This window comes from Centropristis striata, chromosome 13 (assembly GCF_030273125.1).
Source record: "Centropristis striata isolate RG_2023a ecotype Rhode Island chromosome 13, C.striata_1.0, whole genome shotgun sequence".
NCBI classification, from domain to species: domain Eukaryota; kingdom Metazoa; phylum Chordata; class Actinopteri; order Perciformes; family Serranidae; genus Centropristis; species Centropristis striata.
This window is the reverse complement of record NC_081529.1, coordinates 2,570,785-2,707,541: the sequence shown is the minus strand read 5'-3', so window position 1 is coordinate 2,707,541 and position 136,757 is coordinate 2,570,785. Positions and strand designations below refer to the sequence as shown.

General features: G+C 35.4%; 5 protein-coding genes across 7 annotated transcripts; 1 reads left to right on the top strand and 4 right to left on the bottom strand.

Moving 5' to 3' along the window:
- Positions 1-1,385: 1,385 nt before the first annotated feature.
- gys1 (glycogen synthase 1 (muscle)) lies at positions 1,386-21,791 on the bottom strand. 2 transcript variants are annotated; one of them, XM_059348523.1, is made up of 16 exons: positions 21,275-21,421; positions 18,611-18,729; positions 17,266-17,447; positions 13,096-13,287; positions 11,905-12,090; positions 10,863-11,007; positions 9,115-9,232; positions 8,904-9,024; positions 7,929-8,035; positions 7,134-7,193; positions 6,073-6,265; positions 5,243-5,369; positions 4,296-4,391; positions 4,028-4,191; positions 3,085-3,165; positions 1,386-1,754 (listed from the first exon to the last, which is right to left on the bottom strand). In XM_059348523.1, the coding sequence occupies exons 2-16, from the start codon at positions 18,726-18,728 to the stop codon at positions 1,518-1,520; spliced, it is 2,127 nt and encodes a 708-aa protein (XP_059204506.1). In that variant the 5' UTR covers position 18,729; positions 21,275-21,421; the 3' UTR covers positions 1,386-1,517. The 2 variants fall into 2 exon arrangements, with proteins under 2 accessions (XP_059204506.1, XP_059204505.1); XM_059348522.1 differs by lacking the exon at positions 21,275-21,421 and adding an exon at positions 21,633-21,791 and having other exon boundaries at positions 1,387-1,754.
- Positions 21,792-26,507: 4,716 nt separating this feature from the next.
- pold1 (polymerase (DNA directed), delta 1, catalytic subunit) lies at positions 26,508-52,945 on the top strand. The gene is made up of 27 exons (XM_059348509.1): positions 26,508-26,689; positions 29,070-29,252; positions 30,707-30,820; positions 31,415-31,555; positions 32,458-32,583; positions 33,524-33,692; positions 34,435-34,549; positions 34,696-34,825; positions 36,279-36,445; positions 36,568-36,672; positions 37,496-37,636; positions 37,746-37,856; positions 38,923-39,114; positions 39,966-40,054; positions 40,145-40,261; positions 40,857-40,970; positions 41,855-42,002; positions 43,689-43,784; positions 44,362-44,499; positions 44,605-44,780; positions 45,840-45,992; positions 46,763-46,865; positions 48,319-48,451; positions 50,130-50,243; positions 50,341-50,393; positions 52,484-52,581; positions 52,667-52,945. The coding sequence occupies exons 2-27, from the start codon at positions 29,072-29,074 to the stop codon at positions 52,752-52,754; spliced, it is 3,312 nt and encodes a 1,103-aa protein (XP_059204492.1). The 5' UTR covers positions 26,508-26,689; positions 29,070-29,071; the 3' UTR covers positions 52,755-52,945.
- Positions 52,946-55,274: 2,329 nt separating this feature from the next.
- On the bottom strand, positions 55,275-66,700 carry zgc:55558 (GTPase KRas). 2 transcript variants are annotated; one of them, XM_059348581.1, is made up of 5 exons: positions 66,370-66,700; positions 65,472-65,610; positions 61,358-61,536; positions 60,083-60,242; positions 55,275-57,961 (listed from the first exon to the last, which is right to left on the bottom strand). In XM_059348581.1, exons 2-5 carry the CDS (start codon positions 65,580-65,582, stop codon positions 57,848-57,850), a joined length of 564 nt encoding a protein of 187 aa, XP_059204564.1. In that variant the 5' UTR covers positions 65,583-65,610; positions 66,370-66,700; the 3' UTR covers positions 55,275-57,847. The 2 variants fall into 2 exon arrangements, with proteins under 2 accessions (XP_059204564.1, XP_059204565.1); XM_059348582.1 differs by having other exon boundaries at positions 65,472-65,584.
- A 5,236-nt stretch (positions 66,701-71,936) lies between these two features.
- On the bottom strand, positions 71,937-103,170 carry slc17a7a (solute carrier family 17 member 7a). The gene is made up of 13 exons (XM_059348593.1): positions 103,029-103,170; positions 82,663-82,915; positions 81,672-81,790; positions 80,745-80,859; positions 79,956-80,043; positions 78,266-78,352; positions 77,907-78,049; positions 77,002-77,151; positions 75,496-75,628; positions 74,310-74,420; positions 73,165-73,292; positions 73,006-73,075; positions 71,937-72,920 (listed from the first exon to the last, which is right to left on the bottom strand). The coding sequence occupies exons 1-13, from the start codon at positions 103,088-103,090 to the stop codon at positions 72,616-72,618; spliced, it is 1,764 nt and encodes a 587-aa protein (XP_059204576.1). The 5' UTR covers positions 103,091-103,170; the 3' UTR covers positions 71,937-72,615.
- A 3,511-nt stretch (positions 103,171-106,681) lies between these two features.
- Positions 106,682-132,958, bottom strand: slc6a16a (solute carrier family 6 member 16a). Its single transcript, XM_059348592.1, has 12 exons — positions 132,705-132,958; positions 123,097-123,322; positions 121,623-121,780; positions 119,273-119,399; positions 118,506-118,681; positions 117,036-117,146; positions 116,031-116,272; positions 115,213-115,399; positions 112,064-112,265; positions 110,044-110,203; positions 109,760-109,922; positions 106,682-107,059 (listed from the first exon to the last, which is right to left on the bottom strand). Exons 1-12 carry the CDS (start codon positions 132,705-132,707, stop codon positions 106,718-106,720), a joined length of 2,097 nt encoding a protein of 698 aa, XP_059204575.1. The 5' UTR covers positions 132,708-132,958; the 3' UTR covers positions 106,682-106,717.
- Positions 132,959-136,757: the final 3,799 nt, after the last annotated feature.

Genomic DNA, 136,757 nt, shown 5'->3' with positions numbered 1-136,757 from the left:
AATAAATACTGGAATAATGGAATAATCCACACAAGCACACGCACACACAGATAAAGAAATGTGAGGTTGTTCATCAGTGATGGTCACTGAAAGGCTGTGATACAATAAGGCGCAGAAAGAAAACGAAAACACACATAATCTCAAAATGATGTTTTCTGATACCATTTGCTATTTGTATCTGTGTGCGTTTTACATTTTATTTCAATTCTGGGAAGCTTTGTAGTAAACAAGGCATTTGGAAGAAAGAAAAAAAGATGCTACAAGGTGGACAGTTGAGTTGTAAGCGTATAATCGTCACATTTTTTTAAAGCCAAACACAAGTAAAAAGAACAAGTGCTCGTAGTGGGTACTCATAATAACTGACACTCTTTAAATTTTTTTTAACCAGGAAAATATTTTTGAATATGTAAAGGTGGCATAGTTAAAAAGGAGGGTTACGTTTTTTCCCCTGCTCCGATCAACCTTTGAATCAAGTATAAAAACCCTCCACAGACTCAAAATAATTCTCTATTATTGTCTCGATGCCTTAAGATCTACATTATGTTATCCAGTGTTAGTAAAATCCAGCAACCCTGATTTTTTTTTTATCTCCATGTTGAGCTGTCTGTATTTATTACACAAAGCAAACCACTGGCTGCACTGCTGGTGAAACTGAAACAATACCAAAACATATCAAACTGACAGATATTTCCAAAAATTCTGAGGTACGAAGAGGTTGGGAAGACACTGACAGTGATGCAATTTTTCCACAACAAGCTGATAATAAATGTATCACTCCCATTCACACAACTACACTCATTTGTACATAAGCCATAATAGTCCGGCGGCTTAGGACCAGATTTGGGAAGAAAGGGGACACGTCGGACAAAAGCACCAAATTTTTTCCACATGCTCTCTAATCACTATAGGTTTCAATTTTTGGTAGGAGCCAATTCATCAAGGTTGCAGATCGGAGATGGCAGCCATATAAAGTCTATGAGAACCAGTATATCTTCTAAGCCACTTAGAAGGTCAATCTTAGTGTCAAAATATACATTTTCTGGGGCAAAGAATAATTTAAAGCTACTGAGAATATCACTAGATGATCAAATAGATATGTTAGATAGATGGTAGATAGATTCCAAACATTTTCAGCTCAGGATTCTCTGCTGCAGCACTTGAAGCGAGTTGCCTACCAGTCTGGGTGAAAATTAACATTGATCTATTTGATCAAATAATCATCTAGTGATATTCTCAACAGCTTTAAATGATTCCTTGACCCAGAAAATGTAGATTTTGACACCAAGATTGACCTTCTGAGTGGCTTGGAAGATGTATTGGTTCTCATAGACTTTATATGGGTGCCATCTCGGATCGGCCATCTTGATGAAGTGGCTCCTACCAAAAATTGAAACCTATGGTGACAGAGAGCACATGGAAAAAATTTGGTGCTTTTGTCCAGCGTGTCCCCTTTATTTAGCTAAGCCGCCTGACTATAAGGTTGTACTAGTAGCATGTACTTTTTGTATGTATGTGTGTCAGTTTTTGTCACTATCTCCGTTCCCATTGGACGCCGGGGCAGCCAACAACTTGTTTTTGTACGGCAGGGCGTAGGGCTGACGGATGTTCACCCGGTCCTTTTCTGCCTCCAGATCTTCATCGTAGGGTTCGTCTTCATCGTTGTCCTCTGCCTCGCTGTGGCGGGGGGACGAGTGGCGGGACAGAGCTGGAGACGGCGGCACAGACGCCGGTCGGGGGTAACGGAAACCCGAAGTCTGAGGACGGAGGCAGCGAAAATCAGCGGGTGGAGGTGTACAGCAAGGTTATTATAGTTAACCCTCTATGGTACGCATTATGATGCCAGTTAGGAAAAAAAAATTTGGAGTGTTTTTTGTCTTAAAGAAACTAAACATAAATAATCTGAAGAAATGTTATAATACTTTTTCTTTTGGAAATTTTTGGGGTTTGTTGTCTATAGGAAACATTGTACCATAACGGTGCACAAGTGAAAAAGGACGTTTTTTGAATTAATTTTAACATGAACAGGAAACATTGTACCATTGAACCAACGACCCATTGAAATGAATGTCTTGAACAGTCTAAGTGTACAAAAACTATCAAAAATGAAGGATAACTCACCTATCAGTAGGAATATATTTGTTTCCAGATTGTAAAGGGCCAGGAAAATTAAGTTTTGAGTGATTTTTTGAGGTGCAAACTGGCAAAGCTGTTTTCTTTGGAAAAGTCACCAAATAGAGTTTCAATATGGCCTCCTGGAGGTCATGTGACAAATTAAAGCATTGCTATTGGTTCCCTATACTCTTCCCTCTTTATTAAAGCATCACAACACTCAAAAACATGCATTGTAGAAATTTAACAGGCCAAAAATGGGAATGTTGCCTCAGAGCAACACCGTACCATAGAGGGTTAACGAAAACTAACGAAATAACGAAAACTAGAATTGAAAAAACATTTTCGTTAACTGAAATAAAAATAAAAACTAGAGTTTTTAAATAAACGATAACTAACTGAAACTGTATCACGTGGTTACAAAACTAACTAAAACTAACTAAAATTATAGTGAAAATGTCCTTAGTTTTTGTTTTTGTTAACTTTTTTCATTCATAATTCAGTGTTTCTATTAGAACATGCAACACATGGTGAATATGTTTACTGAGACTGGGATGTTTACACTAGAACCAAAATTCAAAACACCCAGAACTGTAAGAGTTAATAACCTTATTGGGGCTGAGATGATAAACCAAAGGAAATAAAGGAAACATTTATTATGACCTCTTTGAATCACGCACCCAACACATAGCCCATTACAAAAAAACTAAAACTAACACTAAAACTAATAAAAACTAAACTAAAACTAAGCATTTTCAAAAAATAAAAACTAAACTAAAACTAGAAAACTCACTCTTAAAACTAACTAAAACTAACTGAATTTGAAGACAAATATTCACAACAAAATTAAAACTAAAACTAATGAAAAATCCAAAACTATTATAACCTTGGTGTACAGATGAATGCAAAAATAACATGAAATAATAATAGACAGCACTTGGAACATGTCCAATACAAACAGTAGGGTTAACTTACTGAGGTGGGCTCATGAAGTTCATAGATGTAGTCGTCAGGGAAGGCTTTAGCCAGGGCCATATGACGGGCAGATATATAATACTAGAGAAGAAAACGAGAAAAACCAACATTCATTTACCTTGAAGTCATCAAACGAACATAACTAAAAAAAGTGCAGATCTCTGCAGGTAAGTCTCCTCTCACACGAAGAATATCTAAAAGAGTAGTCAGACATACACTACCGGTCAAAAGTTTTAGAACACCCCAATTTTTCCATTTTTTTATTGAAATTCAAGCAGTTCAAGTCAAATGAACAGCTTGAAAGGGTACAAAGGTAAGTGGTGAACTGCCAGAGGTAAATAAAAAAAGGTAAGCTTAACCAAAACTGAAAAATAATGTACATTTCAGAATTATACAAGTAGGCCTTTTTCAGGGAACAAGAAGTGGGTTAACAACTTAACTCTATGGAGTCTTATAGGGCAATTTTGTCCATTTTTTAATTCTTTTCATGTCTTTTTTTGGTCATTTTGTGTCTTTTTTTGGTCATTTTGTGTCTTTTTTTAGTCATTTTGTGTCTTTTTGTGTCTTTTTTTTAGTCCTTTAGTCCAATATAAAATGTGATTTTGAATCTTTTTTTTACTTTCAAAACACTATCATGCTCAATAAAGAATTTTAAATGTTGCAAATGTGCATTAATTTCAGAGTACACTGAGACATTAAACTGCATCATTTTCAATTAAATTCTGGAAAAGTTGGTGTGTTCTAAAACTTTTGACCAGTAGTGTAGGTTTTTCCAAAAATTGTGAGAGATCCTTGAACACACACACAAATATGCACAAAAATGTAAGGCTGGTGGGTCCAGTCTGGTGCGGCCTACAAACACACAAACACAGGCCTGAACACATGTTGCCCTCTAGGCCTACAGCTGGTAGAGATAATAATTCCTCAGGATTTAGTATCTCACTCTGCCAAGGTATCTCCAGTCCAACAGTTCACTCAGACGCTCGGTCCTGTTCCTCTGGATGATCCGCTGGCGCCGGCTCTGCTTGCAGAACTGAAACAGGAAGGATGTGAGCTGGTTACACGACTCGTCCACCCCTCGGTACCGCCGGTCCAGGATGTAAATACCTGCAAAAAGAAAAAAAAGCATGATGTGAAAAAAAAAAAAAAAAACATGCTTGTGTATCTTTTTAAAAACAAACTGAGAATTTAATAAAGAAAGACAAACGCACCATATGCTGAAGGGTCTGCTATGTGTTCCTCCATGAAACAACCAAAGCCCGACAGGTTAGTGGAGATCGATGGGATTCCCATGACTGTGCACTCAGCTGATGGTGACAGAAACAGTAAAGCCCAATTAACATTTTTTTTTTTTTTTTACATTTTGTCTTTGTTTAGAATCGCATTTCAATATCATATTACAACAGTCATCACCATTTTGATAATAGACACTGTGATCCATATTTTCAGATTTTTATAAACAAACAAACAAACAGAACTTGGGGGTGTTTACATCTACAGTAAGTTGTAAAAAACAGATTAAAACATTTTTTTTAAAAGAAAGTCACACAATATTAAACAAAAGAAGGGCGTTTCGGGGCGATGTACAATCTCCACTTCTCCCAGATTTCCTCAAATTTGGCTTTTTGAAGCCTCACAGAGAAAGTGATTCTTTCCATTACAAAAATTTCATAGATGATGTCATACCACTCGTCTATAGATGAGCTGTCTGGCTTAAGCCATTTCCTTGTTATAGCTTTTTTAGCAGCTATACTCAGTATGCCAAATATGTATTTTGTGTTTTTATTTGAGGATGTAGAGTGCAGAAGCCCAAAAAGAAATTCATCCCAATTAAAAGCAATGTTTGTCCCAAATATTGTCACCACTTCTATGTAGATCTTACGCCAGAAAGCATTTACATTTGGACAGAACAAGTGATTATGGAGCCACACTTTCTCCAACAGCTGGAAGAACCTGAGTGATGTGACTGCTGAACTGGTGTAATAAAGAACCTACTGAGACATTTCCAGCCAAACACTCTCCAGTAGGTTGAGTTTGTTATTTTCCATTGAACTTCACAATATTTCATCCAAATTCCCTCCGTAATCAATTAACATTTTAATATTATACAATAAACCTGGAGAAATAAATACACCTTGTCAGCATGTACGAGTCATACCTGGTGTGTAGCCCCAAGGCTCGTAGTAAGACGGGAAGACGCCGAGGTGGCAGCCTCGAACAAACTCCTCATAATCCATCGGAAGCAGAGGAGAAGTGGACGACAGGAACTCTGGATGGAAGATTATCTAAAGGAGGGAGAAGCTACTCTGAATCAGTATTTCCTAGAAAGTGCTGCAGGAACGAGGTATTTTTGTAAGGCCAACCCGGAAATGAGCTTCACTTGCAATAATATTTTTATGGCTTCAGCCATTCGTGGCAACTGACCTTACCTTTTTTTTTTTTTTATACTTTATTGCAAGGCTTCTTACTTTCACAAACATAATGAGTCATTTCGTTTTCTTTACAATATTGTACCTTGCATTTTTCCCCCCTTTTTTTCAAGGTATATATTCACAAAGTAAATAACAAAAACATAGGGTAAACAGACAAACATATATACAAGGCAAACTGGTATTCCCCAAATGAGGATCTCTAAGAAAAGAAATAAACAAACTAATGACACAAAACAAAAAAAAACAAAAAAAGATAATAATATAATGAAAAAATAAGCGGTGGTGCATGTATGCGTGTTCATGAATCTGTGTGTGTGTGTGTGTGTGTGTGTGCATGTGAGTGTTTGTGTTGGGGAGGGGACCATTTAGTTCATCTCCTTAATTTGATTAAATATTTCCACTGTTTTTACCAGCCTTTTTTTACAGTATAACTTATTCCAAATATGTATTTGTTCCCTATTTCTAAAAGTTATTCTTTCCATCTCTAAACTTTGTTCTGCTGTTAATACCCGTGCTCTTAATTTTGGTGTATTTGATTGTTGGCAGCTGAGCTTACCTTGACGCGGTCAGAGGAGCTGTTGAAAAGGCCGATGCGGCGGACACAGTTCAGGATGGGGTCGCTGCTGTCCTCCAGCATGTTGTGGGTGCAGATTGGAGGCTGGCATTGTCTCTGAGTCGCAAAGATGGCCCGCTTCATTATGGTGAAATCCTCTTTGTCCAGCATCTTCGACACATCTGGCAGCTGCCCACTGAGGAAAACAGCTTTTTTTTTTAGACTGAAACTCTTTAATGATGATGATACAAAGTCAGAATTAAAATCGAGGTATATCCAGGTCAGATTTGACACTTCTGGAGTGTGACTTTCTTGTATTGTTTTATTTATGGCATCATTTTAGATTTATACACTTATTATTTATTGCTGATTGGTATATGGAATTTTGTTTTATTGTTGATTTTATGTACAGCACTTTGGAGACGTTTGTGTTGTTTAACCCATAAGAACCCGTGGTGACACAGGTGTAACAAACACTTTAAATCTTCTAGAATCTCCCATATTCAGCTTTATTTTTCACCTTAACTCATTAAATCCCTAAGTGACTGGAAACAGAAATGTGAAAAAGTAGCTAATTTCCAAAAGCTTATTTTTTGTTATAATTATAACCAATTTAACAATTCTATTCTGTTAATATGGTGCACTTTATTGCATTTAACCCATTTAACAGCACTAATAATGTCACAATTTTAATATATGTTGTGGAGATGCAGAGAAAAAGGCAAATTTGTGTCTCTTTAAGCAGAAAAGGTGTTGAGTTTATTTATATTAAAATAAGAAATATCATAAACATAAATACCATAAATGCCCAATGTGACATATATGTCACACCACAGATTTTTGACATTTAAGGGTAGTATTTTAAAAAAACATCATAAATGGGTCTGTGGCAGATCTCCCATAATTTTCTTTCAAGGATAAATGGGTCTGGGCTCTTATGGGTTAAATGTGCTATACAAATAAAGTGGATTGGATTGGATTGGATTCATTAAGTGGGTGTTTCTAACTCTAACTGGTCATTCCACATCTTACAAGATTCAAGCCCTCTGATAATGGCAACTTACACTAGAAGTGACTCATAAAGTTTCTTTCCAAAGCGTTCCTTCACAGTCTGAGCAGTATCCCTGTCAGGAACAAAAACAAAGAGAACACAAGTGTAATAAGAAAACTACAAACACACACACACACGTCTCCTAAACGTCTCCTAGTTTAATATCAGAAAGAAACCTCACCAATCTCCAATTTGCACCCTTTGCTCAGATGGACTTATAGGCTCATATATACATATATACTGGGAATGCAAGGATGTGAAGCTTTTTTGGGGTGAGGTTTGTTCTACTTTATCTAATGTACTGGAAGTCACTGTACCATGTTCTCCCATTGTGCTACTCCTGAATGATACCACCTCATTACAACTGACATGCTGGAAAAGACGTATTCTCCTAAGGGAAACCTCCACATACAGTTACCAAACCCCATTGGATTAACACATGCATTGACATAATAAATATGGAGCTTTCAGTGGCAAGAATGCACGGTGCTGGCGCTGATACTATTCTAGCATGGCAAACAAAGGCAGATAAGATCAAGGAGTTGCTGTAATCAATATTTTTATTTGCATTACTTGAACATGGTCTCTCATGTCCTGTAAGAGTTTTATAGAGATCCAAGTTAGGGGGGTGGGGGGGTCGTCGGCTGGTCCCTTTTTATTTTTACCTATTTTTCTTTTTTTTTCTATTTATTTCATTATTATTATTATTACTATTATTTTCAATTTGATTGTAATGTACCTTTTAATTTTTATCGGACTGCTGTACTTGTTCTGTCTTTAAAAGCAATAAAAAAGAAAGAAAGCTCACCAGAGCTGCTTCCTGACCGCTTGGCCCTTCAAGGTCTCCACGTTGAAGTTGTTTGTGCGAGCTGGCATGATGAAGAATGCAATGACGGTCACGTCACTGTGATTGACCTGCAACAGCCGGACCATGCAGGAATATGAGGATAAAGTTTTACGAAGACACCACAAACAAAGTATTGGAAAGAATTTGCCTGGAAAATTAACATGAAGCTCTTCGTAACACCAATCATTAAATCAAAATATAGTTCATCAGGAAGTGCAAAATGCTGGAGGGAATGTCCGGAACAAGAAGCTAACCATGCACATATTTTTTATTTCTGTCCAGTGTTAGAAACATTCTGGAGGGCAGTTCAGGAGAAAATCATCAGTACATTTTTATTTAAAGAAGCCATTAAAACCACTTAATATTCTTTTAGGTATTATTCCATCCCAAATCGAGAAGGAAGGAGATAAATATCTGTATACAGTGATTGATACGTATAGCTGCATTAAAACAGATCACACGAAATTGGTTGGACGTTAATTCACCATGCATCAACAAATGGAAAATAACAGAAGATGAGATTAAGGAAATGGAAAGAATCACCTACAAGTTAAGAAACAGAGAAGAAGAATTTAAAAGAAACTGGAGTAAATGGTAATGGAAATAAATGGAGTGGAAAACTAGAACTGTGCGTGGAGTGTTGAAGGAGTTTTTTTTTTCTTTTTCTTTTTTTTTTCCTTAATGAAACAATTAATTGAATAAGCAAACAATTAAAAATGAATATCTTATTTACTTATTTATTTATTCTTTTGGCATTGCCTCTTGTAAAAAATGCATAAATGTGGCAGGATGAATTGAATATGTGATGAAGCTGTTAATATTTGTAATTTCATAACCTGCAATAAAGTAATAAAAAAAAAAAGTTTTACACCTAAGATGAACTTTCATCCTCTTACACACAAATGTATGTATACATGTATATATACACACACTTACTCTGAGCAGATAGTTGAGTCTGGCTAAAGCTTCCAAGAAGATGTCAGCTCCTTTGTTGGAGAACTCGTACCTTCCAGCAATGAAGAGGAACAAACACTTGTCCAGGTTGAAGTCAAGGTGCCTGATCATCAAACACAAACCAAAAAATCACATTCCATTCACACCGTTTTTCCTTTTTAAATAAAGTTTGGTATGTTCTGTGAATGCTGACCCGTAGAAGTGTCCCCTGACGAACTCCTGAATGCGATTCTTGCTCTGAGCGTGGAGGTTCTGAAACTCGTGCACGGCTGAGAACTTCTTCACATTGAGCCCGTTGGGGGTGATAATGTCTGTTAGTGAATGCAAAGTCAGAGAAATCAGTAAAACTAAGTCAAGTATTTCATTAGCTAGGTAGCTAATACCTACAGGAGATAGCGGTCATAGCAAAACATATTTCAGCCCCCTCAAAAAATCTGCGATCTTTTTCCGGTGAGGAACAGAAGCATACCCAAAAACGTACAGGAAGTCGGCCATCTTTGATTGAATATCGCACTTGTCATCGTTTTTGGCCATTTCCAGGTCGCATACTTTAACAAACTCCTCCTACAGATTTTATCCAATTGACTTCAAACTTGGACAGTAGCATCACAAGGCCTTTGGGATCAAAAGCTGTATAAATCTTTACCGACGGTCACACTATGTGGGCGTGGCATGGCGACAAAATATGGCGTGTCGCCATAAAACATGAGATCGTTATAACTTTTCCATTCTTTGTCTGATCTGATCCAAACGTCTCATGCTTCATCAGAGTCCAGCCCTTAACACTTCTACATAACAATATTTCATAAAGCCCCGCCCCTAATGCTTAATCCACGCCCCCTTTCATCAAATGACCACGTTGCATACTTTACATAACTCCTAAACTGCTCTGAATGAAGCCACCAGACTTTATTGACAAAAACATTATTTTTACCTTGCTGAACACAGGAGATGCTGGTCTACTGCTGCCTCGACCTGTTAGTTTGTGTTACTGTGTACAAACTAAGTGATCGCGGCAGTGGTAGATCTGTGTTCTGCAAAGTAAAATTCATGTTTTTTGTCAATGGAGTCTGGTTGCCTTGAAGAGAGCATTTGTAGCAGCTTTAATCCCCCCACATGTAAACTTAAACAGGGCTGACAGACTATGGACCTCATACAACCCCACTTTAAAACATCCAAACTATCTCTTTAAGTTTAGGTCATCTGGAACTGGCTGGTTGTGTGTCCCAAGAACAAGAACTAAGCGGGGTGAGGCAGCTTTCAGTTATTCTGCTCCTCACCTGTGGAACAAACTACCTGTAGATCTGAGGTCTGCTCCTTTAACCCATTGACGCCTAAAATGCCTGTAAAACCTCTGGGCGATTTTAAAATAAGCCCCTAAAACCTGAAGTTTTTCTGGAAATTCAACAGAAGTGTCAACGCTTCTACTAAATAATCGATTTTTCAGCCTCTGTAGCAGATAGAAATGAAATTCAAAAAGTATTTGAGAGCTTATACAAATACTACAAAACGACGTATCTGCTTTCCAGGCTTCAATGGGTTAAATCAGGACTAAAAACACTATTGTTTACTGCAGCGTCCTCTTAACTTTAACACTTATCTGCTCTACTCTACTGCCCTTACTTTTTAACTACACAATGTTTGACTTGTGCTTTTTTAAAATTATTTTATCTCTTTTTTTATCCTGCTGTATCTTATTTTATCCTATTTATATTTTTATTTCTATTTCCCTGTTTTAATTGACTTTTTTTTTTACTGTTTTTACTGTTTTCAATTGTGTCTTGCTGTTTTTAATGTGTATGTACAGCACTTTGAATTACCTTGTGTTGAATTGTGCTATACAAATAAACTTGCCTTGCCTTTAAGACCTGCTTGCCCGTCCACTTGACTAATGAGCAAAGGAAGTTTCTGAATTTCACACTTCAATTCACCTCCACACACCTGGTTTCCTCTTGAGCAGGTGCTCTGCCTCTACGGCTGTGATGTGGGACACCGTGGTGAAGACGTGGGCACAGTGAGCAGCTGATCTCTCTATACAGTAACGGTGGTAGATCTGCCTGTCACCTGCTTCCTTATCCACATTGAACTGAATGAGACACAAACAGGAGAGAGATTACTTACATTTCCTGTTGAATATCAGTTGGATTATGTATTTGGTTCTAATTTACATACAGTACAGGCCAAAAGTTTGGACACACACCTTCTCATTCAATGCGTTTTTCTTTATTTTCATGACTATTTACATTGTAGATTCTCACTGAAGGCATCAAAACTATGAATGAACACATATGGAATTATGTACTTAACCCTCAGGACTCACTTTAATGTACTACCCTTTCGAGCCCTTTGGGCTGAAAATGTCCACCTCTAAAAAAAATGCTATAAAAACTTAAAACTAAAAACTACAGATTCATATTTTTTTCTACTTTTTTCTGCATAAAAATCTTAAACAACTTCTGCCCTGCTCAAAACTATTAAACATTCAAAGATTTTGAGGATTTTAACCCTTTAAATGCCAGTTTGATTGCATGATGTCACTGATGTTTTATATGAAAAAAACACAAAAATTTAGTTATTTTTCATATAATATATTTTTTTGGGTCGGGGCATTGGTTTTTTTCACAGGCTTGGATATGTCAAAGATTAAGAACAAAATTGATTTTGATGCATTTTTAGTTTTTGTGTAGTGTCAGATTTAAAATGTAATACCCTTTCGAGCCCTTTGGGCTGAAAATGTCCACCTCCAAAAAAATGCTATAAAAACTTTACAGATTAATATTTTTTGCAAATATTTAATATTTACACATGTTCACTGAACATGTGTTCATTAATAGTTTTGATGAATCTACAATGTAAATAGTCATGAAAATAAAGGAAACGCATTGAATGAGAAGGTTTGTCCAAACTTTTGCCCTGTACTGTATAGAAAACAGTTAAATGGTATCTTTCTATTATTTAGTGTTTGTTGTTATTACACACATACCTCTGCAAGGTTGTTATAGAAGTCCACATTTCCAGCACACAGGTATCGTCCCAGCAGTGTGGCATGTGTGGTGAAGATGGTTGCGACAGGCAGTTTCCTATGTCTACACAACACCAGGCCCAGGCCGGCCAACCACTCATGGAAATGGGCCACAATGTGCGGAGGCTCCTCAGACTGGGCCGCATACTGCAACACGGGAGAAAACACAGTTAGTAACGACTACACACACACACACCAACTCAACTCAACTCAACTTTATTTGTAAAGCACTTTAAGCCATTGAGGCCTGAAACGCCTGTAAAACCTCTGCGCGATTTTAAAATCAGCCCCTAAAACCTGAAGTTTTTCTGGAAATTTAACAGAAGTGTGAACGCTTCTACTAAATAATCGATTTTTCAGCCTCTGTAGCAGATAGAAATGAAATTCAAAAAGTATTTGAGAGCATATACAAATACTACAAAACGACGTATCCGCTTTCCAGGCTTCAATGGGTTAAAACAACCACAGCCGCAGCAAAGTGCTGTACATAAACAAACAGAACAAGAGACAATAAAATAAATAAAACAGGAAATAAACACTAAAATAAATAGATTCATTGCTTTTTAAAAGACAATTTAAAAAACAATAAATAAAAGCAAACCATAAAACACTAAAAACAAGAGTAGAGTCTCATGCGTGGTTAAAACCCAAGGAATAAAAATAGGTTTTAAGATGACTTTTAAAAATGGACAGTGAATTTAGGTATAAGTATGTCTTTGTAAGAGTATTGTGATAGAGTTGAAATGCTTTTGCAAGGATGTGATTTTGATTTTATTTATATAATGTTTATATATTATTTATATTTTTTAAAACCATTTCTTTCTCTGTATGTTTTGATGAAAAGACTTGACATGTTTACAAGATGTAGAGCAACATGTATGTGCTGTTTTGTTTTTCTTCAAATAAAAAGTTTAATAACAAAAAAATGGACAGTGAGGAGGCTTGTCTGATGTGAAAAGGCAGCTCATTCCATAGTTTGGGGGCTGCAACAGAGAACTGACACACAATCTTTTTCATGCATCTCCCACAGTTTAGACTTAGAAGCCTACAGTTTATTTCTACTATAAGACCTTTTCAAGGACATACAGATAAATAGTATTCGACCTGTCCTTTTCACACAACAAAGCTTTAACATTATAAAATTCTTGTCACCTCTCCCAAAAGCCAGGTGGTCAGGAAGCCAAACAGCACGGCGTCATTGGCCTCACGGTCAAACCACGGCACGCCGATAGCACAAAGATCCCACAACTCGGCCTTCCAGGAGTCCAGAGACCAGGCAGTGAACGCCACATCAATCAGAACGACATAGGGACTTCCTTCTATCAGCCACCGCCCAAAGTAGACCTGCGGGGAAAATGGGAAAAAGGGTGAGAGAGGGAGTACAAACCACTCAAATCTTGTGAAACATCTTCACTTTAGCACAGGGGTGTCAAACTCAAATACACAATGGGCCAAAATTTAAAACTTGAATAAAATCGCGGGCCAACATTGAACAAATAAACCTTTTAATATATACCAAACATGTTTTGCTTTAACATTAAATATGGAACCAGCAACGCTTATAAACATACAATATATAGCTAAATAGTGCAGACATGCAAAATCAAATTTCAAATAAAAAACACATCAATGTCATTAATTTATTAAATAAAAAATAAATGAAAATCGTATGCCTCTTTTCTATTTGCATCCTTCTGATTTAAATATCAAAATAAACTTTTTCAACAGGTTAATAAATTCTGCCTTTCTTTTCGCCATTTTTGGGAAGGGGTAGCTGGGAGACAGCTCTAGCTTGAGGTTGCTATGACGACTGTCACAGAGGAGCGTTTCTGGGTCCTGTCCTGATTGACGCGCCAAAACAACAGCAGGGCATTGTGGGATTTGTAGTATTAGCTGTAAATGCGCCGTATAATACCGGCGGGTCAGCTTTTACAGTACAATTATAAGATAATAATTTGGTATTGCCTCACGGGCCAAATAAAATTACACTGCGGGCCAAATTTGGCCCGCGGGCCAGAGTTTGACACCCCTGCTTTAGCATAAAGAGTTTGATTGGTTCCTATAGGGCCTGATTTGCATGTAACATGGTGGAAAAATGAAGCATGGGCCAAGGAAGAAACCAAATACATTTTGGAGCAGATCCAAATCTCAGGTCAGATGCACACATTATTTTTAACATTTCAAGATAGGGCATGACCTTGGGGAAGGTCAGCGTGTACCCTTCTAGTTTATTACACATATAAATCAGCTATTCATTGTTAACAGGCTTCTTTTTATGTAGATGAATGGGTTAGACAATTCAATTCAATTCAATTCAATTCAATTCAATTGGCTTTATTGGCATGACGTAACAATGTATATATTGCCAAAGCAAGCATCAGAAAAACAAGAAAAGATAAGGAAACCAATATTTACAATAAATTATTATAATTCTATTATTATTATTATAGTCCTTCACTCTCTGAGCTAAAAGTACTTTATTTCAGGGCATACATTTAGCCTTTCTGATATAGAATCACAAAGTTTTTCCTTTCAAGCTTCAAGAAACCGTTCATTCCAATACACACACTACCACATGCCAGAAAAACATTAAATATGTACCAATAAATAGCATTTCAAATGCAGTATGCTAACAATATGAGGAAGTCTGACTGTGTGAGCCAGCATGCGTTTCTGACCAACAATCCTCTGTGCAGCCTGTATGAGACAAGGGTCAAAGTTTAATGTTATGACCAAATAGTGTGGCCCAAATGTATGCATGCTGCAGCAGCAGTGTGTGCTCAAGGCAGCATGTTCTAAAAGTATAAAGAAAACGTACACTACCGGTCAAAAGTTTTAGAACACCCCAATTTTTCTAGTTTTTTATTGAAATTCAAGCAGTTCAAGTCAAATGAACAGCTTGAAAGGGTACAAAGGTAAGTGGTGAACTGCCAGAGGTAAATAAAAAAAGGTAAGCTTAACCAAAACTGAAAAATAATGTACATTTCAGAATTATACAAGTAGGCCTTTTTCAGGGAACAAAAAATGGGTAAACAACTTAACTCTATGGAGTCTCGGGCTATTTTGTCCATTTTTGAATTCTTTTCATGTCTTTGTAAGTCATTTTGTGTCTGTTTTTTTTGTCATTTTGTGTCTTTTGGTGTCTTTTTTTGTCATTTTGTGTCTTTTTTTAGTCCTTTAGTCCAACATAAAATGTGATTTTGAATCTTTTTTTTATTTTCAAAACACTATCATGCTCAATAAAGAATTTTAAATGTTGCAAATGTGCATTAATTTCAGAGTACACTGAGACATTAAACTGCATCATTTTCAATTAAATTCTTGAAAAGTTGGTGTGTTCTAAAACTTTTGACCGGTAGTGTATGTGATTATGAACGCAGCATGTGACTAAGTTGGAACCCACCACATAATTTATTGCACTTATACAGGACTTAAATATCTTTAAGAAACTAACTGTGCACTGTATGTGGTGGGCTTAAAGGTCATATGAGTCAAGGTAAACCAGATAGGTTTCAAGCCTTGACCCATAGTTCCACAGAACTCCCAGAGTGACACAGCACAAAGCTTTAAAAGTATCTCACACACACACACACACACACACACACACACACACACACACACACACACACACACACACACACACACACACACACACACACACACACACACACACACACACACACACACACACACACACACACACACACACACACACACACACACACACACACACACACACACACACACACACACACACACACACACACACACACACACACACACACACACACACACACACACACACACACACACACACACACACACACACACACACACACACACACACACACACACACACACACACACACACACACACACACACACACACACACACACACACACACACACACACACCGGCAGTCATCTATTTCTGGAGAGAGTTTCAAGAGAGAGAGACAGAGAGACACTGATACAACCTCTAACCTTTGCGGGGAAATGTCAGTGGGTTTAGAGAGCTGGTCAGAGACACAAGGCTGAGTGGAACATACATATTTAACCCTTTGATGCACAACATGGGTCAAAAATGACCCGCATTCATTTCCCATGTTATTTAATGCTGCTGTGTGTTTCTGTGCTCTATCTTTTGATAAACGTATTTTATGATTGAACATTCTAAATATTCTTTAAATATCTTGTTTTTGAGAACAACAGATCATTATTTCCATTTTGCTTCTCATAATTTATAAAGAAAAAAAGTTTTTTTGTATTATTACCACATTGCTAACTACTTGGCTAAGTAGCTTGCTAAGCTAACTACTTAGCCAAGAAGTTAGCTAAGAAGTTAGCTTAACAAGCTACTTAGCTAAAAAAATGGATATGGCTCATTTTTCAACCATGTTGTGTATTAGAAGAGTAGTGACAGAAAAAGGGATTTTATTCAAAAAGTAATAAAAGGAAAACATAAAAATTAGGATGTATGATGATCAAAAACAAACTAATTGAGGAAAACCTGGAATACTGAACGATGAATTATTGCAAAGATATAGAACATAAAAACCTTAGAAAATCAATATAACCGCAGTGCTTTTATTTTGAAAAAAAAAAGCAAACATTAGCACTAGCTAACAACACTTTTACTATAGTTAAGACAACAAATATAGCCACTAATATATATGACAGAAGAAAATAAACTTTAACAATCCTTGTGTCCTGTCAGTCAGCCACTATAGAAACCTTTTGATACTTTATATCAACTTTATATGAATTACTACGCACTCGTTATTATTTACCGTTCGTTTATTCATTTAACCGTTCTACCGGTTATTTCCTGTCACTACCTTTCAAAATTAAAGCACCCGTTTCACACTGGACGGCACTTTTTCAAAATAAAAGCACCTCAACATTGTTAAACACCTTGAAAATGTACAAACATGAAAAACAAGCTATATAATACAAAACACAAATAGGAGCGTACTAAAGGACATTTACAGTTGTGTTTAAAATAAATGGACTTGTGATATAGTGATTGGAGTATTTACTACTTTTTACTGCTATATTTGATTTACTCCACATTAACAGTCTTATCATAACATGTATTCCTATCAGTAGCAGCTCAAAACCAGATAATTTACTGTATTTTATAAAGCGATTACATTAATATTGAGCTGAATTTAGTTCCGAGTTTTGGTCCGGCCCCTGCAACCTTCGTGGTATTGGTCATGTGGCCCCTTGGGAAAATTAATTGCCCACCCCTGCTTTAGACCCATGTTGTGCATCAAAGGGTTAACTGAGAGCCGTGTGTGTTTAGTGTGCACGTAGTACCTTACACCCACTGGCGTTCATCTTGTCAATGGTTCTCTTCAGCACAGGGTTGGTGGGCTCAATCAGCTCCACCTGCGTACGCACGTTGCTCTCCACGTAGGGACCCACCAGGAAATAGTTCTCCCCCCATTCCTCTGCAGTCAGACGGGCTTTGGTCTGGATGACGGTGTAGATGCCTCCAACTTCACACATGCAGCAAACATGCCACACGTACACACACAAAGTCGAGACAAAGATATAATGTGACTCAACCTGATATATATGGGCCATTAAAGTGATAAGTCTCTCTTGCAACAACAATTTCTCTACAGAGAATTAGATAGATATAGATAGATAGACTTTATTTATCCCAAGCTGGGAAATTACAGTGTAGCAGCAGCATTACACACAGAGACAATAACAACACAATTAAATAAAAAGAACAACCTAGGCATACTTCAAGCAATAGAATATAAAAATACAGTAAAAATACAATAAAAAATAAAGTATCTAAAGAAGGAGTATGTATTAAGGAGTAGAATAGAATTACTTGTGTAAATAAACACGATTGGACATGAAGTCACTTGAAAACTATGCAACTCTGTTATATAGCGCTTTTCTGAACAATGTTACAAAGTTCTTTACAAATTCAAATAAATTCAGACAAATTAAATTAACATGGCAGATAAAATGATAAGTGTAAAGACAGTAAGATAAAATAAGCAGAAATAAAAACAGTATTTATCAAAAAATCAATGAGTGTATATTTATATTAGTTAATATAAATTAAATAAATAATTATGTCTGGGAAATAAATGTGGCAAGGTATATATATAATAAATACATGCATAAATGCAAAATTGAAATATAGAAATTGGTCAAAATAGTTCAGAAAACAGATTTTTATTTTCAAATAAATACTTTTTAAGGGGAAATAAATGTGGCATTAGAAAATAAAAATAAATAAATCTGGAATTGTGAAACAAAAGTGCCCTGAATTAAATTAATGTGAAATTATAAAATAAAAGTCTAAATAAAAAGTAGTAAATTTAAAAAAAAATAAAACCCATTTATTTATTCAGCTATATTGGCTCATTTACATTTGCATTTTCTAAATATATTAATTGCCTCATTTATTTATCTCAGCATTATTTTTTGCCATAATGATTTATTTCATTGGCATATTTCTTTCTTTATGTATTTGTTTGTATATGTAATTTAAAATGGAAAATCTAAAAAAATACATTCGTAGTAATTTTTTTTTTTTTTTTTAAATAACGCATCTTTGCCTTGGCCAAAATTTCATCATACACCTGAAAGAAATGCACACAAGTGAGAGCAAACAGGTACACAAACACACACTTGCCTTTGTTTGCGACCTCCCATGCAATTTCAAAAAGGACGGCGTCTTCTAAATCAAACTCCTCGTCCCACTCCTCAAGTCCTGACAGGGACGTGACAGAGAGGCTGCGAGCCAGCGGCATGCTGGGAAAACACAGAACAAACTCAGATGAGATGGGAGCACTTCAGTGATTGTCACTTTCTTTTTTTTTTAAAACCAAAAGTTTCCAAATGTGTGATTAATTGACACAAAAAATGGCTTTTTACACTGAAACCTTTGGTTTAATAGTTTTAAATTAGCTGTTTATTTATTTTGCTACACGAAAAAATGCCTTTAATTTGCTTATTTTTCTTTATGTAAGTAGTACCAGCTTCATCTACACACATTTTGTGTAACTTTCTCCTGGGCATCATTTCCTCATACACTTACAAATATGTCATCAAGGAACCACACACCCTATTTCAACACTACTACATTTGACTGTGATGTAAGCGCGTCCGTTACCGTTTTTACAATCCTATCTAGTGGATCACTGATGGAATTTGTAGTCAAACATTGTTTCATGTTAGTATTTCTTTACAATTCACACTTTAAAATATACTGCATGTCAAATCTTGTCATTTTTGGTAACTTAACAAGCTGAACCCTTAGCTGTTATTGCAGAAACTCCTGTGCAAACACACAGCGCTGAACTTGTACACTGAGTGATAAGGATCCAACGTGCATTGGTGCATGTGTGTGTGCAATTGTGTGTCAACATATATTCTCTGCCTTTCATCTGAGATGGTCAAAGGGCTTCTTCTGCCTGCTACTGCCTTTATTAAACAGCATGCAGACACACACACACGATCATATCACATATTTAATATCTTCTCTGCATCTCTACCGACACTATCAATCATCCTAACAGCAATGGAGACTTTTAAAAGGCATGATTTAGGCTGAAGTGACTGCAGGATGGACTAAAATACGACTTTGTGTTCACTTCCTGCTTGTAGAAATGGTGCAACCTTTCCGAAGAAATGGGGGAGTGGTGTGAGAGAGGATGCAGGAAGACACAGACAAGGGCACAGATCAGGTATAAACTTGATCCAGCCGTTCATGTTGTGTCAGCGTTGATATGCTACTATGAAATGTTGAAATCGAGTCAAGCCAAGACATGTGGAAAACTACAATAACTAGCCTGTGCACAAACACTGGGACACACATTGGGACTACAAATTTGAATCTGTGCATACTTTTGATGAGCCAAATTCTTTTGTGATTCTTTTGTGCTAAATTGATGCTGATAACAGTGGACAAAGAGGAGTTGGGCAACTAGCAGCTGGTCACTGTCCAAGACTGATAATAACCCAGATAAACCAGAGCAACAATCTGGAAAGTTCTGTAAAACTGTAACAACTTCCCAAATAAACCTTCCTTTACTTTCCACACGACAACACCTTAAACAGAGCTTCAAGAACACATATCTAAAGAAAAATACAATAAAAACTATGAGCCACAAACAAGTTTTATTGACTTTGATTAACTTCAAATGACATCTACCCAGTTTCCCCTATTAAAATGTCAATCATCTATGCAATTTATTTGTAATTTCAATTTGAAAACAGCACATTAAGATTGTCAAAAGTATCAATACCTTGATATTTTTATGATACCACATGCTTAAAATGATGCAATCTCCATTAAAATTACATTTAATAGTTTACGTTTATCCTAAATATCAAAGCTATATTTCTTTTTAAAGATCTGTAATCAGAGTTTCAACTCAAGCCTGCAACCTGTGACTAAAGTGTGTGCAGGTTGTCAGTAAAAAAATAAAAATAAAATACATTTTGTGTGTGCTCTGGTATCAAAGGAGATATCTAGCATCATCACATTGTATCAAAGTTTAAAAGTCAGGGCCTACTCATACATCATCCTGTACAGTAAAGCTGAAGCATCCAAGGACATGAAGCACAACACATTTCTGACTGGAGGAGGACTTTAAAAGAGTATTTTTTGGAGTATTTTATGACATTTTATTAAAATGTCAATCATCTATGCAATTTATTTGTAATTTCAATTTGAAAACAGCACACTAAGATTGTCAAAAGTATCAATACCTTGATATTTTTATGATACCACATGCTTAAAATGGTGCAATCTCCATTAATATTACATTTAATAGTTTATCCTAGATACCAAAGCTATATTTCTTTTTAAAGATCTGTAATCAGAGTTTCAACTCAAGGCTGCAACCTGGGACTAAAGTGTGTGCAAGTTGTCAATAAAAAAATAAAAAAAATTTTTTGTGTGTGCTCTGGTATCATCGCATTGTATCAAAGTTTAAAAATTCAGGGCCTACTCATACATCATTCTGTACAGTAAAGCTGAAGCATCCAAGTACATGAATCACAACACATTTCTGACTGGAGGATGACTTTAAAAGGGTATTTTTTGGAGCCTCATCTGAGGAGTGTTACAGTTCGATATATGGAGGAAGAAACAATAAACAAAGCAGCATGATTTTCCAGACTTGGAGAGTAAATACCACAGTGCTGAAACTGAACTGTTGCTGGTTTCTTAGATGCCCCCCTGGGATTCCCTCAGGCTCTCTGTGGACTTTATGGATGCTTTCTCCATGACTGACACTCACACAGCCATGAAGGCACAACAATCACCATCATGTGCATGTTAATTTCATACCTTTTATGGATAATTTTGATTTGAACTGTCCAGAGGGCCTACAGGTCTGGGAAAATACAAAGAAAAATCAGGCTCTGACCCAAATATGTCCTAAATCAGACAATGGAGGACGCAGCGAATGCTCCTCCAAACACTACAGACGACCACAGCACCCTAAACCCAGCAGCAGAGCTCCGGGCTGGATGTGCATGGTGTCTGTGGTTTTTTCATTAGTTGAGAAGAGAACGTGACATCAGGAACCTACTGCAGCCGCGAGCACGCGCAGAGGACACAACGTCCTGATGCGCGCTCCCATCGATTCAGGAAATATTCTAACTATTGTCATTGTTGCAAATAAAATCACAAGACGTCTACTCACCCTTCGGCTTTGTACCAACTTCACGAAGATGAACAACACATTGGCAGCTGTCGCAGTCAATCCAACAAAAAAACTGAAAGCAGTGGTGAGTGAGGAGGAAAGGGGGCGGCGGCTTTAATAGCCAGCGATTCACATTGGTGTGGTGCGTTCACTGTCAGGTTGAGGGACAGCACTCACCAGGGCCTGCAATGCAGGAAGGGTTTCTGCTGTCACATTATTCATGAGCTTCACTCTGATTGGCCTCAGCAGACTCCGTGGCTCCGCCTCTGGACACAACGTGACGGGAACTGGGCGTTTTCCTCCGCTGAGACACGCGATTGGCTGAGCAGAGGTTAAAGGGAATATCAGTGGTTGGTGAATTATCTTTTCATCCTTACAAAACAGGGAGGGGGGGTCATGGGAAACCGGAGAACTTTTTCTTTTTTTTCAATTGAGGGGGGAGAAGATCAAGAGGGTTATTTATAATGTGTTCTAAAGTTCGTGGATACATACTTTTGAGAATACAACGTGACCGGTGACATTAAGAACCCAACCCTTCTGCATATCTTTGTGCTCTATCCTGTACTAACCCTCTCCACTGGCTGCCATCTGCCCAACCACACACCACCTTTCACCTTTGATAGGCCCGGTGTTAAAATAATTGATTATTTTCTATATTGGTAAATGATTTTATGCTTGATTTCTGCTTCTCTGTTTGACTCCCTGGTGTCTGTCTCTGTGTCTGTCTCTGTGTCTGTCTCTGTGCGTGACTATCAGGTCAGCCTTGGTAAATATCTCTATGCATTTATATTAAGTCAGACCAGTGGCGGTTCTACACAGGGGCCTCCAGGGGCCACTGCCCCTGTGAAGAAGCCTTTGGCCCCTGCTGTGGCCCCTGTGTCAAATTAATAATAAAATGATCAATTTATAACAATGAACAATGGAACAATTCTTACCTTTTTTTTGTTCAAACAATATCTCATTGTACACAAAAGGAACCCAGAATGTGTACATTGTATAATAGTTTAACTCTCTGGAGTCTTATTGGGCTATTTTGTCCATTTTTGAATCCTTTTCATGTCTTTACGTGTCTTTGTAAGCCTTTTTCTGTCTTTTTTGGTCATTTTGTGTCTGTTTGTTGTGTCTTTTTTTTGTCATTTTGTGTCTTTTTTGTCATTGGTGTCATTTATGTGTCTGTTTTAGTTATTTTGTGTCTTTTTTTTGTCATTTTTATGTCTTCTGTGGGGTTTTTTTGGTTATTCTGTCGTTTCATTTTGTATCTTTTTTTGTCATTTTGTGTCTTTTTCAAGACAAACAAGATTTTGAATGCTTAAATATCATCTTTGCCATTTTTTCATGTGTTAATGTGCCCCTCTGATTAAACACTGGCCCCTCCTTGGCCCCCACAGTAAAATTGCTCTAGAACCGCCACTGAGTCAGACAATATGATTTTGATACAATGATTATGTTTGTGTGTCAATTTTGGTTTAGAAACTTTGACTACATATATTTCATTGTCTGTTTCATATTTTTTAAACTTTTAGAATCCATGTGAGACAGTGAAAATCCTTTGGCTCTGTAAGACATAATATCTTTGTTATACATAACAAGACAGAATGTTTTTGTTGAATGTTCTGGAGAAGAGGCCAGGTCAGGATGGCCTTGTCCGGGGCAGCAAGCAACCAGGTGGCATTGTATTAATTAAAACTGGCGAATCAGCGATCAAGAGGGCGGGACTTCCTGGAGGAAATCGACCAGCATGCTTTGTAAACAAATGTTAGTATTTTAACCCGGAGATTCTCTGTAAAGTGCACATTTTTTGACGTATTGTAATAAAACTATGTTAAACTGAGAACTTGGACGTCTCCAGCTCTTCATTTCCCCATCAACGATCATGCAATTTTTCTAACACTGGCCACACTTTATTTATCCCCGATGGTCATTTCAAGAGGCACAGAGAGAAGTACAGCAACACACACTGTAACACACTATAGAAAAACTTAGAATAAGTAAAAAATCTCCTGCCCAATGTCAGCCGGGATTGGATTCAAACCCCTCCGGGACCCTTTTGATGATAAACAGTTACAGATAACGAATGAATGAATTAAGTAGAAATTGCAAGAAAAAGCTGCACATGTTGTGGTATTAGTATAACTGGCCTACGCAATTGCAGAAAATAGGCTCTAGACATTATGAAACTATAGTAGTGATATGAGAGTAGAGAGAACGCATAAGAATGATAATGACATGAAGATGACACACAATGAGCTGTACACATTGCTTATTGCTTAGTGCAGCTATTCTCAACCTTGGGGTCGGGACCCCAATTGGGGTCGCGAGATGATTTCTGGGGGTCGCCAAATCATTTTGGAAGTCAGCTCTGTCTCCACTGTGTTAAAGTGTTCATGTGTTAATGTGTTTTAGTCTTTTTGGCCACTTAATGTCTTTTTTTTTTTCATTTTGTGTTTTTTTTGTCATTTTGTGTCTTTTTGGCAATTTTATTTCTTTTTTGGGTCATTTTGTGTCTCTTTTGGTCATTTTGTGGCTTTTTTGATCTTTTTGTGGTCAATTTGTGTCTTTTTTGGTCATTTTGTTTCTTTTTTGGGTGATCTGAACTGTGCGTGTGAGATTCTGTTCAGTGAGTGGGGGTCGCGGACAACATGCATGTTAAATTGGGGGTCGCGACTCAAAAAGGTTGAGAACTGCTGGCTTAGTGCAATAAGTAATGCAGTATGGACAGTAGATCCATCAAGCTACTGTGATATGGTCAGTAGGCGATCCCTGATTTCAGTAAAGATCCCAGCTGAGGTGTCAGTGAGCATGGCTCTATCCTCCTGCCAGCTTGAGAGCTGATGGCCTGTGGTTTGGCCTGACCTTTGACCCTTGACCTCTGACTCTGTGTGTTTATGTGTGTCTGCACTGAGAGCCTCAACAACTTTCAGGGATAAGTACAAACACACAGTGGTGAGTGATTAATATGAAAAGATGACATGATCTTTGTCTACATCTAGAAGGCATCAACATAGCTGCATTTTCAGTTTCAAAGCCCTCCTCTTACAAACTCTTAAAATTGAACCACCCAATAGTCTAAAGAAAAAAAAACTCCATGGCCAGTTTGGTTGCAAAGTGAGTAACTTTACTTATTTACATAGGTACATTTTCTTGATTATACTTTTAAAGTAAGAATTTGAATGCAGGACTTTTACTTTGGTAAGTGTTTATCTTTATATATAATTGTGGCATTAGTACATTTACTTCAGAAAAAGATCTGAATTTTTTTTTGTCACTTCTTGCTGCATTATCTTAAACATCTGCAATTATATATCAAAGTGAATTTATGTAAGAGGGACAGTAAGTATGACTTAAAACATTTACATTAGATTTATCGGAAAATATTTATCACGCTATAAAAGAAAGACAAAGAAAACATGTTGTTTGATTTTTATGATTTTATGTGTATATACATGCATATTTTATTTTGTGTGGGCAGTGCATTTTATTTATTTTTATTTTATTCTATTTTATCATATTGTATTTTAGTGTTTTATTGTCTACTTATCTTTTTTATTGTGCTTTTATTGTGTTATCTATTTATTGTGTTTTTGTGCAGCACTTTGAAAACCCTATGTTTGCTATAAATGTGCTATATAAATAAAGTAGATTGGATTGGAACAACAAAAAAAAGACATTATTAAAGGAAATTTGTTTTTAAACTGGTTTCTTCATTTTTGTGTGTATAATTACATGCTTTAAATGAAATAGAAAATACAAAAGGGGGGGTGGTTTTCTCTTGGCTGCAGTGAATACAGAAACAAAAATAAAATTCAAATATTTTTAATCACTCTGCACTCTGATTCATCACTGGTGACAGTTACTCCACCCAACTTTGCATCCTATTCAACAAGGTGGGGTGGGCACCTTTATCCGTGAGACGAAACATGCACTGGTTCCTCTTCATGCCACCATACCTCAGCACTTTATTAAACTGGTCACATAGTAATTATCCAACACGCTCTAGCGATTGCTTAATGCTCAATGTTCCCCGGACTAATACTGAATTTGGAAAAACTGCTTTCAGTTTTTCTGATGCATCTACCTGGAACACCTTACAACATCCAGTCAAACTCAACACAATTATAACTTTGGGCCAGTTTAAAACTATCAATCAGACTTTATTTGTATAGCACTTTTCATACAAGAGAGATGCAACACAAAGCGCTTTACATAAAAAAGAAAGGAGAAAATAATGATAATAAAAAGATAACGAAACATAGAAACAAACACCCTCCGCCCATCCCCAACCCTCCACCCCACCCACCTTCATCACACCCATCCTATTAAAAACAAAGAACAAACTGAGGAACTGAGGAAGCGCCATCTCAACATGGATCAGTGAGGAAACACTGGAGGCAGGTTAGAAATAAATTAGATAAAGGATAAAGTAAGATAAAATAAAATAAAATAAAATAAAATAAAATAAAATAAGATAAGATAAGATAAAAAGATATATAATAATAATAATAATAATAAAAATAAATAAATAAATACATTAAAATAAAAAAAGTAAAAGTCAATAATGACAATGGAAAGTATATATGTATATATATATATATATGATAACCAATAACTTCCTTTCACTGTAACTGTTTTTAATGTTTTTGCCCTCAATGATTCCTCAAGAAAATCAATAAAGGATAAATTAATCTCATTATTGAGCAGTTTTCCCTCCCTGGCTGCAGCATCCGCTCTGACGTCATTTTGCCGGGAACACACGGTCGTTACCAACAACAAGGAAAAGCCAAGCCGCGTTAAACTTCCTTGTTATTAACACCGAGTTTCCGCCCTCTCTGTGTCGTCACTGTCCATTCCTTTGCTGTTGCGCCTAGAAACAAAACGGAAATTTTCCGCGCTTTCGTCGGTGAAAGTTCACAACTTAAAGAGTGGCGGGAGCTGTTGTCAACCAGGGGCTGCTGTGAAGAAGCAACTTAAATTGTTTGCAACTATAACTTTGCTGGAAACGAAGCAGCAGGTGATCGCTGCCCGGACAGGTTTCACTGTGACAGCAGTCCTACGTTTAGGTAAGATCAGTTTTCGCGCGGACCGGTTGTCTGTGTTTACGTTAGCTTGCAGCTTTAGCTAGTTATAAAAGAAAACTGCTTACCTTCTTCGACCGGAAGAGATCTCAACTTAAAGTGTACTGCTGTTATAGTGAGGTTAATGTATATTCAGTCTGACAGAGAAACGTTGAATTATTATCATTAGCATGAAGGCGTTAAATTATCAATATGAACCGTAAATGCACCTGAGTTAACTAGATAGCAGAGAGAACATGAGGAAGACATGCAGCAGTTGGTGTTAGCTAGCTTAGTGGCACCCAAGCAAGTTATGATGCTAACTGTATAATGTCTCGTGTGAAGTTACCAGTTGCATAGCAACAGTCATGCTAAGTTTTTTATTTTTATTTTATTTATTTATTTATTTATATCGAACACCAATACAATGCACAGTTACGAAGAAGAAGCAACGAGTTACAGAAAGATAAACAATGCAAAAAAATAAAATAGAAGAAAATAATATTTAGAAAATAAAATAGAAGTAAATAATATATAGAAAATAAAATAGAAGTAAATAATATTTAGAAAATAAATAGAAGTAAATCATATTTAGAAAATAAATAGAAGTAAATCATAGTTAGAAAATAAAATGGAAGAATAATTAATTGGAAAAGAATGAAACAAAAATAAATAATAAAATAAACAGACGCAAGATTACATGTTAAAGACATTAAACGCATTAAGTGCATTTTTATTTTTATTTTATTTATTTATTAATATCGAACACCAATACAATGCACAGTTACGAAGAAGAAGCAACGAGTTACAGAAAGATAAACAATGCAAAAAATAAAATAGAAGTAAATAATATTTAGAAAAAAAAATGGAAGTAAATAATATTTAGAAAATAAATAGAAGTAAATAATATTTAGAAAATAAAATAGAAGAATAATTAATTGGAAAAGAATGAAACAAATAAATAATAAAATAAACAGACGCATGATTACATGTTAAAGACATTAAACGCATTAAGTGCATTTTTATTTTTATTTTATTTATTTATTTATATCGAACACCAATACAATGCACAGTTACGAAGAAGAAGCAACGAGTTACAGAAAGATAAACAATGCAAAAAATAAAATAGAAGTAAATAATATTTAAAAAATAAAATAGAAGAATAATTAATTGGAAAAGAATGAAACAAAAACAAATAAATAATAAAATAAACAGACGCAAGATTACACGTTAAAGACATTAAACGCATTAAGTGCATTTTTATTTTTATTTTATTTATTTATTTATTTATTTATATCGAACACCAATACAATGCACAGTTACGAAGAAGAAGCAACGAGTTACAGAAAGATAAACAATGCAAAAAATAAAATGGAAGTAAATAATATTAAGAAAATAAATAGAAGTAAATAATATTTAGAAAATAAAATAGAAGAATAATTAATTGGAAAAGAATGCAACAAAAACAAATAAATGATAAAATAAACAGACGCAAGATTACATGTTAAAGACATTAAACGCATTAAGTGCATTTTTATTTTTATTTTATTTATTTATTTATATCGAACACCAATACAATGCACAGTTACGAAGAAGAAGCAACGAGTTACAGAAAGATAAACAATGCAAAAAAATAAAATAGAAGTAAATAATATTTAGAAAATAAAATAGAAGTAAATAATATTTAGAAAATAAAATAGAATAATAAATAATTGGAAAAGAATGAAACAAATAAATAATAAAATAAACAGATGCAAGATTACATGTTAAAGACATTAAACGCATTAAGTGCATTTTTGTTTTTATTTAATTTATTTATTTATATCGAACACCGATACAATGCACAGTTACGAAGAAGAAGCAACGAGTTACAGAAAGATAAACAATGCAAAAAATAAAATGGAAGTAAATAATATTTAGAAAATAAAATAGAAGAATAATTAATTGGAAAAGAATGAAACAAAAACAAATAAATAATAAAATAGACAGACGCAAGATTACATGTTAAAGACATTAAAAACATTTTTTCAAACTTCTCTTTATTGGGTTTTTTTTTTCTTTCGTTCACATACAAAAATAAAGAATGTACATGTTCATTTATGCTTAAAATCAACACGAAAGAGCAGAATGATAGTAGAAAAATAAAAGCAATTAAAAAAACCCCACCAAAAACAAAACAAACAAAAAAAACCATTGCGATCAGTGCTGAATGTTTTGGGGAAAAAAATTATTGTACTGTACAAATGTGTTTTTTTTATTTTGTTTACTGCTTGTTTACTACCACCATTAAGGCTATGCCATCGGTAGTGCCTGCTTTATAGCTGTCAGTTTCTTTCTCTGTTATCACATCTTCTAATGTGCCTACTTCCTCCAATGTTTCTTGCAGGCATGGATATTAAAAAGCGCAATGGCGGCCCTTTTATGGCGTCCCAGGCCAAACGGGGTAAAATCGGTAGTGAATGGGAGGATAGTCCATCGCAGTTTGAAGAGGAATTGTCCATGTTTGATGATGCAGAGATGGAGGCAGAGGAGACGGAGGGCCAGGCGGGCCATGATGTCATTCCTGTAGGTGAGTGTTGCACAAAGAAGCACACAATCACAAGGAGCAGAACAAGTCAAATGTTTTCCTGGTGCAGGACATAAAGACCTGTATCCAAACGCTTGAACAATGTATACTTATTTTATAACTTATAACACTTCTAATCTTAAAGAAGCAAATATACACACAGTTTATTTTTTACAGAACCTAGTTACATGTAGAATAATAATCATGTTTATTTTACAGTGTGATTTTTCTCATTTTAGGTAAGTAATTTGCACCGCTTGGAGTGCTAACAAATCAGACTGAATGGTTCAATTTAAAGTCATGCTTTGAGTAAATTAAGCATGCTTAGTTTGTCAGCTTTGCAATGACCATGAATTATATGCATATATATATATATACACTACCGGTCAAATGTTTTAGAACACCCCAATTTTTCCAGTTTTTTTATTGAAATTCAAGCAGTTCAAGTCAAATGAACAGCTTGAAAGGGTACAAAGGTAAGTGGTGAACTGCCAGAGGTAAATAAAAAAAGGTAAGCTTAACCAAAACTGAAAAATAATGTACATTTCAGAATTATACAAGTAGGCCTTTTTCAGGGAACAAGAAATGGGTTAACAACTTAACTCTATGGAGTCTTGGGCTATTTTGTCCATTTTTGAATTCTTTTTATGTCTTTGTAAGTCATTTTGTGTCTTTTTTTGGTCATTTTGTGTCTTTTGGTGTCTTCTTTTGTCATTTTGTGTCTTGTTTTGGTAATTTTGTGTCTTTTGGTGTTTTTTTTGTCATTTTGTGTCTTTTTTTTGGTCATTTTGTTTCATTTTTTAGTCATTTTGTGTCTTGTTTTGGTAATTTTGTGTCTTTTGGTGTTTTTTTTGTCATTTTGTGTCTTTTTTTTGGTCATTTTGTTTCATTTTTTAGTCATTTTGTGTCTTTTGGTGTCTTTTTTTTGTCATTTGTGTCTTTTTTTGGTCATTTTGTATCTTTTGGTGAATTTTTTTGGTCATTTTGTGTCTTTTTTTGGTCATTTTGTGTCTTTTGGTGAATTTTTTTTGTCATTTTGTGACATTTTGTGTTTTTTAGTCCTTTAGTCCAACATAAAATGTGATTTTGAATCTTTTTTTTTACTTCCAAAACACTATCATGCTCAATAAAGAATTTTAAATGTTGCAAACGTGCATTAATTTCAGAGTACACTGAGACATTAAACTGCATCATTTTCAATAAAATTCTGGAAAAGTTGGTGTGTTCTAAAACTTTTGACCAGTAGTGTATATGTATACAGCTAATGAGTAGATAGCTTTGCAATGTGAATAATGTAGCTGTGTGCTAACAACAATAATAATCATTATTCCAGGTTATTTCCCTTACTGTGTTGGTTCAATTTCTGACTAGACTTTACACAGCTCTTGGCTATAAATATTCAGATAACAAATAATGCACTTTTGTTTTACTTGTGTCTTATCACTGTGTTTCCTCAGGTGACCTCTTCTCAGCAGACCTGAACCCTCGTTGGCCGCGGCCGAACGCCCCGACGCTGGACCCATCATCTGATACCTTGGTGTTTCAGCAGATTGATCTTGACTATTATTTAGGTAATAATAAGTAGACTTTTGTTGAAACAAGATGGCTAAGAGTTATCTTGCCTTCTTTATTATTTGGGTTTGAATGAGAGTGTAGAACATATCTGTCCAGATTTTTACTAATCTATCTTCTGTAGTTTAATAAACTCCCCTCTGGAAGGGTTATCGGGATAGGTACGGCGGATACAACTCCAGTCACTTTTATGATTTTTATTTTCTCAACATACACTATAAGCATCCACACACTGGGTAGCTGTTACACTACGATAGCCTACCGCTCGTTAGCTTATTAGTGCCGTTAATTAGAAAAGTAAACAGTGACAGTGACGTTGATTAGGTTGTAAACCTGTAATGCAAACATAAACACAAAACCCAGAATTAATGAATTAAATTATACACTCATTCATATGATATTTAAACATTAACCATGCTAGCCTGCAGCTACTCACCAGCAAGGCGTACCAGTCCTAAGTAGTAAGTAAATGAAACCAAAACCAAAAAGTGAGACACCTGCTGGAAAGTTCTACAATATCCGCCTGCTCAGGTGCTGTTGCTGTACGTGGGACAAAATGGCCTTTAAGTTCTTTCCACTTTTGTTTTCTGCAGGTGCGTCAGTGGCTGGCATGCCAGGTCAGTCCCAGGGAACGGTCCCCATAATTCGGATGTTCGGGGTGACAGACAGTGGCAACAGTGTGTGCTGCCATGTCCACGGTTTTGCACCTTACTTCTATGTTCCTGCACCAAATGGTGAGTATTTGTCATTATTTTGTCAATGCATAAAATATTTGAATTTAAACACCCCATATTAATTAATTAAATTATTTATTTATTTATTTATTTTTGCAATTTTTCTCAGTACAATAGCTTTTTGTTACAGAGGAGGTAACTGATTGATGAAGTGAGAAAAGCGTTGATTATTGTGCAAAGAGTTATTGAAGAACTCATTTTGCTCTATTTTAGTTTTGTTTGGTACTTGTGTGTATATACAGTACAGGCCAAAAGTTTGGACACACCTTCTCATTCAATGCGTTTCTTTTATTTTCATGACTATTTACATTGTAGATTCATCAAAACTATTAATGAACACATGTGGAATTATGTACTTAACAAAAAAGTGTGAAATAACTGAAAACATGTCTTATATTCTAATAAGCAAAGGGTGGTTACTTTGAGGAATCTAAAATACAAGACATGTTTTCAGTTATTTCACACTTTTTTTGTCAAGTACATAATTCCATATGTGTTCATTCATAGTTTTGATGCCTTCAGTGAGAATCTACAATGTAAATAGTCATGAAAATAAAGAAAAACGCATTGAATGAGAAGGTGTGTGTCCAAACTTTTGGCCTGTACTGTATATATAGCATTTTTTTTGCTTCATTTACTTTGTTTTATTTGTTTATTATTTTTTTCCCGGTTGTACATATTGGCACTGTTTGCACCTGGAGAGGAGGAGAATAAAAATTAAGAACATTCATTTCCCGACTAAGCCTGGATTTTTGTATTTTGACGAGGTTGATAGTAACAATAACATTTTTTCTCAGTAGAATAAACTTCTCTCTTTCTTAACGATTTAAGCTTCCCGGAGCTAAAAATCCTTGAATTAATTCTTAATCTTATGTTTTCCTCTTTCTGCTTCCTTTGAAAAGGGTTCAAATCTGATCACCTGGGTGAGTTTAAAAGAGAGTTGAACTGTGCTGTCCTGAAGGACATGAGATCCAATAAGGACAACATATCGGTGACAGTGCTGGCTGTGGACATCACCCGTAAAGAGAGTGAGTACAAGTGATGTCATTGTGCAAATGCTGATGTTCATTTGTTGTTCACTGAGGCCCCGTTTACAAGAGGACGCTCGCGACAAAACGACAAAATATTTTATGGGAAGTGCCTTTCGTTTAGACGGTGACGGCGTTTTGGGGGCTTAAAGACGCAAAAAATCTGAAACCACCCTCCAAAGTGGAAAAGTTAAATCCTCTCCTCCGTAGCGTGTCGTCTACACTGACAAGACACAAAACTCTGATCTGATCTGCTCACGTCACGTATGTGTTTACGTCACATACATGCTCCAGTACAGGAAAATAAACAAACATGTGGAATTATTTCCATGCGTCGGACCTTCAAGCTGCTCTGGCAGCTCTAATAAACTTACAGGAGTCTTTCCACCAAATGTACAGGATATGTACAGATAGTATTAGTGAACAGAGAAGGATCTGGAATTACCTCCATCACATTCTGGATGCAGCAATTGGTCGGAGGCGAGCCAGACGGCTGTGAACGAGACCTGGGAGATCTAGTGATGGTGGAGAACTTTGTGGAAGGAGTAGCTGATGAAAATGTGTGTTGTGAAAACTTCTGCATGCCCAAAGATGCTCTTATGGCTTTAAGTGATGCTGCCTGGCTGCATACAATCCAATTTCACACACTTTTGCGTCACCGTATGCAGCAGATTTCCTCCCGAAAACGCTCGTCTAAACGAGGAATAAAAAGTGAAGACGCAACGCTACTTTTGCGTCTTCTGTTCAGACCGTCCTCGTGTAAACGGAGCCTGAATAAGTGAAAAGGAATCAAGGTATTGTGAAAAGAGAGGGCTGATCTGAGCTGATATTGGGTAATAATCAGTTTACATGCAAAGTGATAAAGTGAAGTACCAATGCTTTCATGCTACTTCTATCATGATTCTTGTTCATGAACCTATTTTTTTTCTTTTTCCTGCAGACATGTATGGCTACCACGGGAAACGCAGCCTTGATTTTTTGCGGATAACCATGGCGATGCCTCGTCTCATCGCCCCGGCAAAGAGACTGCTGGAGCAGGGCTTCAAGTTCGGACCGTATCCCCTCCAGGGGTACCAACCCTATGAGGCTAACATAGATTTTGAGATAAGGTGTGTTTGTGCTGTACAATAAATTGACAGTCAGACGGAAGCAGTAGGCTTGAATCATGCTCGTTCAATGCAGACAGGGATTGCTTTGCCATGACAGTCATTGGATTGTGTATAATTAGGGCCTCGGGGCAATCGCACCGAGCACTGGTCCCATACAGCAATATCTGTAGGGACCAGTGCTGCACTACTGTTATACTGTGGATTTTTTCTTCTTCCTCTTCCGGACGCAATTTCGTCCCGCTACTAGTCCTACAACTTGAAGAGTTGCAGGACAAATTATATATCAAAACATGCGGTTTGATCGGGATCAGTGTGGTATTACTTTTCTCTACAGAATACGAATTTTTCGTGACGTAAGTTGCGAAAAACTGCCCAAAATTTTGCATTGAAATGAATGGGACGGCCGACAAAAAATGAGCGAAAAATAACAATAATTGGAGATTTTTAAACGTCTACTTCTCCGGCATAATTTCACCTAGAGACTCCATTTAAATTTTAAACAGTAGACACAAGTCTTGTGTATTGGTGTATTAATCCAATCCACACACACACACACACACACACACACACACACACACACACACACACACACACACACACACATTTTGAGGTTAAAGGGCATAGTTTGAAATCTAGTATCAGTAGCCCCCGTGGCCCTTTCAGAATTTCCCCAGTCGAAATTTTCTAGTTTGAAGATGTAATTACTCAAATCAGAGCTTAACAAGCCTCTCTGTGTTGTCAGGTTCATGGTGGACAGTGATGTGGTGGGATGCTGCTGGATTGAACTTCCCAAAGACAAGTACAGAGTGCGTGAAGAGAAGAGCCCAGGGCAGACGGATTCTCGGTACCCAGGAAAGGTAGGTCTGCTCCAGGCCCGTCAGAACAAATGACTGCAACACTGCCCCAATCAGCAGTTCACTTCCCTCTGAGAGCCTTCATATGAAAGTAGTTGTGTCAAGCCAGTGGTGTTCATGAACTGTCTCCCTCTGCCTTTGTCCTCCAGGCGTCCTTGTGTCAGTATGAGGTGGACGTGGGATGGACAGATCTGATCAGTCACCCTGCAGAGGGAGACTGGCAGAGGATCGCTCCGCTCAGAGTCCTCAGCTTTGACATCGAGTGTGCAGGAAGAAAAGGTGCATTTCTTTTTCTCCAACGTTCTTAGTAAACATGCAAACTATGAGACGTTTTGTCTGCAACGCCTGATCATACTTTTTTAACTTTTTATTTATTAACATGTGCAAAGAACATGAGATCATCATGGGTGTTACAGTTAAAATCAAAATATTCTTTTACACATACATTATGGCATAATGTCACACTATTCCAGGTGCATACACGATTCATTTTTCCCAGCGTTCAGTACATTTCTCCACCTGAAGTCTTAAAACAAAAGTTTCTCCATACAGTAAATTTCTTGAATATCGTGCCACTGGACCAATGTTGGGGGATCTAGTTGCAACCACTTTCTGGTTAAACGCCTGATCATACTTTTTTTTTTTTGTAAATTTTATTTATGCAAAGTTTTGGCACATATATATACAGACACATACAGTACAAGAAACCTAGAAAAAACCCAACAGAGAAAAAAATACATAAAATAAAAGTAAACAAAACAGAAGCAACAGACAGCCAGCCACCACTTACTCATTAACGTAAAAACAAAATGTGCACAAAAACATGTCGGTCCAACAAAATGCCCCCAATTGTCCGCTCATATGAAAAGGGCCAGAGATTGAGTCCAGGAGGCCCGAGCCAGAGGGGAACAGCAAAGTCTCATAACCTGGATACATATCAAGAAAAAATATATAATATATATATAACATATATTTATACATAATATAATTCAAAAAATTATAATAATTACTTAATAAAATAAAAATAAGTAAGCAGTGCGTTCAGGTCCCCGCCGAGGTTATTATAGTTAACGAAAACTAACGAAATAACGAAAACTAGAATTGAAAAAACATTTTCGTTAACTGAAATAAAAATAAAAACTAGAGTTTTTAAAAAAACGATAACTAACTGAAACTGTATTGTGTGGTTACAAAACTAACTAAAACTAACTAAAATTATAGTGGAAATGTCCTTATTTTTCGTTTTTGTCAACTTTTTTCATTCATAATTCAGTGTTTCTATTTGAACATGCAACACATGTTGAATATGTTTACTGAGACTGGGATGTTTACACTAGAACCAAAATTCAAAACATCCTGAACTGTAAGAGTTAATAACCTTATTGGGGCTGAGATGATAAACCAAAGGAAATAAAGGCAAAATGTATTATGACCACTTTGAATCTGGCACCCAACACATAGCCCATTACAAAAAAACTAAAACTAACACTAAAACTAATAAAAACTCAACTAAAACTAAGCATTTTCAAAAACTAAAAACTAAACTAAAACTAGAAAACTCACTCTAAAAACTAACTAAAACTAACTGAATTTGACAACAAAAATTCACAACAAAATTAAAACTAAAACTAATGAAAAATCCCAAACTATTATAACCTTGGTCCCCGCCTGATCATACTTGATGGAAAGCAAACTCAGAGTTTGACTCTGGTCTGAACTCTTTTCTTTCCAGGAATCTTCCCAGAAGCAGACAAGGACCCCGTGATTCAGATCGCCTCTATGGTGCAGCGTCAGGGAGAGACGGAGCCGTTCATCCGCACCGTGTTCACCCTCCAGTCCTGCGCCAGCATCGTCGGCTCTCAGATATTGTGCTTTACACAGGAGAAACAGCTACTGCAGGTATACACACTGCCCTCATTAAGGCACTGAAAAACATAAATACATGGAAATGTTCCTTTTTGCTAATGGTTTGTTGATTATTTGTCATGTCATTGTGTGTCTCTTCACGTCTATGTGAGCAGAGCTGGGCAGAGTTTTTAAGGACAGTGGACCCAGACATCATCACTGGATACAACATCCAAAACTTTGACTTCCCCTACTTGCTCAACAGGGCAGCTGCTTTAAAGGTTAGATGGCACCACATACACTACCGGTCAAAAGTTTTAGAACACCCCAATTTTTCCAGTTTTTTATTGAAATTCAAGCAGTTCAAGTCAAATGAACAGCTTGAAAGGGTACAAAGGTAAGTGGTGAACTGCCAGAGGTAAATAAAAAAAGGTAAGCTTAACCAAAACTGGAAAATAATGTACATTTCAGAATTATACAAGTAGGCCTTTTTCAGGGAACAAGAAGTGGATTAACAACTTAACTCTATGGAGTCTTGGGCTATTTTGTCCATTTTTTAATTCTTTTCATGTCTTTGTAAGTCATTTTGTGTCTTTTTTTTGGTCGTTTTGTGTCTTTTTTTTTTTTGTCATTTTGTGTCTTTTTTTGGTCATTTTGTGTCTTTTTTTGGTCATTTTGTGTCTTTTGGTGTCTTTGTCATTTTGTGGCTTTTTTTTGGTCATTTTGTGGCTTTTTTTAGTCCTTTAGTCCAAGATAAAATGTGATTTTGAATCTTTTTTTTACTTTCAAAACACTATCATGCTCAAAGAATTTTAAATGTTGCAAATGTGCATTAATTTCAGAGTACACTGAGACATTAAACTGCATAATTTTCAATTAAATTCTGGAAAAGTTGGTGTGTTCTAAAACTTTTGACCAGTAGTGTAAGTCTACATCTTCAATGCAATACCATGACCTAAAAGTAATTCAGAATAATGCACATAAACACAGCCTCCAGAAGAATGTATTTACACTGTAAATAATTGACATTTCCCTTCTTATTTGGTATAAAACATCCCTGCCCCCCCCCACTTTAGTAAATAAAACGTGTTGTTTTGTGTTCAGGTGAATCTCTTTCCTTACCTGGGTCGAGTGCGAGGCATCAAGTCGGTCATTAAAGACCTAAACTTCCAGAGCAAGCAGATGGGCCGCAGAGAAAACAAGAGCGTTAACATGGAGGGCCGGGTTCAGTTCGATCTACTGCAGGTTAGCTTTGATGACTGCAGCAGAAATCATGACTGAAACAGTATTTAATTTGTTGTGCACTGCTAGAACGTTATTAGGAAACACAGTCTGATTGGTTTGTTTCTCTCAGGTTCTCCTCAGGGACTATAAACTGCGTTCTTACACACTGAACGCTGTGAGTTTCCACTTCCTGCAAGAACAGAAGGAGGACGTGCAGCACTCCATCATCACTGATCTGCAGGTAAGAGAGAGAGCTGCTTATCATTTAATTATTCAACTTTTATTGAGTTTTTACAATTTTTTTACAAGACCATAATAACAACCAAATAAGAAAAGGGGGGAAAAAAGGGGCAAAATTAAGATACACAATCTTACGATAATAAAACATAAATAAAAATAGATGAATAAATAAAACAATAAAATAAAAATAAGTACATAAGAAGTCCTAGACGGGTACAATTAATCCATGCTCAATATGTTAATTCACTGTCTACACATAGTCTTCTAGTACAGCTATTCTCAACCTTGGGGTCGGGACCCCAGTTTGGGTCACGAGATGATTTCTGGGGGTCGCCAAATCATTTTGGAAGTCAGCTCTGTCTCCACTGTGTTAAAGTGTTCATGTGTTAATGTGTTTTAGTCTTTTCGGTAATTTTGTGTCGTTTTTGGTCATTTTGTGTCTTCTTTTGGTCATTTTGTGTCTTTTTTTGGTCATTTTGTGTGTGTGTTTTTTTTTTTTTACATTTAGTGTCTTTTTTTTTTAAATCATTTTGTGATCAATTTGTGTTCTTTTTGGTCATTTTGTATCTTTTTTTGATCATTTTGTGGTCAATTTGTGTCTTTTTTGGTCATTTTGTGTCTTTTTGGTCACTTTGATTCTTTTTTGGGTAATTTTGTGTCTTTTCTGACAAATCCCAAAGTATCAAGTTATTACTTTCCAAGGAGTCTCTGGCTTGAAGCTGACTGTTACACACTCAGGAGGTCAGAATGGACCTTTAAACTGATAGCAAAGGACTTAGTTTAAAAGTAACAATAACATATAAAAATATATATAGATAAATGCACAGACAGAGAGATGTTTTAGTTGTTGTCTGCTTCATTATTTGTCCAAAATTCGTCGTATCAACTGAGTTTGTCTGATCTGAACTGTGAGATTGTGTTCAGTGAGACAACATGATGTTAGATTGGGGGTCGCGACTCAAAAAGGTTGAGAACTGCTGCTGTAAAGAATAAAGTCTTAGAGCTGGTTATCATTAAGAGTTCTGCAGATTCAAATGATCCTCCCCCTCTCTGTTCCTCCATCACAGAACGGCAACGAACAGACGCGTCGTCGTCTGGCCGTCTACTGCCTGAAGGACGCCTACCTCCCGCTGCGCCTGCTGCAGAAGCTGATGTGTGTGATTAACTACATGGAGATGGCCAGAGTGACGGGCGTGCCTCTCACCTACCTGCTCTTAAGAGGACAGCAGATCAAAGTCGTCTCTCAGCTGCTGCGACAGGTAACCAAGGCAACCACATGAGACGGTAACCACACGTACAGATTTATAGTCTAGACGGATTTCAGAAAAAGGGCCTCCTATAAGAAGTGAGGAGCATTTATGGGTACAAGTCAGGAACCGGCCTACCTTACAGATCTCAAGGGTGCTGAGTCCAAAAAAATGGTTCCCAAGTGAAATTTTGAGTTTTTGACCTTCTAATTTGTATCAAATGGCCACCAAACTGCCCATCTTGCTCAGTCGTTGGACCATTTCCCCTTAGTTTTTTTGTAAGTAGGCAATCAAAGATGAGGAAATTAAGTTTCTGGATCTATAGTCTAGGGTCAGAGCAAGAATATAGTGGAGGCTCAGTGTCTTTATGTATATATATATGTGTATGCAAAATACCAACTGGAACATTTAAAAGTGATATTGATTGAATATTTATGTCGGCCTTAAAAATGACACAAATAATGCTTAATTTCACCTTAAAAGTTGGTATTTTGCATATATATATATATATACATAAAAAAGACACTGAGCCTCCACTATATCCTTGCTCTGACTCTAGACTATAGATCCAGAAACTTAATTTCCTCATCTTTGATTGCCTACTTACAAAAAAACTTGGGGGAAAATGGTCCAACAACTGAGCAAGATGGGCAATTTGGCCGCCATTTTGATATGCAAATGAGAAGGTCAAAAACTCAAAATTTCGCTTGGGAACCATTTTTTTTTGGATTCAGCACCCTTGAAATAAGTAAAGTAGGCCGGTTCCCGACTTGTACCCATAAATGCTCCTCACTTTCACTTTTTGGACAATTCCGTCTAGACTATTAAGGATGGAAACTGAAAAAGTGTCTGTGCATGTTTAGGCCATGAAGCAGGACCTGGTCATGCCTGTTGTAAAGACAGAGGGAGGAGAAGATTACACTGGAGCAACTGTCATCGAGCCAGAGAAAGGGTGTGTATGTATGTTTGCTGTGTGTGAGACTCCTCTCTGCTCTTGATGTTCTCACATACCTTTCATTAACCATCCTCTGCTCCTGTGTAGGTATTACAGCGTTCCTATTGCCACACTGGATTTCTCCTCCTTGTATCCGTCCATCATGATGGCACACAATCTGTGCTACACCACCCTGCTGCAGAAGGGCTCAGCAGAGAGACAGAGGTCAGCACTTATTGTTTATACACTACTGGTCAAAAGTTTTAGAACACACCAACTTTTCCAGAATTTAATTGAAAATTATGCAGTTTAATATCTCAGTGTACTCTGAAATTAATGCACATTTGCAATATTTAAAATTCTCTATTGAGCATGATAGTGTTTTGAAAGTAAAAAAAAAAAGATTCAAAATCACATTTTATGTTGGACTAAAGGACTAAAAAAAGACACAAAATGACCAAAAAAAGACACAAAATGACTTACAAAGACATGAAAAGAATTCAAAAATGGACAAAATAGCCCAAGACTCCATAGAGTTAAGTTGTTAACCCATTTCTTGTTCCCTGAAAAAGGCCTACTTGTATAATTCTGAAATGTACATTATCTTTCAGTTTTGGTTAAGCTTACCTTTTTTTATTTACCTCTGGCAGTTCACCACTTACCTTTGTACCCTTTCAAGCTGTTCATTTGACTTGAACTGCTTGAATTTCAATAAAAAACTGGAAAAATTGGGGTGTTCTAAAACTTTTGACCGGTAGTGTAAGTGTTTCTATGTCTATTTTCAACACAATGAGCTAATGAAGCTGTCGTGTGTCCTCAGCCTCTCACCAGAGGACTTCATCAAGACTCCGACTGGAGATACGTTTGTAAAGAGCTCTGTGAGGAAAGGACTTCTACCTGAGATCCTGGAGAACCTGCTGTCTGCCAGGAAGAAGTTTGTGCTGTTCAAATATATCACAAAAATGAAATTGAGCTTGAAATGGAATGCAAAATGACCTGTTCTGTAGACGTTCTCAGTCCTAACAGCTAATGTTTGATGTATTTCCTGTTTCTGTGTTAATTTTTTTTTTTTTAAACATGTGTTTATTAGATTTTTGTTTGCAGATTACAACTAGTCAAACAAGACATTATTACATGCAACAAAGCAAACTTTTTCTCCCTATTCTCCCTCCCATGCCCTCTTCCCCTCACCTAATAAGTATAAGAAAAACAAACAAACGGTAAACCTATAAAAAAAAAGGATGTAAATAAAGCAAAGATTAAATAAAAATAAATAAAAACAATAAATAAAAGTAAATCAATAAATAAAAAAATAAAAAAACATACATGCATAAAAATAAAGAAAAAACAACAACAAAACATGTATATATATTTATTTATATTTATATATATATATATATTTTTTATTTATTTATTTATATTTATATATATATATTTTATTTATTTATATTTATATATATATTTTTATTTTTATATATATATGTATATTTATTTTTATATATATATGTATATATTTATTTATATTTATATATATATATTTATTTATTTATATATATATTTATGTTTATTTATTTATATATATATATATATATATATATATATATATATATACACACACATACACATTTAAATGTAGTTATATAGACAAATACTGAAAATAGTTATAACACTGACAGATTTCAAGGGTGTCTCTCAAAGTTACTCTGAAAAAATACAAAATGAGTGCACCAAAACTGACATTTAGCTACATCAATTAAGCTAAAATTCTATCTTAGTTCCAACAGAGGATATAAAACCGATCTCTCTGTCTGTCCACAGGGCCAAAACAGAGCTGAAGAAGGAGACGGACCCGTTCAAGAGGCAGGTGCTGGACGGCCGACAGCTGGCTCTCAAGATCAGCGCTAACTCAGTCTATGGCTTCACAGGTGCTCAGGTCGGCAAGCTGCCCTGCCTAGAGATCTCACAGGTGAGCTATTGCTTCTCATGCTGGTGTTTATATTTTCTTGGTATACAGCAAATTAAAGCAGAAATACGGGGAAACATAATGCCATTAGGTATAGGTCTTTGTATAATGATACCAGGGTTGCACAATGTATCATTTTTTACAAGATATACACATTGTTTAACACATTAAGCGCCTGGAAAAAAATGCCTGGAAAACCTCTGGGCGATTTTCAAATGACCCCCTAAAACCTGAAGTTTTTCTGGAAATTCAACACCTACTAAATAATAGATTTTTCAGCCTCTGTAGCAGATAGAAATGAAATTTAAAAAGTATTTGAGAGCTTATACCCGTGGCTTTCATGAGAAGTTGAGTTTATTTGTCCAAACCTTCAATAAAGTTTTTTTAAAAATCAACAAACTCAGCAAATGTTACATTTGTCTGAATAAAAAATCCTATGCATAATACTAATACATGCCCATTAGCAAGATGCAAACATGATATGACCACTGGAAGAACAAGACATAGTTCTCATTACCCTATTGTAATAAAAAAAAAAATTATCATAATAATAATAATAAATAATAATAATACATTTTATATATTTTTCTTTTCTTCTATACTTTTCAGGGTACTCAACGACGCATAAAGTAATATAAGACATAAACAGTCATGATTTATTATATCATCATCACAATCAATTATTATTATTATTATTATCAATATTAATATATTATTAATATTATTATTATCATCTCCAGATGGCCACAAATCTGTCTGTTCTTCGGTGAAAATATGTCGTCTAAAAACATATTCCTCATCCATAAATGCCGGTCGATTGGTTCCGAGGGTTCAAAGTCCGGATCAGCAATTAAATCATCGGCGCTGTTTGTTTGTTTAATGGTAGAAATGCGGTAATGCTTTCCCGGCGTCAATGGGTTAAGAGTGTGATATTAGACTTGGGGAGAGTAGCAGTAGAATACTGAATTTTTAAATGTTACAATCATTTTTTTGTTGTTGACCACCATATTCAACAATATTATCACATATTTTCCTCACATCATGCAGCTGTAAAACATACCTTGTTTGCATACAGATAATAGTTTTTCATAAGCGAAACAGACAGTCACAGCGAACCAGGCAGCAGCCTGCTACACGACACAAGAGCCAGAGAAAAAAAACAGCAACTGACATTCTTCTAGCGTGGTGTCGTCGTTGCTCTAAACTTATCAAATGTTTACAATTCTGGCCCAACATAACGGGTTTTTCATTCATGCTATATAAATAAAGTTGTCCCCACTTGACTTCTCACTCTTCCCACTCTTCTGCACAGATGTGAAGTCGAGGCACAGACGGTAAACAATAAAGATGTAGAACAAAGATTAGTGTTGCAATGGAAACCACAGAACAGGTGGAAATCCCAAACATCTACTGTAAATGTAAAGACGAACCACAACAGGCGCTTTCTCACTGTTGTGTGGAAGGTAGACTTACTCAGCTACACCTTACAGAGAGCTGAAGAGACATTTCTTCTACATGAGTTGTTGTGGGACAAAATGTTTAATGGCAGATATATTCCTAGGCTTTAAAAGTCATGACTCGTATGTGTCTTATGGTGATTTTTTTTGCTCTATTACCAGTGAAGGCATATTCCAATACTACTTAGTATTTAGTGATGAGTTGAATTAAATCCCTTTTTTTCTTATTTAGAGTGTCACAGGTTTTGGAAGACAGATGATTGAGCAAACCAAACAGTTGGTGGAGTCAAAGTACACCGTTTCCAACGGTTACCAAGGTGATGCCAAGGTGAGAACACATGTAGCTGCACAAACTCTTCTTTCTTCTCTTTTTCCTTGTCTTTTGGCCCATTTATCATACAGTACAGGCCAAAAGTTTGGACACACACCTTCTCATTCAATGCGTTTTTCTTTATTTTCATGACTATTTACATTGTAGATTCTCACTGAAGGCATCAAAACTATGAATGAACACATATGGAATTATGTACTTAACAAAAAAAGTGTGAAATAACTGAAAACATGTCTTGTATTTTAGATTCCTCAAAGTAACCACCCTTTGCTTACTAGAATATAAGACATGTTTTCAGTTATTTCACACTTTTTTGTTAAGTACATAATTCCACATGTGTTCATTAATAGTTTTGATGAATCTACAATGTAAATAGTCATGAAAATAAAGGAAAAACATTGAATGAGAAGGTGTGTCCAAACTTTTGGCCTGTACTGTATATTGGAGCGTTATTTAGGTTTTAAAATTTTTTAGAGCGGTCTAAAGTTATGGAACTTTCTACCTGATATTTTTCCGATTAACCTTCTTTTTGTACATATTGTTTAAATGCCGATTTCATTTTTATCTTCTAAAGGTCATTTATGGGGACACAGACTCTGTCATGGTTAAACTTGGAGTTGCCACGGTGAGGGAGGCCATGGAGGTTGGGAGGGAGGCAGCAGAGTGGGTCTCATCCCATTTCACACCGCCCATCAAACTGGAATTTGAAAAGGTACCATTTCTGTCCTGTTGATTTATCAAAAAAAAAAATGTTTCAATGTCTGGATTTTTTTTGTTCTTGTCAGCTGATGTGATCTTATTTATGTCTCTTCCACAGGTGTACTACCCGTACCTGCTGATCAACAAGAAGCGCTACGCAGGTCTCTATTTCTCCACCAGTGCAGACACACATGACAAGATGGATTGTAAAGGCATTGAGACTGTCCGCAGAGACAACTGCCCTCTGGTGGCCAACCTTATAAACACCTGTCTGCAGAAAATCCTCATAGAAAGGTACATGAACACAATCTGTTCATCGTGATGATGCATAATCAGTACATTTTATTAGAAGTTGTCCTGTGATATAATCTTTAATTTATTTTGTACATACTGGACACAAATCCAGAATTGATCATGATTCCTAACATTTTAAACTTGATGATTCTATCAATTTTTTGTATCAAAACAGAGCCAAACTTCTATTCAGATGCTGAAAACAAGGCGTTAAATCATTATGAAAATAATCACAGCTCTATATGTATAATATTTTATTATTAGCGAGTAAAAAAGCAATCACAAGGAAATAGTTGGCAAAAGACTCCCCTACAGTCGATGATTTGATCAATGTTGTTAAGGATATTTTCATAATGGAGAAGCTAACATTCATTCTTAAGCTTGAACAAGATAAATTTGAAAGTTATTGGGAAAGTGGGACAAACTATCTAACAACTTAGATGCAAGATACTGGTTAAAGTGATAAACCCCCTCTCAAGTTTTGTACTCCACTCATCTGGTTCTGTTTTTTGTTTTTTTTGTTTGTTTCTGTTTCAATAACTATACTAGTATTAGTCAGGGCTATACATATATATAGCAAACTATCTTTATTTAATTTACTAGTATTATCATTTGAGTTGATGTTGCTCTTGTCATCAATGTTATCACCCCATGATAAGGTTCTGTTTGCAGAAGAAAACATGGATGAAGGAAGGTTTACATGGGGCAGATAAACTCACTATTATTAAGGCTGTTATTATGATTTTTCGAATTGTCATTATTATCTTTATTTTATTTTTTTCTGATTTTCAAGTTGCCTATCAATTTAGGTATAAGTATGTCTTTGTAAGAGAATTGTGATAGAGTTTAAATGCTTTTGCAAGGATGTGATTTTGATTTTATTTATATTATTTTTTTTATTTTTTTATTTTTTAAAACCATTGCTTTTTATGTTTTGATGAAAAGACTTGACATGTTTACAAGATGTAGAGCAACATGTATGTGCTGTTTTGTTTTTCTTCAAATAAAAAGTTTAATAACAAAAAGAAAATAATCCCAGCTGCTGTGTTGTTTCCTCAGGGACCCCCAGGGTGCTGTGGGTCACGCTAAAGAAGTGATCTCAGACTTATTGTGCAACCGCATCGACATCAGCCAGCTGGTCATCACCAAGGAGCTAACGCGCACCGCCCAGGAGTATGCTGGCAGACAGGCCCACGTGGAGCTGGCTGAGAGGTGACCACACACTGACACGCCTCATTAGAAATACACTACTGGTCAAAAGTTTTAGAACACACCAACTTTTCCAGAATTTAATTGAAAATGATGCAGTTTAATGTCTCAGTGTACTCTGAAATTAATGCACATTTGCAACATTTAAAATTCTTTATTGAGCATGATAGTGTTTTGAAAGTTAAAAAAAGATTCAAAATCACATTTTATGTTGGACTAAAGGACCAAAAAAAAGACACAAAATGACTAAAAAAAGACACAAAATGGCTAAAAAAAGACACAAAATGGCTAAAAAAAAGACACAAAATGACAAAAAAAGACACCAAAAGACACAAAATGATCAAAAAAAGACACAAAATGACAAAAAAAGAAATAAAATGACTAAAAAAAGACACAAAATGATCAAAAAAAGACACAAAATGACTTACAAAGACATGAAAAGAATTCAAAAATGGACAAAATAGCCCAAGACTCCATAGAGTTAAGTTGTTAACCCATTTCTTGTTCCCTGAAAAAGGCCTACTTGTATAATTCTGAAATGTACATTATTTTCCAGTTTTGGTTAAGCTTACCTTTTTTTATTTACCTCTGGCAGTTCACCACTTACCTTTGTACCCTTTCAAGCTGTTCATTTGACTTGAACTGCTTGAATTTCAATAAAAAACTGGAAAAATTGGGGTGTTCTAAAACTTTTGACCGGTAGTGTACTTCTCCACGGGAAATGTTTGTGTTTGGTATTATTGAACTGACCAATTAATATTGATGTTTTATAGGATGAAAAAGAGAGATGCTGGCAGCGCTCCCAACCTGGGAGACCGAGTTCCTTACGTCATCATCAAGGCTGCAAAGGGAGTCGCAGCGTACATGAAGTCAGAGGTTTGTAGTGGCATCTTACATTAGTAAATCCTTCTTTCCTCATAATTTCTGCAGGGTTCGTACGGGTGCTTGAAATCCTTGAAAATGCTTGAATTTAAATGTTTTCAAGGTTTAAAAAGTGCTTGGATTTTGGATAAAGTGCTTGTAAATGCTTGAAATTCTGTATTTCTCTTGCAATCTGACTATATCCATCTATAGACTATAGATCAGGGATGGGCAACTGGAGGCCCTCAGTACAACTACATGCATTTGAGCATGAAATCTTAAAAGTGCAGTGTAAAAATGCACAAAATTACTTCTTGCAATTAATGTTGGTCTGCTGTTCTTGCACTAAAAAAAAAGAAATCACAGTAAGTGGTTGTTTTTTATATGCTTCATACCTTTTGTATTCCTATTTATACTGTTATACATGCATTTGAGCAGGAAATATGTTAAATTACTGCACTGTTAACCAGATATGATGAAACTGCAATTTTAAATATGTTAAGTGCACTGTCCTATATGTGGCCCTGTGGTAGTGTCGATGAAAAACTGTGGCCCCCTCCAGCATTTAAGTTGCCCATCCCTGCTATAGATAATCACATGTTCAATGTAATAAATAATGAGTAGCCTATCTGAAATGAAGACTGTTCCTCCTAAAAGTGTAATATCATCACTGTTGATATGGTTCAGTGAAATCTCCCCCTTTTAGTATGTAAGTACTCATCTAAATCAGTAGTTCTCAACCTTTTTGAGTCGCGACCCCCAATTTAACATGCATGTTGTCCATGACCCCCGCTCACTGAACACAATCTCACACGCACAGTTCAGATCACCCAAAAAAGAAACAAAATGACCTAAAAAAGGAAACAAAATGACCAAAAAAGACACAAATTGACCACAAAATGATCAAAAAAGACACAAAATGACCAAAAAAAGACACAAAATGACCAGAAAAGAAACAAAATTACCAAGAAAAGACACAAAATGACCAAAAAAGACACAAAATGACCAGAAAAGAAACACAATTACCAAAAAAGACACAAAATGACTAAAAAAATACACAAAATGACAAAAAAAGAAATAAAATGACCAATAAAGTCACAAATTGACCACAAAATGATAAAAAAAAGACACAAAATGACCAAAAAAAAAAGACATTAAATGACCAAAAAGACTAAAACACATTAACACATGAACACTTTAACACAGTGGAGACAGAGCTGACTTCCTAAATGATTTGGCGACCCCCAGAAATCATCTCGCGACCCCAATTGGGGTCCCGACCCCAAGGTTGAGAATAGCTGATCTAAATCATCCAATTTAAAACAGGTGTAAGATACTAGAAAAGCTTGAAAATGGACCTTGACAGTCCTTGAAAAAAATGCTTGAATTTGACCACTGCTAAAGTGTACCAACCCTGTTTTATGTTTGACTCTGATGATGATCCTGGTTCTTCCTCATGTCGCTTCAGGACCCGATCTTTGTGCTGGAGAACAACATTCCCATCGACACGCAGTACTACCTGGAGCAGCAGCTGTCCAAGCCCCTGCTGAGAATATTTGAGCCCATCCTCGGAGAGACCAAAGCAGAGAACGTCCTGCTCAGTAAGTCAACAACTGCACAACAGAAGCCGCGTGAGGTTACCAAGAAATTAGAAATCAATATAACCGCAGTGCTTTTATTTTGAAAAAAAAAAAAAAAAAAGCAAACATTATCATTAGCACTAGAGCTAACAAGCACTTTTACTATAGTTAAGACAACAAATATAGCCACTAATATATATGACAGAATAAAATAAACTCTAACAAACCTTGTGTCCTGTCAGTCAGCCACTATAGAAGCCTTTTTCATACTTTATATCAACTTTATATTAATTACGATGCACTCGTTATTATTTACCGTTCGTTTTTTCATTTAACTGTTCTACCGGTTATTTCCTGTCACTACCTTTCAAAATTAAAGCACCCGTTTTACACTGGACGGCACCTTTTCAAAATAAAAGCATCACAACATTGTAAAACACCTTGAAAATGTACAAACATGAAAAACAAGCTATATAATACAAATACACCAATAGGAACCTTGCTAAAGGTCATTTACAGTTGTGTTTAAAATAAATGGAATAGTGATATAGTGATTGGAGTATTTACTACTTTTTACTGCTATATTTGATTTACTCCACATTAACAGTCTTATCATAACATGTGTTCCTATCAGTAGCAGCTCAAAACCAGATAATTTACTACATTTTATAAAGCGATTACATTAATATTGAGCAGGAAAAAAAGGAGGATGTAGAAGAAGAGTTATTTACACCAAGATGGCAACAAAAATGTCTACCTGTAATGGGAACCAGGAGCTGAAACCGTCAGACAAATTGAAGGAACGGTGTGAAACTCTTGTTTCTGACCAAATTACAAACAGGCTACACGATGAAACGACTTTAGTCTTGTTATTACAATTTAGGCAACTGGCTGATACTCATTTCATCCTCAGTGACTCATTTGCATATGAGTGAAATGATAAATTGAGTAATCTGTAAATTGATTAACACAGTTACTTATTAGATCCATCTTTAAGATACCTCTTTGGATATGTGTCATTATTTTGGATATATATATATATTTTTTTTTTTTCTCAAAATATTTTTATTGTCAATTTTCAGAGTGACAAATAACATACATACACAAATAATAAAGATGATAATAAAAGGCAAATAAATAAAAATTAGACACAAACTATGACGTATCAAAACAAAGTATACACAATATAATGTCAGAGTCGAATGTCCACTTAAGTGTATCAAATGTCACAATAGGTATATTTCAAGAACACACGATAATAATAATAATAATAATAATAATAATAAATAAAATAGAAATATAGGTGAATAAGTAAATGAGACAAAAAAAAAAACTTAAAAAAAAAAAAACTTCACAAATACCATAACATACCAAAACAAATTACAAACAAAGAGGCACTATATAATGTCAAAAGTGAGTGTCCACTTGAGTGAGTCAAATACGTCAGATTAGGTAGACTTTAGGGGGGTTAAATATAGTTTCAAGTGCTTTTATTTTGGATATTTTAAAGCGTCAATTAAACAATGATTCATTTAATAATCTGTAGGTTGATCCTTGAAACAATCAGCATCTCATCTTGTCTAATGGTCAAAATGTGACTGTACCAACATTTAAACAAACACAGCAGGTGTTAAAAGTGCAGTTCAACTAATCAAGCTTTAAAACCTAATGTTGCTGTTGATTTCCTGGGTTTTTTTAGAGGGCGACCACACGCGCTGCAAGACTGTGCTGACCTCAAAGATCGGAGGCCTGATGGCGTTCGCTCAGAAGAGAAGCACCTGCATCGGCTGCAAAGCTGTGCTCAAGACGGACGGTGAGATATTAACTCTCGTTACAAGCTTTATGAGGTTAAGTGGCACTTTTGTTTAAGAGTTTTATATGTGCGAGCTCAAACATGTTTGTCATTGCAGCGGCCGTGTGTGATTTCTGCAAGAAGAAAGAGTCTGAACTGTACCAGAAAGAGGTGAGCAAGACGCCAGATGACTTTAAAGCTTTGAGTTTTTCTGACTAAAGTCCCAGCTCTGACTAAGTTTGAACAAAAGCTTTACTGTCTTATTTTAATCAATAGTTGTCTAGTGTCGATGTTGCTTAAATCAGCCATTCTCAACCTTTCTGGGGGTCGCCAAATCATTTTGGAAGTCAGCTCTGTCTCCACTGTGTTAAAGTGTTCATGTGTTAATGTGTTTTAGTCTTTTTGGTCATTTAATATCTTTTTTAAGTCATTTTGTTTCCTTTCTTTGGTCATTTTGTGTCTTTTTTTGGTGATTTTGTTTCTTTTTGGTCATTTAATGTCTTTTTTAGGTCATTTTGTTCCCTTTTTTTTTTTTTTTAGGTCATTTTGTGTCTTTTTTTGGTCATTTTGTTGGTCATTTTGTGTCTTTTTTTAGGTCATTTTGTTTCTTTTTGGTCATTTTGTGTCTTTTTTTGGTCATTTTATTTCTTTTAGGTCATTTTATTTCCTTTTTTTAGGTCATTTTGTTTCCTTTTTTGGTCATTTTGTGTCCTTTTTGGTAATTCTGTGTCTTTGTTTGGTAATTTTGTGTCTTTTTTAAATTAATTTAGTGTCATTTTTAGTAATTTAGTGTCTTTTTTGGTAATTCTGTGTCTTTTTTGGTCATTTTATTTATTTTTTAAGTTTTTTAGTTTTTTTCTGTCATTTTGTGTCTTTTTAAAAATAATTTTGTGTCTTTTTTGGTAATTCTGTTTATTTTTTTGTTATTTTTTGCATGTTAAATTGGGGGTCACGACTCAAAAAGGTTGAGAACTACTGGCTTAAATTATCCTCTGGTGTCTCATCAGAGCTCTGGAATTTATTAGAGAGAATGTGATATCAAAGTGTTCAAATACATAAAGCAGAACCATTATTTTATTGATATAAAGTGACATTCAGTCTCACTTCCTTATTATTTGCATTTGGGCTGCTATAGACTAGTCTGCAGTTCCTGTAAAGCACAACTCAGCAGTCTTAATGTAGGAGTTAAGGGCTTATTTAAAAACAAACCTTTTTCCATCATGTCCACACTGCAAAAAAAGAAAAGTTGGGTGAACTCAAAATTTCAAGGCAACAAACTTCAATAAAATTTTAAGTTGGACAATGAAACTAAATATTTTAAGTTTTGTTTTTGAGTTTGCTGAACTCTGAATTTCTCTGGCACGATTGTAACGCCGCTATGAAATGTCAGCTAATGTTGTGACCGCAATGTTTAGTTAGCATTGATACGCTAATGGCTACTCTTGTAGCTGTAACAAGCAGCGCCGCTAGCATCAGTTAGCCGCTAGCATCAGTTAGCCGCTAGCTTTCGCTAATGACCGAATTTCACCGCTTTCCTGCATTTCACAACAAAGAAATAAGATTTATCAGAACTATTGTCCCTTTTTTAGGTTATTTAATGTATTTTTTAGGTAATTTAATGTCTTTTTTAGGTCATTTTGTTTCCTTTTTTTGGTCATTTTGTGTCTTTTTGGTCATTTTGAGTCTTTTTTAGGTCATTTAATGTCTTTTTTAGGTCATTTTGTTTCCTTTTTTTGGGCCATTTTGTGTCTTTTTTAGGTCATTTTGTTTCCTTTTTTTGGGCCATTTTGTGTCTTTTTTTGGTCATTTTGCGTCTTTTTTTGGTCTTTTTGGTCATTTTGTTTCTTTTTGGTCATTTTGTGTCTTTTTTAGGTCATTTTGTTTCCTTTTTTGGGCCATTTTGTGTCTTTTTTGGTAATTCTGTGTCTTTGTTTGGTAATTTTGTGTCTTTTTAAAAATAATTTAGTGTCATTTCTAGTAATTTAGTGTCTTTTTTTGTAATTCTGTGTCTTTGTTTGGTCATTTTATATTAATATAAAAAGTTGTGAACCCCAACTTAAAGATATAAGTAACAACAACTCACCAACTTGTTTTTGAGCAGACAACTGGCTTCCTTTGTTGTGCTAACTTACATTATTGCCCTAAATGTCAATAATTTATATTTCCAAGTTTTACCAACTTAAATCACTGTTTTAGGCCAAAAAAATACAAGTCGGCTTTTTTGCAGTGCACTGTGTTTCTAACAGTTGTGTTGTTTCCAGATCTTCCACCTGAACACCCTGGAGGAGCGCTTCTCTCGCCTGTGGACTCAGTGTCAGCGCTGTCAGGGCTCCCTCCATGAGGATGTGCTCTGTACCAGGTACATATACATTCATTATAACTGTTTTTACTGCAGAATTATGGCGGAACACACAGTAACACTGTCCCCCCTGACTCCTCCGCAGCCGGGATTGTCCCATCTTCTACATGAGGAAGAAGGTTCAGAAAGATCTGGATGACCAGAGCAAGCTGGTGAACCGTTTTGGATGGTGAGAGGCGAACACACTCAATCCTCATGTGCCTCATTTCAGACCACCCTGGACTCCTTCACCTCACTATATTTTTCTTCTGTCTTTTGGTGCTTGTAAAAATGCATATATATAGCACTATTTCTATGTTTTCTAATATGAATTGAAATGTCACAAAGTACTGTGTTTTTGTAAAATAAAATCAAAAAGTAATCTATTTCTCTTTTTTTCTTCTGTGTTTTGGGGGTTATTACTTATTTAACTGTTGATCAGTGTAGGAATTGGGCAAAACTGGGGGCAAAAATGGGCAGTCCATGGCCTAGAGGTTAGGAATCGGGCTTGTAACTGGAGAGTTGCCGGTTCGAATCCCTGTACTGACAGGTTTAGGACTGAAGTGCCCTTGAGCAAGGCACCTAACCTCCCTGGGCCAGTAATGTGCTGCTCCTTGCATGGTGTGTTCACTTGTGTGTAAAAAGGATGGGTTAAATGTAGAGCTTGAATTTCCCCATTGTGGGATTAATAAAGTCTTCTTCTTCTTCTACTTCTACTTCTACTTCTTCTAATTCTTCTTCTTCTTCTTCTTCTAATTCTTCTTCTTCTAATTCTTCTTCTTCTAATTCTTCTTCTTATTCTAATTCTTCTAATTCTTCTTCTAATTCTTCTTCTAATTCTTCTTCTAATTCTTATTCTAATTCTTCTTCTTCTTCTATTTCTTATTCTTCTTCTAATTCTTCTTCTTCTAAAATGTTAAGGCTTTTGGATGCCAACGATTGGTCAGCATGGCTTTAGGCTAAAGGTTACAGTGCTACCTGTTGAAATACATTTTTTTTTTTTTTTTTTTTTTTAAAGTGCTTGTGAGAAAAATATTTTTTTTTTAGATTTTTCTAAACAGGAAAACCCCAGTTTATAAAAATACCCCAGGACATGTAGATGAAGCCTCACAGCGCATGAGACTGTACATTCCCTGCACTAAATATGACTTCAAGGTAAAAGTGTAACTTTTTTCGGAAATGAAAAGAGGAACTTCATCAGCCTTATTGTCTCAGTCAGACCTCATGAACCACCTCCCTTCCTCAGAACAAAAACTGATTTGTAACTCGATGTCACAAACAAGATGGAGTGTTTGTTCTTCTTTTTTGAAGGATATAAAAAGAAAGTTTTATCAGTGGTTTTAAATCAGATCTAACATCAACCCACCACATTCTGAACCTAGTAAGATAGTGTGTGTGTGAACTGCGCCAACTTTTTCATGAACTGAATGAATATGCTGACGATTTGTAATTATGTCATTCTACACGATGACTTTTTAATGAAATATTTCATACTATACTGACTTCTTAATTATTATTTTAATGTCTGCTGATATATTAGAGCATAATATGGCTAGAAATGACAGAAAAACACCATATTATGTGCAAAAGTGATCCAAGTCATACTATAGTTTGTCGGTTTTTGTCAAAAATTCTCACATTTTTAAATGCCTAAAATGGGTCAATTATAGTCTGTTGATTCATGTGGTATTACAGTTTGTCCAAAAATAGCAAAAAAAAACACCATATTATGGCATATCCAAAAATGACCCCCTCAAAAAAGCCATAATACATACTACATGATAGTATGTTGATTTTTATCAAATAGATGAAATTTGTCATTCTATATGATTACTTTTTTAAAAATACATTTGTCATACTATGCTATGACTTTTTTTCATTAAATGTATGTCATGCTATAAAAGCACACAATAACACACACATACAAAATAACAGATGGAGGCAGCTCTAATGCTCTGTGAGGTTAAATAACTGTTTTTGTCAAAGGAGTTAAGTGGGTTGTAGGTTGTATGGATCAGCTATTCTCAACCTTGGGGTCCCGACCCGATTTCTGGGGGTCGCCAAATCATTTTGGAAGTCAGCTCTGTCTCCACTGTGTTAAAGTGTTCATGTGTTTTAGTCTTTTTTGTCATTGTGTCTTTTTTGGTCATTTTGTTTCCTCTTTTGGTCATTTTGTGTCTTTTTTGGTCATTTTGTTTCTTTTTTGGGTAATTTTGTGGACAATTTGTGTCTTTTTTGGTCATTTTGTGTCTTTTTTTGGGTAATTTTGTGGTCAATTTGTGTCTTTTCTGGTCATTTTGTGTCTTTTTTGGGTAATTTTGTTTCTTTTTTGGGTAATTTTGTGGTCAATTTGTGTCTTTTTTGGTCATTTTGTTTCTTTTTTGGGTAATTTTGTGGTCAATTTGTCTCTTTTCTGGTCATTTTGTGTCTTTTTTGGTCATTTTGTTTCTTTTTTGGGTAATTTTGTGGTCAATTTGTGTCTTTTCTGGTCATTTTGTGTCTTTTTTGGGTGATCTGAACTGTGCGTGTGAGATTGTGTTCAGTGAGCGGGTGTCGCGGACAACATGCATGTTAAATTGAAGTCGCGTCTCAAAAAGGTTGAGAACTACTGGTATGGATAAGTACCTCATACAACCCGATTAAATAAACAACTATTCCTTTAACCTCTTAAAAGCCTCTTAGCAGTAAAGATGATAAACAACACAGACAAGACGTAAAAGCTGAAGACATTTACTTGTTCATTACAGCAGAGTGCATAAAAGATAACTCAGTGAGAGACTGGAGTTACTCCATATAACAGTGGAATTACATTAAGTCCAGATAATGAGACTGGCATCAGAGCAGAGGAGGAACCCTTCATGGATGGATTCACAACTGAAATTAGCTCGCTGAACTTTGATATAATCAGTAATATGTGGACAGCAGTTTATTAATGCAGATGTTTCTAAACTGGGGAAAGCGGTTTGTAATGCTAGAAAAATAGAAATATAATCCATTACATTTAGGGTGACAGTAGTTATCAAAGAAGACAAACACTGCTATAAAATATTGATGCCCTATTGAATATCCTTATCATCCAGCATCAAGCATGATCAGATAACACGAGTTGAACACTGGTTTCAGCATCCGTGTGGTTTAAACGTCGTATGTAGTAGCACACCACCACCAACAACACTGTGACTGACATAACAACTGCAGTTAAAGTGGACTTTGGAATACAGTGTGACTGTGTGGAACAAACAGTGAGTTAATGATGGAGTGAAATGATGGACATCAGATCTCAACCAATCACTTGACACAGCTCTCACTCTGCTATTCCTCATAGAACACCATATTCCTGAGTAAACTTTGTTAAATGGCACCAACTAATTCTAAAAATTCTACAATAAACACATAACAGGAAATGAATAAAGTGCACCTAGAGTCTGGAACACAATTTTGAGGCTTTGCTACTGTGGTGATCCTATCCTGCTACAGCTCGTTGACATATGAGAAATTAAAAAAAAAAAAAAAGTGGCTGTGGTGTTTGAAACCCCAGAGGACATACTTAAGGGGACACAACACAGTTTTCCCAACTTCCCAAAAGTTTGTCCAATCATCTGGAAGCAAAAATGTTTTCACAGTAATCAGTTTTACTCATTATTACTGCAGGTGAATAGTAAAAAAAAACTACGACCCATGTCTTTTCCTAACCATTTTTAATTGATTTCATTGTTAACCCGTGCTTTATCTTGTTTCATGCAGGTTATATAAATCCGGACAAACTGGTTAAAAAATGTCATTACCAAGGTTGGAATTGAAATAAATCATTATGAGATTCAACCTGCTCTTATCGTGGCTGCAACTTAAACCCCTTTTCCTGCAAACTGGCTCTTGTTTTTGAACCAGTTCTGTTCAAGATTCTTGCTTTATCTTGTTTCATGCAAGTTATATAAATATGGACAAAAAATGGTTAAAAAATGTCATTAGCAAGGTTGGAATTGAAATAAATCATTATGAGATTCAACCTGCTCTTATCGTGGCTGCAACTTAAACCCATTTTCCTGCAAACTGGCTCTTGTTTTTGAACCAGTTCTGATCAAGATTCTTGCTTTATCTTGTTTCATGCAAGTTATATAAATATGGACAAACTGGTTTAAAAAATGTCATTACCAAGGTTGGAACTGAAATAAATCATTATGAGATTCAACCTGCTCTTATCGTGGCTGCAACTTCAACCCCTTTTCCTGCAAACTGGCTCTTGTTTTTGAACCAGTTCTGTTCAAGATTCTTGCTTTATCTTGTTTCATGCAAGTTATATAAATATGGACAAAAAATGGTAAAAAAATGTCATTACCAAGGTTGGAATTGAAATAAATCATTATGAGATTCAACCTGCTCTTATCGTGGCTGCAACTTAAACCCCTTTTCCTGCAAACTGGCTCTTGTTTTTGAACCAGTTCTGTTCAATATTCTTGCAACCTTGGTGTGATCTAGCAAAAACCAGGTCGTTTCCAACAGTTGTGAGTGGAATCACTGAATTCAAGGAGGACCATTTTTCAGGTTCTGAACCAATTGGTTTATAGTCAAAATTCTCCAAACAGTTTAAAAATAGGCACCTGTTCCACGATGGTGGAAAAGTGGTATTAGTAATTCAGAGTTGGGAAACTTCCTAATAAAACCAAAAAAAACGGCTAATCGACCACAGCCCTTGTGTCCACATGGGACTTCATGAAGACAGATGTGTACCGAGTAATAACATGAAATCACCCTAAACCATGTATTGAGTCCTGAAAACAATTAGAGAGCTTTGGACTGAATGCGTCACCTGATGTGACAGTGCAAAGTGCAGTGACGCACCACCGTGAACCCCTGACACCAGCATTGTAAACAGAAGCTGAACAGTCTGTAAAAAAACAAAAAAACAAAAAAAAAAAAACACTGGCTGGACAAAATTATAATTAGTAAAAGAGTTATCTTTGCAAACTGCGACACATTAAGTTTGCACAAATGCTGACCGTAACCAAAAAGAAAAAAAAAATCTTTTAAAAACCACAGATAAAACCTCCGATTGAATTCACAGTGTTAAACAGACACTGCACATCAGATGAATAAATGGAAGTGGAAACTGTGACAGCAGTAAAAAAAAACGGATTTTGCCACATCTGCTTCTCTGTCCGGAGCCATGCTGGACGTTTCCAACCTGACAGAGGAGTTGCAGTGTGTGAGAGTGAGCGTGAAACAAGTGCTGTATGAGATGCGCTGGTGTGTGTGTGTGTGTGTGTGTGTGTGTGTGTGTGTGTGGCTGCTATAGTATTGTGCAACGTCTCTGAGTGTTCTTCTTGCTCTTCTTGTTGCTGCGGTTGGTCTCCTTATATCTTCTAATCTCCCTCACCAGCGAGTAGAAAGCTTCCTCTACACCCTGCAAGACAGAGACGAAAAAACTAAAATTCATTTCAAACATTGTTTTGCAGGTTAAGTCAAACAAGGCTCATGCATTCATCATTAATGTGCCCGTCTTAAAGTCACCAGCCTTGGCATCACCATAGACAGCGATTTTAAATTTGATAAACAGATTAATAGCGTTTTAAAATCTTGTTTTTATCATCTTCGTCTTTTATCAAAAGTGAAACCGTTTTTATCTTTTAACCTCTTTGAACAGATCGTGCACGCTTTTATTTCAAGTCGACTGGACTACTGCAGCGCTCTGTACTCAGGCGTTTCAGCCACAAAGCTTCTCTCGTCTGCAGTTAGTCCAGAACGCCACGGCACGACTTTTAACAGCCTGGGCCAAAAAGCGGGAACACATTACCCTGATCCTTGCGTCTTTGCACTGGCTTCCTGTTCATTTTCGGATTGATTTTAAGATTTTATTGTTTGTTTGTTTTTTGGTCATTGTTTCTTTTTTGAGTAATTTTGTGGTCAATTTGTGTCTTTTTTGGTAATTTTGTGTCTTTTTTGGTCATTTTGTTTCTTTTTTAGGGTAATTTTATGGACAATTTGTTTCTTTTTTAGGGTAATTTTATGGACAATTTGTGTCTTTTTTTGTCATTTTGTTTCTTTTTTGGGTAATTTTGTGGTCATTTTATTTCTTTTTTGGGTAATTTTGTGGTCAATTTGTGTCTTTTCTGGTCATTTTGTGTCTTTTTTGGTCATTTTGTTTCTTTTTTGGGTAATCTTGTGGACAATTTGTGTCTTTTTTGGTCATTTTGTTTCTTTTTTGGGTAATTTTGTGGTCATTTTGTTTCTTTTTTGGTCATTTTGTGGTCATTTTGTTTCTTTTTTGGTCATTTTGTGTCTTTCTTGGGTGATCTGAACTGTGCGTGTGAGATTGTGTTCAGTGAGTGGGGGTCGCGGACAACATGCATGTTAAATTGGGGGTCGCGACTCAAAAAGGTTGAGAACTACTGGTATGGATAAGTACCTCATACAACCAGATTAAATAAACAACTATTCCTTTAAAAGCCCTCTCTCGTCTGCAGTTAGTCCAGAACGCCGCGGCACGACTTTTAACAGCCTGGGCCAAAAAGCGGGAACACATTGACCCGATCCTTGCGTCTTTGCACTGGCTTCCTGTTAATTTTCGGATTGATTTTAAGATTTTATTGTTTGTTTTTAAAGCTTTGAATGGACTGGCCCCACAGTACATCAAGGACCTCATCCAAATCTAGACTCCAGCGCGGGAATTGAGGTCCGAGGGCTCCAGCTCCAGCTCGTGGTCCCTAGAGCGAGACTTAAAACAAGGGGGGACAGGGCTTTCTCTGTGGTGGGCCCCAGACTCTGGAACCCCCTTCCCCCTCCATGTCCGAACACAGTGGAGTGTTTTAAGACCCATTTTTTTCAAGACCCATTTTTTATTCCTTGGCTTTTTAACACTGCATGAGTTTTGTGGTCCTCTGTGTCTTTTATTTCTTTTACTACTTTTAACTACGTCTTTTATTTTACTATGTTTATCTGTTTGATTGTATGGTTTTATTTATGGCATCATTTTAGATTGATACACTTATTATTTATTGGTGATTGGTATACGGAATTGTTTGTTTTATTGTTGATTTTATGTACAGCACTTTGGAGATGTTTGTGTTGTTTAAATGTGCTATACAAATAAAGGGGATTGGATTGGATTGGATCTCGGTAACATATTACTAGACGGCTTTAGCAATGCAGACAAGAAATTGCTTTATATTCTTTTAGCAGCAAGCAAAAAGGCCGTTACCAGGAGATGGTCAGATGATCATACAAGACATCTACACAATGGAAAAAGTGACTTTTCATCCAAAGTTACAAATGGACTCATTTTACAAAACCTGGTCAAAATGGACAGAATATGTTAAGCCTACAAGTTCTGATTTTATATAAAACTGTTATTTAATGAACAACGACTGCTGCAAAGAATGATGATAGGAGAAAATGATGATAGGTACCCCCCACTCCAACTGTTCTTGTTCTTTGTTCTGTATAAAATGTTAAAAAAATTCCTCAATAAAAAGTGAATTTAAAAAAATAAAAAGTGAATACATGTGTTACGGCCTTTCCTACTCACTTGTCTGGTTTTGGCAGAGGTCTCAACAAACGGTACCCCGTAGCTCCGTGCCAGCTCCTGAGCCTGCCGCGACTCCACCGTACGGGTACTCAGGTCACACTTGTTCCCCACCAGCACCATGGGGACGCTGTCGCTGTCCTTCACCCTGTTGATCTGCTCTCTGAGGACGAGACGCGTGCAACAGCACTTCAGTTACTAAAGCTTTTATCTTTGCCTGTGTTTTCTCAGTATTGCTTTATGCATTTGGACCAGTTGAAGAATGTGAAGCAGAATCCCTTCACAAAAGGCGCCACAGAACTTGTAACCACACTCAGCACATTTACAGATATGTGGTACAGATGATAACAAGTTCAGTTCCTGCTGATCAGGAAGCAGCGATTGTTGTGCTAGACTGTCTGAACCAGCACAGTTCATGACATGCAGCTGAATGACTGACTGAGCCAAATCAAACACACGACTGTTTTAGTCCTTCATCAACACTTTTCATTTCATTTTAACTACCGGTAAGACTGTTGTAGCAACTTGTCAATCACAAGATTAAGATTTGTTTTGTTTTTTTTGCACACACCGAAATGGCGAGCAATGAATTTCTTGACTTTTTTTCCCTCAAAATGTATGTGACATCATACTATGAAATGAGTGTTGGGACTTTAACCAAAACTGTACAAAGCACACAAAAATAGATGGCTAGAAGTCCTATATACACTACCGGTCAAAAGTTTTAGAACACCCCAATTTTTCCAGTTTTTTAATGAAATTCAAGCAGTTCAAGTCAAATGAACAGCTTGAAAGGGTACAAAGGTAAGTGGTGAACTGCCAGAGGTAAATAAAAAAAAGGTAAGCTTAACCAAAACTGAAAAATAATGTACATTTCAGAATTATACAAGTAGGCCTTTTTCAGGGAACAAGAAATGGGTTAACAACTGAACTCTATGGAGTCTTGGGCTATTTTGTCCATTTTCATGTCTTTGTAAGTCATTTTGTTTCTTTTTTTTAGTCATTTTGTGTCTTTTTTTGTCATTTTGTGTCTTTTTTGGGTCATTTTGCGTCTTTTTTTAGTCCTTTAGTCCAACATAAAATGTGATTTTGAATATTTTTTTTACTTTCAAAACACTATCATGCTCAATAAAGAATTTTAAATGTTGCAAATGTGCATTAATTTCAGAGTAGACTGAGACATTAAACTGCATAATTTTCAATTAAATTCTGGAAAAGTTGGTGTGTTCTAAAACTTTTGACCAGTAGTGTATGTCAGTGTGTGCTCTCATCATGTACCTGTAGAGGTGAACGTCCTCAAAGGACTTGGTGTTGTTGATGGCAAACACACAGAGGAAGCCCTCTCCTGTCCTCATGTACTGGTCCCTCATGGCGCTGTACTCCTCCTGACCTGCAGTGTCCAGGATGTCCAGCAGACAGGTCTCTCCATCGATCACCACCTGTTTTCTGTACGAGTCCTGTAACACAGCATTGACATGATCACGCAGGCAGCACTGAACGAGTCTGCCAGGAAATCTGACGCCGGATTGCGTCATGTTGATTCCCATGGTTGGTTTTCTTTTGACTGTCACTGCTGCGTCATGTAGCAACAAGACCTTGATGAATGGAAAGTTTTTGAATGAACTTGTAGAAACATATTTAACACTGTGTGAAAATAGAGACTCACAAGATTACTCTGTAGAGTTGCTTGCGTTGATTTATATCTGTTAGTGGAAATTATTTTATTTTTTATTTTATTGTTGTTTGCACTTTAAAAAAAAACAAACATACACTACCGGTCAAAAGTTTTAGAACACCTCAATTTTTCCAGTTTTTTATTGAAATTCAAGCAGTTCAAGTCAAATGAACAGCTTGAAAGGCCAGGGAACAAGAAATGGGTTAACAACTTAACTCTATGGAGTCTTGGGCTATTTTGTCCATTTTTGAATTCTTTTCATGTCTTTGTAAGTCATTTTGTGTCTTTTTTTGGTAATTTTGTTTCTTTTTTTTAGTCATTTTGTGTCTTTTTTAGTCATTTTGTGTCTTTTTTAGTCATTTTGTGTCTTTTTTTGGACATTTTGTGTCTTTTTTTGAACATTTTGTGTCTTTTTTTGGACATTTTGTGTCTTTTTTAGTCCTTTAGTCCAACATAAAATGTGATTTTGAATCTTTTTTTTTACTTTCAAAACACTATCATGCTCAATAAAGAATTTTAAATGTTGCAAATGTGCATTAATTTCAGAGTACACTGAGACATTAAACTGCATCATTTTCAATTAAATTCTGGAGAAGTTGGTGTGTTCTAAAACTTTTGACCGGTAGTGTACAATCGTTAGGAAATAACAGTACAAGAAACAGTAAAAGAAAATGCAGGAAAGATCAAAAAGCCCAAAGGGCTTATATACGTGACCCTCCCTCTTAAACCTATAAGTAACTATACTTTACTTAAATTACATAGCTAGATGAAAAAAAAAAAAATACAAACAAATTTAAACAAAACAAATACAAAGGTATAGAACATCTATAGGGATTTTTTGAGCTTGGTCTTAAAAGTATTTAAAGAGGAACATGATTCTGTTAGATGATTCCACAGCACTTTCTTCTTGTAAGATGTGCATGATAATGAGAATTAAACTCAAAGTAACTATGAAAAAAGTTAGGTAAAGATGCAGGAAGGCAAATTACTTTATACATAAGAACCCCTGTTTGATACTTATTGGCCTCATAAATTGTAAGTAATTGCAACTGTTTAAATATTGGTTTAGTTTATGGGCTAAATAAGAAGAGTTAGTGGCAATTCTTACAAAGGATTTCTGAAATCTATGAATTGCCTGTAAATAAGAATGGTAAGTGCTTGCCCAAATTATATTACAGTAAGATATGTAAGGATAAATTAAACTGTAATACAATGTTAGAAGTGTGCTCTTTTTCAAATGGTGTTTAACCCTTTTTATAAAGCCCAATGATTTTGATTATTTAAGACTAATCAAGCCTTAAAAGAGAGCCGTTTACTAAAATTTTTTTTTTTCGAAGAATTTATCTGGTGCTTAGACTTGTGACAGTATGTCCTGGTGTTGTTGCATCTGTTTCTGATTCTACTTTTCATTGTGATGTTTTGCTCTATTGCATTTATTTGACAGGTTTTGTTACTATTTACTTTGCAGATAGAGAATTTAGATACAGAACTTGATTAGATTCCACCTCAAGCAGGTTTCTCATGCAGGACTGTTATTAGTAATTGAATTCTGTAATGCTACATTTACTACTAGTTAGTTAGTTATTTAGTACATACAAATGCCCGGACATTTGCCTGAACAGAACATACATTACATATACAATTTAAATGCAAATAACTTTGTTCTTCAACATATACAATATTTTAAAAGGTAAAGATAAAAAGGAATGATCAGATCTGAGTACTTGTTCCACCACTTCTTAGGGCATTAGGGAGAGCAACATCATATCCTACATACAGGTTAAAGTTCACTTACAGAAGAGATATGATTTTCCAGAAGGAGTGTAAAACCATCAAAATGGAAAGAAAACTAAGTGCATTGACTCTAGTACAGTATTTAAGTAAGATTTGGAGGTAAAAAGTGGCATAAATAGAAAAAAAATATGCCACTTACTACTTCTACTGCACTACATCTATTATTTTACATTTTACTGCAGCTTTAGTTACTAGTTGCTTTACACATAACATATGGAAAGTTTGACTTTAATAGCAACTTTTTTGATTATCGTTGAAGTTATTTTTCACACAAAAACATTGGATCAATAATCAGCAGTATAATCCTTAAAGAAAAGTTGCAGTCCAATTCAAAGCACTTAAAAACAAGCTCCACCCCAACAAACTATTAAACCTGCTTTCTATGAACATTACATAACATTATTCTGCATTGAGTACTTTTAATACTTTACTTTTTTTAAATAAGTACAATTTCCTCATTATACTTTTACTTAAACAACACTAATTTTACATGTACCAGAGTATTATTATTATATATATTTTTTTTTACAGTTTAGTATTATTACTTTTAATTATGTAACTCCACCACTGGTATCCAAGCCCTTGAAGCCACATGGTTGAGGATATGAACACATGCAAATGAACATGTAGTTTGGTCCTAAACTGTAGAGCAGTGGTTCCCAATCTGGGGGGCATGACCCCTAGGGGGCCCCCAGGGTTACAAAACAGGGGGCGTGGCAAGGCTAAATTGAAATAATTTAATTGTTCTCCAATGCTGCACTGAAAAAAATAATCTGTTTAATTCACGGAAAAATACCGGCAGCTGTGGTTGCCAGAATTTCACCGTAAAAATTACAGTGAGTGGATTTTCTATTCTAAATTTAAATCTAAATATCAGCAAAACTGTAATTTAGACTACATAAACCTTATTTTTAGGGTAATTGTGTCATTCATTCACACATCATGGTATTTCTCCATACATTTTGCATGAAAATGTTATATTTTACAGCAAAACTGTGCACTGTAACAGATTGCTGTAAGAAAACAGCCAAATTATGACAGTAACATACTGTTTTCCTTTTAAAAAGTATTATACTGTAGAAAACAATGCATTCTGGGCAAAATTTGTAGGTACGTTTCCCATAAAATATATGATATGATATTTTCTAAGTCTCTTCTTGTCCACATTTTTAATGGCTGTATTTTATTTAACTAACTCATTCAGTATATGGTGTATTAAAATTACTGAGGTTACAGTGAAGACAGCGTTTAATTCGTAGTAATTGGCTTTCAGACAGTAATATGCTCTATTTACAAAAAATGACTGCATTGTATACTGCAACAATATTGCAACTAGCTTCAGCACTATACTGTGTTTTAGTCTACTGTAAAAATCAATGAAATGCAGGATTTTACTGTAATTCAGTATGTGGTTTTATGTTTTTTATAAGTAAATAACAGTAGAAGAACTGTAAAATTAACAGTAGAATGCTGGCAACCCTGCTGCCAGTATTTTACTGTTTATTTACAACACAATTGTTTACAGTGTGTGTTTCTTCCAGTTTATGACAGAAAAAAGTAAAAGTTTTGTGCTATTCCTTGATTTACGGTAATTAAAAGTGTCTCATACGGTGATATACAATTTTTAATTTTACGCCCTATTTCTGATGTATTTGACAGGTTTTTTTTACAGTATGGTAAAAGCGAAATCAGATCATGACTCTACTAGAAATATTACAAATACAAAAAACAAGGATGAAAAAATATGACAAGACCATTTTTGCTTGTTGTGTGGAGGCCACCGAGGGGTGGGGGGCTTTTTAGATAGAAAGGGGAAAAACTTTGAGCACCACTGCTGTATAGTGTGTATTTTTCGCTGCTATAATACACAAAACTCTCCCCAGGACAGGACAGTGTGTCTAATACTGACTGACAGTGTCTCACCTCGATGGTTGGATCATATTCATCTACGAAGTGGTTCTGGATGAGCTGGATGGTGAGAGCGCTCTTCCCCACGCCTCCTGCCCCGACCACCACTAGTTTGTACTCGGTCATGCCTGGAGAGGATCAAACCAGCAGGTAGCTGTGATTTCACATGGGATTAGCAGAGTATCAGGCAATGGTGGAAAGTAACTAAGTACATTTACTCAAGTACTGTACTTAAGTACAATTTTGAGGTACTTGTACTTTACTTGAGTATTTCCATTTTATGTCACTTTATACTTCTACTCCACTACATTTAGAGGCAAATATTGTACTTTTTACTCCACTACATTTAGCTGACAGCTTTAGTTACTTTACAGGTTGAGGTTTAACATTAAAAAAAAACTAAATTTAGGTGATTAGACAATTTTTAAAATAAACCTCATAACAGAATATTAAGTAGTCAATATGAGCCCTACCTTGAGAAAATGAAAACGCTGTATACATAAATGCATCATTAATGATAATCTAATATAATATTTGGAATATATAAAATAATCTGAGCGGCTCCATTCTGCATAACGAGTACTTTTACTTTTGATACTTTAAGTACATTTTGATGCTGATACTTTTGTACTTTCACTTAAGTACATTTTGAATGCAGGACTTTTACTTGTAGTGGAGTAATTTCATATTGTGGTATTAGTACTTTTACTTAAGTAAGAGATCTCAATACTTTTTCCACCTCTGGTATCAGGTGGACATGAACAAATCAAACCAGGTGACGTTTCTTCTCTTCCTCCCTGCTCTGACATGGCGAAGACACTGACCCAGATTTAGGTTACTAGTCTTTATGTCAAGTCTTTCTTATACTTACTGAATCAAAATGAATGAGTGCAAACTCTTTAAACGCACTTACCTTAATGTAGGGTTATAATACCAGTCTGTGATGTTATAGCTGAGTTAACGAATGGACAAATGAGATTAGCGTGCTACATAACGTTAGCCGGAGACGATTTCCTTATTCAAAACACTTGTAGACAAACTTCAGGATCTGTCCGCCACGTGTTTTCCTTTACTGATAATGACTTGTTAAAAATACCAACCACAGATTCGTGAATCTACTTGTAAAAGTCTAACTTCATATAATGAATAAATTAAAAGCCTTGAATCCGTGCGAGTTCCTATTTAGTCTCCATTGTGGCTCATTGAAAGCACAGCGTTTTCACGTTAATCCCCGTCGTCCAACAACCAATCAACTGAGGGCATGAAGACCGACATCGCAACGGTCCAATCATATTAGAGTTTTAGCTTTCAGCCCCGCCTATTACTAACAAATCGAACCAATCAGAATGGAGTAGCCTTTTACTGGGCGTGGCCGCTCCGCAAACTTTTTCCCCTCTCACAGATGGTTCTTCTCAACTCAGACACAGATATTGATGACTATCAGTAAGTGTATTTATACACACGTAAGTACTACCTACATGTGTATTATCATATATTATAATGTGTTCGTTATCATGTATTGCATTTCAGTAAAGAGCTATGTATAGCTACTAGCTTTATGACTGTTTTACCCACCTTAATTTACATAACCGGCTTTTATTTTGAAAGTCATCAGCGGAAGTGCTGTCTTGAGAGATGAGACCTGGCTGTAGTGTGAATGAGTGTTCACTGCCCCCCAGTGGTCACAGCACGCAACTACAACACCACGTTTATGGCTAATGCACTAACAATAATACGTGTAGTCGTTGTTAATTACAATATTACTATTATAAATAAACACAGTAATGCAATAATATTATATTTTAATTATAGTTCCTAATATTTATAGTGGTAATAACTGCATTGTTTAGGATCTCTTCAGATGATGTTCACTCCAGAGTCAATGCAGTTTACAGTGTATTTAAAATAAATAGTTGTCACAGCTAATGTTACTCCTTGTGTGGTGAATATGTAAAATAGGCAACTTTTCGGTAACATATATTATTGTTGTGTTTGGAGCTTGTTTCTGTTGCCCCCAAAGTGTAGAAAATATATAAAACATATAAGCTGGGAACTGTAATTTCCCAGCTTGGGATAAATAAAGTCAGTCTATCTATCTATCTATCTATCTATCTATCTATCTATCTATCCATCATCCATCCATCCATCCATCCATCCATCCATCCATCCATCTATCCATCCATCCATCCATCCATCCATCCATCCATCCATCCATCTAAAACAAAAAAAGCTATCCATACTATGATGATAACTAGAATCATGTATTTGTCGCCACCTAGTGGTCACCGTGATGAACAGCAACATTCGTGCGAACACGTCCGGTGAATTCTTTCAAAATAAAGGCCGAAACAGAAGCAATCATATGAAAATGAAATTATTGCAAAACTATTATGATGGGACGGCTATGGAAAACACTAAGGGTGAAATCCCAGCTCACAGGCAAAATTATTATATTATAATAATAATAATTATTATTATATTATATTTTTTCAGAATGCAATAAAAAGCCGTTTCTTTTTTTGCTTCTTAAAGGTTTGGGAGTTGCAGGGCACTAAACACACTCACTCTCACACACACACGCACGCACACACACATGCACACACACATGCACGCGCACACGCAGAGCAGGCATCATGCCCCACCCTCTGGTCCGTCATCCTCACTTCCCTTGTCCGTGACGTTCATGTTTCTCCCTCACTCTCCCACTGAGTGCATCTGCTCTCCTATCTAATCTTTGCCTAAAATCACAGAGATAATCCTGCATCCATCTGTCCTGGGAAAAAGACAGAGAAAGACAGAGAATTGACATTGCGCTCATGATGTATAATTAAAAAAAACCCACTATTTTAACGTGTCATCATGCTGTAGGTGATAAATCCTGATGACATGATTGTGCTGAAATAGTGACATCATCTTAAATTGCTTAGATTTTATTATACACAAGGATATCTCACATATACATCTTTTATACATAGAATATTTCCCACATTTTTGCATGTTTAAATATGATCATTTCCTTTTTTATTTTTTTTACACAGATTCCCACCACACATTTCATCAAGAAGGGGGGGAGGACAACATTGGAACAGCCATAAACTGAGACAAAGAGAAACTTGATTAAAATACACTGATACAACACTTAAAAATTAAATTGTTCACAGGAATAATCATTCATGTCTTTGAGACATTTCACTCAAAACAAAAAAATGCCTTTATCACTTTTTAAAATAATTTATTGACATACCAACACATTTTTACCATTATTAACATTCCAGCAGTGTATTTTGTCTCATAAAAGTGACCTCAAATCACAAACCCTCTTTAAGATAAATAGATTTTTTGATCCTTGATCTGAAAAGAAGCCATCTGCAAATGTACTTAAAAAAAAGTGTGTTTGCATGACCTGTGAGCACACGCAGAGGGCAGAAGTTGTGTTTGAGTGTGCATGTGTGCATGCACATGTTGTTTCATGTATGTTTGGCTCTATCTCCCGTGTGTGCAGACACACAGAGTTGTAGGGTACAGCTTGTACAATATGACAGTTCTTCTCATGTATGAGCATGTTATCGTCCTCCCAGAAGAAGCACCTCTGGACTCCATTACCCAGCTGTCAGTGCGTTAAGAAGGAGAGGGTGCTGCTTTTAAAGGGCATGAGAGGAGCTGATGATGGTTGTTACCAAACCTTAACACACCCTCTAGTAATATATATATAATACTTCCTAATGCAACCTTGTTTCCATGGGTGCTTCACACCTACAGCCAAGTAAATACCAAATAGTGGGCCACCACTCCCTCTGCACACTGTGCATGGTGCACTTGACTGTGCTTGCATGAAATTAGCACCCTGTGTGTGTGTGTGTGTGTGTGTGTGTGTGTGTGTGTATGTGTGTGTGAGTGTTTGTGTGTAAAAGGGTGAGAGGGATGGCGGGATACTGCACTGCTGTGCTCATTAAAACATGCTCACCGCACAATGTTTCAGCACCTGCACCCAACGCAACGACACACACACACACACACACACACACACACACACACACACACACACACACAATAGACAATCTGAAAAGATCTGACCCACCAACTCAAACATGACAGAAATTTAGGTATGAAAGCCATGGGAGCAGCACCAACAGAGAGGAGAACACGGAGAGCATCCTCTTAAAGGGACAGTACAATTAAAAATCAAAATAAGTATTTTTATTCTCTGAGATTTTTCTTACTTTTGGTGTGAGTTGCCGGGTGTTGAGACTGTAGAGATGTCTGCTTTCCCTTTTAAGAAAAAATGTGAAAACTGAACACAATGTGTCTTTCGTGTAGGAACTAATTTCTCTTTTTTTTTAGTATTGTGTAGTTTTCAAAATGTACCATATACTTTCATTATTTTGGATTGAAGGCCGACATCTCTACGGCCGATTTCTCCAACAGTCGCCAACTCACACCAAAACAACCTAGACTGATAAATAGCACTTTTTATTTTTTCACTATCCCTTTAACATGGGTGGAAAACAGAGGGATAGGCAGCCACAGAGACATGGTAAAACGCAGAAATAAAGGCAGCACGTGCCCTGATGCCTGGGAATATATAAATATATATATATATATTAATACATATATATATATAAATATATATATATATATATATAACTGTCGTCCCTCGCTGGTTATGTGTAAACAGTTAACCAACTTGCACACTCTATTTGTCATTCTGGGCCACCTCGCTAATAGGAGCGTACCAAACAAACGGAAAGTCACAAATGTCAGATGATTACTCATGTGACCCATAAGCCTGGATGTGACCTAGTTAGGTCAGGCCCAGGTGAGATTCAGCTAGACAACACATGCACGCTCAAGCACACACACACACACACATACACACACACATACATGTCTTTGTGTAGTTGTGAGGACCACCACTTCCCCTAGCCCAACACACACATTTCAGGGTTTACCATCTCTGTTAGGACCTTCCCTGAAATTCAGACAGATGATTAATTAAGGCCTTTAGAGGCTATCCTAGCATTTTCTTTGTGAGGACTGGAAAAAATGTCCTCACAACTACAAATGTCCTCACAATGTTGGTATTCTGCCATGGGTTGGTCCTCACAACTATATGAAGACAAACACACACATACACATACATACATGTCTTTAATAGTTGTGAGGACCACCACTTCCCCTAGCCCAACACACACATTTCAGGGTTCACCATCTCTGTTAGGACCTTCCCTGAAATTCATATAGATGATTAATTAAGGCCTTTAGAGGCTATCCTAGCATTTTCTTTGTGAGGACTGGGAAAAATGTCCTCACAACTACAAATCTCCTCACAATGTTGGTATTCTGCCAAGGGTTGGTCCTCACAACTATATAAAGACAAAAAACACACACACACACACACACACACACACACACACAACACACACACACAAAACACCTTTGCATGTTCAAATGCACACACTTAAATAGGAGCTGAAAAGCTTTACAGCTTTACACACACAAACACGGACCGATACAACACTTAAGCACCTTTTTCCTCTTTGATTCAATAGTTTGAAAGTTGTCGCCATGTGAATGCATACTTTAATAATGCATCGCTGTGGAAACATAACTGGATACAACACCGGTGTCCAGACAATAAAATGCATTAGCTTTTAGTTTGTGTATTGATTTTGGTAACACTCTCTATGAAGACTCCATCTAGTGTGCATTGTGAGGACATTCATAGTAATTATAATGCATTTGTAATGCTTCATGACTCCACTCATAAACACACACAATGCTTTCTGATGCACTACATCAACAGCAATAAAATGTGACGTATAAATATTTGTTATAAATATGTTAAGAATGCATTATAGACATTGCAAAAACAATGTCAGTGAGTGATCAGCAGCCATAATGTGTAATAACACTTGACCTTATAAGCCATTATAAAGCATGTGCAATGATTATTGTTATTGCATTTTAAGTACTTTAACTTATAAATAATGATAATTGACATGGACTATGGTTGTGAGTGTTGATGTAGTGCATCAGAAAGCATTATGTGTGAGTGAAGTAATGCAACATTACAAATGCATTATAGTTCACCATGAATGAAGATGCAGTCTTTATTAAGTGGTGCCTTCCGGTTTTTTTTTAGCATATGATTTCTATCAAGACTGAGAGCCAGAAGAGAAATACAGACTGGAACGTTTGAGTAATCTACTATAGTGGCATCAGAATTTGTATTCATTAATTTGGACGGTGTCATAAACTCGACATGTTGAGATTATACAGTACAGGCCAAAAGTTTGGACACACCTTCTCATTCAATGTTTTTCCTTTATTTTCATGACTATTGACATTGTAAATTCATCAAAACTATTAATGAACACATGTGGAATTATGTACTTAACAAAAAAGTGTGAAATAACTGAAAACATGTCTTATATTCTAGTAAGCAAAGGGTGGTTACTTTGAGGAATCTAAAATACAAGACATGTTTTCAGTTATTTCACACTTTTTTTGTTAAGTACATAATTCCATATGTGTTCATTCATAGTTTTGATGCCTTCAGTGAGAATCTACAATGTAAATAGTCATGAAAATAAAGAAAAACGCATTGAATGAGATGGGTGTGTCCAAACTTTTGGCCTGTACTGTATGTTTTTTCATTTTAAAACTGAGGCCCCAAAGGCGCTTGCTCAGAGAAAAAAAAAGTAAATGTGTGGCATACACATGAAAATTTTAAAATAACACAATGCCAGTGGCTTGAGAGAGTTGCTGCACAGGCAAAAAAGCCAACCACACACACACACACACACACACACACACACACACACACACACATACACACACGCACACGCACACACTCCTCATCTCCTCAGTGATGTCGTGGAAACAGGACTCACAACGAGCTCAGGTGCAGGAAGGTCTGGGGTCTGAGTTCAGTTTTTGTTAATTAATACTGTATGTTTGTGTAACATTGACCACTCCAACACACAAAATCACACACACACATACTTTTGACATGTGCAATTGTAAATCTTGTACAAAAGCACACAGCAGGTCCATTCAGTATAGCAGTGACTCTCTTACAATCCCTTTCCAAAAAACAATCTTCCTCTTTTCTTTCTCTTGTTTCCTATTTTTTTAAAACTAGCATCATGTGGATCTTCTATGTCAGCTCCCTCTCCTCTTCTCCCCCATACATGTAGGAGTTGTATCCAGGCGGCTGCACATACTCCTCAGACTTATCCCAGTCCGACACCCATCCAGCCCCGGCTCCTCCTCCTCCTCCTCCTCCTCCTCCTCCTCCGTTGGAGCCAACGACGGGTTGGCTCATGGCTCCGTACTGCCCGCCCCCGCGGTACATCTCCTCCGTTTCATTGGCCAGTTCATCCTCATCGATAATACCGCACTTCTCCTCGCTGGTGTCCTCTATATCTGCCCACACCTGCTTTTCTCCTGATGCAAAGAGTCCTGGTGAGAAAAAGTATCCGATCAGCATTCAGGCTGCAGAGTTTTGCTGCACATGATGCATAAAATATTCAAAGTCAAGTCGTACCATAGAAAATTACTCCTCCGTAATGTACGAGGGAAGCTATGAGGAAGACACCCTGCCACTCTTCACGTGTCTGAAATGATGCAAAAAGCCATGGAACATAGGTGAGTTTGAAAGTTTTATAGATGTCATTATAAAGTCAATAAAAGAGAATGGTTTTACCTTGTGTTTGGTCATGGCTCCCACTATTAGAGGACACACCATTCCTGATAATGTCCCCACCCCGTTTGAGATGCCCATCAGTATGCTGGCGTATCGAGGGGCAATATCCAAATGATTTACGTTAAACCCTGAGTGAAAAAACAAAAGCAGTGCACACCATAAATTCCCCCAGTTTCTAAAATGTTGCACTGTAACAAATTGCTGTAAGAAAACAGCCAAATTGTGACAGTAACATACTGTTTTTCATTAAAATTGTATTATACTGTAGAAAACAACACATTCTGGGCAATATTTGTAGGTAGCTTGCCGTTTCCCATAAAATATATGATATATATATATGATATTTTCTACTAAGTCTCTTCTTGTACACATTTTTTAATGCCTGTATTTTATGGTATATTAAAATTACTGAGGTTATTGTGAAGACAGCGCTTAATTCATAGTGATTGGCTTTCAGACAGTAATATGCTCTATTTACAAAAGATGACTGCATTGTATACTGCAACAATATTGCAACTAGCTTCAGCACTATACTGTTTTAGTCTACTGTAAAAATCAATGAAATGCAGGATTTTACTTAGATTTTAACAGTAGAATGCTGGCAACCCTGCTGCCAGTATTTTACTGTTAATTTACAAGACAATTGTTTACAGTGTGCTTTTTACAGTGTTAGTGAAGCAGATTTTATGGTTACGGTTAGAAAAAAAGACACTGTGTAGCCACATTTCTCACAACAACAGTAGGAACGTAAGGATAAAAAAAAAAAAAAGCCAAAATAAATATATAAGTAAGGAAGTGATTAAATAATTAAGTAAATAAATAAATGCAATTTTTAAAAAAAAACCTGAATGGGTATGTAAATGAATAGCTGCATGAATACAAAGGTAAATACATTAAGAAACATAGAATTATTAATTTATGTCACATTTGATCAATTAATTATTGCCTGCAATTATTTTATTATAATTTTGGTACATAAAATGGCATATTAATTAATTAAATAATTAATTTAACATATTAATTAATTCATTTTTAGCATATTTCGTCCCTCCTCTCTTAGCTTAGCACATAGACTTGAAATAAGGGCAAACAGCTAGCCAGGTTTGGTGTCCTTCTATTTCTTGTTTGTTTATAATATCTCTTACCTGAGATAGCAAATCCACTGAATCCCACAGCGAGGACCAAAAAGGAAATGGCGACACCTTTTGAGTGAGAGTATCCCACCACCAGCAGGAGGGTGGCCTCCATCCCAAAACCTGAAACACATGAAACACAACATACAAAAGGCAATTGTAGTATCCCATTCCGCAGAACATCTTTTGCTCAAACTGCCTTTTCAATAAAAGGGACAAAATTATGGAACTCACTGCCAGACTACTTGAAATGTATCCCTACATTTGTTGCATTTAAAAAACAAACAAAAGTGTGGCTACTTCAGCAACAATCTTGCTCTCATACTTAGTTTTTTACTATTTAGTTTTAATATTTAGCTTGTATTTTCTCTGTATTATTATTATTATTATTATGCTGTTGTTTTATGCCTGTATTTTTAATAATGTTAATCTGTAATATTATTTTTGATCAAAAGCCCTACTAGGGACAAGTGTCGTGAATTAGCTTTGGCTAAAAACACTATGATGAATACATCAGATAAACTGTCAAGATTGTCTATGCTTTTGTATCCGTCCCTATTCAAATAAACCTTAAATAAATGAACAAAAACCAATAACTTTAGTTTTATCTAATAATCTAGAGGGAAGGAATAAGGAAACTATCTACAATTAAATTTGTTCGAATTAGAGAGACAAAAGAAATAACAGGTATTGAGATAAATAAGAAACAGTTTAAATTAAGCTTATTTGCACATGATCTATTACTTTATTTAAGCAATGCAATCACCTCAGTCCCACACGTAATGAAAATAATCTCAATTTTTTCAGAGATCTCAGGCTATAAAATTAACGTGGCAAAAACAGAGCTGTTGGCCATAAGCCCCTGCAAAAAGGACTTGGAGAAGTTTGCACATTTTCAGATACAAAAAAAATATATAAAATATCTTGGAACTTATATTAGGGGGAAGCATTGAACATAATAAGACAGATAAATTCTGAAGTAACTTTGATTTTGATGAAATACTATGAAACTGATATTGATGAAATTCTGAAACTGCTATTTGTTTTATTTATTTATTTATTTATTTTGTTCTTATGTCCTTCCTGGTACCTAATATGATGACCCACAGAGATTAATAAAATAAAATTCTAAAAAAAAAATGCAATTAAATTTTGAACCTCCTCCAACTATCACCCTTTTCCTGTTTGACACTCTCACCTCCACAGTTCATGAGCTTCCTGACGTTGGTGGTGGACATCAGGTTGTGGGTTCTCAGGTAATCTGCCAACTGGCCTCCAATCGGCACGATGATGGTCATCACCAGATGGGGCAACGCTGACACCATGCCCACCTGGAAGACAAGAGGGGGGGAGAAAAAGAGAAAAAGAGAGTATGCGTGTGAGAAAGAGACGTGGAAATGTTGTGCTTTTATGTATTCGGGTATTAGAAACAGTGGGAGGAAATTATTTCGTTCGATACATTAAGGACTTGTCACAGTAAGCATATGTTGTTGTCCTCGTTTTGGGTTGACTGCCTGAGGTGTTTTTTTATTTTATATTTTTATTATTTTATATTTTTATTATTTTATTTTATATTTTTATTATTTTATTTTATATTTTTATTATTATTTTTTTATTATTTTATTTTTTATTTTTTATTTTTTCTGTATGTTTTTGGTGTCTGTCTCGGCTGTTTGTAAGTGTTTGTATTATATGTTGGAAAATTAAAAATTAAATAAATACTTTAATTATAAAAATAAATAAATAAAAAATAAATAAAAATAAAAATAAAAATGAAACAGTGGGAGGCCGAAGGTTGAAGGGGTTTTTGATAATAATACATTGATCTGGATAATAGTAAGTACGTTTTTTTTATTATTATTATTATTATTTATTTATTTTTTCTGTATGTTTTTGGTGTCTGTCTCGGCTGTTTATAAGTGTTTGTATTATATGTTGTAAAATTAAAAATTAAATAAATACTTTAATTATATAAATAAATAAATAAATAAATTTAAAAAAAGAAGCAGTGGGAGGCCGAAGGTTGAAGGGGTTTTGATAATAATACATTGATCTGGATGATAGTAAGTATTCATGCAACAAATAAACAAACAAATAAAAGCAAATTGTAGTTATGGGACTTGGGCGTTATGGGCGAACACACCCAAGTGGAATTCTGGTATTTTTCAACCTCGGTTTTACTTTCTTAATTGTGACGGTTCTGACTTTCACTCATAATATTGTTGCTCTCCGTTGTAGTTTTTAACTGTAGTTTTGATTCAAATCACTAAATTAACCACATTTAAACCTGTGTGTAAATATGTGTCCCTTGAAACATATTTCGCAGCAAGCTTCTTAAAGCTTTCCAATTAAAATGACTTTTTACATAAATCACTTAAAATGCTGGATTGCAAAGTTATTATGTACCACATCAGACACAATAATGAGAATAATACCACAATTTCCCTTAAATTTAAGTTGAAGAAGAAGAGCAGAGCCTTAAAGGGACATGACGCTGATTTTCACATTGAAACTTGTATTTTCTTTTTTCTACTAGAACATGTTTAAATGCTCTAATGTTTATACTTTAATGTTACGCCTCCATTTTTGCGCCTGTCTCTTTAAACACACTCTGCTCTGATTGGTCAGTGTTTCCAGGTCTTTCCCACCTGCAATCTGACTGTAACGGCACTTTTTTAAACTCTTATAGATTATAAAATTTCACCTTGCTGATCTCAAAGCCAAAGACTTCTTCAAAGTATGCCGGCTGGCTGATGAGAAGCAGGTAGAAGGTCCAGCTCCTGCAGAAGTTGGCCACGATGATGGCGTAGACTGGCATGGAGGTGAAAAAGTGTCTCCATGGGGTTTTAAATTTCTGCCAAAAGGAAAAAAGATATTAGTGACTTCACTGAGATGGACCAAGAAGCAGAGAGTCAGCTGAGTGAGCCTAAATACGTCTGTATATCTGTTTTTGTGTGCAAGTCTAAGAAATGTAAAGTGCTACATTGATAGGATACACATGAATATATACACTACCGGTCAAAAGTTTTAGAACACCCCAATTTTTCCAGTTTTTTATTGAAATTCAAGCAGTTCAAGTCAAATGAACAGCTTGAAAGGGTACAAAGGTAAGTGGTGAACTGCCAGAGGTAAATAAAAAAAGGTAAGCTTAACCAAAACTGAAAAATAATGTACATTTCAGAATTATACAAGTAGGCCTTTTTCAGGGAACAAGAAATGGGTTAACAACTTAACTCTATGGAGTCTTGGGCTATTTTGTCCATTTTTGTATTCTTTTCATGTCTTTGTAAGTCACTTTGTATCTTTTTTTTTTGTCATTTTGTTTCTTTTTTTTGTCATTTTGTGTCTTTTTTTGGTCATTTTGTGTCTTTTTTTAGTCCTTTAGTCCAACATAAAATGTGATTTTGAATCTTTTTTTTTTTACTTTCAAAACACTATCATGCTCAATAAAGAATTTTAAATGTTGCAAATGTGCATTAATTTCAGAGTACACTGAGACATTAAACTGCATAATTTTCAATTAAATTCTGGAAAAGTTGGTGTGTTCTAAAACTTTTGACCAGTAGTGTACATATATATATATATATATATATATATATAGGTCCATACATGGAGAGGGTTAAGAAATGACGCAGACTCTCCGATTGCATCTTCGATGTACTTCCTCTCCTCTGCTGTGATGGTGGGGTGGGCTGCAGGACTCTCATACGACACCAGAACCCAGAACAAATACCAGAATATCCCAAAGCTGCCTGGGAGAGGAAGAGAGAAAGCAGAAGATACAGAAATGCTCAGACTTCCTTCCAGGTCGCTGTTAATATTGTGAAACTCAACTGTGTTATGTTTTACAACATCCGGACCACTTCAGACAAAAAAACAGACATTTAGTCTTGATTGTGAGCAACACAAACACACTTCAAACTGGAAAATTCAAAACTCAAAACTCATTTGAATATAAGGATACTAACCATAGACATAGAACACTGAAGGCCACCCAGAGTATTGCACCAGTATCCCTGCTAAAGGCATGGCCACCACTGCCCCTGCATAGGATCCTATGAAGACATCAAACATAAAGAAAAGCACCAGATTATTAATTTACATGCATAATCCTACACTGTAAAAAGTGTTTGTAGAAATTACAGTAAAAAGCTGTCAAATTGCATGAGAAATACGGCCTAAAATAAAAAATTGCACATCACCATAATAGACACTTTTAATTACTGTAAATCACAGAATAGAACAAAACTTTTGAAAAACACACAGTTTTACTGTAAAAATATTTTAAAAAAACATGTAAAATGAATGGAGAAATACCATATTGTCTCAAGGACACAATTACCTTTAAATTAAGGGACTACTCAGTCTAAATTACAGTTTTTGCTGATATTTACATTTAAATTTACAGTAGAAAACCCACTCAATGTAATTTTTACGGTGTAATTCTGGCAACCACAGCTGCCGGTATTTTACCGTAAATTTAAAAGATTATTTTTTACAGTGTATAAAAATACTTTCTGAGCTCAAAATGCTTAATATATAATTATTAAGTGGCTATAGAAATATACATGCCCGGTGCTCTTAAACTCCATCGTCACAACCTGATGTTAAAACTCACAGAATTCAAAGGGATAGTTTGGAGGTTTTTAAGTGGAGCAGTATGATTTAGGACTTATCCATAATCAGTATATTATCATAAAATCAGTATATGACATACAACAGGTTTCTATTCACCAAAAACACACAATAACACAAACAAACTAACTGCAACTGCCGTGCTCTGTGAGGTAGAATTACTGTTTTTATCAATGGAGTCTGGTGGCTTTGAAGAGATATAACAGCTTCAGTTCTCCATTAGAAATGGCTGTTTAATGGCAAGGCAGAGTGATGAAAATCTTCTGAGTAGTGGGACATTTGGTGGCTTAAAAAGGTGTTGTCTAAGTATTGCTTAGATTCTTTGCTGGTACAAAGAATCTCCTGGCTTTTTCTCCAAATTATTATTTATTATATTATTATGCATACAAGGCAGCTACAGAGACTAGCTGGGTCACCTTACCTTAAATTAGGGCCGTGCTGACCGCCATCTTTTCATTATAAGGCAATATTGGGACTGCTGCCTTCGTACATTTGCAGCTTAATTACTGTGAAAAATGCTGGATCTTATTCTCTTCGTTCACAAGATCAATTGTTGCTTTCTGTCCCTTTTGCTCGTACGGAGTTGGGTAAAAGGGCATTTGTTTACTCTGCACCTTATGCTGGAATATGCTACAGAAAGAATGGAAATTAACTGAATTTGTTTCTTTGAGCACTTTTAAATCCAAACTAAGAGTTATTGAGGCCAATTCCATAACATGCACTTGTTTCTCATGACGTGTTTAAGGTCTGTATGTTATGTAAATATGTAACTGTATTCTGTGTTTGCTGCCTCTTGGCCAGGGCTCCCTTGAAAAAGAAGTTCTTAATCTCAATGGGATATTCCCTGGTTAAATAAAGGTTAAATAAAATAATCTACTGTAAGTAATACACTGATTATGGTACTCATGCAACCCCACTTCAAAAACCAGACTATCCCTTTTGTCTCTAGTGGAGATCCCAAATTTCCTGTAGATATCAGAGATATTTTGGGGGGAAATGTGTCAGTAATGTGAGAAACTTTACCACAAAAGGCTGTTGTGGCTAATCGACTTCTCTCAAGAGGAGGCGCCCACTTGGCCCAGATCCCGTGACAGGCTGGGTACGATACACCCTGAAGGACACAATACAGTTAGGGAAACACTAGAAATAATCTTACACAGAGTCCTGCAAGCACACTGCAAAAAAAGAAAAGTTGGGTGAACTCAAAATTTCAAGGCAACAAACTTCAAAAATTTTTAAGTTGGACAATTAAACTAAACATTTTAAGTTTTGTTTTTGAGTTTGCTCAACTCTGAATTCAGATTTTTGTCAACTCAACTGTAAGTTAAGTACTAACTTAATTTAAAAATTTATAATTTTACATTATAAGTTATAATAACTTTTAATCTACTTCTGCTAACTTCTGCAATGTGCTGAATTGGCACGATTGTAACGCCGCTATGAAATGTTAGCTAATGTTGCGACCACAGTTTTGAGTTAGCATTGATACGCTAATGGCTACTCTTGTAGCTGTAACAAGCAGCGCCGCTAGCATCAGTTAGCCGCTAGCATCAGTTAGCCGCTAGCTTTCGCTAATGACCGAATTTCACCGCTTTCCCGCATTTCACAACAAAGAAATAAGAGTTATCAGAACTATTGTCCCTTGTTTTGAACCCCAACTTAAAGATATAAGTAACAACAACTCACCAACTTGTTTTTGAGCAGACAACTGGCTTCCTTTGTTGTGCTAACTTACATTATTGCCCTAAATGTCAATAATTTATATTTCCAAGTTTTACCAACTTTACCAACACACACTCACACATACTGTACCTCAACAAGGCCCTGGCATATCCTGACCAGGATGACGCAGCTGTAATGGCAGCGAGCCGCGGATGGAATCAGCATGTTGAGGGTGGATGTGGCCACGATGGCGAAGCCAAACACTCTTAAACACACAAAAGACAAACAGGCTGCCTCAGATTGAATATTTAACTACAGCAGCACAGGAATAATCAGAAGAAGAAACCAAGGATAAAGCTCTATAGTTGCTGTCCTACATATAGTCCGGCGGCTTAGCTAAATAAAGGGGACACGCCGGACAAAAGCACCACATTTTTCCCACATGCTCTCTATCACCATAGTTTTCAATTTTTGGTAGGAGCCACTTCATCAAGATGTTTTTACCTAATTTCCAAGTTCCTAAGCGGTCGGACATATCTAGGAACTTTGAAATTAGGTAAATACATGGCGAAAATAATCATATAGTATTATTCTCAATAGCTTTAAATAATTCCCTGACCCAGAAAATGTATATTTTGACACCAAGATTGACCTTCTAAATTGCTTGGAAGATATATTAATTCTCATAGATTTTATATGGCTGCCATCTCTGATCCGGAATCTTAATGAAGTGGCTCCTACCAAAAATTGAAACCTATGATGATGGAGAGTATGTGGAAAAAATGTGGTGCTTTTGTCCAGTGTGTCCCCATTCTTCTCAAATATGGCCCTTAGCCGCCTGACTAATATGAATGGAGTTGTTTACATATACCTATAAATCTGCAAATAAAGGCCATTTTGAACTTTTTTCCCCCTGAAATTTTGTGTGGTTTGAATTTATTCCAAGAAGTTGCAAACTTATTCTATTTTGACACCCAGCACAATAACCCAATTTGTATCCAATGAGCCAGTTTACAGTAGAGCATATTACAGTATTGTTCATATTGGTGAAGATATTGTAAATGTGAAGAAATTCACCTGTTGGCTGCAAATTTTTGACATATAAAGCCGCCCGGGATCTGTGTGACAATGTATCCCCAGAAGAAGGAGCCGTGGATCATCCCCACTGTCTCAGGGTCCCAGGTGAACTGTGCAGCCTGGAGAAAAGGAAATATATGACTTCAACTTTATTCATTTCTAAGTCAACTAATTACAGACGAAGATATAACTGCCTTGATAACTTCTACAGATCACAGACACGCTAATATTCCTAAACACAAACATAAATCATCTGGCCTGAGACGTTTATGTGTGGCTGTAACAAAAATGCATTGATATTGTGAGAAAAAATGTAAGTGAATTGAAAAACAGAGTGAAAAATTATTAAGTGATATGATTCATTTAACCCACTGAAGCCTGGAAAGCAGATACGTCGTTTTGTAGTATTTGTATAAGCTCTCAAATACTTTTTGAATTTCATTTCTATCTGCTACAGAGGCTGAAAATCTATTATTTAGTAGAAGCATTGACACTTCTGTTGAATTTCCAGAAAACTACAGATTTTATGAGCTTATTTTAAAATCGCCCAGAGTTTTACAGGCATTTTAGGCCTCAATGGGTTAAAGCTGATTTTATTAAAACAGTGTGCTATGATGTGTGATCATTTTCTCCATCTTCATTCACAACACAAACAACACACACAGTTGTCATTTATCAAATGAGAACAGTGATTTTGTTTCTCATATCACAACTACTAAATATTATTAATAAAATTGGCTTTATTTATCACTCCATCTTTAATTTCACATACAGTTTAAGTTCCCTCCATTTTTCCAATTTACATGCATTCTTTTACCTCCTTTTTATCATTGAGATCATATTTTTCTTTTTCATGTCTTTCTTTTTTCCCCCCTAAACCCTGAGCAGATATCAACCAGATCATAGAGACACAGGGGAAAAATCAGAACAACAACCCTAACATCCTTTTCAAAGTGAATCTAAAAGCTATGATTTTTATTTCATCACTTACCACAAGCACTTCCTTGTTGCCTTTGTAGACAGTGTGGTCGTTCACCATGCTGACGATGGCCACGCCCAGGTTGCATCTGATGCCGAAAGAGATGCAGAAGCCCAGGCCAGACAGGATGGCGATGATGTAACGCCTCGGCAGGCCGAAGCAGGTGCAGTCCACCACCGGCATCTCCTTCTCCTCCACCAGCTCGGGACGGCCCTCCGCTGACAGTTCAATGGTTTCTCCATTGGGCTGTCGCTTCTCAATCAGCCTGAGGGGAGACACAGAGACAGAGCGTGCAGGAGGGGGAAACTAAAAGCCGAGCTACAAGTTTAGTTAACATGATCTCACAACAATCCGTGAAATAGCCACGGATTTTTGCTTAACTCAAAATCCGTGGAATAGCCACGGAATCGCTAAAATTTCCGTGAAACTGACACGGATTTCGCTACAATGCAAGTTAATGACAGTCATATCCCGTGGCTATTCCAACATACAAAGTGATTTTGTACATTCACTGAGTGAATATTTAGAAAATAAAACATATATTTCTCGCTAGAAATGTGATCAAAATCCATTTTTATGCAGAAACAAAGTCAAAATATGAATTTTGTCACTAAAAATGAGAGAACTGTCCGCCATGTTTTTTGTTCTGACCGCCGGGACCTTGAAAGTCACGTGACTTGGAACAAACCAATACGAAAAAATATCCATGGAATAGCCACGGGATATGACTTATATATATATATATATATATATATATATATATATATATCTCTTTAACTTGCATTGTAGCGAAATTCGTGTCAGTTTCACGGAAATTTGAGCGATTCCGTGGCTATTCACGGATTCCTGTGAGACCAGGTTCGACACAGAGACAGAGCGTGCAGGAGGGGAAAACTAAAAGCCGAACTACAAGTTTAGTTCTTACGAGTGGGTGAGACTTTGGCAAATCTGAACTAACGCAAACTACACTGTTAAAAATGTCTGTAGATTTTACGGTGAAAAACTGTTAAACCATGACAGTAAAAGACCGTAAATTGATAAATGGGTTAATTCAGTTTCAGTAACAATGAAACACCCTAAATGTATATATCAGCCAAAACATTATTTTTTACTTTTTTTTTAAAAAATACATTACTTCACTGTAAAATACACTGGCACAGTGAATATAAAAAATATACTAACATATTTATAAGCCATCACTGTAATTTTTAGCATTTATTTTTTGTAAAAATACATTTTCTCACTGTTAAATGTAAACTAAACACCATATCTCTAACAAAAATATACTGTAATATTTAATGATAAAATGTTTAATCTATGCAGCATTTATAAAATATTTTCTTGTCAATCATATCTGCCGTATGACAGCGTTTCTTTTGATGGAAAAACGTTTTATTTTTTATGGTAAAATATGGAATAAAATGGCAATCTTAAATGTGAAATCAACAGTGCCAATATCTTGCCCGAATTTTACCGTAATAAATACGGTGGAACTTTTTCTAATATTACGGTAAAAAGATATTGGCACTGTTGATTTCCCGTTTAAGATTGCCATTTTATTCATTTTTTTACTGTATAAATAAAAAGTTTTTCCATCAAAAGAAACATTGTTTTGCCATATTATTGACAAGAAAATACTTTATAAATGAAAATGCATAAATTAAAGATTTTGCCATTACATATTACAGTATATTTTTGTTAGAGATATGGCGTTTTCCACATTTAACAGTGAGAAAAAGTATTTTTTTTTTTTACAAAAGATACATTTTACGGTCTTTTACTGTCATGGTTTAGCAGATTTTGCATGTTTGCAATATTAAGTTATATCAAGCTTTGCTTGTTCCATTTCGTTTGAACTTGTTTAGGTCCATTTTTTCAATAAATATCAATGTTGGCCTGCAATGTTGACACCCCTGTCATAGACGGTTTCTTTCTCTCTCACACACCTCTCCATGCAGACAACATGCACCATGTTGGTGTGGTGTCTGACTCAGCACCCAGTGTGTGGCAGCAGCTGTCACTAGCCGCGGAGCAGCTAGCTACGACAGCGTCCGCTCCTTCAGGACGCCGGGGACCTGCTGCCGTACCGGCGCTGTTCAACATGTCCACGCTCTCAGACACTAACGGGAGCTCTCTGGAGACACCACGCTACTGTCAGGTTGTTCAGACAGTAAACACAGATAATGAATGTGAGTCTGACGTCGTTTAGATCAGCTATTCTCAACCTTGGGGTCGGGAGGTCGCGAGATGATTTCTGGGGGTCGCCAAATCATTTTGGAAGTCAGCTCTGTCTCCACTGTGTTAAAGTGTTCATGTGTTTTAGTCTTTTTGGTCACTTACTGTCTTTTTTTGGTCATTTTGTGTCTTTTTTGGTCCTTTTGTGTCTTTTTTTTTGTGTCTTTTTTATCATTTTGTGGTCAATTTGTGTCTTTTTTGTCATTTTATTTCCTTTTTTGGTCACTTAATGTCTTTTTTTGGTCATTTTGTGTGTTTTTTGGTCATTTTGTGTGTTTTTTGTGTCTTTTTTATCATTTTGTGGTCAATTTGTGTCTTTTTTGGTCATTTTGTTTCCTTTTTTTGGTCACTTAATGTCTTTTTTTGGTCATTTTGTGTGTTTTTTGGTCATTTTGTGTCTTTTTTTGTGTCCTTTTTATCATTTTGTGGTCAATTTGTGTCTTTTTTGGTCATTTTGTTTCCTTTTTTTGGTCATTTTGTGTCTTTTTTAGTCATTTTGTGTCTTTTTTTGGTCGTTTTGTTTCTTTTTTGGGTCATTTTGTGTCTTTTTTGGTCATTTTGTGTCTTTTTTGGTCATTTTGTGTCTTTTTGGTCATTTTGTTTCCTTTTTTTGGTCATTTTGTGTCTTTTTTGGGTGATCTGAACTGTGCGTGTGAGATTGTGTTCAGTGAGCGGGGGTCGCGGACAACATGCATGTTAAATTGGGGGTCGCGACTCAAAAAGGTTGAGAACTACTGGTCTAGATTGACAATTCAGTGAAGTGCAAAATTGATCTAGAGAGCATAATCAATATTTGAAGTGTTATTTCCAAAAATACATCTATTCTGTCATGCATGCTTTAATTTTTTATCTTAAATGTTTTTTTTATAGTGCTAACCAAGAAATGTCTGTGTTTACCTTTAAATTATTTTAGTATATTATCAGTTTTTCCTTCGAATGGACCAACATTTGTTGCTACTTAAGAAGGTTAGGATGAGCATTTTTGTCCACAAGAGTCAAACAGAGAAGTCAGGAGAGCGGCCATCTGTGTATCACACGCACACACACACACACACACACACACACACATTCTTGTACTTCTCTCTTTGTGAGGACCCTCATTGGAACAGTGAATTCCCTAGCAAGGTTATAATAGTTTTGGTTTTTCATTAGTTTTATTTTTAATATTGTTGCTAATTTTTATTTTCAAATTCTGTTAGTTTTAATGAGTTTTTAGAGTGAGTTTGCTAGTTTTAGTTTAATATTTATTGTTTTGAAATGCTTTAGTTTTAGTGTAGTTTTTATTAGTTTTAGTTTTTTGTAATGGGGTATTTGTTGGGTGGGAGATTAAAAGAGGTCACAGTAAATTTTGCCTTTATTTCCTTTGTCTTCATACATCTTCATTATGTATGAAAAAAGTTGACAAAGACGAAAACGAACGACATTTTCACTATAATTTTAGTAATGTCCTCACTTTGCAAAAATGTCCTCACTCTGTTGGTTAAAAACGTGTTCCGGTCCCCACTATGTAGGAAGTACAAGAACACACACACACACACACACGCATTCTTGTACTTCTCTCTTTGTGAGGATCCTCATTGGAACAGTGAATTCCCTAACAAGGTTATAATAGTTTTGGTTTGTCATTAGTTTTATTTTTAATATTGTTGCTAATACACGTACATGATTCTGCAGACACATTTTTTTATATCAGAAATAGAGCCACACCTTCTAGTGCATACGCTTTAACCTGAGTGTGTTTGTGTGTGAATGTGGGTTCACACGGAAATAGATTCGTCCACTTTCCATTGAGCTGATCCAGTTAGTCAGTGAGCTGCAGAATTATGCACAGAATCGGCTACAATAACCACAAGGATTTGTTCCATGTGATGATGATGATGATGGTTGCATTTTAAAAAAATTGTTTCACTTGTGAGCATCAAGAACGTTTACCAAAAAACAAGTGCTGACTGCATTGAACGCAGCCCGTTTGTTTCAAGCAAATTCATCTCCCTCCGTCCCTCAGCACACCAACATCTCCAAGATAACTTATTCACGCACGCTAACACAAGTCAGACTCTGACACTGCTCAATTATTGATGTGTTTTTGGGTGAGATAAATAATTTATGCCCGCTTTTACACCATGATCTGTCACTATCTATCTATCTGTTAGCCTGTCTGCATATATACACTGTGTCTTATGCAGCCAGTCGTTATATTTCTCAGTTATGCATGGGGATTTCACTCCCTCCCCCATTTTCACAGAGCATAATCTCTCTCTATGCAATCCGACAAATAAACAAGCAATATAAATAACACATATGCCAGTATACTGATGTGTAAATTAAAACTGGGTCCATCTTGAGATATTCTACTTGTGAAATAAAACACAATAGACGACAGAAATACTTTGTAAAGCAACATTTTCAAATTTGTAAGAGATTAGAGAGGCTGCATCCTCTCTCTCTCTCTCTCTCTCTCGATCTTAATCTGTCACAACATTCAGATTAGGATTACAAAAATGATTTACTTCCGGAAATGAATATAGAAGGACAGACTAGCGCTGGGCGTGGTCCGGCATGCCTTTCCACTCCCTCAGGACACACCACGCTGGGCATTAATACAGTTTTTTAGTCCTTTTGTAAATCAGATTGCTTTCACTTAAATGCAGTTATTTTAGGCTGCTAGTCAAATGTTTAATCATCCCTAAAATTACCATTTTTTTGCTTGCTCCATCTATAAACACATCTTATTTTTCTGTATAGGTTAAGAGCTGGGTAAATATTTTATATTTCACAGAGAAATTATCTGTTTGACTGAACACAAGAGCATCGCTTCATTATTGTTTCAGCTACAGCACATGCAGGCACATGATATATATATATATATATATATATATATATATATATATATATATATATATGTTTGACAGAAGGTGCAGAGGCCTCCGGACAAGGAGCATTCTCATGTGCATCAAATGCAAGAAACAGAGGGATGAAATTGTGACCAATTCTGTAAAACAAAGCTGAAAAGTTGATCAAAAAGCGATTACATTATCAGAAGAAATGGTGAAATTGTACTTTTCTGCAAAGCACAAATCGGCAGCAACCTGTTTTTATTCCCTCCAGTAATGGTAAAAAAAAAACTTTGGGGAAAAAAACATACTGACACACTGGGTGGCAGATTTAAACCAAAACTACGTGGCTAAGCTAGGGGGTCAATACTACTTTCATATGTAAGTACTGGAAGCAGCTTCAATAAAGAAAAAAAAAGCAGGATACTGGATGCAGTTATGTAGGTTACATAGAGCATGATGTTAGAATGTGACATATTTACATGTGTAAGTTAATTAACACCTTGGGGGCCGGACCCTCAAATAAAATGAAATAAAAAGCAAATTTTGGCATAATATTATTTTAATGTTTATTTATTATTGATGTCATTACAAAACTGAAGGCATTTTAAGCCTTTATGTATGTTTATTTGATGTGCAATCATTATTTGTGACCTGTTCTGTTCTGATAACATGATATTTTAAGTTATGCCAGTTGGTTTTCCTTTTTTTTCTGTACTGAGAAGTCTAGTCTGAAGCTTGTTGTTGAGACTCTGAAATAAAAACCAACCATGTTACGTAATGGCATGAGGAAAAGTTACGCTAAAAAACCCCAAACAAAAACAAGTACTGTGTGAAACAATAAATGTTAATTTAAACAGTGCAGCGAGTTTGTCCTCATTAAATAGAGTCTTATATGGTGGATTACTGATAGTTAAGAGTCTCAGTTGTCGTTGCTGTTTTCAGTTGCTTTAATAGTGCGGACCACATGATATTTTCTCCTTGATTTACAATTTTGGAATCCAGTCACGGGCTGGATTGGACAGTTTGGCGGGCCGGATTCGGCCCGCGGGCCGCCAGTTGATGATCACTGTCTTAAGGTATAAATAAATAACCAAACATAACATAACAATAAATCAGTATGCAGGGTTCAGGGACTGTGATCGGTGTTTCAGTCCTGTGGTTGTTTGACCTAAAGGATGCAGGCAACTTTTCAACTTCTCATCAGCTGATCTTTGGAGAAAATGTACAATATCAACATTGTTTTCTGGACAGAAATCTTGGACTGACACACTAACACAAAACAGCCTTTAGCATCTGATGACAGAGTGTGACAAACCTCCACAGTGGGAGGAGATCAGGGTGGTTGGGGGGGTCAAAAAGCAACCTGGTCTCACAGGAATCCGTGAAATAGCCACGGATTTGCTTAACTCAAAGTCCGTGGAATAGCCACGGAATCACTCAAATTTCCGTGAAACTGACACGGATTTCGCTCCAATGCAAGTTAATGTCATATCCAATTAATTATTCTTCAAATTGTCCGGTTGTCATTGCATTTCAAATATCCAGCTTTAATTTGAAGTGCATTGATTGCAGGGGGAAAAACAGAGAACAAGAATGCTCAAGTTAAAAAACACAGAGGCCTCCCGTATTCTGCCTCTGTGACCAGAGAGTGTCTCAGGATGGCCGTGGCCCCTGGCCTCCTCTTGGCAGCACCTCCTCCTCTCTGTGCTGAACAAACGTGCTGACTCGCCCCCTGAGTGGAGCACAGCATCCTGCTTCAGAGTTAGTGAAGGTTGCAGGAGGATCCTCATTAAACCTCACGACAGATTGCAGCCTGACACCTTCACATACGCTACCAGCTAACGAGGCTAGCCCCCAGCAAAAATTACCGTTAATTACAGATGCTTCCCACTAAAAGGCAATCTCACTCTGTTTAAGAGTCTCAAAATAGCTGACTAGCTGAGGGTCTCCCTCTACTTGTATCAAGGTTATAATAGTTTTGGATTTTTCATTCGTTTGAGTTTTAATTTCGTTGTGAATTTTTGTTTTCAAATTCAGTTAGTTTTAGTTAGTTTTTAGAGTGAGTTTTCTAGTTTTAGTTTAGTTTTTATTTTTTGAAAATGCTTAGTTTTAGTTTAGTTTTTATTAGTTTTAGTTTTTTTGTAATGGGCTATGTGTTGGGTGCCAGATTCAAAGAGGTCATAATAAATGTTTCCTTTGTTTCCTTTGGTTTTATCATCTCAGCCCCAATAAGGTTATTAACTCTTACAGTTCTGGGTGTTTTGAATTTTGGTTCTAGTGTAAACATCCCAGTCTCAGTAAACATATTTACCATGTGTTGCATGTTCAAATAAATACACTGAATTATGAATGAAAAAAGTTGACAAAAACGAAAACTAAGAACATTTTCACTATAATTTTAGTTAATTTTAGTTAGTTTTGTAACCACACAATACAGTTTCAGTTAGTTATCGTTTTTTTTAAAAAAACTCTCGTTTTTATTTTTATTTCAGTTAACGAAAATGTTTTTTCAATTCTAGTTTTCGTTATTTCGTTAGTTTTAGTTAACTATAATAACCTTGACTTGTGTGGTGTGTGATAGACAGCCAGCACAAAACTTGTAAAATAATTGAAGGTCACTGGGCAGGTAGAGGGATGGAGCACACACAGGAAGCTTTGTCTCTGGATATTTGCCTTCGTGTGAGGCTCACAATGCAGCGAGCTCACTCAGCTGATGGAGCTTCTCTAGGTAGCATGGCGAGGACCTGATTGGTCTCAGCTGGCAACAATTAATGAGCGAGAGAGAGAGCATGAGCAGGCAGGAGTCCCGTGACCTCAGGCTCTCTGAAATATCATAATTACAATAGTAACAGAGTCAGTGGAGAGTCAGCAACGACCACTCGAAACATAATTTCTAATGTTTTTGTATATTCAAAAACATTAGAAATTATGTTTTTCGAGTGGTAAACATGTCAATTCCTGTTTGTATTCAAAAAATGTTTAAATTAAGGCAGGGGATTTATAACTTAAGGGGGTTAATGCTAATGTTTGAAACTCAGAAAGTCAGAACTAATCTCAAATACAGATGTGTGTCAGTTTTGGGTGTAAAATTATGGATTAATGGACTAAATGATGAAATAAAGATGTGTAATTCTATGTTAGTTTTCAAGAAGACTTTAAAATCTAAAATTATCAAGGGTTACAATGAAATTTGATTGAATTTGATTTTTTAGTTTAAGGTATCATGTGTTTTGTAACAATTGTAACAATTACTCAGTTAATGTAATGTATATAATATAATGTATATGCATGTAGATGGTACAGGAGAGGCAAAAATAAGCCTTTAGTGGCTTCAGTCTGTTCCTTTTTCGGTTGCTGTCTGATGGATTCTTTTGTAAAAACATGATTTTATTTTGTTGTCTTTTTTTGTTGTTTTTTGTAACCGAAATAAAGCATTCATTCATTAATAAACCGAGCTCATGTCTGTGCTTTATACCTGAGCAATAAAAGCAGTTCAACCTGCAACATAAAACCTTTAAAAAATAATTAAATCTGACATGAAATGTACAAAGTCAACTTGACAAGTCAATAAATGAATCAATGTGATTCAGTCTAAGAATGGACCTCAATGCCTAATGGATTTAAACCGTTTGATTCAGTTAACAAAGTAATAATAGATTGTTGTTGTTTTTTTAAAACACCAAATATTTAGTGAAAATACACTTTATACAGTCTCATATTTGTATCTTGAAGTAGCTATCATTTTTAATACTGAGGTGCTGCAAAAACACATCTGATAATCTGTAACCAGCTTTTTTTTCTTTTGCAATTTTTGCTTTAAAATACTCTTACTTGATTATAATAACTTTGTTGCCAATCAATTTTCTGTCAAAGAACTAAATGATTAATTAATCCTTACTTATAAAATTATCTGCAGGTCACAGATAAATTTTCCCATCAGTTAGGGAATATTTAATTCTAATCTGAAAGTCCTTAAATACTATTTCAATTTACAGCATGTATGATAACCAGTATTATTATTATTAGTTTATTTAAAAGGGGACAGTGCAATTTCATAAAACACATGATTATACATGGTTAAAAAAGCCAGAGTTAGCCAGAAGGCTAGTTTTCAGCTGTAGTCCCCTGGCCATGATGTAAAAAAGCAGAGAATTACGAAACAAAAAACGAACAAAAAAACAAAAACAAACAAAAAAATAAATAAATAAAAAAATACGTACAATATACAAAATACATATGCAAACACTTACGATACGATTAAGAAAAAAATACAACATCACATACAACATTCTTTCTTTTATAAGGAGCTGAAGCTAGAGACAACCTTTTCATATTTACTTTTAAACTGTGAGACAATATTAAGAATTCTGCCTAAATTGTGATTTTTGCAGCAATTTAATCAGCCATGAAAAAATAAATTCTGCAAGTCTCACGTGCCAGTCGGTGACCTGGGACTTTTGTTACCCTGTTTATTAAATTCACCAATTCACCGAGCGCTCCACGTAATCCTCTGGTAAGAGGATGATGGAGAGGCAGAGACAGAGAGGGAGGTTGACAGTAAAATATTATATAACGCCAGTCGCCCTGGTCATTATTTGTCCACAGCCGTGTGCTGAACTGATCCTTCATTGTGCTGTATGGAAATCAAGCTTTTTCCCTGCATGGTGTCGACCCTACCACTCTGGTCCTCTCGCCTAAAAATGTCCCCAGTATTTGCCCTCTATTTGTAGGTCAGGTGTAGTATAAGTATGGGTGGTACACTGTAAAAAAAACCTGTTGTTTTTACGGTAAAAAACCGGCAGCTGTGGTTGCCAGAACTTTACCGTAATAAATACGGTGCAACTTGTTCTAATATTACGGTAAAAAGATATTGACACTGTTGATTTCACGTTTAAGATTGCATTTATTCCATTTTTTACCGTATGAATAAAAGGTTTTTCCATCAAAAGATTTGACATATAATTGACAAGAAAATACTTTATAAATGCCGCATAAATGAAAGAGTTTACCATTAAATATTACAGTATATTTCTGTTAGAGATATGGTGTTTAGTACATTTAACAATGAGAAAAAGTATTTTTACAAAAAATAAATGCAAAAATTACAGTGATGCTTTTTGTTACAAACACGGTGCCAATGTATTTTACAGTAATAGAGTAATGTTTTTTTTTTTAATTTAAAACCTGTAAAAATACTGTTCTGGCTGATATATACATTTACAGTGTTTAATTGTTACTGAAACTGAATTAACTCATTTATCATTTTACGGTCTTTTACTGTCATGGTTTAACAGTTTTTCACCGTAAAATCTACAGACATTTTTTACAGTGTACACTGTAAAAAAACCTGTTGTTTTTACGGTAAAAAACCGGCAGCTGTGGTTGCCAGAACTTTACCGTAATAAATACGGTGCAACTTTTTCTAATATTACGGTAAAATGATATTAGCTGTTCATTTCCCATTTAAGATTGCCATTTTATTCCATATTTTACCGTAAAAAATAAAACGTTTTTCCATCAAAAGAAACGCTGTTTGTCATATGGCAGATATGATTGACAAGAAAATATATTATAAATGCATTTTACCATTAAATATTACAGTATATTTTTGTTAGAGATATGGTGTTTAGTACATTTAACAGTGAGAAAATGTATTTTTACAAAAAATAAATGCTAAAAATTACAGTTATGGCTTGTAAATATGTTAGTATATTTTTTATATTCACTGTGCCAGTGTATTTTACAGTGAAGTAATGTATTTTTCCCCCCCAAAAAAGATATATACATTTAGGGTGTTTCATTGTTACTGAAACTGAATTAACCCATTTATCATTTTACGGCCTTTTACTGTCACGGTTTAACAGTTTTTTAACCGTAAAATCTACCAACATGGTCTCACAGAAATCGCTCAAATTTCCGTGAAACTGACACGGATTTCGCTACAATGCAAGTTAATGACAGTCATATCCCGTGGCTATTCCATGGATATTTGTTCCTATTGGTTTGTTCCAAGTCACGTGACTTTCAAGGTCCCGGCGGTCAGAACAAAAAACATGGCGGACAGTTCTCTCATTTTTAGTGAAAAAATTAATATTTTGACTTTGTTTCTGCATAAAAATGGATTTTGATCACATTTCTAGCGAGAAATATATGTTTTATTTTCTAAATATTCACTCAGTGAATGTTCATAATCACTTTGTGGTGAAGATCTCGCCAGAAAAATATGACTGTCATTAACTTGCATTGTAGCGAAATCTGTGACAGTTTCACGGAAATTTGAGTGATTCCGTGGCTATTCCACGGATTTTGAGTTAAGCGAAATCCGTGGCTATTTCACGGATTTCTGTGAGACCAGGTTGAAATCTACAGACATTTTTAACAGTGTAGCTTGAGGAATTGAAATATTTTTAAACTGCAGTGATTTTGTCATTGTGATAGTGGTGTCTCCCCCTTCCTTCCTCTGCAGCCTCTCTCTCTCCCTGAAGTGAACAGATTGGGTCTCGGTGGGACTGTGTCACCCAGGGAGACACCCTCCTCCCCATCCTGTCACACCACTTTTTTTTTCTCTCTCTCCTGTGGACACACACACACACACACTCACACACATTTAAACACAGCGATCAAACACCCACACGTGTGACCTTCATAGACGTATTATCCAGATACTCACATAGTATAACTCAATCACTGTGTGAGTGCTGACTGCATCTGCACACACACATACACACATTTTTTTTTACTACCTTTACCAGACAGCTAATGATAATCTGCACTGTACCGTAATACCGTAATAAATACGGTAGAACTTTTTTTAATATTACGGTAAAAAGATATTGGCACTGTTGATTTCACGTTTAAGATTGCCATTTTAAAATCTCTTAAATCTGCATCTTTTTTCTTGTAGGTTTGCCACTTTAATCTTGCTTTTTTCTCGAAATATTACCTGACTCTAACTACCAAATATAGTTCTTTGCCTGATAAAGGGTTAAACTGATTTATTGAAATTTTAGCAGAATTTTAATTTGGTAAAAAATAGAGCTCATTTTAACTACTTAACATACTGTTATAAGGTTTAATAAAATAAAATAAAAAGTCTAATCACTTTAAATTCATCATGTTTTTTATGTTAAATCTCGACCCTAAAAGTAACTAAAGCTGGCAGATAAATGTAGTGGAGTAAAAAGTACACTGTAAAAAAAACAACAGTTGTTTTTACGGTAAAAAACCGGCAGCTGTGGTTGCCAGAACTTTACCGTAATAAATACGGTGCAACTTTTTTTAATATTACGGTAAAAAGATATTGGCACTGTTGATTTCACGTTTAAGATTGCCATTTTATTCCATTTTTTACTGTATAAATAAAAAGTTTTTCCATCAAAAGAAACACTGTTTTGCCATATAATTGACAAGCAAATACTTTATAAATGAAAATGCATAAATTAAAGATTTTACCATTAAATATTACAGTATAGTTTTGTTAGCAATATGGTGTTTAGTACATTTAACAGTGAGACAAAGTACTTTTTTACAAAAGATGATTGCAAAAATGACAGTGGCGGCTTGTATATATATTACATAAATTACATATTACAGTGTATTTTGCACTGGAGTAATGTATTTTCCTCAAAACAAAACTGTAAAAAATACTTTTTAACAGTGAGAAAATGTATTTTTACAAAAAATAAATGCTAAAAATGACAATGATGGCTTGTAAATATGTTAGTATATTTTTTATATTCACTGTGCCAGTGTATTTTACAGTGAAGTAATGTATTTTTCAAAAAAAAAAGTAAAAAATAATCTTTTGGCTGATATATACATTTACGGTGTTTCATTGTTACTGAAACTGAATTAACCCATTTATCATTTTACGGTCTTTTACTGTCATGGTTTAGCAGTGTTTCACTGTAAAATCTACAGATATTTTTTTACAATGTGGGATGGATCATAAAATATATTTTAACCCTATAAAGCCTGAACCATGAAATAATTGCCAGAAAATTAAATAAAAAAAAAAAAACCTGCTGACAAATAAAAATAATAGATATGAATTTGCATATATATGAATTCTAATTTGTATCATATTTGATACATCGGGTCTTTTTGTGCAATTTGTTGCTCACAGTTTGTTTTTCTTGAACTAACAAAAACATATAAAACCTAATATTTTTAACCAATGTTAAAAGGAAAGTCAAAGTTTTAGACTTTCCTTTTAACATTTTCCTCAAACATACAAAATATTTTTTTTTCCATATAACACAACATCATACATCTGCTGATATGACGTTTTCACACCAAAAAAAAAGTATTTCTTTGAATTATTCGAGAGATTATTCTCAATTTTACTCTTAATATACCTAATTATGTCAGTTAAACCTTTACCTAGTTTACCTAAATGAGAAAAAGACTGTATGTTGCTTTATTTAATGCATAATGTATGAAATGCAATAAAATGACAACTGACAAATTTTCAAATAAGTTATTGTGTAACAAATATGATACATTTGGCTTTATAGGGTTAAAAATACTCCTTCTCTTGTTGTTTCTTTGCTCTCCCGTTCTGTCGTGTGTCCCCGTGTTTTTTAAACCCAGCAACACATGGCAGCAGCATAAATATGAAATAATGAAGCATTACTGACATCATGGGTACAAACAGCTTCGCTGCCAATAACCAGGCATGCTGAGCGGCTGCAGCTGACTTTCCAAACTGCTCACTTCGTGCAGATTCATCATCTATGGGGACCCTCCAATAAACCTGTTTGCACGTAGCCAATTTCCACACGCACACACAACAAACAGTACCAGTACAGAGAGTGACACACTGATATGAACAGACGGGAAGATAAAATATCAAGACAGAGAAAAAAAGAAGAAGTGTCTTAAATGTAGCATGCTGGAGTCTTTTCAAAATGTGTTTTTCTGTATTTTTATACTTGACAGCAGTCCAATATCTTCAACAATTATCACAGTGATTATTATCTAATCAAAAGGACTCCTGGAATGTAATGACTTAAAAAATGTCTGTAGATTTTACGGTGAAAAACTGCTAAACCATGACAGTAAAAGACTGTAAAATGATAAATGGGTAAATTCATTTTTTTTTGTGTTTGTAACAAAAATATACTGTAATATATATGCAAGCCATCACTGTAATTTTTGCATTTATCTTTTGTAAAAATTCTTTTTCTAACTGTTAAATGTACGAAACAGCTTACAAAATCTTTAATTTATGCAGCATTTAAGTATTTTCTTGTCAGTTATATGGCAAAACAGCGTTTCTTTTGATGGAAAAACGTTTTATTTATACAGTAAAAAAGTTGCATCGTATTTATTACGGTAAAGTTCTGGCAACCACAGCTGCCGGTTTTTTACCGTAGCATTTTTTTCTGCTTGTATTATGAAAATTATTACTTTTGGCTTTCTTACCTCCTACAATATACAGCTGATTTATTTTTAAGATTTTTTCTGTCATTTTTTTTTAGGCTGAAAGACTATTTCCGATAAACTTGATGAGCATTTCTTGGAAACACAAGATTTAAAATGGTGCTTTTGCCTGATTCTTTGTGGAGAAAAATCTTAAATCAGCTATCTGATTACTCAACAAAATGTTATGAGTGTCAACTGAGAATTTTGGTAACACTTTACAATAACCATCATTTATAAATGGTAAACAGAAACAGTTTAATCATCATTTATAAACCGTATATAGGCAATTTCTAATGGTAAACAGAAAATGTATTAATGTTGAACTATAATTCATAAATGCCAAATAGATGGTATATTAATGTCAGTTGATGTTACTTTACCATTAACAAACAATGACATTACAATTATTAGTTTATTAATAATTTTGCACTCATTTTAACATTTTTAACACCATATTAAGTGTGTTAATGATTTTGAAATCATTCATATACACTGTAAAAAATAATTGTTTAATTTACGGTAAAATACTGGCAGCTGTGGTTGCCAGAACTTCACCGTAAGAAATACAGTGAGTGGGTTTTCTACTGTACATTTAAATGTAAATATCAGTAAAAACTGTAATTTAGACTGAATATTCCTGTTATTTTTAGGCTAATTGTGTCATTCATTCACACATCATGGTATTCCTCCATAAATTTTGCATGAAAATGTTATATTTTTACAGCAAAACTGTGTGTTTCTTCCAGTTTATGACAGAAAGAGGTTTTGTGCTATTCTCTGATTTACGGTAATTAAAAGTGTCTAATATGGTGATATACAATTTTTAATTTTACGCCCTATTTCTGATGTATTTGACAGTGTTTTACTGTTATTTCTACAAACATTTTTTACAGTGTACCTTGAAGAAATTGTTTTAAAACATTTAACGATTAAATATGTATGTAAAATGGTTTATAAACAATCTATAAACATCACTTAGATGGTTATTGTAAAGTTTATTATGTCGGGGACAGCCCTACTACAGTGAATTGTGCAAGAGGTTCAAAACATGTAATCCAACCCCCTCAATCATCAGGAAACCTCTCTGTGCACATGCACACAGGAGTCTCTGGGTGTATTTAAAGTATTTATGTCAAGAACATACTTTAATCTATAACACAATGATGGGCAATAACTCTTATAATTATGGAAGTAAATCTGTGTCATCGGAGTTTGAAATAAAAAAAAACCGTTGAATTTCTAGCACTGAATATTTATGCGTTGAAATTATGTATCTGAATGTTTTTCAACGTAAAAAATTCAAGCGCAAAAAATACAACCTAAAAAAATTCAAGCGCAAAAAATGAAACCGCAAAAATGAAACCTCAAAAAATGAAACCTCAAAAAATGAAACCTCAAAAAATGAAACCGCAAAAAATGAAACCGCAAAAAATGACACTGCAAAAAATTACACAGCAAAAAATTACACGGCAAAAAAATTAAACCTAAAAAAATTCAACCGCAAAAAATTCAACTGCAAAAAATTACACAGCAAAAAATTCAACCGCATAAAATTCAACCGCAAAAAATTCAACCTAAAAAAATTAAATCTCAAAAAATTAAACCTCAAAAAATTAAACCACAAAGAATTCAACCTCAAAAAATTAAACCGCAAAAAATTAGACCGCAATATAGTGCTAGAAATTCAATGTCTTTTTTATTTCAAACTCCTATGACACAGATTTACTTCCATATATAATGATAATAAATGCTTTAATTAAAATGATGACAAACATTTGCAAGTTGCAAAGCCTGAATGCTAAAACCAAAAAAGAGGCATATAGGTACATGTCATTATTATTTTAATATATTATTTAGACCGCTTCTCAGACCACCGTGTACTGTAACTGAAAATGCAGCACTCCACCCCAAGTAAAATGGATTAAAAATGGATTACTTGCTATATTCTGTATTGCCTTGTGCATGCGTAGTGAAACACAAGCTCTCTTTGTGTGGCCAGGCAATCCTGCAGATGCAAATCGACACCTGATTCATTTGAAAGTCTTTTATATAAACCAAAATGTGGCATTGAAGTGAGCTGCAAAGTGGGCAGTTATTGGGAATTTTAACAGTCAAGATGGTGTTAAGAAGACAGTTACAGTGTGATTATATTTCGAGTAGTCAGGCTGTGGAGTTGGCACGAGGAGATGAATAGATGATATTTAGGCATTCATTTGAAGATGTTAAAGAAGGAAAAGGTGAGGGTAGAATTGTGGAGTGCACTTGACCTTACAGTGATGAAGTTTATGCTTACCTAGTGGAGTTTAATATAGAAACAGGAGATGCATTCTGATGGAGAAAATGTTTAAATAATAGATGAACTCCTGGCTGCTTTCATCAGGAGGGATTTTGTCTGTGAGGTGGTGAGATTGCACACAGCAGACACTCTCATCTATTCACACAGAGCTGGGATGTCCTGTGCTCAGGATGCACACACACACACACACACACACACACACACACACACACACACACACACACACACGCCTCAAAACCTGCATTTTCCCACATAAATTCAAACAAAATATCCACTTTTTTGTTTTGAAACTGTGCCCGCACCTAACACCAACGCTATTTGTTTCATAGCACCAACATTTTTATACTGTATATTCATATTTATTCTGCACTGGAATTCTATTCTACTCCTTAATACTTACTCCTTCTTTAGACACTTTATTTTTTATTGTATTTTATTGTATTTTTATATTTTATTGCTTGAAGTATGCCTAGGTTGTTCTTTTTATTTAATTGTGTTGTCATTGTCTCTGTGTGTAATGCTGCTGCTACACTGTAATTTCAGCTTGGGATAAATAAAGTCAGTCTATCTATCTATCTATCTATCTATCTATCTATCTATCTATCTATCTATCTATCTATCTATCTATCTATCTGTCTGTCTATCTATCTATCTATCTATCTATCTATCTATCTATCTATCTATCTATCTATCTATCTATCTATCTATCTATCTATCTACATTCAACTAGCTGAGTAATGAATTGCCTACATTTAACAATCCAATACAAGTGTGCCTGATTTGGATGCATATCTAAATGTTGGAATGGGAATGTTTTATTTCCCTTAGAAATTAATCAGTGCTTTTACTGTGTTGCAGTTATACAAACTTGCAGGCTAGTATAAAAGTAGTTATTTCAGCAGCATTAGAAATTATCAATATTAGGGCACGTGCACAAACACGCGCACGCACACACACACACCCATTCTTGTTTTTCTATCTTTGTGAGGGCCCTCATTGGAATAGTAAATTCCCTGGCAAGGTTATAATAGTTTGGGATTTTTCATTAGTTTTGGTTTTAATTTTCATTGTCAATTTTTGTTTTCAAATTCAGTTAATTTTAATTAGTTTTTAGACTGAGTTTGCTAGTTTTAGTTTAGTTTTTATTAGTTTTAGTTTTTTGTAATGGGTTATTTGTTGGGTGGGAGATTAAAAGAGGTCACAGTAAATTTTGCCTTTATTTCCTTTTATTATCCACCTTCATTATGTATGAAAGTTGACAAAGATGAAAATGAAGGACATTTTTACTATAATTTTAGTTCATTTTGTAACCACACAATACAGGTTCAGTTAATTATCATTATCATGTAACCTTTAACCCTTAAAAAATGTCTGATATCTCAAAAAAGCCTTTAAAGAAGTGAGGACCGGCCGAAATGTCCTCACTTTGCAAAAATGTCCTCACATTGTTGGTTAAAAAAGTGTTCCGGTCCTCACTACGTAGGAATTACAAGAACACACGCACACACACGCCTCAAAACCTGCATTTTCCCACATAAATTCAAAGAAAATATCCACTTTTTTGTCCTGAAACTGTGCCCGCACCTAACACCACGGCCACATAAAACCAGAGTTCACTGGCTAAGCCGAGGAAACGCCCACTAAAACCAATCTGGATCCAATCTTATACATCACATCTCTCATAGCATCAGCTGTGGCCGTGCACATGCATGGCTCACGACCAGTAAGAGAGAAAAAGCCTGAGATTTGCATGTCCGTTAATCTGGGAGACCCCGATAGGCTGAAAGTTATCTGTGCTGGTTTCTCAGTGGCTCAATGGAGGGATGGATGGATGGATGGATGGATGGATGGAGGATGGAGGAGGATGAGGGAGAGGCTGGAGGAAGTGACATGGGCTGGGATGGAGTGAGTGGGAGGGGAGAGTTTAGGGATTTGCGTGGCTCGACAGCTGGACTGAAAAACAGGCTATTTCAGGACGGGATTTATACGTTTGGTTGCTACCTCAAATCCTGAGAGAGCAAAAGCTTAAAGCGGTTATTGCATGAGGTTCTATCAGTGTTCTTAATCTCTCTTTTTTTAAAACTGAAATATTGTCAGAACACCAATCTGTGTTGCAACTTTTGTAATGATATACAACTTTTTTTTCTCTCCACTTAAACACATTTATGAATAAGAGACTACTGTGGTTGATGTTTACTTTAAAAATGACACATGCACAATAATTCAAGGTCAACTTCTTCATTAACGTTGCAAAGAGTTACTGTGGATCAAATAAAGGCTCTAGAGGTGATACAGATGGACAGATTTCATTGGTTGGAATGGTTAAATTTAATTCAGTCCACAAGCTAGAAGCTAAATATATATTTGCCATTTTTGCTAAATAAAATAAAATAAATTAGAGTATTATAATAGCCACCAAGGGATAGTTTGGCGGTAGATTTAACGGTAGATAGACAACAGATAATATTTTGTGACTTTGATGTTTAAAAGGGTTAGTTCGGATTCACTAAAGTCACACAATAACAGAAACAAACTAGATCACAGATGTGTTGACCAGTAAAATTACTGTTTTTGTCAATGGAGTCTGGTGACTTTGAAGAGAGAATAGATAAGGGCTTCAGCTATCACTTCTGTGTTGTGGCAAAAAAAAATTAAGTTCCTTAAAATGACTTTCCTTGGTCAATTCATTGAATAATGGCCTGATATCTCATGTTTCAGTGATTAAAGTGAGACAGAAGGAACTTTCAGCCAGTAAATACTCTGAAATGCTACAAAAGGTATAACCTATAGATAGATAGATAGATAAATAGATAGATAGATAGATAGATAGATAGATAGATAGATAGATAGATAGATAGATAGATAGATAGATAGATAGATAGATGATAGATAGATAGATAGATAGATAGATAGATAGATAGAGCTCTCATTCAGAAAACTGCACGGAATCATTATGTAACTACACTCACACACTCGTCTGAAACACCAATATACTTAATCCACTTTGAGCTGGGCCACATCTGACAAGAGCAAACAAACAAATAAACAAACAAACGGAAAATCAAGAGTTCCGGAGAGAAACATTATTCAGGACTTTTTTTTTTTTTTTTTTATAGAGAAAATGTGTGCAACGAGTTCACTGCACTTTTACTGCACACTTTTAACAATTGACTTCGGTTCTAGCTAGTTTCTGTATTAGTTTGTTTGCTGTTTCCCCCCAAATAATAATGAAATATTCATGAAAAGACAGCCGAACATTTTATCCACTGCTGACAGCATCTTCACCCACTTCCATCAGTCCAATCACTGCACCTGGCGCTGCGCAAAGACGGATTTTTGCAGCTAAACCGACGTTTGCGGCTGAAACCCAACAGTCGCCTCTTTTCACAGTTGAAATCAATATCTAAGAAACTTTTTTTTTTTGCCTAGAGTTGCTGTTTGGAGGAGAAAGAGGAGGAGGAGGAGGAGAGGATGGGAAGCAGCAGCAGGCTGAACTGCTTTGTCCCGCAGAACAAAACCAGCAAACGCGTAAAATCGGGGAAAAAAGTCAGAGGTGGAGTCGAGGAGATTTAAAATAGGTGTACCTGTGAATTTTCCCCAGAGTTTTGCCCGCGACCGCCTTAAACCTGTCTGGTCGGATCTCCATCCTTGCAGCTTCTTGACCCGGCCGGTGTGCTGAAGTCCCGCGCGCCCTGCTGTCCTGCCTGAACGCGCGCGCACAGTCCTCTCTCTCTCTCCCTCTCTCTTTCTCTCTCTCTCTCTCTCTCTCATCCCTCCCTACCCGCACGAGCCTCCTCTTCACTCTCGGATGGGCCACAGAAAGGTGTAAGGTAAGGAAAGGCCTTTAGTTTATGTATTGTTAATCTTAGACTATTTATCATCATTGCAATAATATAACATAATATAATATAATATATAGGCTATTTATATATATATATATATATATATATATATATATATATATATATATATATATATATATATATATATATATATATTATTTTATTTTATAATATTTTTAATTTTAGTTTTTTTTATAATACATTTTTACTTTTTATTTTATTTTAACACTATTGCGATCTGTTTTGTTTTGATTTGATTTTATCTAATTATTCCTTTTTATTTCTATGTTTTAAAATAAAAATATTTCTATGTTTTAAAATAAAATAAAAAGGAAAAATGTATTATAAAATAAAATTATATATATATATATATATATATATATATATATATATAATTTTATTTTATAATACATTTTTACTTTTTTTATAATACATTTTTACTTTTTATTTTATTTTAACACTATTGCGATCTGTTTTGTTTTGATTTTGTTTTATCTAATTCTTCCTTTTTATTTCTATGTTTTAGAAGGTGTAAGGTAAGGAAAGGCCTGTAGTTCATGTATTGTTAATCTTAGACTATTTATCATCATTGCAAAATATAATATAATATCATATATATATACAGTATATATATAATTTTATTTTATAATACATTTTTACTTTTTTTATAATACATTTTTACTTTTTATTTTATTTTATCTAATTATTTCTTTTTTATTTCTATGTTTTCCATTTCTTTATTTTTTCCCCAAAATCATTTTACTCAATTTTTATTTGCACCTTTACTTTTTCAACTTTACTTTCCATCTCTCCATGCATAGAGGTAAATTTCAATAAAACATAACCTTTTTTTTTTTAATTGTTCATACAGACATACAGAAGCCATTCTTGATTTAAAGCCCAGATGATGTATGATAAGCAAATGATCTGTATCTGCATGACAATAACATTAGTGTGATAATTTGAGCTGCAGTTATTGGCAGCCAAAGTGACTTAATTTATTATGTGCCATCCCACCAAAAGCCCCAGGCTGCAACAAGAACATGGATGTGATGTGAAGACAAATTTGATCTGCACTGCCTGATAGAAAAACATTCAAAATAGCTAAAAGTTTAAATTATTACTCCTTCTTAACACAATAAAACACTAAAAATGCTGAGTATCGAGTCCATGCTCAACATCCTAATTATTATTATCTTTGCTCTTTGCTGTGTTACCAGCTTCAGGTTTGAGTAGTAATGTGTAAATCATAAAAAAGGCCTCATCCAGTCAGGTTGCTGCCATCTAGAGGTTTATTCAAGTCCTCATCTAGTACAGTACACATGTAAAAACAATGCTGTGGTCTTATGAGGTAACATGATACAAATAAAATGTAAAATAATCTTATCTGACATAACATCTGTCATTTCACATCCAGAATAATTCACAACAGAAATGAACATAAATGTTCAAACACGCACACACGCACCCACGCACACACACACACACATACACACACACCTAAAAAACTCATAAAGCATATTTTTGTCTGTTGCTGCCTTCCATAAATCGTCGGACAATTCAGTTATGAATCCTGCATGAAATAAGGCAGCTGATAATAACACACACCTAACATGACGTGCTGGTGGTTTGTCAATTTCCTACTTTAACTTCCATAAATTCTTTGTTTCACCAAATATAGCAGCTTATTCCTTTTTCCATGTCAGATGTTCAGAAAATGAACAGAGGGAGTGTAGAACCTGATAATGTAATAAATTCCCGTTAATGTAATAACCCTGTTAATGTAATAAAAATCTGCACTTGAGTCCATTGAAAATGTAATAAAACCTGATAATGTAATAACTTCCCATTAATGTAATACTTTATTACATTATTGGTAAAAAAAAAAAAAGTGTATTACATTATTGGGAAATGCACTTTATTACATTATCGGGAAGTTATGACATTATCAGGTTTTATTACATTTTCAATGGACTCAAGTGCAGATTTTTATTACACTGTAGAAAGTGTTTGTAGAAATATCAGTAAAAAGCTGTCAAATTGCATGAGAAATACGGCCTAAAATAAAAAATTGCATATCACCATAATAGACACTTTTAATTACTGTAAATCACAGAATAGAACAAAACTTTTGAAAAACACAGTTATACTGTAAAAATATTTTTAAAAATCATGTAAAATGAATGGAGAAATACCATATTGTCTCAAGGACACAATTACTTTTAAATTAAGGGACTACTCAGTCTAAATTACAGTTTTTGCTGATATTTACATTTAAATTTACAGTAGAAAACCCACTCAATGTAATTTTTACGGTGTAATTCTGGCAACCACAGCTGCCGGTATTTTACCGTAAATTTAACAGATTATTTTTTACAGTGTACATTAATGGGAATTTATTACATTATCAGGTTCTACAGGGAGGCACACGAGGAGTTGCAGTTTCATAACTACAGAATCTAAAAAGCTTTTGACTGGTAATGTATCTTCAATGATATATAAATAGTTAAAATATCTTTGGCTTGTCAACAATGATGCTGAATATGATAAATGGAACCTGGTCTCACAGAAATCCGTGAAATAGCCACGGATTTCGCTTAACTCAAAATCCGTGGAATATTCACGGAATCGCTCAAGTTTCCGTGAAACTGACACGGATTTCGCTACAATGCAAGTTAATGACAGTCATATCCCGTGGCTATCCCATGGATATTTGTTCCTATTGGTTTGTTCCAAGTCACGTGACTTTCAAGGACAAAAAACAAAAAACATGGCGGACAGTTCTCTCATTTTTAGTGAAAAAATTAATATTTTGACTTAGTTTCTGCATAAAAATGGATTTTGATCACATTTCTAGCGAGAAATATATGTTTTATTTTCTAAATATTCACTCAGTGAATGTACATAATCACTTTGTATGTTGGAATAGCCACGGGATATGACTGTCATTAACTTGCATTGTAGCGAAATCCGTGTCAGTTTCACGGAAATTTGAGCGATTCCGTGGCTATTCCACGGATTTTGAGTTAAGCGAAATCTGTGGCTATTTCACGGATTTCTGTGAGACCATGTTGGATAAATGGGTGTGACCCAAAGACTCAGATTAACCCATTGAAGCCTGGAAAGCGTTTAGGTCGTTTTGTAGTATTTTGTATAAGCTCTCAAATACTTTTTGAATTTCATTTCTATCTGCTACAGAGGCTGAAAAATCTATTATTTAGTAGAAGAGTTCACACTTTTTTTTCCAGAATTTTTCCAGAATTTCCAGAAAATTAGAGGCTTATTTTAAAATCGCCCAGCGGTTTTTCAGGCCTCAATGGGTTAAGAATAATTCTGTTTACCCTCCCGTCACTTTGCATTCTCTCTTGCAAGGTCTTGCTCGTACTCTGTGAGGTTCAACACCTCAACATGTCATCCTCCCACAGTCCTGCTCACACCCCTGTATCTTGCTCATCATCGTCTTCCTCCTCCTGCTGGGGAAGCAGCCGGTAGTGTTCGTTGCCCAGCGGCAGGAAAGCTGTCCTGGGATGAGCCTCGGGTTCCTCAGAGGGCTCTCTGTGCTGTGAGTTAGAATCCAGCTGCTCCACGGAGCTGCACTTTGTGTACATCTCGCGGTGCATCTCCTGGCCGACTCCCTCCTCGCTGTTAGGACCCCGGCGGTTCTTCAACGTGGAATGGATGTAACCGATCGGCACAGGCAGGCTGGCAACCACTATCAGCATGCAGATCATAGTGAGAGCCCATCCAGGGTACTCCAGAGTCATCTCAGAGGCCTGACGACAGAAAGAGACAGAGCGTGTCAGAGAGAGAAATATCTATGGAAGCACCATGCTGAAGAGTTGAAGAGGAACTTCTGTGTTTTTAACCTGGACCCTAGTCTCTCATGCTGGACTTTTAGTCTAGACGGAATTGTCCAAAAAGTGAAAGTGAGGAGCATTTATGGGTACAAGTCAGGAACTGGCCTACTTTACTTATTTCAAGGGTGCTGCATCCAAAAAAAATTGTTCCCAAGCAAAATTCTTAGTTTTTGACTCTCATTTGCATATCAAAATGGCGGCCAAATTGCCCATCTTGCTCAGTCGTTGGACCATTTCCCCTTAGTTTTTTGTAAGTAGGCAATCAAAGATGAGGAAATTAACTTTCTGTCTAGGGTCAGAGCAAGAATATAGTGGAGGCTCAGAGTCTTTTTTATGTATATATATATATATATATATATATATATATATATATATATATATATATGTGCAAAATACCAACTTTTAAGGTGAAATTAAGCATTATTTGTGTCATTTTTTAAGGCAGACATAAATATTCAATCAATATCACTTTTAAATGTTCCAGTTGGTATTTTGCATATATATATATATACATAAAAAGGCACTGAGCCTCCACTATATCCTTGCTCTGACTCTAGACTATAGATCCAGAAACTTAATTTCCTCATCTTTGATTGTCTACTTACAAAAAAACTAAGGGGAAATGGTCCAACGACTGAGCAAGATGGACAATTTGGTGGCCATTTGATACAAATTAGAAGGTCAAAAACTCAAAATTTCGCTTGGGAACCATTTTTTTTGGACTCAGCACCCTTGAGATCTGGAAGGTAGGCCGGTTCCTGACTTGTACCCATAAATGCTCCTTCACTTCTTATAGGAGGCCTTTCTTCTGAAATCCATCTAGACTATTTGTGTTTAAGTGACTAATAGAGGTAACATCTTTTCAAATTGCTGCAGCAAAACAAACTACAAGGGAATTTGTCAAAGTAAAATTATGTTGATTTTAACCCATAAGAACCTATGGTGACACCCGTGTAACAAACACTTTAAATCTTCTATAATCTCCCATATTCAGCTTTATGCTTCACATTAACTGATTAAATCCCAAAGCGACACATACTCAACTCCCCGGTGTGGTGGTCATGTGACTGGGACAAGAAGTGACTTCTCCAAAATATGTGTGACTGCAAATAGAAATGTGAAAAAGTAGCTAATTTAAAAAAGCGTATTTTTTGTTACTAGACTAAGTTTAAACCCATTTAACAATTCTAATCCGTTAATGTCCCGTATTGCATTTAAGTTGTTCTGACAATATTTCCTGAACAAATTAGAGTCACAATTTTGATATATGTTGTGGAGATGCAAATAAAAAGGCAAATTTTTGTTTCTGTAAGCAGAAAATGTGGCTAGTTTTTTTAATTTTAAAATAAGAAATATCAGAAACATAAATACCATAAACGGCCAATGTATTGTTTATGTCGCATCTCAGATCTTTGACATTTAGTGGTAGAATTTTTTAAAACCATCAGAAATGTGTTCTATTTGGTCCACATGGTCTATGGTAAATCCGCCATAATTTTCCTTTTAGGATTACTGGGTCTGGGCTCTTATGGGTTAAGTGGTTTCTCCCAGTTTCTTCTCAGTTTATAACATGTAAGTGGGTCACAACATTATCAAAATTACCCTACACAGAAATAAAACATTTGGACCACACTGTAAAAAATGTCTGTAGATTTTACGGTGAAAAACTGCTAAACCATGACAGTAAAATACCGTAAAATGATAAATGAGTTAATTCAGTTTCAGTAACAATGAAACACTGTAAATATATATATCAGCCAAAACTGTTTTTTTAAAAAAATACATTACTCCACTGTAAAATACACTGGCACCTTGTTTGTAACAAAATATATTGTAATATATATACAAGCCATCACTATAATTTTTGCATTTATTTTTTGTAAAAATATTTTTTCTCACTTTTAAATGTACTAAACACCATATCTCTAACAGAAATATACTGTGATATTTAATGTTAAAATCTTTGTATTATGCGGCATTTATAATTATAATTAGTATTAGTATTTTCTTGTCAATTATATGGCAGTATATGGAGTTTCTTTTGATTGAAAAACTTTTTCTTTTTTACAGTAAAATATGGAATAAAATGGCAATCTTAAACATGAAATCAACAGTGCTAATATCATTTTACCGTAATATTAGAACAAGTTGCACCGTATTTATTACGGTAAATTTCTGGCAACCACAGCTGCCGGTTTTTACCGTAAAAACAACAGGTTTTTTTTACAGTGCAGAACAACTTTTAAAAAAGTGTCGTCTGTGACTTACACACAAAAGCATGGGAAAATAGAATCCAGGTTAGAAAACGACCAAAATTCCCCTTTAACTGCCTTTATTAACTGACTTAATCAGTAAGTAAACAAGAAAAAGTTCAGATAACATGACTCCTGTTAGAAACAGGAGCAGATCCATAGATAATAATATTTCATTAAATAATCACAACATCAAAACACATTAAAGGTAGAATGAATATTGAATTGATCACACCACAACATATGCTTCAACAGGTTGAAACAAATCAGTAACTGAGTGCAGTTGAGGGAATAAAATACAGAGAAATATATATTGAAAATAGAGGATTTTAAGATTACAAAAGAAAGTAATCCAGTATCTTACTGTGGTTTGATTCCAGGCAGTGTACGTGGGCCTTTTAAAGACCACGCGCAAGAAACTAGCAGCCAGAAGACCAACCATCGACAGCAAACAAACATATTTCCAAAGATACTTGTACACCACTGGAGGGCGCCATTTGAGCATGACTTCAATGTCATCCAGGAAGCTGCAGAGATGGAAAATATTCCAACTGTATGAGATGTATGACTTCAAAATAAGGATAAAAAGACAATGAAGCTTGACAGAAATAATTAATAACAAAAGTGTGAGAGATATTTGTTTCTTACCGATCCGTCCCGTAAACCCACGCCACAGCAACGGTTTCAAAGATCACAACAATGACCAGCGGTAGAGTGGCAGAGTAGTCGTCAAACATCGTCACAAAATAGTTGCCTGAGCGCTGAGTGAACAGAAGTCCTATTACGAAGCCCAAAGCACAGCTGGACACTAAAAAAATCAAATAAGAAAGAAGACAGTGTAAAAAAAATAGCATCTATCTTCACATTTAATCATTTTCAATAACTGCAAAAAGAAAATGATTTTAGTCCAGGCAGTTTCTTTCCAAAAAAAAACAACAAAAAGTAAGTAATAGTCTAGACGGAATTGTCCAAAAAGTGAAAGTGAGGAGCATTTATGGGTACAAGTCAGGAACCGGCCTACTTTACTTATTTCAAGGGTGCTGAATCCAAAAAAAATGGTTCCCAAGCAAAATTTTGTGTTTTTGACTCTCATTTGCATATCAAAATGGCGGCCAAGTTGCCTATCTTGCTCAGTTGTTGGACCATTTTCCCCAAGTTTTTTTGTAAGTAGGCAATCAAAGATGAGGAAATTAAGTTTCTGGATCTATAGTCTAGGGTCAGAGCAAGGATATAGTGGAGGCTCAGTGTCTTTTTTATGTATATTTATATATATGCAAAATACCAACTATTAAGGTGAAATTAAGCATTATTTGTGTGGTTTTTTTAAGGCCGACATAATTATTCAATCAATATCACTTTTAAATGTTCCAGTTGGTATTTTGCATATATAAATATATAAAAAAGGCACTGAGCCTCCACTATATCCTTGCTCTGACCCTAGACTATAGATCCAGAAACTTAATTTCCTCATCTTGATTGCCTACTTACAAAAAAACTAAGGGGAAATGGTCCAATGACTGTGCAAGATGGGCAATTGGCCATTTGATATACAAATTAGAAGGTAAAAAACTCAAAATTTCGTTGGGAACCATTTTTTTTTGGACTCAGCACCCTTGAGATATGTAAAGTAGGCCGGTTCCCGACTTGTACCCATAAATGCTCCTCACTTCTTATAGAAGGCCTTTTTTTCTGAAATCTGTCTAGACTATAAGTGTTGACAGGCCTATACATAGTCAGACACCTGCCTATGGAGGAATAGTTACATTTGACATTTTATATCTATACATCTTGGACAAGAGTCACTTGTCAAATTATAGGTGCCTGTAACACAGCAAAACTGTGAACTCATGTAGAGCTGCAACCATTTGTCAATTAATCGTTTCGTTGATCAACTAATGGGTTATTATTTTAATAATTAAATATTTTTTTTAGCAAAAAAGACAAACATTTGCTGGTTTAATGCTTCTAAAATGTGAGAATGAGATGCTTTTCTTTGTCAGTTTCATATTTTCAGACTGTACACAGTGCATGTTTTACTGTTTTCTAGCATTTTACTTTAGAAAACAATTAATTGAGGAAATAATGGGCATATAAATCGTTAATGCAAACAATCATTAGCGCAGCCTTGAACCTGCATTGACATCTGTGCGTTAGAATCTGGTCTCACAGAAATCCGTGAAATAGCCACGGATTTCGCTTAACTCAAAATCCGTGGAATAGCCACGGAATCGCTCAAATTTCCGTGAAACTGACACGGATTTCGCTACAATGCAAGTTAATGACAGTCATATCCCGTGGCTATTGGTTTGTTCCAAGTCACGTGACTTTCAAGGTCCCAGCGGTCAGAACAAAAAACATGGCGGACAGTTCTCTCATTTTTAGTGAAAAATCAATATTTTGACTTAGTTTCTGCATAAAAATGGATTTTGATCACATTTCTAGCGAGAAATATATGTTTTATTTTCTAAATATTCACTCAGTGAATGTACATAATCACTTTGTATGTTGGAATAGCCACGGGATATGACTGGCATTAACTTGCATTGTAGCGAAATCCGTGTCAGTTTCACGGAAATTTGAGCGATTCCGTGGCTATTCCACGGATTTTGAGTTAAGCGAAATCCGTGGCTATTTCACGGATTCCTGTGAGACCAGGTTGGTGCGTTACCAGTGAGTAGGGTCCGGTGGCGTCCCAAGATGCTAAAATTGTCCATGAGAGGTGTGAGGATTCCCTGCATGGTCCCAAACATGGTGCTGAGCCCCAGGTTGAGCAGCATTAGGAAGAACAGTGTGGACCAGAAGGGGCTGGCAGGGAAAAGGGCCATCACCTCAGTGAACGCTATGAATGCCAGGCCTGTCCCTTCAACACCCTGCATCACACAACAGACAGGAAAAGTAGAAGAAATCAGTCTAAACAAGAATTTTATAAGGGTGTTTCTGCAACTACGGTCACTTTTGACTCTCCCAAATTAAAAAAATCAACCTTGATGAATTTCAATTTTAACCATCAGAGTCTGTAATACATATTAACAGACACACAAAATTGTTTATAATCGTTAAGATTTTAATCTGGAAAATGTTTTTTATGGTTTTCAGCACTTTTTCTACAAAATGTACTTACCGCAACATTAAAATAACGTTCATTTTATACATTTTCCTTTTTGAATTTCTACAAAATTTTAAAACATTTAAATGTATTTTCATCACGTTTTGTGCATCATTGTAAAAACTGATATAAAAAAATAATAGAAATTAGGGGATTTCATTGTTTTTGCTATGCCATGGAAAATTTAGACAGTAAACTTAGATGTTGATTGTCTTCATACACACAAAAAATAAAATCTTACTTTTTATGCCATATATTGTAATTCTAATGTGGAAATCATCTCTACTCATGTGTCAATATATTTTTCACTAATACAAATCATAATAATAATAATAATAATAATAATAATAATAAAAATAAAACATTGCTGCGGTAATGGCATCTTGCGTCGGTAGGGACACAATGTGAATGGCAAATGTTAATAATGTAACATTAAGAATAAGCTACTGTAGAGACAAAACAAGGTATTACATATGTCAAAGATAGTAGAGGTATTGCAGTTAAGACAGTCAAACTGATTTTCATGTGTCAAAACTATTATGGCCTAAAGTTGATGTGCCACAAACATTACAGTAATACTAATGCACTAACACAACCCCATAACACTAACAGCATCTCACCACAACATTACATTTGTGTACCAAGTCCAACTATTTGTCATTTCTGCCTGAGGAGTAAACTTATTGTAACTTTTAGGCATTTATAAATGGAGACTGAAGATTTCAAACAAATATTAGATGGCTTGGAAATGGTCTTTCTAGTAGCCTCCAACACAAATATATTACACAATCTAACAAGTCAATATTTGTACCATTTTTTTGTAGTTACAATCCGATACCAGAAGCACGGCTGTAGTAGTCTCTGCAGCAGGAGGTGAGTAATCTTTTTTTGTAAAATAAACACCATTAGATAAGAGAACTTTTAGTAACACCTTCCTCTGTTTCTTTAGTGTCTCCTTTCACTCCTCTATCACAGCTTGCTTCCATCTCTCCTAGAGGCCTACTAGATACTGTGTCCCATATGTTTTCTTCCTTGTGCCAACTGGATATTTTACAAGACCTCCTTAGTTTCCTCGGGGGTTCTGGGAACTTCAGCACCACACCTTCTTACTATTGTTATTGAAATGTTCACCTCTGTTTGAATCCCTATTTTTTTTAAACAAGCCAGGTTGCGGCTCCCTCTTAAAGCAACCTGTAGTGATTCTTCTCTCTCATTGAAAAAGCTTATTGATGCACAAAAAGTCTGATTTGACACCAGTGGTCACATTTTACTTATACATAATACACACATTACATATTACCACGTATACTTGGGTTTGGTGGGTATTTCATGCATTTAAAACCCTTTATCTGGAGAAGAACCATGTCCAAAACGGGACCACTTCCTCTCTGTGAGATCATATAACCACATGGATTTCTCCCAGCCAATCAGCAAAGATCAGGCTACATCACAGATAGTGACATCATGGCATCAGACCAACCATTATGATAATAATATAATAATAATTGCTTTATTGACCTTGACATAAAAATGAAACATTTTGGGGAAAAAGTACATCTACACTGTACACACATGTGCTGTAACTCTTGCTGCAAAGCCACTGTGAGGACTCCTCTAATTCAGCTGTTCTCAACCTTGGGGTCGGGACCCCAATTGGGGTCACGAGATGATTTCTGGGGGTCGCCAAATCATTTTGGAAGTCAGCTCTGTCTCCACTGTGTTAAAGTGTTCATGTGTTTTAGTCTTTTTGGTCATTTTGTGTCTTTTTTTGGTCATTTTGTGTCTTTTTTTTATCATTTTGTGGTCAATTTGTGTCTTTTTTGGTCAATTTGTTTCCTTTTTTGGTCATTTTGTGTCTTTTTTTGGTCATTTTGTGTCTTTTTTTGGTCATTTTGTGTCTTTTTTTTAGTCATTTTGTGTCTTTTTATGGTAATTTTGTCTCTTTTTGTGGTCATTTTGTGTCTTTTTTGGTCATTTTGTGTCTTTTTTTGGTCATTTTGTGTCTTTTTTTTATCATTTTGTGGTCAATTTGTGTATTTTTTGGTCAATTTGTTTCCTTTTTTGGTCATTTTGTGTCTTTTTTGGTCATTTTGTGTCTTTTTTTTAGTCATTTTGTGTCTTTTTATGGTAATTTTGTCTCTTTTTGTGGTCATTTTGTGTCTTTTTTGGTCATTTTGTGTCTTTTTTTGGTCATTTTGTGTCTTTTTTTTTATCATTTTGTGGTCAATTTGTGTCTTTTTTGGTCAATTTGTTTCCTTTTTTGGTCATTTTGTGTCTTTTTTTGGTCATTTTGTGTCTTTTTTTTAGTCATTTTGTGTCTTTTTATGGTAATTTTGTCTCTTTTTGTGGTCATTTTGTGTCTTTTTTGGTCATTTTGTGTCTTTTTTGGTCATTTTTTTTTCCTTTTTTTGATCATTTTTTTTTTTTTTGGGTGATTGAACTGTGCGTATGAGATTCTGTTCAGTGAGCGGGAGTCGCGGACAACATGCATGTTAAATAGGGGGTCGCGACTCAAAAAGGTTGAGAACTACTGCTCTAATTAACCCTTACTCCTCCCCTTTAACTGACAAAACTGCTTTTTTTTTTTAACCCTTTCACTGTTAAATATTTCCCCTGAAGGTATTTTCAAGGTTTATATCTTTGTGAAGCATCATGTTGATCTTGATAATTCCTTTTCAAGAAAGTTTATTCAAATGATATTCCATGGATACCTTATTCATCTCCTCCTCCAGACTGCAGTCAGTGATGTTGGGGCCCAGCATGGAGCTGTGGTGACTGTACCACTCTCTGTATTCAGCCAGAGACACGGAGCTCGGATCGGTCATGTTGATTCCAGGCCAACTAACACCGGCCGAGTTAGCCCCATGGGACGACATGAGGTTTAGAAGACCAAGGTTTCTGTAAGAGAGTTAGAGTAAAAATATAAAAGATAAGATGGGTAATACCTGCTGAGAAAAGCCGTTGCCCAAATATTATAATTAATTGTGAATATCTACACTCAACAAAAATATAAATGCCCCATGTCAAATTTTAGAATTTTTATGAACATTAGGGTTATGCAATATATGAAGCGAATCAAAATTAATTTTTGTTAATGACTAATCTTGGGATCAACGTCCATTACATCTTGATATTGGCATCTGCAAAGGATGAAGACAATCCTTTGAACATGTTGGGGGTCAGGTTGAAGAAATTGAATGTTCAATATCTTGTGTGTCACCATTTGCATTTCTCAGAGCAACACATCTCGTTCAGGTTTCTTTCGTGACCTGTGGAATGTTGTTCCATTCTTCCTGGAGGGCCACACGGATCTGGCGCACATTAAGTGTGTGCCTGATTTGGATGCATATCTAAAGAGGGAATGTTTTATTTCCCATAGAAATGAATCAATATTTTTTACTGTGTTGCAGTTAGACAAACTTGCAGGCTAGTATAAAAGTAGTTATTTCAGCAGTATTAGAAATTATCAATATTAGGGCACACACACACACACACACACACACACACACACACACACACACACACGTACTCAGCTACGCATCGTAGTGCGATGGTCTTGGCACGGAAACCCAGCACGACGAACACCACCAACGAGGCCAGAACAGACGTCATGAAGTTGATGCAGGACACCATGATGGCGTCCCTGTGGCAGTTGTTGTGGACTGGATTATAGGAGGAATATGCGATAACAGAGCCGTAGCCCAGCCCGAGGGCAAAAAACACTTGTGTTGCAGCCTGCCGCCACACCTGCACATTACCCCAGATCTCCAGCTGGAAAATATCACAAAATAAAGTCACATTAAGTTTAAATTACTGCAAAAGGCTACAAAATCTTGAAAATATGCTAAGAAGTTTAACCTCCTGAGACCCAAGCTTTTGTTTGGCATGTGTTGTTAGTTTCTCCTAGATATTTTGGATCAGTAGGATCTGATCAGTACAAAAACTAAGCATTGTCTTTGAACAGGAAGTAGTTTTTGAAAAAAAAAAAAGGGTTAATTTTACTGTATAACACAATTAATTCACCAGTGTATTAAACTGTTTATTTCCTTACATTTACACCCTCTTACTTAAAGAACGATAGGAAAAGTCTATTTGTTCTCAAATGAATACTTCCCGATTAGCATTGTCGTAGCTTGTTGCTATTGCTAAAAATAGTCAAAATTGCACAGAATATCAAACTACAAACATTATTAAGCACAAATAAACAAGTTTTAACCATAAAATCTGATCAGCTTTTGTACCTGGTCCACTTTTTTGGGGGGTAAAGCTGCTGATTGACTTTACCAAGATGCTGCCATCTGATTTTTACACTGATTGATGTATTGTGCTTTTTCTAGAGTGTGAAATACTAAGGACAACAGGTCATAGTTAAGCAGAACTAAGTATTAAGGTCCAGAAAACCTAAAATGAAATGTCCACATATGAGGACGCAGGGTCACAGGAGGTTAAAACACTTTTTATTTGGAATTCATCAAATAAAAATAAATTTTTAAGATATGAATATGATCAAACAGATGATGAAATCTGTGCTTACTTTGGGATAAAACATGTAGGTGACTCCTTCCAATGCACCGTCCAACATCAACCCTCTGATGAGGAAAATAAAGAGCACCACATAGGGAAAGACTGAGGAAAAGTACATCACCTAAGGTTTGGAAAAAGAAATGGAAGATGATTTCTGTGCCAGAGTATTTTAAAGGAAGGGTTGTGAAATGTGTTTTTTTTGTTTTTTCAGGCGGAGAGTTAGTGGAAAACACCGAGACCGCTCTCATGTTTGTCTGTCACTTATGACGTGATGAACAGCTAGTTAGCCTAGCTTAGCATAAAGACTGAAAACAGGGGGGCATGGCTAGCCTGGCTTTATCAAACCCCTGCACCTCTAAAGCTCCCTCATTAGCACATGATAGCTTGTAAAACATGCTAACACCAACATGTTAAAGTAATAATTCACCATTTTATGGGAGCTAAATTCCAAGCTATTTCCTGGCTAGTCATTTCCCTTTGTTTTCAGAGTTATGCTAATCAACTGCTGATGCTAATGCTAATTTCTTCCTTTGGAGGTCTCTCAATCAATACGGTGACAAAAGATGGACGTTGATTACATCATGAAGAGTCTAGGATTGTTAGTGTCTTTATAAATTAGAGCAACTAGAGGAGTTAAAGGACAGATGACGCCGTTGACAGATTTTTTTCTGGGTTTAGACATTGTTTAGAACATTTTGGATACAATGAGTACAAAATGTAACATAATATATGGAAATGTTACATATTATATCTTTACCAGACATCTGAGAGTGGTATGGATATTTTTTTCTTACTCAACGCCAGAGAGTTTTCCCACAAATATCACCTTATACACTACTGGTCAAAAGTTTTAGAACACACCAACTTTTCCAGAATTTAATTGAAAATGATGCCGTTTAATGCCTCAGTGTATTCTGAAATTAATGCACATTTGCAACATTTAAAATTCTTTATTGAGCATGATAGTGTTTTGAAAGTAAAAAAAAAGATTCAAAATCACATTTTATGTTGGATAATAGGACTAAAAAAAAACACAAAATGACCAAAAAAAGACACAAAATGACAAAAAAGACACCAAAAGACACAAAATGACTTAAAAAAGACACAAAATGACCAAAAAAGACACAAAATGACTTACAAAGACATGAAAAGAATTAAAAAATGGACAAAATAGCCCGAGACTCCATAGAGTTAAGTTGTTAACCCATTTCTTGTTCCCTGAAAAAGGCCTACTTGTATAATTCTGAAATGTACATTATTTTTCAGTTTTGGTTAACCTTACCTTTTTTTATTTACCTCTGGCAGTTCACCACTTACCTTTGTACCCTTTCAAGCTGTTCATTTGACTTGAACTGCTTGAATTAAAAAAAAAAAACTGGAAAAATTGGGGTGTTGTAAAACTTTTGACCGGTAGTGTACCTTTAAAAATTATTCAAATAATAAATGTATGCATGTGTGCGTTGAAGAGAGGTTTACTTACCTTTGCAGAGGACTTGATGCCCTTGATCATCGCCAAGGAGACGATTGCCCAAGCAGCCAATAAACAGCCCGTCATGATCGGGTTAAACTCTCCGGATTCATCGATGGAGTTTGTGATGTTAAGGGCTTTACGGAACCAGAAATATGACGTTGGAGAAGAACCTGCGCATTCTTTCACTGTTGATTGAGAACAGAGAACACTATTATATATACTGTTGCTGCCATATATATATATATATATATACTGTAATATACTACTATTATTATTATACTGGCCTTACCGGCCTTATTGATTATTATTATTATTATTACTATTATTATTATATATTATATATCATATTATTTTACTTATAATTACTTTATTTATATTTTTCATTTTCATTTTATTTTTATATTGTTTATTATCTATTATTACATATATTATATACTGTACTATTATTATTATTATTATTATATACCGTCTAGTCACTATAGCATTGTTGCCATCATATCACCAGTTTAATTATTACCATCATCTGCCAACCATCCTACCAACTGATGTTCTTCTTTTAACTTCTTAAGTGTCCTTGTTCTATTCTGTGTTTTTTTTTCTATTGTTGTTTTTATTTATGCTACCTCAGTATTTTATTCTATTGTATTTTATTGTACTTGATTACCGGACTGCTGTGACAACCTATCTATCTATCTATCTATCTATCTATTTTCCTTGGTCTGGTATCTAGAGTATTTAACACCTAATTTAAATCAACTTCTCAGTTACATGAGTACCTGTGTCATTGGTGGTTACATCAATCGGACAATGCTCCCATGGCAGAGGATACTGGAAGGAATTACCCAGGTAGAACAGGCTCCATGCAATAATAACATTGTAGTAAAGGGCCACATAAAAACAGACCTAGAGGAGAAAAGAAAAAGTTGATGAATGATTTACTTAAGATATTATCAATATTTGTTTAGCCAGTACAGTATGTGCTGACCTGTGGAGGTCAAAAATTGTTGTTTGCAAAGTTACAAACCTCAAAGAACATAAGATATGGTTTTATTTCTAACTAAATGCACCCAAAAGTTATAAACAACCTGTTGACATTTGTATATTTTAAGTGTAGGCGTAATGTGCAGTGACGCTTTTTGGAAAATAAACTAGTTAAAGAAAAAAACATGGGCGTCCTGAGCATACAAGCATACGTCTGTGTGCTGAATGTGCACAGAAAGTTCCTGCACACTCTGTGTTTGCCGGCTTGTCCGTAGAGAAAAGTGTTACGCAACAAACTGCCAGCACTACAGCACACTGCCTGTCTCACATTACAGCATGGCAGCACGTCATCAGCGTCCTTTCTTAAGTAAATATACAGTGACTGGTAACACAAAAAAAATGTATACAGAGAGGTGATAAATGAGGTAGTACATGCTATGGCTTTTTAATGAGACAAGTTAAGGAAGACATTCGGTAACACTTTACAATAACCATCTAAGTCAGGGGTCTCAAACTCAAATTACCTGGGGGCCGCTGGAGGCAGTATCAAAATGACAGAAAAAAGACACAAAATGACAGAAAAAGACCTAAATTATTTTAAAAAGACACAAAACGTCCAAAAAAAAAAGACACAAAATTACTTAAAAAAGACACAAAGTGACCAAAAAAGACAAAATTATTTAAAAAAGACACAAAATGACCCAAAAAAGACACAAAATGACAGAAAAAATACACAAAATGACAGAAAAAAAACTAATTTACTTAAAGAAGAAACAAAATGACCAAAAAAAGACACAGAATTACCAAAAAAGACACAAAATTATTTTTAAAAAAGAGACAAAATTACAACAAAAAAAACCAACACGGTAAAGTGCCATTCATATAAAACTCACATTAAACTTTCATATCAAGGTGGGGGCCACAAAATATCGTCACGAGGGCCGCAATTGGCCCGCGGGCCGCGAGTTTGAGACCCCTGCTCTAAGTGATGTTTATAGATGGTTTATGAACCAATTATTATTAACCATTTACAAAATTCTATACATATTTAATCTTTAAATGTTTTCAAGCAATTTCTTAAAGGTATACGAATCATTTTGAAACCATTTACATACTTAATATGGTGGTAAAAATGTTATAATGACTGTAAAGCTATTAATAAACTAATAATTATGTTTGTTTATGGTAAAGTAATCTATTTGGCATTTATAAATTATAGTTCAACATTATTACATTTTCTATTCACCATTCTAAATGGCCTATATATGGTTTATAAATGATGATTAAACATTAATAAACTATCTGTTTATCATTTATAAATGGTCTATTTACATCTATAAATGATGGTTATTGTAAAGTGTTACCAGACATTCATGCTTAATGACTCATATTTAGAGTATTGATGATATACTGATTTTGAAACCCAAACATGGAACAGACAGCTGAGATACAATGAGCACATTGTGTGTGTAAAGATGGAAAATGGCTCTTATTACTTCCTTGTTTTGGCTTTAATTTACCCCAACTTACAAATAACCCCAGTTGTAACTTCTTATTCATACATGAGCAGTTTGATTGCAAACCCAGGACAAAAAATACATTTAACCCATAAGAACCCATGTTAAATCTTCTATTTATTGTTACTAGGCTAAGTTTAAACCCATTTAACAATTCTAATCCGTTAAAAGGGTGTCCTGTATTGCATTTAACTTGTTTTGACCATATTTCCTGACCAAATTAAAGTCACAATTTTGATAAACAAAAAGACACATGGTTATTTGTATTTATTTATTATCGATTTATTATTATTATGCTATTTAAAAACAAATCTAAAAAATAATTTGCTGTTAAACAGAACTAAAAATGTCACAATTTTGATAGATGTTGTGGAGATGCAGAGAAAAGGGCACATTTGTGTCTAGTTTTTTTAAATTTTAAAATACGAAATATGATAAACATAAATATTATAATCATAAATACTATAAGCGCCCAATGTAATGTTTATGTCACATCACAGGTCTTTGACATTTAGGGATAGTGTTTTTGAAAACACATCAGAAATGGTGGTATATCCCCCATAACTTTCCTTTAAGGATAACTGGGTCTGGGTTCTTATGGGTTAAAAAAAAAAAAATCAGCCCTCACCATGCAGCTGGAGTAACCGATCCCTGCCAGCTTCGGGGAGATGTGCTTCCAAACACCGATGCTTCCCTGCCGAATGCTCTGGCCGGCTGCCAACTCCATGAAAAAAAGTGGAACTCCCACAATCAGTAAAAGAAAAACATACAGCAGCATGAAGGCCCCTGGAAGAAGGGATTAAGAGGGTTTTAAAACATGAAGGGATTTATTTTTGTAGAAGTAAAAGTTGTCACCTACTGAGCAAGGTTATTATAGTTAACGAAAACTAACAAATTAACGAAAACTAGAATTGAAAAAACATTTTCGTTAACTGAAATAAAAATAAAAACTAGAGTTTTTAAAAAAACGATAACTTACTGAAACTGTATTGTGTGGTTACAAAACTAACTAAAACTAACTAAAATTATAGTGAAAATGTCCTTAGTTTTCGTTTTTCAACTTTTTTCATTCATAATTCAGTGTATTTATTTGAACATGCAACACATGGTGAATATGTTTACTGAGACTGGGATGTTTACACTAGAACCAAAATTCAAAACACCCAGAACTGTAAGAGTTAATAACCTTATTGGGGCTGAGATGATAAACCAAAGGAAATAAAGGAAAAATTTATTATGACCTCTTTGAATCTGGCACCCAACATATAGCCCATTACAAAAAAAACACTAAAACTAATAAAAACTAAACTAAAACTAAGCATTTTCAAAAAATAAAAACTTAACTAAAACTAGAAAACTCACTCTAAAAACTAACTAAAACTAACAGAATTTGAAAAGAAAAATTCACAACAAAATTAAAACTAAAACTAATGAAAAATCCAAAACAATTATAACCTTGGTGTACAGATGAATGCAAAAATAACATGAAATAATAATAAACAGTACTTGGAACCAAAGTTATTATAGTTAACGAAAACTAACGAAATAACGAAAACTAGAAAACATTTTCGTTAACTGAAATAAAAATAAAAACAAGAGGTTTTTTTTAAAACGATAGCTAACTGAAACTGTATTGTGTGCTTACAAAACTAACTAAAACTAATTAAAATTATAGTAAAATTGTCCTTAGTTTTGGTCTTTGTCAATTTTTTTCATACGTATACCTTTTTGGTTGATATGAAACCTATTTCATCTATTTGGTTTTATGACTTAATAAACTTATTGGGTCCGAGATGGATAAGACAAAGGAAATAAAGGAAACATTTATTATGACCTCTTTGAATCTGGCACCCAACATATAGCCCATTACAAAAAAACTAAAACTAACACTAAAACTAATAAAAACTAAACTAAAACTAAGCATTTTCAAAAAATAAAAACTTAACTAAAACTAGAAAACTCACTCTAAAAACTAACTAAAACTAACTGAATTTGAAAACAAAAATTCACAACGAAATTAAAACTAAAACTAATGAAAAATCCAAAACTATTTTAACCTTGCTACTGAGAGCTACCGAGTTGAATGTACCAATGACACTCACCTCCTCCATTTTGGTGGCAAAGGTATGGGAACCTCCACACATTCCCGAGGCCCACACTGAACCCCACCTGTGCCAACACATACTGGATCTTAGAGTCCCATGCGGGTCGGTCTGCATCGCCCGTCTCAGCTTCATCTGCACCGTTCACAGTTGTCAGCTGAGTTTGCGACTGGCCCTCGCCCAGCCAGGCGCTGTCCTCGTTGCTGTCCAGTGGAGGTTTCTCCATCTTGACATACAGAGGAAGAATAATAAACTTACACTCATAATCACATGATAGAAAGTGATTTACTGACACAGAGAGAGTCCAAGTAAAATAAACATTTGCCAAGAAAAGAAGGAAAAAGAAGAAAAGGAGACAAAATATTCCACCCACACCTGCAGATGAGTTCTGCACCGCATGTGTTTGAGTGTTTTTACTACGTCTGCAGACACCCACACATCCAACTTATCATCTATCAGAGACAACGACAGTTTATAACAACATGATACACTGCAAAAAAGCCAACTTGTGTTTTTTGGCCTAAAACAGTGATTTAAGTTGGTAAAACTTGGAAATATAAATTATTGACATTTAGGGCAATAATGTAAGTTAGCACAACAAAGGAAGCCAGTTGTCTGCTCAAAAACAAGTTGGTGAGTTGTTGTTACTTATATCTTTAAGTTGGGGTTCACAACAAGGGACAATAGTTCTGATAACTCTTATTTCTTTGTTGTGAAATGCGGGAAAGCGGTGAAATTCGGTCTTTAGCTTTCGCTAAAGACCGAATTTCACACGCACAGTTAAGATCACCCAAAAAAGAAACAAAATGACCAAAAAAAGGAAACAAAATGACCAAAAAAGACAAAAATTGACCACAAAATGATCAAAAAAGACAAAAATGAGCAAAAAAGACACAAACTGACCAAAAAAAGATACAAAATGACCAGAAAAGACACAAAATGACCAAAAAAAGACACAAAATGACCTAAAAAGACACACAAATGACAAAAAAAGACACAAAATGACCAAACAAAGACATTAAGTGACCAAAAAGACTAAAATACATGAACACTTTAAAACAGTGGAGACAGAGCTGACTTCCAAAATGATTTGGCTAGCATCAGCCGCTAACTGATGCTAGCGGCTAACCGAAGCTAGCCGCTAACTGATGCTAGCGGCGCTGCTTGTTACAGCTAAAGAGTAGCCATTAGCGTATCAATGCTAACTCAAAATTGTGGTCGCAACATTAGCTAACATTTCATAGCAGCGTTACAATCGTGCCAATTCAGCACATTGCAGAAGTTAGCAGAAGTAAGGATTAAAAGTTATTACAATGTAAAATTATAAGTTAGTACAACTTACAGTTGAGTTGACAAAAATCTGAATTCAGAGTTGAGCAAACTCAAAAACAAAACTTAAAATATTTAGTTTAATTGTCCAACTAAAAAGTTTGTTGCCTTGAAATTTTGAGTTCACCCAACTTTTCTTTTTTTTACAGTGTAGGTCCACAGTGCTTGTGGGGGGTTTGACTAAAGACCACTGAGACTCCAGAGGATATATACCATGAGTGGCCTCCACCCCTCACTTGCCATGTGAAAACAGAAGAGTGAGACACATGTGCTGTAACTCATGCTGCACTCCAATGTTATAAACAAAGAGGATTTGCCTCATGTGGGAAAACATTTGAGAAACACTCTGAGGTCGTGTCTGTACAGTGTGCAGTGTCAAAACATTTTAGTTTAATCCTTTACATAAAATCAAACCTGGTTTTTGATACCATTTGTCCATTTTTCGAGTCATTCAGTGTATTGATATTCTGTAATATCTGTCTATATCAGTAGTTCTCAACCTTTTTGAGTCGTGACCCCCAATTTAACATGCATGTTGTCCGTGACCCCCGCTCACTGAACACAATCTCACACGCACAGTTCAGATCACCCAAAAAAGAAACAAAATGACCAAAAAAAGGAAACAAAATGACCAAAAAAGACAAAAATTGACCACAAAATGAGCAAAAAAGACTCAAACTGACCAAAAAAAGACACAAAATGACCAGAAAAGACACAAAATGACCAAAAAAAAGACATTAAGTGACCAAAAAGACTAAAACACATGAACACTTTAAAACAGTGGAGACAGAGCTGACTTCCAAAATGATTTGGCGACCCCCAGAAATCATCTCAAGACCCCAATTGGGTTAAAGTGTTAATTGAGTAGTGGAGAAGGTGTAGGTTTAAATAAGCATATGCTTCATCCTACTCCTTTTCGGACATGTTGCGTTCACATTACAGCGTTTGTTTTGACTATTGCTATTTTTTGTTTTGTTTTGATTATTCTCATTGGATGTATTTGTTTTTGTGTTTACTTTGTTGTGTTACCCGCACATGTTCGAAATAAAAGCTGAACTGAACTGAAACAGGTGATTAGATCATTCTCTGCCATTTAACTTTCAAGGAAACTATGCAAAAGAACATCATCTCATCACACGACCCTTGAACACACTCTCAACAACTAACTGAGCTCAGATGAGTGTGCAATATCCAAACTGGCTTAACGTGTGCCAAACTGGCATTAGGAACATGACCTAGCTGGAGCACTGCTGGTATCAGCTGGTGAGAATGGAAAGTTACAGGCGCGTTTGACCCAGAGAAGAACGTGGCTGGTAAGGACACATGGCCAGATACGTCAGGTGATTACAGGAATATGTATACACATGCATAGAAGAGTGCGGGAGAGTGATAAAAATATGCACGCGCACACAAATAGAGAGGAGGGGAAGTGGGAAGAGCAGGAGCCACTGGGCAGATCTGTGTCTGGAGGGGCTCAGTCTTTGGTGTCGTGTGGGAGTGGGTGGGTGGGAGAACCCAGTGGGAGGTGTTAGGTTTACATTGGTTGACGCTGTGGGTGGTGCTGAGGTGCAGGGGTATAGAATGTGGTGGATATAATTGGTAACAAGGCAGGAGAAAGGCTATTAGGATTTATGTCAACACTTCGAGGAATTATTTATCAAGGACCAAAACAGGTTTTGGTTGTAGTGGTGGCGTCACGTGTGTATAGTGTTACACTGTAAAAAAAAACCTGTTGTTTTTACGGTAAAAAACCGGCAGCTGTGGTTGCCAGAACTTTACCGTAATAAATACGGTAGAGCTTTTTTTAATATTACGGTAAAAAGATATTGGCACTGTTGATTTCACGTTTAAGATTGCCATTTTATTCCATTTTTTACTGTATAAATAAAAGGTTTTTCCATCAAAAGAAACACTGTTTTGCCATATAATTGACAAGCAAATACTTTATAAATGAAAATGCATAAATTAAAAGATTTTACCATTACATATTACAGTATATTTTTGTTAGCGATATGGTGTTTAGTACATTTAACAGTGAGACAAAGTACTTTTTACAAAAGATAAATGCAAAAATGACAGTGGCAGCTTGTATATATATTACATTAATTACATATTACAGTGTATTTTACACTGGAGTAAAGTATTTTCCCCAAAACAAAACTGTAAAAAATACTGTTTTGGCTGATATATACATTTACGGTGTTTCATTGTTACTGAAACTGAATTAACCCATTTATCATTTTACGGTCTTTTACTGTCATGGTTTAGCAGTTTTTCACCGTAAAATCTACAGATATTTTTTACAATGTAGTTCATTGATAAATCAGACGGTAATAACCTAAATCTATTTGCAATGATTTTGAAAATCAAGTATTTGTACATGCTATTTATTCATTAATTAATTAAACAAATAAATACTGGTTTGTGTTTTGAACTGTGAGTCAGACAGAGTGAGATGTTTGAAGATGTCATTTTCAATATTAAGGGACTGTGTAGGCTAAACCAGTAGTTCTCAACCTTTTTGAGTCGAGACCCCCAATTTAACATGCATGTTGTCCGTGACCCCCACTCACTGAACACAATCTCGCAATCACGCACAGTTCAGATCACCCAAAAAAGAAACAAAATGACCAAAAAAGGAAACAAAAAGACACAAAATGACCAAAAAAAGAAACAAAATCACTAAAAAAAGACACAAAATGACCAAAAAAGACACAAATTGACCACAAAATGATCAAAAAAGACACAAAATGACATAAAAAGACACAAAATGACCCAAAAAAGAAACAAAATGACCAAAAAGACACAAAATGACAAAAAAACAAACAAAATGATCAAAAAAAGACACAAAATGACCAAAAAAGACACAAAATGACCAAAAAAAGACATTAAGTGACCAAAACGACTAAAACACATTAACACACGCTGACTTCCAAAATGATTTGGCGATCCCCAGAAATCATCTCGCAACCCCAATTGGGGTCCCGACCCCAAGGTTGAGAACAGCTGGGCTGAACTATTCTACATTAATCAATAGAGATAATTGCTATTCGCAGCGCTACTTAACTACTACTAGTACCTTACTGAACAGATTCAGCTAACCTTGGAAAGCGATCGACCAAAGTTATCTGATTCAGTATTACTGTATTGTGAGCTGATAAAGTCCATCAGCTATCACATGTGTGAGTAACCTTGGTGGTGCAGGTCTATACTGTCAAGTAAACACAAAATTACTTGAATATTGGCCACTTCAACTTGTGCAATATCCAGAAGTGGAATATCAGTCACAGCACAGCTTATTCTATATATTTTAATATACTGACATGTGTTTATGCCGTGTTAGGATTGCTACTGTATGCTTCGTTTCAATAACAATAAATGAATTCCATTCCCCCCAAAAAAACCCTGAAAACAAGAGAATCAATCACAAAATCACAAGTTTTCATTTAAGCTGATACAACTCTTGCTTGTCTTAAATGCACAAGTTTAGATATTTGAGTGTTTCCTCAAAAGCTCTCAAAACTTCTTAACAACACAGCATGCATAATTGTAATGTGTTTTAAAGTGAGAGGTTGAGAGATATTTCCTGTTTATTTCTACTTTTTCCGAAACTGTAAAGAGGAATCTCTCTATGTAACACATGTCCAAAAAAGTGGAAAAATACTGCATGTTTTTTCTTCACTTCTGGGCCTTGCTACGCTCTTTTGGGAAAGAACTACTGATTTTTTCTCTTTTTCTATACTTGGCTAAACTTAAATTATCACATTACCACATAGCCCCCTTCCCCCATGTGTGTATGTGTGTGTGCACACATACACACACACAGAGTGGTTGTAAATTTTCATCCATTGGTCAGCCAGCCTCTATCTCTGGTTACAGTTAGAAAAAGTCAACCACACTTCTATCCTCAGCAAAAAGTGATAGTGTGTGCAGAAAGGCACGCCTCACTAATCTCTAAAAACAACGTTGTTTTGTTTATAAATGGGCTGGGATTTTTGAGAAGGCACTTTGTGCAAATATAGTTAGATTGGATCTCCGATATTGCAAGATATTACTAATTGTTGGGTGTGTTGCTTTTATTATTCAAGGTCAAGGTATTTATACTGTAACTGGTATTCACTGAAACAGACAGAGTGTTTTAATATGTCCAAACATGTCTTATAATCTGCATAATCACGCCTGAAATGCAAGTTTTTGTTGTACTTCATTAATTGTCATACTATACTCCATACTATAAGATAAGAAAAAAAGATTATTACTCCCCCTTTGTCCTGTTAAATCCCTGTATTTACACAGTAAATACAGTGACTGAAGGCAACTGGCACTCTGTTGTTTGTTGTTGAGAACACATTCATTTAATCAGATAAACCTTAAATAACTACAATTACATGCTAAGAGTTTTCGTAACAGACTGGTCAGTTTACACAAAAAGTTAAGTTTACATAAAAAAAAAAGAGAAAAGAAACATGCATGTAATGCAATAACCTGTAATACAACCTTTAGATCCCCTACAGTAAAGGTGAGATTTTAATCTTTCTTGATTTTAAAGCAGGTCTGGGTCCGATATGAATATTATGAAATTATTAAAATGCTCACAGCTCATATTCAGAGACTTCGCCTTTAAATGAGCTTCCAGGACTTCTGTAAGGTTGTGATGTCACAGTTATACAATATATAGGTAGAAAGAACCAAAATATAGCCTTTACAGTGATTCCCTGACTGCAATGATGGTGCAGAGATCTAGAAACGCTGACCAAGAGAGAGAGACAGGCGCTAAAAAAGAGCATTTCAGGCAGTGTGCGAACAATAATGTGTTTTTTAAACAATTAAAATTAAAGCATTTCCAGTAGCAACCCAAAATAAAAGTATTAAGCTGAAAATTAGCATATAGCATATAGCATATACCCCCATTTTAACCCATTGAAGCCTGGACAGCGGATACGTCTTTTTGTAGTATTTGTATAAGCTCTCAAATACTTTTTGAATTTCATTTCTATCTGCTACAGAGGCTGAAAAATCAATTATTTAGTAGAAGCGTTGACACTTCTGTTGAATTTCCAGAAAAACTTCAGGTTTTAGGGGCTTATTTTAAAATCGCCCAGAGGTTTTACAGGTGTTTCAGGCCTCAATGGGTTAAATAGATCTGCTCAAATTTCCACAAAGTATTTCTTATATGATATATATACTCTACTGGATACATTACTGTGTAGAGAGATTTCTATTTCTCAGTGGAGTCAAATGTACTTTGCAGTACTCAGCTACTGTTACCTAAATTGTTTAAAAGTGCTTCACATTACTGACAGTGATTCAGGAATAGGACTGTAAAGTTGTAAAGTGGCAATCAATTACTGTAACACATGTTCAGATAGTGAAAAACTGTTGCTTTGCTTTGAACACATGTGTTCCAGCTGCAGAGACCCCGACCCTCCACCAACAGACAGGATAAAGACCCTTTCATGAAGGCAGTTTGACATGTCGCCGCCATGTTTGAAAAGAAGCCAAACTACTTTTTTTTTTTCTGTAAATGTCTCTTTGGTAATCTCCCTGCTCAGGACCTGGTAACATTTCTCAAGTATTTTATGTATTGGTATTATTAGCATAATTGTTAATGTTTCTGTTTCTCTGCTTTTTTGCCTCTCTATATATTATTATACACTGTAAAAAGTAATCTGTTTAATTTACGGAAAAATACCGGCAGCTGTGGTTGCCAGAACCTCACCGTAAAAATTACAGTGAGTGGGTTTTCTATTCTAAATTTAAATGTAAATATCAGCAAAAAATGTCATTTAGACTGAATAATCCTGTTATTTTTTAGGGTTATTGTGTCATTCATTCACACATCATGGTATTTCTCCATAAATTTTGCATGAAAATGTTATATTTTTACAGCAAAACTGTGTGTTTCTTCCAGTTTATGACAGTAAAAGTAAAAGTTTTGTGCTATTCTTTGATTTACGGGAATTAAAAGTGTCTAATACGGTGATATACAATTTTTCATTTTACGCCCTATTTCTGATGTATTTGACAGTGTTTTACCGTTATTTCTACAAACATTTTTTACAGTGTATATTATTATAATACTATGTTTTTTGTTTTGTATTTATTTTTCTTTTGTGGTTCTTTGTTCTAATGTACCCTTTAAAAAACAAAAATGTGGAAAATTGCTGTAGAATAAGTTATGTCTTGTACTGATGCTTATGAATGCTAATTTCCAATAAAAAAATATATATAAAGAAAAGAATATTCTAAATAAAGCATAAAAAAAAAATAAAAAAAATAAAACATTTCTCAAGAGTAAATTAAACAATCACACTTGTTGGGCCATCAAGTATTTTGCCATTCATATCTGATCCTCCAGCCAGCTGCTACAGGATGCAGATCAGATATCAAAACTGACACGAGATCCGAAATCGCACTGTCACTTGTTGTCAACACTTATAGTTGTGTCAGTATTTAAAATGAGTAGCTCTTCAGATCTTTTGCTGTGCTGAGGTCAGTCTTGAACAAAATATCCCATACAAACTAAAGAAAAACAATCCTGTACACTGCAAAAAAAGAAAAGTTGGGTGAACTCAAAATTTCAAGGCAACAAACTTCGATAAAATTTTAAGTTGGACAATTAAACTAAATATTTTAAGTTATGTTTTTGAGTTTGCTCAACTCTGAATTCAGATTTTTGTCAACTCAACTGTAAGTTGTACTAACTTATAATTTTACATTGTAATAACTTTTAATCCTTAATTCTGCTAACTTCTGCAATGTGCTGAATTGGCACGATTGTAACGCTGCTATGAAATGTATGCTAATGTTGCGACCACAAATTTTGAGTTAGCATTGATACGCTAATGGCTACTCTTGTAGCTGTAACAAGCAGCGCCGCTAGCATCAGTTAGCCGCTATCATCAGTTAGCCGCTAGCTAATGAATTCCACCGCTTTCCTGCATTTCCCAACAAAGAAATAAGAGTTAGCAGAACTATTGTCCCTTGTTGTGAACCCCAACTTAAAGATATAAGTAACAACAACTCACCAACTTGTTTTTGAGCAGACAACTGGCTTCCTTTGTTGTGCTAACTTACATTATTACCCTAAATGTCAATAATTTATATTTCCAAGTTTTACCAACTTAAATCACTGTTTTAGGCCAAAAAATACAAGCTGGCTTTTTGCAGTGTAGATTACATTAGAAGGATTTAAAGAATCAGAATACCAACAAGGCATTTTGCTGTAAAATAAATCACAGTTGTGGCACAGCTGCACCATGGTGCAGTATATCCTCAGCTGGAATCCACCAGGACTAAAATGTTGCAACAAAGTTAAGTTAACACTTTCTCTACCTGCCTCATCACGTTAAAGGCTGGAATTCATCCCAGTATACATTTATACAAAGGAAAAGAGCCAACACCCTGCATAAGTGTATTTGCAAATACATATAGGTGCACACACACACACACACACATGCACACATGCACACACACACACACACCAAAGTATTGCATAATCTGAGCAGCTTTCAATCAAGAAAACACTCACCAATTATCCCTTCTTTAGTATTGCATTTGGGGAACCGTAAAAAAATAATTCTACAAACAGCGTGTTTCACTGTAGATGTGTATGTGAGTTATTAAAATATATTTTGAGTAAGACAGTGCAGTGTGTCTGTTTGTGCATTATTGTTGTGTCACATTTTAAATGATACAATGACTGTTAGGGTTAAAATGCTCCTTGTAGCTTTACTATAAAGGTCAATGTGATATTGCAGCCACTGTTCAGTCTTTGGGAGTAAACTAAGTAAACAATGATAATAACATAGATGTAAAATAGATGCAAAATCCATTTTTTTTGCCCTGCTGTACAGCATAGTAGGCTATATATATAATTTACACGTTTTGCTACAAATGTCTTTCACAGTAGCTTTCCTTCCTGTACAGTTACACTGACATGTGTGTGTTCAGAAACATATCTGTGGCTGACATATTGAGCAGCCTGGGTCCTCCTGTGAACAAATGCACAGAGAATCAGCTGCATAGCAGAGATTAAGACACCCAGCAGCAGCCTTAAAGCCTGTTCACTATTCACCACTGGTTGAGTAACAAAGAAAGGAGTAACGGTAAATAATGCAACCTATAAGTTAAAGTCCAAAATGTACAACGAGGGAAAAAAAGTAAGAGTACATTAAAGCAAAAATAAAGAAATGCACAATGAGAGAATAACATATTAGAGCTCATAAATCCATGTTAATAAAGTGTTAAAACAGAAGAGCGCTGTGTTGTGGACATACCATGCTGACAGCACGCTCCAGGACAGGAGTAGAGTTTCCTCAAGTCCTAGTGTTGCTTTCTCTGCGCGTCACTGTGTCCCCTTTTCACCACGCTACTTTATAACTCTTCCTTTGTTTGCTTTTGTTAATAGTCAGGCGTACAACGAGCCTGATGTCTGTCAAGAGAGGAAAAGTCTCGATCGGGTAGTTTTTGACAACTTGCAGCCACGTTTCTTGTGCTAGAACAAACTGTGTCGTCGCCAACCCGAGAAGACATGAAGGAGAAGTTGGTGCAGATGGAGCCAATGGGAGGACCGAGGGGGCTGGACGGCCCTTCCCCAAAACGCTCAGCGGGGCTGGACGACACAAGAATAGGACACACACACACACTGCTGGGTGTAAAAGTGTGTGTGGGTTGAACAAAAACACCACTGTAGACAGCTGTGTGCGCCCACTGTGGTCACAGTCACTTGACAGTGTTTTATATTGCATTAAAACACCACACTGTCAAAGTTGCTGATTGTATTTGCGCGCATATTCGTGCAATTAAGGTACAGGCGCATCTTCTGTAGAGCTCAACTCAAGGCCAGAGAGGACTCAGTTCTTTGCGCCCAATTAACTACCAATTAAATCCCAAATAGCTCCCATTGGCTCAAACAATCAGCAGCCTGCCTTGTTGCAAGAGGAAAGGGAGGAAAATTCAGTAGACGCAGTTAAGCAGGATTTATGTGAGATCAGTAAACTCAGCAGTAATCCTGATCCCAGCTCATTCATGTAGGCCATAATGTACATTTTAAAGCAGCTATAAGGAATTTTTAACAGGTTATGAAACAGTCTCATTTTAATCCTCATGCCTCGAGCAAACAAGACCATTAGGTGAGTGTTGTCTACTTCTATATAGTAATTCTAAATACCAAAGTGCCACCTGTTCAGATCCCAAAGAACTACTTTTGCTCAGTTTCCAGCAGGTTCTTTGGTCGCATGACACGGACAGACCGAGATCCAGCAGCTCCTTCTCCGGCCAGGAGAAAAACTTCACCTGATCCCCACTGAGTCAGATGGGAGTGGATAAAAACAAGGTAGTGGTCAGGAGGGTTTTCCATGTGCTCCAGGACGACCTGCACACCAACTTTGGCAGGATGTTCTACTTTGTGTGCTGGTAGTCGGAGAAAAGCTGCAGCAGGGCATCAGGACCTGGAGCTCAGCACCAAGGTTATAATAGTTTGGGATTTTTCATTCGTTTGAGTTTTAATTTCGTTGTGAATTTTTGTTTTCAAATTCAGTTAGTTTTAGTTAGTTTTTAGAGTGAGTTTTCTAGTTTTAGTTTAGTTTTTGCTTTTTTTGCAAAGCTTAGTTTTAGTTTAGTTTTTATTCGTTTTAGTGTTAGTTTTAGTTTTTTTGTAATGGGCTGCCAGATTCAAAGAGGTCATAATAAATTTTGCCTTTGTTTCCTTTGGTTTTATCCATCTCAGCCCCAATTAGGTTATTAACTCTTACAGTTCAGGGTGTTTTGAATTCTGGTTCCAGTCTCAGTAAACATATTCACCATGTGTTGCATGTTCAAATAGAAACACTGGATTATGAATGAAAAAAGTTGACAAAAACGAAAACTAAGGACATTTTCACTATAATTTTAGTTAGTTTTAGTTAGTTTTGTAACCACACAATACAGTTTCAGTTAGTTATCGTTTTTTTAAAAACTCTCTTTTTTATTTTTATTTCAGTTAACGAAAATGTTTTTTCAATTCTACTTTTCGTTATTTCGTTAGTTTTCGTTAACTATAATAACCTTGCTCAGCACCCACTTCCTAGGAGACCCAGGCTGTATTGCTGGGCCCAATGGAGGGAAGGGAGGCCCAGGAGAACCAGAGCCAGACTGTCAGAACCTGCTGCAGTAAAATGAGAGGTTTGTAAAAGGGATTCTGGCAGTGGTGGTGGTGGTGCTCATGCTTTTATCCACAGGGGCCGCGAAAATCAAAATGAAAGTTCCTTGTCGAAACTCTAAAAACAAACACATGTTGAAAAAAACCTGTTGGATACTTTTGTTAAAAATGGTCAATGTCCAGAGTTGTTCTAACAGCTGTACATGCTTTATGAACTAACTTACACTACTGGTCAATAGTTTTAGAACACACCAACTTTTCCAGAATTTAATTGAAAATGATGCAGTTTAATGTCTCAGCGTACTCTGAAATTAATGCACATTTGTAACATTTAAAATTCTTATTGAGCATGATAGTGTTTTGAAAGTAAAAAAAATGATTCAAAATCACATTTTATGTTGGACTAAAGGACTAAAAAAACAACACAAAATGACCAAAAAAAGACACCAAAAGACACAAAATGACTAAAAAAAGACACAAAATGTAAAAAAAAAAAGACACAAAATGACTAAAAAAAGACACAAAATGACTAAAAAAAGACATGAAAAGAATTCAAAAATGGACAAAATAGCCCAAGACTCCATAGAGTTAAGTTGTTAACCCATTTCTTGTTCCCTGAAAAAGGCCTACTTGTATAATTCTTAAATGTACGTTATATTTTACCTTTTTTTATTTACCTCCGGCAGTTCACCACTTACCTTTGTACCCTTTCAAGCTGTTGATTTGACTTGAACTGCTTGATTTTCAATAAAAAACTAAACTTTTGACCGGTAGTGTATGTCTGCAGTTTGTATGTAAAGTTCTAACCTACCAAGTAGCTGTCAAACAAATGTTGTTGAGTAAAAGAGATACTCTATATGTAAAGTATAAGTCATTCATATCAATAAATATCCTTTTGTACGGTGTCCTTGAGTGCCAAGAAAGGCGCCTCCAAATAAAATGTATTATTATTATCATTATTATTATCAAAAGATAATAAAAAAAGTAATCCTGAAAAACTGAAGGTTAAAGAAAAAATGTGCTAGAAAAATTATATCAGCTCAGAAAAGGGTCATAATGCTAAAGACCGGTGCATCTAACACTGTTATAAAAAGCCTTTGTGGTCACACAAATGAGCTAAACATGTTTTCAGCCACCTGTTGGTGCCAGGAAAATGTTTACTCCCTCTAGTGGAAAAAATGTGTCAAGATGACCCTAAATACTCACAAATTAATAAATTCAAGAATCTACAATCTAAATCTTATGGTTTCTGAAATATGTGTGTCTCAGTCACTTACCTGTATTTAAAGTAGCTATGGAAATACCTATAGTTAACATGAATCATATTCAAGAATTCATTTGGCACATTGGACATTTGGAAGGTGATAAGCAGGACAAAGTTGTAACATGAGTCATCTGTTGCACATTTTTGCCTGATGAGGAAAATGCTTTCACTGCTATTTGAAAAGACACTCGTGTCTTTTCCTCATATGTATATACACTGTAAAAAATAATTGGTTTAATTTACAGTAAAATACCGGCAGCTGTGGTTGCCAGAAGTTCACCGTAAAAAATACACTTAGTGGGTTTTCTACACTAAATTTAAATGTAAATATCAGCAAAAAACTGTAATTTAGACTGAATATTCCTGTTATTTTTTAGGGTAATTGTGTCATTCATTCACACATCATGGCATTTCTCCATTAACTTTATATGAAAAGTCAGTAAAAGTAAGTTTTGTGCTATTCTTTGATTTATGGCAGGGGTCTCAAACTCAAATTACAAAAAAAAAGACACAAAATTACCAAAAAAAGACACAGAATTATTTTAAAAAGACACAAAATTACCAAAAAAAGACACATAATTACCAAAAAAAGACACAGAATTACCAAAAAGGACACATAATTACCAAAAAAAGACACAAAATTATTTTAAAAAGACACAAAATGATTATAAAAGGACACACAATTATTTTAAAAAGACACAAAATTACCCAAAAAAGTAATTAAAGGGACCTTCCATACACAACACGGTAAAGTGACATTGATATAAAACTCTCATCAAAGAGTTTGAGACCCATGATTTACGGTAATTAAAAGTATCTACAATATACAATTTTTAATTTTACGCCCTACTTCTGATGTAATTTGACAGTGTTTTACTGTAATTTCGACAAACATTTTTTACAGTGTAAGTGGAGCAACTCCTACTG

Excerpts from the sequence above, each read along its gene's own strand:
- gys1 (XM_059348522.1), bottom strand. The coding sequence starts at position 18,728 with ATGCCGCTGGCTCGCAGCCTCTCTGTCACGTCCCTGTCAGGACTTGAG. Across the intron at positions 9,025-9,114 it reads GTCAGGGGACACTTCTACGG|GCACCTTGACTTCAACCTGG; the intron begins GTCAGCATTCAC and ends TTTGATGATCAG. Across the intron at positions 6,266-7,133 it reads CTTTATGAGTCACTTCTAGT|TGGGCAGCTGCCAGATGTGT; the intron begins GTAAGTTGCCAT and ends TGTTTTCCTCAG.
- pold1 (XM_059348509.1), top strand. The coding sequence starts at position 29,072 with ATGGATATTAAAAAGCGCAATGGCGGCCCTTTTATGGCGTCCCAGGCC. Across the intron at positions 32,584-33,523 it reads GGACATCACCCGTAAAGAGA|ACATGTATGGCTACCACGGG; the intron begins GTGAGTACAAGT and ends TTTTTCCTGCAG. Across the intron at positions 46,866-48,318 it reads CAGCGTACATGAAGTCAGAG|GACCCGATCTTTGTGCTGGA; the intron begins GTTTGTAGTGGC and ends ATGTCGCTTCAG.
- zgc:55558 (XM_059348581.1), bottom strand. The coding sequence starts at position 65,582 with ATGACCGAGTACAAACTAGTGGTGGTCGGGGCAGGAGGCGTGGGGAAG. Across the intron at positions 61,537-65,471 it reads AATATGATCCAACCATCGAG|GACTCGTACAGAAAACAGGT; the intron begins GTGAGACACTGT and ends GCTGTGTTACAG. Across the intron at positions 57,962-60,082 it reads CCTCTGCCAAAACCAGACAA|GGTGTAGAGGAAGCTTTCTA; the intron begins GTGAGTAGGAAA and ends TCTGTCTTGCAG.
- slc17a7a (XM_059348593.1), bottom strand. The coding sequence starts at position 103,090 with ATGGAGATCCGACCAGACAGGTTTAAGGCGGTCGCGGGCAAAACTCTG. Across the intron at positions 81,791-82,662 it reads GCAACAAGGAAGTGCTTGTG|GCTGCACAGTTCACCTGGGA; the intron begins GTAAGTGATGAA and ends CCTTTTCTCCAG. Across the intron at positions 73,076-73,164 it reads GAGCCATGACCAAACACAAG|ACACGTGAAGAGTGGCAGGG; the intron begins GTAAAACCATTC and ends GCATCATTTCAG.
- slc6a16a (XM_059348592.1), bottom strand. Across the intron at positions 116,273-117,035 it reads CCTACATGTTTTATCCCAAA|CTGGAGATCTGGGGTAATGT; the intron begins GTAAGCACAGAT and ends GATATTTTCCAG. Across the intron at positions 107,060-109,759 it reads CTGCCTGGAATCAAACCACA|GCCTCTGAGATGACTCTGGA; the intron begins GTAAGATACTGG and ends TTCTGTCGTCAG.